Raw genomic sequence first — 144,179 nt, 5'->3', positions numbered from 1 at the left:
AAGGTGAGTATATAATGATTTTTTATTATTTTTAACATTAGATGTTATTACTATTGACGCTGCATAGGCAGCATCAATAGTAAAAACTTGGTCACACAGGGTTAATAGCGGCGGCAACGGAGTGAGTTACCCGCGGCATAACGCGGTCCGTTACCGCTGGCATTAACCCTGTGTGAACAGGGAGTATGGAGCGGGCGCCGGGCACTGACTGCAGGGGAATAGGGAGGGACTAATCGGACTGTGGCTGTCGCTGATTGGTCGCAGCACCCATGACAGGCAGCTGGCGCGACCAATCAGCGACGCGGGATTTCCGTGACAGAAGTTGCCGACAGAAAGATAGACAGACAGAAAGACGGAAGTACCCCTTAGACAATTATATATATATATAGATGGTAGCCTGATTCTAACACATCGGGTATTCTAGAATATGTATGTGCGGAGCGCCCCCACACCGCCGCAGGGCCGAGGGGTACCCGGAGCCGGGCCTCTGGGATCTCAGTCCTGGGGTTGTCACGGTGGCTAGACCCGGTCCGTGGCCCTGTCTGTCAGTGGGGGACGTCCGTTGTAAATAGGTGCTGTTAACGGTGGTGTAGCGGTGCAGTTGTGGGGTGCAGGTCGCGGTAAATAACGAGGACACCAGGTTGCAGTCTCTTTACCTCTTTACTGGAGATCTCTCGGTCCTCAGTCCGGAATCCGGCCCACCAGGCTGCGCAAGTCCGGCCGGTCCAATGGCACCTCCAGAGTTCTCCTCACAGGTGGAAATCAGTGCCTTCCTTCTTAGCGCTTTGTGTTGTAGTCCTTCCCTGCTGTGCTTACGGAAAGTACCCCACAACTGTTGTGTCTGTTTCTTAAGTTCCCTCACAACTCGATTAACTGATCTTCTGCTAATCTTCCGTCCCTTCCTGATGTTACAGTAAGAACGGCACCCGTTTGTCAGGTAGGCCTGGAGTTCTTCCGGGACCCTAGAGACGCCCCTCTCCCGCAATTGCCCCCCAAGACTTCATAGGTGATATGTGGTAGACAGCCCGCCTGAGACTGACTGTCCTGCCGCTGTTTGGAGTATGGCTTAAAGCTGTATATTATTCCACTCCCTCGGCGTTCCGGCCACCGGTAATGCGCCTCAGCAAGGTGCTGCCTCTTTCAACAAAACCCCTGCTGGTATTCTCCTTCTGCTTGATTTCGTTTCTCACTCAGCACAATCTATCTCGCTTCTAATCCTTTCTTAGGGCACCGCCGCTATTCTGAGCAGGCACGGTCCCGTTACGTTCTTTCAATGCCAAGCCTCTGCCAGGATCCCACCCCTGGCAGAGACCCTACTGTCTCTTCCTCCACAACACCCTCTCTCACTAGGTGTTGCTTCGTTCGATCCAGTCAGCTTTCTCTTCTAACTTCCTGCCTGACCCCCAGTTTACCCACTATGGTGGGGAGTGGCCTAATGAATAGCACCCTTAGCTCCCCCCGGAGGCCCAGCTGTGAAACATATTGGTGTCTGTGATACCTGATTGGAGGAACTCCTTCAGTGCCATCGAACGCACCATGGCTCCCCTTAGTGGCGGAGCCACAGTACTGCAACGACCAGGACTCTGGGGCGCTGCACTCCCCCCTGGTTAAACACAGTACTCCGGGACTGGGAAGAAAACAACAATACAGGTTAGCAAAAAGACATACAAATTTGTTGAGTGCAAAACAATAAGCATACTTGAACAGGCTTCCCTTTACGGGAGGTGAGGACACTTTTAACGTTACAAAACATAATCAAATATCATAGCAACAGGCTACAATTAACTCTCACTACCCAACCGGGTATTCTACTAAGTGCAAATGCTAGAACAATAAATTAACATTGCCTTTAAGAAACATACACTCTTAGTTTATCAAAGGCCTTCCTATAATCACATTACAGGGCAAGGTAACTTCACATTCTCCTACTTTGAACCTGCAGGACCGCCTGTCCCTATGGCACCAGACCTACTGCCTCTCCTTTCTTTTACAGGACCGCCCTGTTCAGCCAGGGCCTACTGCCTTTCTCTACTATACATAGTATAGACATAACATTCCTTTCAATTTGAGAGCATGGAGCCCACTCTGCTTGGCTCCTATAAGGACTCACTCACTAACCCCTACGGGTCTACTTTCTGTCCTTAGTAGCGAACTAACTTTCTATGGGGACGCAGGGTTTACCTTCTATCCTCACCTTCGTTATTACTTCTTTACTTTCAGTTAAACGGAACTCTACATCTACCCCTACGGGCTTTCTGCATCTTTCTCTTCAAAGAACATTATCTAGGTTTCACATTTTAAACAAATTAAACACACATAACTTTTTCATGAAAAACAGTTACATTTTCTTCAAAGCATTATCTCGACATTACTGTTCTAAAACAGTATCACTTTCAAGTTCAATTCTAACCTCCCCTTTAAGAGGAGATCAAGTCTTTCTGAGGTAGCTCTTCTTCTCAGCCTACCAGTCCATGCAAAGGCTCCGGAATGGTATCTTCGCAAAATGTCTTTAAACAAAACCAGTAGGAAGCACCTTTAAGAAGGTGCAAACTATTTACAAGAAAGTTCAAATCATGCACAGTCCATGATTTCGCAGTTTGTGTAACTTTGTGCAAAACTTCAAGAAAACAACAATAGTGACCCCGGGTCAACAAAGGGGTCACCTTTTTAAAGTTTACCCTGGACGGGTTTAGCAGCAACTTAAAGAACAAACAGTAACTATTTACAGTTTCAGGTTTCCGAGGCTTAGTTGGACGGCTTCCAGGGCTGCACCTGGCACTTAACCCTTCTTGGCCTGGGCAAAGTGAGGTCCAGGGTTACACCCAGTGCTGGACAAACGCCGTTAATCCGTCCTTCATGTATGGTTAAATCATGCGCAGCGATGGACGTCTGCGCAGCTTGAGTATGGGCATTTGCTGCAGCAGAGGTAGCGGCCGCTGCAAGATCAGTCACTGGAACGGGGTCAGCAGCTGTGGCACTAGCAGTCGCGGGAGGGGTGTCAGTTGTCAGGGCAGGGTCGTCCTTCATACCTGCTTCAGATGCGGTTCCTCCGGTGCTGGTCTGCTCTGCCTCCGCTGGGGTCTGGAACGCTGGTTGCAGGGCCTTGTGCTGCGGCGTTGTCATCTCTGCTTGCAGTGTCCCGCTTTCCGGCTTCAAAGTGCTGGAACTTCTTCCCTGCTCCGGGCCAGATGAGGCTGCCGACGGATGTCTGGTGAGGCTCCTGATGATGGCCTTCTTCCACCCAGCCTCAGTGCTCAGCTGCGTCCGCCGGGGTCGGTCGCTGAGCTCGTCCACTCCGGCCTGCAGGAATTCAGCATCAGCGGTGGAGGCCTGGTTGCGGTGCCCCTCCGGGTGGCTGGGGGAGTCCTCTGCTCCGACACCACGCTCCGGCTCCGGGCGGCTCGCCATGGCGTCCTCCATGTCGCTCACTTCTTCTTCCTGGTCCTTTTCCCGCCCTCTCCTTCGTGGGCGGTTTCGTTTTCTCTGTCTCTGCCCACCATTGAGGATCAAGAGGTGGATCTCGGCTGCTGACGGACACGTCCTCAAGGGGCCGAGATATTTAGACTGGGCGGCCATTGTCTTTCGCGCTCTTCAGCTTGTTCACGCCCACTTCCACGCCCTTCTTCTTCTCCTGCGCTCTCCTTAGCGCTGTAATGGCGGCGGTTTTGGCGCGAACTTTTGGCGGCAAGTGACACAACACACAGTCCTCTCAATAAAGTACAGTCCAAGCACAACAAATCACAGTCTCTAGGCACACATGACCTGATTCTTCAGGCTTAAGTAGATCCTGTTCGTGACGCCAAGTTGCGGAGCGCCCCCACACTGCCGCAGGGCCGAGGGGTACCCGGAGCCGGGCCTCTGGGATCTCAGTCCTGGGGTTGTCACGGTGGCTAGACCCGGTCCGTGGCCCTGTTTGTCAGTGGGGGACGTCCGTTGTAAATAGGTGCTGTTAACGGTGGTGTAGCGGTGCAGTTGTGGGGTGCAGGTCGCGGTAAATAACGAGGACACCAGGTTGCAGTCTCTTTACCTCTTTACTGGAGATCTCTCGGTCCTCAGTCCGGAATCCGGCCCACCAGGCTGCGCAAGTCCGGCCGGTCCAATGGCACCTCCAGAGTTCTCCTCACAGGTGGAAATCAGTGCCTTCCTTCTTAGCGCTTTGTGTTGTAGTCCTTCCCTGCTGTGCTTACGGAAAGTACCCCACAACTGTTGTGTCTGTTTCTTAAGTTCCCTCACAACTCGATTAACTGATCTTCTGCTAATCTTCCGTCCCTTCCTGATGTTACAGTAAGAACGGCACCCGTTTGTCAGGTAGGCCTGGAGTTCTTCCGGGACCCTAGAGACGCCCCTCTCCCGCAATTGCCCCCCAAGACTTCATAGGTGATATGTGGTAGACAGCCCGCCTGAGACTGACTGTCCTGCCGCTGTTTGGAGTATGGCTTAAAGCTGTATATTATTCCACTCCCTCGGCGTTCCGGCCACCGGTAATGCGCCTCAGCAAGGTGCTGCCTCTTTCAACAAAACCCCTGCTGGTATTCTCCTTCTGCTTGATTTCGTTTCTCACTCAGCACAATCTATCTCGCTTCTAATCCTTTCTTAGGGCACCGCCGCTATTCTGAGCAGGCACGGTCCCGTTACGTTCTTTCAATGCCAAGCCTCTGCCAGGATCCCACCCCTGGCAGAGACCCTACTGTCTCTTCCTCCACAACACCCTCTCTCACTAGGTGTTGCTTCGTTCGATCCAGTCAGCTTTTTCTTCTAACTTCCTGCCTGACCCCCAGTTTACCCACTATGGTGGGGAGTGGCCTAATGAATAGCACCCTTAGCTCCCCCCGGAGGCCCAGCTGTGAAACATATTGGTGTCTGTGATACCTGATTGGAGGAACTCCTTCAGTGCCATCGAACGCACCATGGCTCCCCTTAGTGGCGGAGCCACAGTACTGCAACGACCAGGACTCTGGGGCGCTGCATATGTAGTTTATTTATGAAGATTTTAGAATAATACATTGAATACACAGGATTCGGCCGGACTGCGCCATTCGCTGATTGTTCGCAGCCGGCCATGTAGTATACAACAGGCCACGTAGTATATTGCACAGCCACGTAGTATATTGCACAGCCACATAGTATATAGCACAACCACGTAGTATATAGCACAGCCACGTAGTATATAGCACAGCCCACGGAGTACATAGCACAGCCACGTAGTGTATAACACAGCCCATGTAGTATATAGCACAGCCACGTAGTATATAGCACAACCACATAGTATATAGCACAGCCACGTAGTATATAGCACAGCCCACGGAGTATATAGCACAGCCATGTAGTATATAGCACAGCCCAAGGAGTATATAGCACAGCCACATAGTATATAGCACAGCCCACAGTGTATAACAGCCCACATAGCATATAACACAGCCACGTAGTATATAACAGCCCACGCACGCAGTATATAACACAGCCCACGTAGTGTATAACACAGCCCACGTAGTGTATAACACAGGCCACGTAGTGTATAACACAGGCCACGTAGTGTATAACACAGCCCACATAGTATATTGCACAGCCCACGTAGTATATTGCACAGCCCACGTAGTATATTGCACAGCCCACGTAGTATATTGCACAGCCCACGTAGTACATTGTACATACAGCCCACGTAGTACATTGTACAGCCCACGTAGTATATTGCACAGCCCACGTAGTATATTGCACAGCCCACGTATTATATTGCACAGCCCACGTAGTATATAGCACAGCCCACGCAGTATATAGCAATGTGGGCATCATATCCCTGTTAAAAAAAAGAATTTAAATAAAAAATAGTTATATACTCACCTTCCGGTCCCAAGAGTGCATTGTGGTCTCGCGAGATGATGACGTAACGGTCATCATCTCCCGAGACTGCAATGCATGAAGCGGTCACTGGAGCATCGCGAGGAGCGGGAAAGGCCGGTTCTGGATCCGAGGGGCCGACGGACAGTGAGTATATAACGATTTTTTATTTTTTTTATTATTTTTAACATTAGATCTTTTAACTATTGATGCCGCATAGGCAGCATCAATAGTAAAAAGTTGGTCACACAGGGTTAATAGCAGCGGTAACGGAGTGCATTACACCGCTGCATAACGCGGTCCGTTACCGCTGCCATTAACCCTGTGTGAGCGCTGACTGGGGGGGATTATGGAGCAGGCACTGACTGCGGGGAGTAAGGAGCGGCCATTTTACCCACGGACTGTGCCCGTCGCTGATTGGTCGTGGCCGTTTTGCCACGACCAATCAGCGACTTGGATTTCCATGACAGACAGAGGCCGCGACCAATGAATATCCGTGACAGACAGACAGACAGAAGGACAGAAAGACGGAAGTGACTCTTAGACAATTATATAGTAGACTAGATTGTGGCCCGATTCTAACGCATCGGGTATTCTAGAATATGCATGTCCCCGTAGTATATGGACAATGATCATTCCAGAATTCGCGGCAGACTGTGCCCGTCGCTGATTGGTCGAAGCAACCTTTATGACATCATAGTCGCCATGGCAACCATTATGACATCTACGTCGATACTGTGCCCGTTGCTGATTGGTCGAGGCCTGGCGGCCTCGACCAATCAGAGACGCGGGATTTCCAGGACAGACAGAAAAACCCTTAGACAATTATATATATAGATACCCTTTGTGTATATAGTTACATGGTTTCTCCTCTTAATTGACAAATGGTATTGCTTGTCTATTCTGCTATAGTTATGCCCTATTTCTTACTGTTTTATGTGTGCCCACTGTGGGGCCTTCATCAGGCTTCCTGCATGCACATCTGTTTTGATACATTAAGTACTAATATTATTACACAAAGTTCTATAGTGTGTTCACAATATACGGTAAGTTTATGTATCATAGTTAGGCTGCCGTCACACTAGCAGTATTTGGTCAGTATTTTACATCAGTATTTGTAACCCAAACCCAGGAGTGGGTGATAAATGCAGAAGTGGTGCATATGTTTCTATTATACTTTTCCTCTATTTGTTCCACTCCTGGTTTTGGCTTACAAATACTGATGTAAAATACTGACCAAATATTGCTAGTGTGACGGCAGCCTTAATATGTGAAATATTTTTGAATGCACAGTGGGGATGAGCGAGCACTAAAATGCTCGGGTGCTCGTTGCTCGAACCAAGCAATTCTTAATATTCACATGCTCGATTCAAGTAACAAGTATAATGGGAATTAATGAGAAAGCCAAGCTTTTTTTCTGGCACAAAGTGGTCTGGGGGCAGTAAAAATGTTCAAATACATGGGAAAAGTGCTGAATTAAAGGAAAACAGCATGGAGAAGACCCCTGGAAGCATTTCTGACTCCCAGATCCTTGCAGAGAACAATGGTGTCACACTTTTACTCTATTTTAACCCATTCACCCCCAAGGGTGGTTTGCACGTTAATGACCAGGCCAATTTTTACAATTCTGACCACTGTCCCTTGCGTTTATTTTTGAAAAAAAAAGGATATTTGGCGAAAATTTTGAAAATTTCGCAATTTTCCAACTTTGAATTTTTGTGCCCTTAAATCAAAGACATATGTCACGCAAAATACTTAATAAGTAACATTTCCCACATGTCTACTTTACATCAGCACAATTTTGGAACCAAAATTTGTTTTTGTTAGGGAGTTATAAGGGTTAAAAGTTGACCAGAAATTTCTCATTTTTACAACACCATTTATTTTTAGGGACCACATCTCATTTGAAGTCATTTTGAGGGGTCTATATGATAGAAAATACCCAAGTGTGACACCATTCTAAAAACTGCTCCCCTCAAGGTGCTCAAAACCACTTTCAAGAAGTTTATTAACCCTTCAGGTGTTTCACAGGAATTTTTGGAATGTTTAAATAAAAATGAACATTTAACTTTTTTTCACACAAAATTTATTTCAGCTCCAATTTGTTTTATTTTACCAAGGGTAACAGGAGAAAATGGACCCCAAAAGTTGTTGTGCAATTTGTCCTGAGTACGCTGATACCCCATATGTGGGAGTAAACCACTGTTTGGGCGCATGGCAGAGCTTGGAAGGAAAGGAGCGCCATTTGACTTTTCAATGCAAAATTGACTGGAATTGAGATGGGACGCCATGTTGCATTTGGAGAGCCCCTGATGTGCCTAAACATTGAAACCCCCCACAAGTGACAACATTTTGGAAAGTAGACCCCTTAAGGAACTTATCTAGATGTGTGTTGAGCACTTTGACCCAACAAGTGCTTCACAGAAGTTTATAATGCAGAGCCGTAAAAATATAAAATCATATTTTTTCACAAAAATGATCTTTTCGCCCCCATTTTTTTAATTTTCCCAAGGGTAAGAGAAGAAATTAGACCACAAAAGTTGTTGTGCAATTTGTCCTGAGTACGACGATACCCGATATGTGGGGGTAAACCACTGTTTGGATGCATAGCAGAGCTCGGAAGGGAAGGAGCGCTATTTTACTATTCAATGCAAAATTGACTGGAATTAAGATGGGACGCCATGTTGCGTTTGGAGAGCCCCTGATGTGCCTAAACATTGAAACCCCCCCCACAAGTGACACCATTTTGGAAAGTAGACCCCCTAAGGAACTTATCTAGATGTGTTTAGAGAGCTTTGAACCCCCAAGTGTTTCACTACAGTTTATAACGCAGAGCGGTGAAAATAAAAATTCTTTTTTTTTTCACAAAAATGATATTTTAGCCCCAAGTTTTGTATTTTCACAACGGTATCAGGATAAATTGGACCCCAAAAGTTGTTGTCCAATTTGTCCTGAGTACGCTGATACCCCATATGTGGGGGGGAACCACTGTTTGGGCACATGACAGAGCTCGGAAGGGAAGGAGCGCCATTTGGAATGCAGACTTAAATGGATTGGTCTGCAGGCGTCACGTTGCATTTGCAGAGCCCCTGATGTACCCAAACAGTACAAACCCCCCACAAGTGACCCCATATTGGAAACTAGACCCCCCAAGGAACTTATCTAGATGTGTTGTGAGAACTTTGAACCCCCAAGTGTTTCACTACAGTTTACAACGCAGAGCCGTGAAAATAAAAAATCCTTTTTTTTCCCACAAAACTTATTTTTAGCCCCCAGTTTTGTATTTTCCCAATGATAACAGGAGAAATTCGACCCCAAAAGATGTTGTCAAATTTGTCTTGAGTACGCCGATACCCCATATGTTGGGATAAACCCCTGTTTGGGCACACGGGAGAGCTCTGAAGGGAAGTAGCATAGTTTTACTTTTTCAACGCAGAATTGGCTGGAATTGAGATCGGATGCCATGTCCCGTTTGGAGAGCGCCTGACTTGCCTAAACAGTGGAAACCCCCCAATTCTAACTGATACCCTAATCCAAACACACCCCTTACCCTAATCCCAACAGTAACCCTAACCACACCTCTAACCCAGACACACCCAACCCTATTCCCAACCATAAATGTAATCCAAACCCTAACCCTAACTTTAGCCCCAACCCTAACTGTAGCCTTAACCCTAGCCCCAACCCTAGCCCTAACCCTAACCCTAGCAATAACCCTAGCCCTAACCCTAGCCCTAACCCTAACCCTAGCCCTAAACCTAGCCCCAACCCTAGCCCTAACCCTAGCCCTAACCCTAGCCCCAACCCTAGCCCTAACCCTAGCCCTAACCCTAACCCTAGCAATAACCCTAGCCCTAACCCTAACCCTAGCCCTAACCCTAGCCCTAACCCTAACCCTAGCCCTAACCCTAGCCCTAACCCTAACCCTAGCCCTAACCCTAGCCCTAACCCTAATGGGAAAATGGAAATAAATACATTTTTTTATTTTTCTATTTTTACCTAACTAAGGGGGTGATGAAGGGGGGTTTGATTTACTTTTATAGCGGGTTATTTAGCCGATTTTTATGATTGGCAGCCTTCACACACTGAAAGACGCTTTTTATTGCAAATAATATTTTTTGCGTTACCACATTTTGAGAGCTATAATTTTTCCATATTTGAGTCCACAGAGTCATGTGAGGTCTTGTTTTTTGTGGGACGAGTTGACATTTTTATTGGTAACATTTTCGGACACGTGACAGTTTTTGATCGCTTTTTATTCCGATTTTTGTGAGGCAGAATGACCAAAAACCAGCTATTCATGAATTTCTTTTGGGGGAGGCGTTTATACCATTCCGCATTTGGTAAAATTGATAAAGCAGTTTTATTCGTCGGGTCAGTACGATTACAGCGATATCTCATTGATATCTTTTTTTATGTTTTGGCGCTTTTATACGATAAAAACTATTTTATAGAAAAAATAATTATTTTGGTATCGCTTTATTCTCAGGACTATAACTTTTTTATTTTTTTGCTGATGACGCTGTATGGCGGCTTGTTTTTTTGCGGGACAAGATGACGTTTTCAGCGGTACCATGGTCTTTTTGATCGCGTGTTATTCCACTTTTTGTTCCGCGGTATGGTAATAAAGCGTTGTTTTTTGCCTCGTTTTTTTTTTTCTTACGGTGTTTACTGAAGGGGTTATCTAGTGGGGCAGTTTTATAGGTTGGGTCGTTACGGACGCGGTGATACTAAACATGTGTACTTTTATTGTTTTTTTTTTAATTTAAAGAAATGTATTTATGGGAATAATATTTTTTTTTTTTCTTTATTTAGGATTTCTTTTTTTTTTCTTTTTTACACATGTGGAAAATTTTTTTTTTTTACTTTTTTACTTTGTCCCGGGGGGACATTACAGATTGGTGATCTGACAGTGTGCACAGCACTCTGTCAGATCACCGATCTGCCTCACAGCACTGCAGGCTTACCAGCGCCTGCTCTGAGTAGGCTCTCGGTAAGCCACCTCCCTCCCTGCAGGACCCGGATGCCGCGGCCATCTTGGATCCAGGACCTGCAGCGATGAAGGAGGTAGGAGACCCTCAGAGCAACGCGATCACATCGCGTTGCTCCGGGGTCTCAGGGAAGCCCGCAGGGAAGTATGACGTACTATCCCGTCGGTGGTCATACGGGCCCACCTCACCTCGACGGGATAGTACGTCCAATGTCAGAAAGGGGTTAAGGAGTGACAATAAAACATTCCAAACCGATGAAAAATTGCATTTTATAGGAAAAAAAATGTTAAGAAATATTTTTTCCTGTATATTGACTTGTTTATAAGGCAACATTTAAAAAGGATTTAAAATAAAATTATTTAAGTAAACTGAGATAGGTTTTTTTTTAAATAAAAAAAAGGAAATTTCCTTTATGATGGAAGCAAGAACTGTAAAAATAAGGGACTCAGATACACCCTGTATTAGACACAAAGGAGGGCCTCATACACATTCTGTTCTAATTGTCATGTATTAGTATTCCTAGACTCATAAAGGCTATGTACTTTTGAGGGTTATATACCAAGGAAATGTACTCCGGACCATGTAATAGTCTACCGTGAGCAATATAATACTGATAAGGGTATGTGCACGCATTGAATAAAATTTCTGCACCATTTCTGCACCATTTCTGCATATCTTGGTAGGGAAATTGCAGCTGCATTTTTTTTTCTGCGTTTTTGATTGATTGGAGTGAAGTCAATGGTGAAAAATGTATGGCAAAAACGCACAGAGAATTGAAATGCAGCAGATTATTTTCTGCGTCAAATCTGCAAGTAAAAAATACTCAACGTGTGCATGACACTTCAGGTTTCTCATTCACTTTGCTGGCATCAGGTTTTGCCACAAATCTGTCCAGAAAATAAGTTAGAAAAGCGCACTAAATCTGCAAGGTGTGCACACAGCCTAAATTTGTGAATACTTTTTTTGGGGTTATATGCCAATGAAATGTACTCCAGACTATGGAATAGTCTGTGGTTAAGGAATATAATACCAATAAATTTTGAACAAGTTTGTTATAGCAACGAAATGTACCCAAGAAAATGTAATACCCTATGGGTGAGCAGTATGATTACAATACATTTGGAACAAGTTTTTGGAGGCTTATATAGCAACTATATGTACCAAAGAAGATGTAATACCCTACGGATGAGCAATTTAATGCCAATACATTTTGAACAAGTTTTTTTAGGCTTATATGACAAAAAATTATAATACAGAACACAGAATAGTATATGGGTGATCAATATAATTACAATAAAATGTTGAATAACTTTTTGGAGGGTTATATACCAACAAAATGTACCCAAGAACATATAACACGGTTTTGCTGAGAAATGTAACCAAGCAAAATTTTTAAACCTTTTTTGAGTCTTATATATCTCAAAAAGTACCCTAGTACACAGAATAGTGTATGGGTAAGAAACAAGCAAAATTTTTAAACACTTTTTTCTACTGTTTTATACCACAAACATGTGACATAAAGCGCGTAGTGCTGCATGGATGAGTAATCTAATCGGAACTATTTTTCTTTTTGTATGTTTTACATACCACTGTAATGCACTACTAACTAATATCGAATTGTATTGATGAGTCATTGAATTCATTACACCATTTTGAACTAAAATATTTTGAAAGTGTAGTTGATCTACTTATACAGTCATAAAGGCTTTGCAGAAATTATGAAGAGGGCCATCCATAGACCTCTGAAAGGCAACAACTAGCAGGCCTCATTGAAATATTGAATATTACAAACACTTTATATGCTGCTGTCATCTGGTGTTGATGAAAAGTGTTGGCTCATTCAGGCTTTATTTATTTTTAGGGGAAAGAGCATTCTCTGTTGATAGGCGAAAGAACCTGTCTGTTATGACCCTCCCGGCGGCACTAAAACCCAGCTCAGCCAAGATGCTGACACATCCAAGGCATTAGAAGACAGCACGTGCCAGCTGTCCAGCTTTGTGACCCAATATTTGCAGGTCTCAGAGGAATAGGGAGTATGCTGGTTTGGTCGATGAAGTATTGCTTGGACATCTTTAAAAACCTTTTCATCCTTGCAAAAATACCCGGTCATCAGGCCCTGGGCACCTTGGCTGGTGTCATGAAATTGTCCCAACGCCTTTGACTGTGTACCTCTGCCTCTGCTGTGTGTCTCCCTGGGCTCTCCTCCTTAGGCTACTTTCACACTTCTGTCGGTACGGGGCCATCGCAAACTGTCGGCCCGACGTACCGATGGACGTGATGCGTCGGTAATACAAGTCTATGTGCAAAAAACGCATCCTGCGGACAACTTTGCAGGATGCGTTTTTTGCAAAGAACGACACATTGCAACGTCTTTATAAAGGCGGAAGTGTGAAAGTAGCCTAAGTTGGGCAAGGAAGCATGCCCCCTGCCGCTAGCACTGTCCAATGGGAATTTTTTCAACATAATTTCCAGAATGGCCTTCTGGTATAGCACCAATTTAAAAAACCTCTCCACCTCAGGAAGAAGAGATGTAAAGTTGTCCTTATAGCCGCAGTCTAGCAGGGTGAATGTAGCGCCCCCACTGCCGCAGGGCCGAGGGATACCCGGTACCGGGCCTCTGAGTCTCTGCTTCTGGGGTTGTCACGGCGGCTAGGCCCCGGTCCGTGACCCTGCCGTGGGGCGCTCAGTGAATGATCGGTGTGGATGTCGGTGCAGTTGTGGGGTGCAGGTCGCGGTAAATAACGAGGACACCAGGTTGCAGTCTCTTTACCTCTTTACTGGAGATCTCTGAGTCCTCAGTCCAGAATACGGTTCACCAGGCTGCGCAAGTCCGGCCGGTCCAATGGCACTTCCAGAGTTCTCTTCACAGGTGGAAATCGGTGCCTTCCTTCTTAGCGCTATGTGTTGTAGTCCTCCCCTGCTGTGCTTACGGAAAGTACCCCACAACTGTTGTGTCTGTTTCTTAAGTTCCCTCACAACTCGATTAAATGATGTTCTTCTAATCGTCCGTCCCTCCCTGATGTTACGGTTAGAACGGCACCCGTTTGTCGGGTAGGCCTGGAGTTCTTCCGGGACCCTAGAGACGCCCCTCTCCCGCAATTGCCTCCCAAGACTTCATAGGTGATATGTGTTAGACAGCCCGCCTTAAACTGACTGTCCTGCCGCTGTTTGGAGTATTGCTTGAAGCTGAATGTTATTCTACTCCCTCGGCGTTCCGGCCACCGGTAGTGCGCCTCAGTAGGGTGTTGCTTCGGTCTTACAGCACGACCCCTACTGGAATTCTCCTATTGCTTGATCTCGTTTCTCACTCAGCACAATCTATCTCGCTTCTAGTCCTTTCTTAGGGCACCGCCGCTATTCTGAGCAGGCACGGTCCCGTTATGTTCTTTCCAATGCCAAGCCTCTGCCAGGATCCCACCCCTGGCAGAGACCCTACTGTCTCTTCCTCCACAACACCCTCTGCCACAAGGTGTTGCTTCGTTCAATCCAGTCAGCTTTCTGATCTAACTTCCTGCCTGACCCCCGGTTTACCCACTATGGTGGGGAGTGGCCTAATGAATAGCACCCTTAGCTCCCCCCGGAGGCCCTGCGGTGAAATGTATTGGTGTCTGTGATACCTGATCAGATGAACTCCTTCAGTGCCATCGAACGCACCATGGCTCCCCATAGTGGCGGAGCCACAGTACTGCAACGACCAGGACTCTGGGGCGCTGCATGAACAACCAGTACTCTTTTTTGTCCAAGATGAATGTAAAGCGAAGGTCATGGGAAAGGCAGTGGTACATACAGTAAAATCAGCCATATGTGCCAAGCTCCATACAGCCAACACGTCCCTGTCTCCACCATGATGACAACTCTCCATCTCCTGCTCTCTTCCTCCTCAATCCCATCCTCATCCCATCCATGTAGGAGAGACGGGATGAAGATTGTGTGGCTAATAGCCTCTGTTACGCTAGCCACCAGCTCCTGTTCTTCCATTTCCTCCTACTCAGTGTCCACCTCCTCATTGTTAGCCAATCTGCACTGAGCAGTTGAGATGAGGCTTGGCTGGCTACAATCTCTGTGTTATGTCTTCCTCCAGCCCCACCTGGTCCGCATGCAAAGCTTCATGTTTAATTGTGAGCAACGACTGTTTTAGTGGGCACAGAAGTGGAATAGTTGTGTTAAATAAATGCCAGACATCCATGCCTGGTCTTCAGTTGTTATGTGCGGAGTCTGATCAGAATACTGACGGGTGTGTTGGAGCTGATACTCAACCACTGACCTCTTCTGCTCAGAAAGCCTTCTCAGCATGTGCAGCGTGGAGTACCAGCAGCGTCGGACTGGAGCACCTTGGGCCCACCAGAGAAAATTATTCTTGGGGCCCACTATGTAGCTACATAGAAATACATTCAAGACCATCAATTGTGCGGTAAAACATGCTAATATCAGGGCATAATATAAAGTAGTACACATCTTAATTATGTAGCAGGGGTTGGGGTAGCCCCCTCATAGAATATAAAGTAGCCCCCCTCATAGAATATAATGTAGCCTCCCACAGAATATAATGCAGATCCCCCTCATAGGATATAATACAGCACCCCACAAAATATAATACAACCCCCTCATAAGGTATAATGCAGCCCCCCATAGAATATAATGTAGCTCCCTCATATGGCATAATGCAGCCCCTCCACAGAATGTAATGTAGCCCCTCAGAGTATAATGCAACCCCCCAAAGAATATACTGTAGCCCCCTCATAGGGCATAATGCAGCTCCCCTCATATAGTATGATGTAGCCACCTGAGAGAATAATGCAGCCCCCACATATAATATAATGCAGCCCCTCCACAGAATATAATGTAGCCCCCTCAGAGTATAATGCCAACCCCTCATAAGGCAGCCCCCCATAGAATATACTGTAGCCCCTCATAAGGCATAATTCAGCTCCCCTCATAGAGTATGATGTAGCCCCCTCAGAGAATAATGCAGCCCCCACAGAATTATAATGTAGCCCCCTCATAGGGTATAATGCAGCCCCCCTGAAAGGGTATAATGCAGCCCCCTCCACCATCATCATTGTTCTCCCCTCCACCATTATACTAATTACCACCTCCATCATTGCCTCCTCCCCCACCACCATTGTCCTTTCCACCACTAGCATCTTTGTCCTTTACACCACAACCATCATTGCTTTCTTCCCCACCATCATCATTGCCTCCCCCACCACCATCATCATCATTGCCCCCACCACCATCATCATTGCCCCCAGCACTATCATCATTGCCTCCTGCATCATCATCATTGCCCCCACCATCATCATTATTGCCTCCAGCACCATCATCATTGCCCCACCACCATCATCATCATCATTGCCTCCAGCACCATCATCATCATCATTGCCTCCAGCACCCTCATCATTGCCCCCACTACCATCATCATCATCATCATTGCCTCCAGCACCATCATCATTGCCTCCAGCACATCATCATTGCCTCCCCCCACACACACAGCTGCACACACGGAGGCAGGGACACACACACAGGCAGGCAGAGACGCACACACAGACACACACACAGCCGCACACACAGGCACACACACGGAGACACACACAGCCACACACACGCAGGCAAACTCGCACGCACACACACACACAGCCGCACACACGCAGGCACACTAGCACACACACAGCACCCACTCACCTCTCCGCACGTTCCCAGCAGCCGCAGCACATCCCGGCAACTTTTGTCTGAAACAGCCGTGCTGAATGATGTCATCCAGCCGCGCTGATTCAGACAGGAAGTGCCGGGCAGGAAGGAGGACAGCGTGGATCCCTGCAGCTCCACTCTGGTCCCAAGCTGCAGGGATCACAATCAAGGATCGCCGCTCCATAGTTACCCACCTCTGGGGCCCCCCATTCAGCAGCTTCGGCGGGCAGTGTTAGCCTCAGCCTGCGGCTAACGCTGCCCGCCATTAAAGTGAAATGGTATTCACACCTCTCCACGCCCATGGGGGCATGGGGAAGTGTGAATATTAATTTCTCTTTAGCTGCGGGGTCAGGCTCCTGTCCATCTGCTGCTCTCTGGCACCAGAAGCGCCCCCCTTGACTCAGGGGCCCCATAGCAGCTGGGTGAACCACTATTAGCGACACTCCACTGGCTGGGGGGCCCCTGGAGCAGTGGGGGCCCTAGGCAGCTGCTGGCCAATATGCCAGCAGGTGTCAGCGCCTGGGCCCACCAGAGAATCCTCCGATTCTCCGGTGGGCCAGTCCGACCCTGAGTACCAGCACGTGGTGATGTTGCACACCAGTCGGCGAGCTAACACTCACATGAGGTGCAGCCCCAGTACTGCCAGAGTGGCAGGAGCTGTAGCCGACTTGCAGAAATGGGTGCTGATGCGGCGTACTGACCAGAAGCTCTGGCAAATCTGGGTATTTTTTTTCAGAAACCGGTAAACTACCAAGTTGAACACATGTGCCAAGCATGGTACACATGTAAGCTTGCCACTAGGGTTGAGCGACTTTCATTTTTTTAAGATCGAGTCGGGTTTTGTGAAACCCGACTTTGTCCAGAGTCGAGTCGAGTGCAGTCGGCCGATTATCGCTAAAAGTCGGGGATCGACCGAAACACGAAACCCAATGCAAGTCAATGGGGAAGCATAGTCGGCAGTGAGTGGAGGCCAGGAAAACACCTACAGTGCCCATTTTAATGCCAAAAACATCCATTCTTGTTTCTGAAGCTTGTCAGTCTTAATTAACTTTATAATAATAGTTGGGCATTGGAAATTGGGGGTCATTTGGCAAAAGTTGTGGGGGGTAGGGCTGGTTCAAGGTTTTAGTGGGCCCAGGAAACGTGGACTACGTCACGGCGGTGGAGCAGGGAGAGGTAAGTATTTCAACGTTGCAAGTGCTGTGATCCTGAGCAAGCAGGGGGGGCCCACTCGTTCGCATTGGCACTGGCACAGGGCCCCTCAAAGTACAGCGGTGTGTTTGCACGGCGGGGGCGCCTCCTACCAGCAGCGACACTTTTGCGTACTCTGAGGGGCCCTGTGCCAGTGACGTCGCTAACGAGTATGCCCCCCCACCTGATGAAGGAACCTGCACTTTCATCTGCACCTTCCTCTTTGTCCCTGTGTAAGGTGGTATAACATGCGGGAAGGGTAACCTTACTTTCAGCAGGGTCAGATTCTGGCTTTGTAGAGTGCAAGGGGAATGTAGTGGTCTAGGTCAATGTACCAGCAGACTCATCTAGCAGTGGCTGGACAATGGGCAGGATGAGGAGGAAAGAGATATAGGGCCAAAGAATAAAGTAGGCTAAATGCAGTTCAAAATTGGTAACAGGACTAAACAGGCGGCATTGCTTTGTTCAGTGGAGTAGTAAACCAAGGAGCAGCAGACACTGTTTTAAGGGCCCAACCACACTAGTAGGCCAAATGCAGTTTAATATCTGCTACTGTAGGCCAAAAGCCAGAAGGTTGAAGCTCAGCTTTATTCAGTTGAGGAAAAACACCAGGGAGGGGCAGACACCGTTAGTAGGCCGTAACCAAAGTTGAAGGCCAAATGCAGTTTAATATCTGATACTATAGGACGAAAGCCAGAAGGTTGAAGCTCAGCTTTATTCAGTTGAGGGAAAACACCAGGGAGGGGCAGACACCGTTAGTAGGCCGTAACCAAAGTTGAAGGCCAAATGCAGTTTAATATCTGATACTATAGGCCGAAAGCCAGAAGGTTGAAGCTCAGCTTTATTCAGTTGAGGAAAAACACCAGGGAGGGGCAGACACCGTTAGTAGGCCGTAACCACCAATTTTTTAAAAAACAGCACTTAATGAGAGCCAGAAGGTTGAAGCTCAGCTTTCTTCAGTTGAGGGAAAACACCAGGGAGGGGCAGACACCGTTAGTAGGCCGTAACCAAAGTTGAAGGCCAAATGCAGTTTAATATCTGATACTATAGGCCGAAAGCCAGAAGGTTGAAGCTCAGCTTTATTCAGTTGAGGGAAAACACCAGGGAGGGGCAGACACCGTTAGTAGGCCGTAACCAAAGTTGAAGGCCAAATGCAGTTTAATATCTGATACTATAGGACGAAAGCCAGAAGGTTGAAGCTCAGCTTTATTCAGTTGAGGGAAAACACCAGGGAGGGGCAGACATCGTTAGTAGGCCGTAACCAAAGTTGAAGGCCAAATGCAGTTTAATATCTGATACTATAGGCCGAAAGCCAGAAGGTTGAAGCTCAGCTTTATTCAGTTGAGGAAAAACACCAGGGAGGGGCAGACACCGTTAGTAGGCCGTAACCACCAATTTTTTAAAAAACAGCACTTAATGAGAGCCAGAAGGTTGAAGCTCAGCTTTATTCAGTTGAGGGAAAACACCAGGGAGGGGCAGACACCGTTAGTAGGCCGTAACCAAAGTTGAAGGCCAAATGCAGTTTAATATCTGATACTATAGGCCGAAAGCCAGAAGGTTGAAGCTCAGCTTTATTCAGTTGAGGGAAAACACCAGGGAGGGGCAGACACCGTTAGTAGGCCGTAACCAAAGTTGAAGGCCAAATGCAGTTTAATATCTGATACTATAGGCCGAAAGCCAGAAGGTTGAAGCTCAGCTTTATTCAGTTGAGGAAAAACACCAGGGAGGGGCAGACACCGTTAGTAGGCCGTAACCAAAGTTGAAGGCCAAATGCAGTTTAATATCTGATACTATAGGCCGAAAGCCAGAAGGTTGAAGCTCAGCTTTATTCAGTTGAGGAAAAACACCAGGGAGGGGCAGACACCGTTAGTAGGCCGTAACCACCAATTTTTTTAAAAACAGCACTTAATGAGAGCCAGAAGGTTGAAGCTCAGCTTTATTCAGTTGAGGGAAAACACCAGGGAGGGGCAGAAACCGTTAGTAGGCCGTAACCAAAGTTGAAGGCCAAATGCAGTTTAATATCTGATACTATAGGCCGAAAGCCAGAAGGTTGAAGCTCAGCTTTATTCAGTTGAGGAAAAACACCAGGGAGGGGCAGACACCGTTAGTAGGCCGTAACCAAAGTTGAAGGCCAAATGCAGTTTAATATCTGATACTATAGGCCGAAAGCCAGAAGGTTGAAGCTCAGCTTTATTCAGTTGAGGAAAAACACCAGGGAGGGGCAGACACCGTTAGTAGGCCGTAACCACCAATTTTTTTAAAAACAGCACTTAATGAGAGCCAGAAGGTTGAAGCTCAGCTTTATTCAGTTGAGGGAAAACACCAGGGAGGGGCAGACACCGTTAGTAGGCCGTAACCAAAGTTGAAGGCCAAATGCAGTTTAATATCTGATACTATAGGCCGAAAGCCAGAAGGTTGAAGCTCAACTTTATTCAGTTGAGGGAAAACACCAGGGAGGGGCAGACACCGTTAGTAAGCCGTAACCAAAGTTGAAGGCCAAATGCAGTTTAATATCTGATACTATAGGCCGAAAGCCAGAAGGTTGAAGCTCAGCTTTATTCAGTTGAGGAAAAACACCAGGGAGGGGCAGACACCGTTAGTAGGCCGTAACCAAAGTTGAAGGCCAAATGCAGTTTAATATCTGATACTATAGGCCGAAAGCCAGAAGGTTGAAGCTCAGCTTTATTCAGTTGAGGAAAAACACCAGGGAGGGGCAGACACCGTTAGTAGGCCGTAACCAAAGTTGAAGGCCAAATGCAGTTTAATATCTGATACTATAGGCCGAAAGCCAGAAGGTTGAAGCTCAGCTTTATTCAGTTGAGGAAAAACACCAGGGAGGGGCAGACACCGTTAGTAGGCCGTAACCACCAATTTTTTTAAAAACAGCACTTAATGAGAGCCAGAAGGTTGAAGCTCAGCTTTATTCAGTTGAGGGAAAACACCAGGGAGGGGCAGACACCGTTAGTAGGCCGTAACCAAAGTTGAAGGCCAAATGCAGTTTAATATCTGATACTATAGGCCGAAAGCCAGAAGGTTGAAGCTCAGCTTTATTCAGTTGAGGAAAAACACCAGGGAGGGGCAGACACCGTTAGTAGGCCGTAACCACTAGTGTTGAGCGATACCGTCCGATACTTGAAAGTATCGGTATCGGAAAGTATCGGCCGATACCGGCAAAGTATCGGATCCAATCCGATACCGATACCCGATACCCGATACCAATACAAGTTAATGGGACTCAAGTATCGGACGGTATTCCTGATGGTTCCCAGGGTCTGAAGAAGAGGAAACTCTCCTTCAGGCCCTGGGAACCATATTAATGTGTAAAAGAAAGAATTAAAATAAAAAATATTGCTATACTCACCTCTCCGAGGGAACCGGCAGCGTTGTTTGCTTAAAATTCGCGCTTTTCTTTCCTTACGTGAAGTCCCGGCTTTGTGATTGGTTGCGTCGCAGTCACATGGGCGACGCAACCAATCACAGCAAGCCGTGACGTAATTTCAGGTCCTTAAGGATTTTAAAATTACGTCCCGGCTTCGTGATTGGTTGCGTCGCAGTCACATGGGCGACGCAACCAATCACAGCAAGCCGTGACGTAATTTCAGGCCCTTAAGGATTTTAAAATTACGTCCCGGCTTTGTGATTGGTTGCGTCGCAGTCACATGGGCGACGCAACCAATCACAAGCCGTGACGTCACGGGAGGCTGGACACGCGCGCATTTTAAAATGCGCGCTTGTCCAGCCTCCCGTGACGTCCCGGCTTGTGATTGGTTGTGTCGCGGTCAACCAATCACAAGCCGGGAGGCTGGACACGCGCGCATTTTAAAATGCGCGCGTGTCCAGCCTCCCGTGATGTCACGGCTTGTGATTGGTTGCGTCGCCCATGTGACTGCGACGCAACCAATCACAAAGCCGGGACGTAATTTTAAAATCCTTAAGGACCTGAAATTACGTCACGGCTTGCTGTGATTGGTTGCGTCGCCCATGTGACTGCGACGCAACCAATCACAAGCCGGGACTTCACGTAAAGGAAAGAAAAGCACGAATTTTAAACAAAGAACGCTGCCGCTTCCCTCGGTAAGGTGCAGGCTGCGTCGGAGAGGTGAGTATAGCAATATTTTTTATTTTAATTCTCTCTTTTACACATTTTTACATTAATGTTGTTTCGATACCGATACCCGATACCACAAAAGTATCGGATCTCGGTATCGGAATTCCGATACCCGCAAGTATCGGCCGAAACCCGATACTTGCGGTATCGGAATGCTCAACACTAGTAACCACCAATTTTTTAAAAAACAGCACTTAATGAGAGCCTGAAGGTTGAAGCTGAGATTTACAGTGGAGGACAATTTGAATTAGGGACTGCAGACAGACTTAGTAGGCTGTCCCCTGTGCACCATGCATCCACCACATTAACCCATTGCGCCGTAATGGACACGTAACCTTCCGTGGCCATGCCTACAGGTCCATGCGTCTGTTGTCAGGTGCACCTTTGCACTCACAGATTGCCAGAGTGCATGGACAATGCGGTCTTTTACATGCTGGTGGAGGGTTGGGATGGCTTTTCTAGAAAAGAAGTGCCGACTGGGTAGCTCGTAGCGTGGTACAGCGTAGTCCATCATGGCTTTATTAATATTAAATAAAATATATAAATAGGCTCTAAGAACTTTTAAATAGGTTCCAGGGGTACACGGGCAGCAATGGTGTGGTCAGTGGAGGAGTATTGCAAGGAGTGACCGCAGACAGGCTAACGAAGGCCTAAAATAACAAAAAATAGGCTCATGGCATTTTTAAATAGGTTACATGGATACACAGGCAGCATTGTGGTCAGCGGAGGAGGATTGCAAGGAGTGACCGCAGACAGGCTAACAAAGGCCTAAAATAACAAAAAATAGGCTCATGGCATTTTTAAATAGGTTACATGGATACACAGGCGGCATTGTGGTCAGCGGAGGAGGATTGCAAGGAGTGACCGCAGACAGGCTAACGAAGGCCTAAAATAGCAAAAAATAGGCTCATGGCATTTTTAAATAGGTTACATGGATACACAGGCAGCATTGTGGTCAGCGGAGGAGTATTGCAAGGAGTGACCGCAGACAGGCTAACGAAGGCCTAAAATAACAAAAAATAGGCTCATGGCATTTTTAAATAGGTTACATGGATACACAGGCAGCATTGTGGTCAGCGGAGGAGGATTGCAAGGAGTGACCGCAGACAGGCTAACGAAGGCCTAAAATAACAAAAAATAGGCTCATGGCATTTTTAAATAGGTTACATGGATACACAGGCAGCATTGTGGTCAGCGGAGGAGGATTGCAAGGAGTGACCGCAGACAGGCTAACGAAGGCCTAAAATAACAAAAAATAGGCTCATGGCATTTTTAAAAAAGTTACATGGATACACAGGCAGCATTGTGGTCAGCGGAGGAGGATTGCAAGGAGTGACCGCAGACAGGCTAACGAAGGCCTAAAATAACAAAAAATAGGCTCATGGCATTTTTAAATAGGTTACATGGATACACAGGCAGCATTGTGGTCAGCGGAGGAGGATTGCAAGGAGTGACCGCAGACAGGCTAACGAAGGCCTAAAATAACAAAAAATAGGCTCATGGCATCTTTAAATAGGTTACATGGATACACAGGCAGCATTGTGGTCAGCGGAGGAGGATTGCAAGGAGTGACCGCAGACAGGCTAACGAAGGCCTAAAATAACAAAAAATAGGCTCATGGCATTTTTAAATAGGTTACATGGATACACAGGCAGCATTGTGGTCAGCGGAGGAGGATTGCAAGGAGCGACCGCAGACAGGCTAACGAAGGCCTAAAATAACAAAAAATAGGCTCATGGCAGTTTTAAATCGATTACATGGATACACAGGCAGCATTGTGGTCAGCGGAGGAGGATTGCAAGAAGTGTCTGACACAGTTAGTACTCACAAAAAATAAATAGATGTTAATGTCTCGCAAAACAACAACAACAAAAAAAAGGTGGCATACTTAGGTACAGGGGTGGGCTCATCTGCTGAGTTTCTGACAAAGTAATTTGGCAGTAACTTAGTATTTACTGGTGTCAATATAGGACACTGACCCAGACTACTTTAACTAGCATCATAGATGTCAACAAATTGGTATTGTCAGTGGCAGGCATTTAATGATGTCAGCGCATAGACTAAACATTGGTGGAGCTGTGCGAGATAATTTTGCACGTGGTAGAGCACAGTTTGAGCTGGGGGGGTGGGGGAACTCTCTTGTGGCCGGCGGTACCGTCCCAGGGCCCCTCATGTTACAACGGTGTGTCTGACGTTGGGTGCGCACCACCACCGCCAGAGACACTACATTATACTATGAGGGACCCAGTGGCAGTGCCGTCGACCAAAAGCGGGCACACCCACCTCTTCAGACAAACAGCACTGTAACGGGTGCTTGCGACAAGTGGCGAGACCACGGCCCCGTGGGGGGAGTTTTCCCATTGGGGGAGGTGTAAACATGTCGTATGCTGGACAAACAGCTGCTGCAAATTAAGAGATTGGAACACTCAGTAAGACCAGTCCACAAGCAAGACCTTTTTATAGGAAAGCTAGGTGTCAGCCGGGAAAGGTGGGGCAAAATAATTTGAAATCCAGGAGTGGTTCATTTTAATGAAGGTGAGACCATCCACATTTTGGGTAGCCAGACGAGTCCTTTTTTCGGTTAATATTGAACCAGCAGCACTGAATACTCTTTCTGATAGCACACTAGCTGCAGGGCAAGCAAGCTCCTGCAATGCATATTCTGCCAATTCAGGCCAGGTGTCTAATTTGGATGCCCAGTAATCAAATGGGAATGACGGTTGAGGGAGAACATCGATAAGGGATGAAAAATAGTTAGTAACCATACTGGACAAATGTTGTCTCCTGTCACTTTGAATAGATGCTGCAGTACCTGTCCTGTCTGCGGTCATTGCGAAATCACTCCACAACCTGGTCAGAAAACCCCTCTGTCCAACGCCACTTCTGATCTGTGCACCTCTAACACCTCTGCCCTGTAGCCCCCTGCAGCTTGTGTGAGAACCATCACCGGCGCTGTGTGCTGGGAATGCCTGAATTAAACGGTCTACAAGAGTAGCTTGTTTGGTTGCTAAGATTTGTTCGAGGTTCTCATGTGGCATAATATTTTGCAATTTGCCTTTATAGCGAGGGTCAAGGATGCAGGCCAACCAGTAATCGTCATCGCTCATCATTTTAATAATGCGTGTGTCCTTTTTGAGGATACGTAAGGCATAATCCGCCATGTGGGCCAAAGTTCCAGTTGTCAAATCTGCGGTTGTGCTGGTTTGAGGGGCAGTTACAGGCAAATCTACGTCACTTGTCTCCCTTAAAAAAACAGAACCCGGCCTTGCAACGCCACTAATTTCTGTTGGCCCAGGAGAAGCTTCCTCATTAAAAAAGTACTCATCCCCATCATCCTTCTCGTCCTCCTCCTCCTCTTCGCCCGCTACCGCGTCCTCTACACGGCCATGACCAGACAATGGCTGACTGTCATCAAGGCTTTCCTCTTCCTCGGCTGCAGACGCCTGCTCCTTTATGTGCGTCAAACTTTGCATCAGCAGACGCATTAGGGGGATGCTCATGCTTATTATGGCGTTGTCTGCACTAACCAGCCGTGTGCATTCCTCAAAACACTGAAGGACTTGACACAGGTCTTGTAGCTTCGACCACTGCACACCTGACAACTCCATGTCTGCCATCCTACTGCCTGCCCGTGTATCCTCCCACAAATACATAACAGCACGCCTCTGTTCGCACAGTCTCTGAAGCATGTGCAGTGTGGAGTTCCACCTTGTTGCAACGTCGATGATTAGGCAATGCAGAGGAAGGTTCAAAGACCGCTGATAGTTCTGCATACGGCTGGAGTGTACGGGCGAATGGCGGATATGCGAGCAAAGTCTGCGCACTTTGAGGAGCAGGTCGGGTAACTTCGGATAACTTTTCAGGAAGCACTGCACCACCAGGTTTAAGGTGTGAGCCAGGCAAGGAATGTGTTTCAGTTGGGAAAGGGCTATGGCAGCCATGAAATTCCTTCCGTTATCACTCACTACCTTGCCTGCCTCAAGATGTACAGTGCCCAGCCATGACTGAGTTTCTTTCTGCAAGAACTCGGACAGAACTTCCGCGGTGTGTCTGTTGTCACCCAAACACTTCATTGCCAATACAGCCTGCTGACGCTTGCCACTAGCTGTCCCATAATGGCACACCTGGTGTGCAACAGTGGCAGCTGCGGATGGAGTGGATGTGCGACTGCGGTCTGTGGACGAGCTCTCGCTTCTGCAGGAGGAGGAGGAAGAGGAGGAGGGGGGGCGAACGCCTACAGCCAACTCTTTCCTTGACCGTGGGCTAGGCAGAACTGTCCCAATATTGCTGTCCCCTGTAGACCCTGCATCCACCACATTCACCCAGTGTGCCGTGATGGACACGTAACGTCCCTGGCCATGCCTACTGGTCCATGCATCTGTTGTCAGGTGCACCTTTGCAGTCACAGACTGCCTGAGTGCATGGACGATGCGGTCTTTAACATGCTGTTGGAGGGCTGGGATGGCTTTTCTAGAAAAGAAGTGCCGACTGGGTAGCTCGTAGCGTGGTACAGCGTAGTCCATCAGCGCTTTGAAAGCTTCGCTTTCAACTAACCGGTAGGGCATCATCTCTAATGAGATTAGTCTAGCAATGTGGGCGTCAAACCCTGTGTACGAGGATGCGCGGATGAGTACTTCCTTTTCCTAACAAGAGTCTCATGTAGGGTGAGCTGGACTGGAGAGCTGGAGATCGTGGAACTAGCGGTGGTGCCGGTGGACATGGGTGAGTGACAGAGGGTTGGAGATGTTATTCTTGCCGGTGCCCTACATGCAGTGTTTCCTAATGCAAACCTGGTGATTCCCTGACTGCTTTGGCCTGGCGACGAAAGCTGCACACAAACTCAAGGTGGTGCGGGAAATGGTGGGTTTACAGTGAGGGAAGGGATGTAGCGTTGCTGACTAGCTTCATTGGCCGAGGGTGCTGCAACCGTTAGGGATGTTTGGTAGTTAGTCCAGGCTTGCAAATGCATGGTGGATAAATGTCTATGCATGCAACTTGTATTTAGACTTTTAAGATTCTGACCTCTGCTTAAGGTAGTTGAACATTTTTGACAGGTGACTTTGCGCTGATCATTTGGATGTTGTTTAAAAAAATGCCAGACTGCACTCTTTCTACTATCAGATACCTTTTCAGGCATTGCAGACTGAGCTTCTTTAACCGGATGGCCACGCTGTCCTCCAACAGGTTTGGGTTTTGCCACGCGTTTTTGGCCAGATACGGGCCCGGTAGATGGAACCTGTTGGGATGTTGATGCCTGCTGCGGCTCCTCCTCCTCCGCTTCAGAACTACTGCCGCCTGCACCCTGTTCCCCCAATGGCTGCCAATCGGGGTCAACAACTGGGTCATCTATGACCTCCTCTTCTATGTCGTGTGCAACTTCGTCTGTGTCACCGTGTAAGCCAGTGGTATAGCGTTCGTGACGGGGCACCATAGTCTCCGCTGGGTTTGATTCTGCCTCAGTACACTGCGAGGGCAATGTTCTGGTCTGAGTCAAAGGAACAGCATAGTAATCTGGCTGTGGCTGTGCATCTGTGCACTCCATGTCCGATTAAACTTCTAATGGGCATGGCCTGTTAACTGTTTCACTGTCTAACCCAGGAACGGTATGTGTAAAGAGCTCCATGGAGTAACCTGTTGTGTCGACTGACGCATCCTTCACTGTTGTTCTGGGTGAAGGACACAAGGAAGCGACTTGTTCCCGACTGGGAGCATCCACTGATGATGCACTGCTCTGACATTTGGCACTTTCCGAGGAGGAGGCGAAAGAGCTAGAGGCAGAGTCAGCTATGAAAGCCAATACTTGTTCCTCCTGCTCCGGCTTCAAAAGTGGTTTTCCTACTCCCAGAAAAGAGAGCGTTCGAGGCCTTGTGTAGCCAGACAACGAACCTGGCTCAACAACTCGAGACTTAGGTGCTGTACTGCTTTTACCACGACCACCTGATGCTCCACCACCACTACCATCATTACCAGCTGACAATGACCGCCCACGGCCACGACCTCTTCCACTAGACTTCCTCATTGTTTGCAAAACTTAACCAAAGTAACGGTATTTGTTACTGTAAAACAACTTATAAGGTGAACTCAAACTTCTGTAGGATTTATATATACCTTTACAGGTGCCTGACACTGAAAGGAAAATCAGGCCCAATGTTACACACTTGGTTTTCTGTGCCCCAATAATTTGAGACAGATGGCACACACAGGACCGGCACACAAGCAGAAATGCCAATCTTAATCTCCCACTATTTTTTTTTTTCAGGGAGAATTTAAAAAACAAACAAACAAACAAAAAAAAAAATATTACACACTATGTTTTATGTGGCACACAATGAGAGACAGATGCCACACACAGGACTGGCACAGAGGCAGACTTGCCAATATTTATCTCCCACTAATTATTTTTTTTTGAAAAGGGAGAATTTACCCCCCCCCCAAAAAAATGGCCAAGTATTACACAGTGGTTTTCGGTGGCACACAATGAGAGACAGATGCCACACACAGCAATGGCACAGAGGCAGACTTGCCAATATTTATCTCCCACTAATTTTATTTTTTTTGAAAAGGGAGAATTTGTAAAAAAAAAAAAAAAGGCCAAGTAATACACAGTGGTTTTCGGTGGCACACAATGAGAGACAGATGCCACACACAGCAATGGCACAGAGGCAGACTTGCCAATATTTATCTCCCACTAATTATTTTTTTTGGAAAAGGGAGAATTTGTAAAAAAAATAAAAAAATGGCCAAGTATTACACAGTGGTTTTCGGTGGCACACAATGAGAGACAGATGCCACACACAGCAATGGCACAGAGGCAGACTTGCCAATATTTATCTCCCACTAATTTTTTTTTTTTGAAAAGGGAGAATTTGTAAAAAAAAAAAAAAAATGGCCAAGTATTACACAGTGGTTTTCGGTGGCACACAATGAGAGACAGATGCCACACACAGCAATGGCACAGAGGCAGACTTGCCAATATTTATCTCCCACTAATTATTTTTTTTTGAAAAGGGAGAATTTACCTCCCCCCAAAAAATGGCCAAGTATTACACAGTGGTTTTCGTTGGCACACAATGAGAGACAGATGCCACACACAGCAATGGCACAGAGGCAGACTTGCCAATATTTATCTCCCACTAATTTTTTTTTTTTGAAAAGGGAGAATTTAAAAAAAAAAAAAAAAAAAGGCCAAGTATTACACAGTGGTTTTCGGTGGCACACAATGAGAGACAGATGCCACACACAGCAATGGCACAGAGGCAGACTTGCCAATATTTATCTCCCTGCAGTAATGTCAGAAAAGTATGGCAGGCAGCTATAAAAAGGACTGCTGCGCACAAAAGTGTGGACAAACACACAAGATAGCTGTGCAGAAAGGAAGGAAAAACAGGATTTGTGCTTTGAAAAAAGCAGTTGGTTTGCACAGCGGCGTACACACAAAGCAACGCAGCTATCAGGGAGCCTTCTAGGGCAGCCCAATGAGCTACAGCGCTGAGGAAAAAAAAATGTAGCTTCCACTGTCCCTGCAAACAAAAGGTGGTGTTGGACAGTGGAAATCGCTACAGCACAAGCGGTTTGTGGCTTTATGTACCCTGCCTATCACTATCCCTGCTTCTGAAGAAGCGGCAGCAACCTCTCCCTACGCTCAGATCAGCAGCAGTAAGATGGCGATCGGCGGGAACGCCCCTTTATAGCCCCTGTGACGCCGCAGAAAGCAAGCCAATCACTGCAATGCCCTTCTCTAAGATGGTGGGGACTGAGATCTATGTCATCACGCTGCCCACACTCTGCATCCACCTTCATTGGCTGAGAAATGGCGCTTTTAGCATAATTGAAACGCGACTGTGGCGCGAAAGTCGCATACCGCATGGCAGACCCCACACAGGGATCGGCTCGGTTTCATGAGATGTCGACTTTGCCAAAAGTCGGCAACTTATGAAAATGTACGATCTGTTTCGCTCAACCCTACTTGCCACGATTCACATCTGCCACCAAGTTACGCCCATTATCACACACAACCCTGCCTGATTGGAGTCTCAGCAGCAAAAACCACTGATCTGTCTGGTTCCTTTAAGTAACTCTGCACAGGTGTGCAGTTTGTCTTCTAGATAAATTAGCTTTAGCAGAGCCTGTTGCCACTTCACTTAGGCAGTGCTGCAGAGCTTCCAGATCATGTGGACGGCATTCTCTCAGATACCACATCAGAGATGGGGAATGAGGAGGGTATGACTCAGCCCCAGCCTCCTGTTATGACCTGGTGGTTAAGGAGCAACATGGGACGAGCTCTGAGGAGGTGGTATCTGTACTGACCGCAGTTCCTAATCCTAACACCAACACTAGAAGTAGCCGTGGGATGTTCCTGTCACTCCCTAGACACCTCGTCACAGCCTGAGAACTAACTACCCCTAAAGATGGAAACGGAAAGCTATCTTGCCTCAGAGAAAACCCCAAAGGAAAGATAGCCCCCCACAAATATTGACTGTGAGTGGAGAGGGAAATTACATACACAGAATGAAAACAGGATTTAGCAAAGGAGGCCAAAACTACCTAGATAGACAGGATAGAAAAGGATACTGTGCGGTCAGTATTAAAAGCTAAAAATCCACGCAGAGTTACAAAAAATCTCCACACCGACTCACGGTGTGGAGGGGCAAATCTGCTTCCCCAGAGCTTCCAGCTAAGCTGAATATATCATACAGACAAGCTGGACAAGAAAAAACACAACATGAGCTGAACGATTAAGTCCACAGCAAGTGGAAAACCAAAAGAAAAGCAATGACTTATCTTTGCTGAAATGGACAGGCTATCAGAGAAATCCAAGGAGAGATCTGAATCCAACCAAGAAACATTGACAGCTGGCACTGGCTGAAGACTAGAGCCAGGCTAAATAGCAGAGCCAGGAGAGATGATCAGTGGAAACAGCTGCAATGCTAAACCCAAGGAGCAGCAGTTCCACTCAAAACCACTGGAGGGAGCCCAAGGGCAGAACTCACAAAAGTGCCATTTACAACCACCGGAGGGAGCCCAAGAACGGAATTCACAACAGTACCCCCCCTTGAGGAGGGGTCACCGAACCCTCACCAGAGCCCCCAGGCCGATCAGGACGAGCCAAGTGAAAAGCACGAACCAAATCGGCAGCATGGACATCGGAGGCAACAACCCAAGAATTATCCTCCTGGCCGTAACCATTCCACTTGACCAGATACTGAAGCTTCCGCCTCGAAAAACGAGAATCCAATATCTTCTCCACCACATATTCCAACTCCCCCTCAACCAACACCGAAGCAGGAGGATCAACAGAGGGAACCACAGGCACCACATATCTCCGCAACAAAGATCTATGGAAAACATTATGGATGGAAAAAGAAGCTGGAAGGGCCAAACGAAAAGATACCGGATTGATAATTTCAGAAATCTTATAAGGACCAATAAAGCGAGGCTTGAACTTAGGGGAAGAAACCTTCATAGGAACATGACGAGAAGATAACCAGACTAAATCCCCAACACGAAGCCGGGGACCAACACACCGACGACGGTTGGCAAAACGTTGCACCTTTTTCTGAGACAACGTCAAATTGTCCACCACATGAGTCCAAATCTGCTGTAACCTGTCCACCACAGAATCCACACCAGGACAGTCAGAAGGCTCAACCTGCCCTGAAGAAAAACGAGGATTAAAACCAAAATTACAAAAAAAAGGCGAAACCAAGGTAGCCGAACTTGCCCGATTATTAAGGGCAAACTCGGCCAACGGCAAGAAGGTCACCCAATCATCCTGATCAGCAGACACAAAGCATCTCAAATAGGTTTCCAAGGTCTGATTGGTTCGCTCAGTTTGGCCATTTGTCTGAGGATGAAATGCTGAAGAAAAAGACAAATCAATGCCCATTCTAGCACAAAAGGACCGCCAAAACCTAGAAACAAACTGGGAACCTATGTCAGACACAATATTCTCCGGAATGCCATGCAAACGAACCACATGCTGAAAAAACAATGGAACCAAATCAGAGGAAGAAGGCAACTTAGGCAAAGGTACCAAATGGACCATCTTATAAAACCGGTCACAAACCACCCAGATAACAGACATCTTCTGGGAAACAGGAAGATCCGAAATAAAATCAATGGAAATATGCGTCCAGGGCCTCTCAGGGACCGGCAAAGGCAAAAGCAACCCACTAGCACGGGAACAGCAAGGCTTGGCCCGGGCACAAGTCCCACAGGACTGCACAAAAGAACGCACATCCCGCGACAAGGAAGGCCACCAAAAGGACCTAGCAACCAAATCTCTGGTACCAAAAATCCCAGGATGACCAGCCAACACCGAACAATGAACCTCAGAAATTACCTTACTAGTCCATCTATCAGGAACAAACAGTTTCCCCACTGGACAGCGGTCAGGTTTATCAGCCTGAAACTCCCGAAGCACCTGCCGTAAATCAGGAGAGATGGCAGAAAGAATCACCCCCTCCTTAAGAATACCAACCGGCTCAAGGACTCCCGGAGAATCAGGCAAAAAACTCCTAGAGAGGGCATCAGCCTTCACATTCTTAGATCCCGGAAGATACGAGACCACAAAATCAAAACGGGAGAAAAACAGGGACCATCGAGCTTGTCTAGGGTTCAACCGCTTGGCAGACTCGAGGTAAATCAGATTCTTATGATTGGTCAAGACCACAACGCGATGCTTGGCTCCCTCAAGCCAATGTCGCCACTTCTCAAATGCCCACTTCATAGCCAACAACTCCCGATTGCCGACATCATAATTACGCTCAGCAGGCGAAAACTTTCTGGAGAAGAAGGCACACGGTTTCATCAAAGAACCATCAGAACTTCTCTGAGACAAAACGGCCCCTGCCCCAATCTCAGAAGCGTCAACCTCAACCTGAAAAGGAAGAGAAACATCCAGCTGACGCAATACAGGGGCAGAAGTAAAACGACGTTTAAGTTCCTGAAAGGCCTCAACAGCCGCAGAGGACCAATTCATCACATCAGCGCCTTTCTTCGTCAAATCGGTCAGGGGCTTAACCACACTGGAAAAGTTAGCAATGAAACGGCGATAAAAATTAGCAAAGCCCAAAAATTTCTGAAGCCTCTTCACAGATGGGGGTTGAATCCAATCATGAATGGCCTGGACCTTAACAGGATCCATTTCTATAGCCGAGGGAGAAAAAATGAAACCCAAAAAAGAAACCTTCTGAACTCCAAAAAGGCACTTAGACCCCTTCACAAACAAAGCATTAGCATGAAGGATCTGAAATACCATCCTGACCTGTTTCACATGAGACTCCCAATCATCGGAAAAAAACAAAATATCATCCAAATATACAATCATGAATTTATCAAGATAATTCCGGAAGATATCATGCATAAAGGACTGAAACACAGATGGAGCATTAGAGAGCCCGAATGGCATCACAAGGTATTCAAAATGGCCTTCGGGCGTATTAAATGCTGTTTTCCATTCGTCACCCTGTTTAATACGAACAAGATTATACGCCCCTCGAAGGTCAATCTTAGTAAACCAACTAGCCCCCTTAATCCGAGCAAACAAAACAGAAAGCAAACGTAAAGGGTATTGGAATTTGACCGTGATCTTATTGAGAAGGCGATAATCTATACAGGGTCTCAAGGAGCCATCCTTCTTGGCAACAAAGAAGAATCCAGCTCCCAACGGTGACGAAGACGGGCGAATATGCCCCTTCTCCAATGACTCCTTTACATAACTCCGCATGGCTGCATGCTCTGGCACAGACAGATTGAAAAGTTGGCCCTTAGGGAACTTACAGCCAGGAATCAAGTTAATAGCACAATCGCAGTCCCTATGAGGAGGAAGGGAGCTGGACTTGGGCTCATCAAATACATCCTGGAAATCCGACAAAAACTCAGGAACTTCAGAAGAGGGGGAAGAGGAAATTGACATTAAAGGAACATCACTATGTATCCCTTGACAACCCCAACTAGTCACAGACATAGATTTCCAATCCAGCACCGGATTATGCACCTGTAACCATGGAAAACCCAGCACAACAACATCATGCAAATTATGCAACACCAGAAAACGACAATCTTCCTGATGTGCTGGAGCCATGTACATGGTCAACTGTGTCCAGTACTGAGGTTTATTCTTGGCCAATGGTGTAGCATCAATCCCCCTTAAGGGAATAGGGCTCTGCAAAGGCTGCAAGGAAAAACCACAGCGTCTGGCGAACTCTAAGTCCATTAAGTTCAGGGCAGAGCCTGAATCCACAAATGCCATGACAGAAAAGGATGATAATGAGCAAATCAGGGTAACAGACAAGAGAAATTTAGGCTGTACAGTACTAATGGTAACAGACCTAGCGACCCTCTTAGTACGCTTAGGGCACTCAGAAATAGCATGAGCAGAATCACCACAGTAAAAACAAAGCCCATTCTGACGTCTGAATTCCTGCCGTTCTGCTCTAGTCAAAATCCTATCACATTGCATAGGCTCAGGACTCTGCTCAGAGGACACTGCCATATGGTGCACCACCTTGCGCTCGTGCAGGCGCCGATCAATCTGAATGGCCAGAGACATTGATTCGTTCAAACCAGCAGGCGTGGGGAACCCCACCATAACATCTTTAAGGGCTTCAGAAAGACCCTTTCTGAAAATTGCTGCCAGGGCATACTCATTCCATTTTGTGAGCACAGACCACTTTCTAAATTTCTGGCAGTATACTTCTGCCGCTTCCTGACCCTGACACAGAGCCAGCAAGGATTTTTCTGCCTGATCCACAGAATTAGGTTCATCATACAGCAATCCGAGTGCTTGAAAAAATGCGTCTACATTGAGTAATGCAGGATCCCCTGACTCAAGGGAGAATGCCCAGTCCTGAGGGTCTCCACGCAGCAGAGAAATGACAATCTTCACCTGCTGAATGGGGTCACCAGAGGAACGGGGTCTCAAAGCAAAAAACAATCTGCAGTTATTTTTAAAGTTCAAAAATTTGGATCTATCCCCAAAAAACAAATCAGGAGTAGGAATTCTAGGCTCTAAAACAGGAGTCTGAATGATATAATCCGAAATACCCTGTACTCTAGCAGCAAGATGATCCACACGAGACGTCAATCCCTGAATATCCATGCTAGCACCTAACCACTGAGCCACCCAGAAGTAAGGGGGAAAAAAAGACAAAACAGGCTGCAAAGAAAAAAAAAGGCTCAGAACTTTTTTTTCCCCTCTTTTGAGATGCATTCAACACATTGCTGGCCAGCTGTACTGTTATGACCTGTTGGTTAAGGAGCAACATGGGACAAGCTCTGAGGAGGTGGTATCTGTACTGACCGCAGTTCCTAATCCTAACACCAACACTAGAAGTAGCCGTGGGATGTTCCTGTCACTCCCTAGACACCTCGTCACAGCCTGAGAACTAACTACCCCTAAAGATGGAAACGGAAAGCTATCTTGCCTCAGAGAAAACCCCAAAGGAAAGATAGCCCCCCACAAATATTGACTGTGAGTGGAGAGGGAAATTACATACACAGAATGAAAACAGGATTTAGCAAAGAAGGCCAAAACTACCTAGATAGACAGGATAGAAAAGGATACTGTGCGGTCAGTATTAAAAGCTAAAAATCCACGCAGAGTTTACAAAAAATCTCCACACCGACTCACGGTGTGGAGGGGCAAATCTGCTTCCCCAGAGCTTCCAGCTAAGATGAATATATCATACAGACAAGCTGGACAAGAAAAAACACAACATGAGCTGAACGATTAAGTCCACTGTTATGGTTCTGGTGGTAGGAACACATGAACTGACCTGATTGGTAAACCAAAAAATAGGACAAGCTCTGGGGATGTGGGAACTTTACTGACCGCAATCCTGATCCTATCAACACACACTATAGGCAGCCGTGGAGCGTTCCTAACTAGGCCTAGACGCCTCTGCACAGCCTGAGAAACTAGCTACCCCTAGAGAGAAACAAAGCCTCACTTGCCTCAGAGAAATTTTCCCCAAAGTGAGAGCAGCCCCCACAAATAATGACGGTGAGTTAAGAGGAAAACACAAACATAGAAATGAAAACAGGTTTTAGCAAATGAGGCCCGCTAATAACTAAATAGTCAGAAGATAGCAAGGAATCTGTGCGGTCAGTATAAAATACTACAAAAATTATCCACGCAGAGAATACAAAAAGACCCCCACACCGACTCACGATGTGAGGGGCGCAACTCCGCACCCCAGAGCTTCCAGCTAGCAATCAAATAGCATATAAGCAAGATGGACTGAACAAATCATATACTGAGAAACATTTTCAAATAGCAATGAGCAAAAATAGACTAGCATGAACTTAGCTTCTCCACGAGGAGACAGGTCACAAGGGAAGTCCCAGAGAGATCTGAACCAGTACTGAATACAACGACAGCAGGCAACAAGTAAAGGTCCAGGTGGAGTTAAATAGGCAGCAAGCCTAGCAGGAAACGAGGCAGCTGGAGTCCAGCTACAGACCAGCCGTAACACTCAAAGCCACCAGGGGGAGCCCATGAACAGAACTCACAAAGTACCACTCATGACCACAGGAGGGAGCCCGAGAACGGAATTCACAACAGTCCACAGCAAGTGGACAACCAAAAGAAAAGCAATGACTTATCTTTGCTGAAATGGACAGGCTATCAGAGAAATCCAAGGAGAGATCTGAATCCAAGCAAGAAACATTGACAGCTGGCACTGGCTGAAGACTAGAGCCAGGCTAAATAGCAGAGCCAGGAGAGACGATCAGTGGAAACAGCTGCAATGCTAAACCCAAGGAGCAGCAGTTCCACTCAAAACCACCGGAGGGAGCCCAAGGGCAGAACTCACAAAAGTGCCATTTACAACCACCGGAGGGAGCCCAAGAACAGAATTTACAACAGCCTCCACAACGTTCACCCAGTGTGTTGCAGTAAAATGTAGCATCCTTGGCCACAAGTGCTTGTCCGCATGTCGGTCGTTAAGTGGACAGTGCCAGTAAGTGCATTGGTAAGGGCACCGATGATGTTCATGGACACGTGTTGGTACAAGGTGGGGATGCTACACCAGGAAAAAAGTGGCGGCTGAGGAAAGAGTACTGAGAGACTGCTGCTGCAGTGAGTCAGAGGAAGTCCTCTGTGTCTACCAGCCTAAATAGCAACATTTCCACGGCAAGCAGCCTGGAAATGTGCCATTTAGCATTTGGACGTGTGGGTGGTGGCTGAGAACTTTCTTTTTAATTCCAAAGGCCGGGATAGTGACATCTGAAAGCTGGGTTGGGACAAGGATTTGGAATTCCTTGATGAAGGTAAGTCAAAATTTGCAACGATAGGTACAGGGCAGGAGGCATCTGTACCAGTGTTTTGGGCAGGGTATTGGTAAGCACGTAGAAGAAGAGGCAATGGTTAGCACAGGAGCAGGAAGAGGCAGTGGTGTCACCCAATGGCACCAATCTTGTACTCAGGTCTTCTGCCAAACAAGTCAGCTGCTTAGATGACATGTGCCCGATCAAGCTGGTGGTGGTTAGGTTCTTAGTGGTCAGGCCCCTGATTATTTTTGCATGGCACAGGATGCAAATGGCCATTTTGTTTGTCTCAAAACTCTCTTTAAAAAAAGTCCCAGACTGGGAAACACCTAACTCTTTGATGAAAAAATTCAGGACTGTCTGTGCTCTGCGGAACAGTTGCCCACCTTCTCATTCTGGTCACCCCACTGCCTCTTCCTGTCTGTTTCGGTTATGATGATATCTCCCCTTCAACGTTGCTGGCCTCACTCTGCATGCCAGCTTCACAGGTTGGTTCTGTGACTTTGTCATGCATCACCTCATCTTCCACCACCGCACACCCTCCTCCTCCTGATTTCATGATTTAACAACAAGACTTAGAGGCAACTGTGTCTCATCATCTTCTTCCTCTTCTCCTTATCCCAAATTTGCCACTCCCCTCCATTATGCTCTTGTGGCCCCTGTAAGTTTTGCACATCACTAAACAGCATGTCGTCCTGTCCCTCTTGGAGCACGCAGGTTGAGAGGCCACAATCAAGAAATGTTTTGGTAAACAGCTCCTCGGCATTTCCTAGTGTGGGATCACTGGTCTCCTGGGACTCAACATGTTGGGGGGAAGGAGAATCAGGGTGCGGATTAAGTGATCCAGACTTTAGGCTTGAGAGACTGGACCATGTGGAAGATAGGGTGGTGCTGCACGCCTGCTGGAATCATTATCTGCTATCCAACTGACTACCTGTTCTCACTGCTCAGGCTTTAAAAGTGGTGGTCTTCTCTGCAAGGTCTCACAGGAACCTGTGTTGTGGTGTCGTGGGTGGGCATGTTTCTTGTGCCCCAGCAACAGGCATAGTCGCACTTGCCCCACATGTTCAGCATCTGCGTGCACCATCATCAGCACTTACACTTCCCCATACCTTAATGCATAACTTACACATTTTATAATTGCTAGGTCTCTTGAAACCAAGTTTATTTTTAATTTTAAAAAAATGGTCACCTGCAGCAATCAAAGCAGTTTTTTTGAGTTTACTCCGCGGTGATTTAATAGAAACTGCAAACTTGTATGGATTGACAATCAAATTCAATCCAGAAAAGATGCTTCCATGCTTTTTCTCAGTTTTAGAGACCACAGAAATGTCCACAGACCTTCGAACACTGTATGTCTGATAAATGGAGGCCTACAACATTTTTAAAAGCTTTTTGCAGTTTTACAAATCACGGAAATATTCACAGATAAAGTAACACTATATATAAATATCAAAAGACAGACCGTCACTTCCATACAGAGACAAGGTGTGAACAGGTGCTTACTAACAGTAGCCATCTCCATACATAACCAACAAATAGTAGCACTCTGTAGTGCTATAGCATGCAAACATGAAATATATGAAATTACAGTAATTACATTACTGCACTAGAAAATATGAAAAATTGAGAATACTTAGCACATAAATTGGTCAATTTATGTGTACCTGGCAGCCACGATAAGGTGATTTCACTTTCAAATCGAATGCCACTCATTCACTGAAGTGTATGGAAAACATAGGACAGCACTTGGATGACATCCGAGTGCAGTCCAATTTCCACGGACTCACAAAATGGACAAGATGGAGAAATTTTGTTCTCCATCCTCTTCTCAAAGTGTGCTCTCTCTCGTTTGTGACAATCAGATCACACTATACTGACACTCATATCAAACTCTTATAGCAGTTCAGCCAGAGTGTCATTTGCCTAATCATCCCGATTCTCTCACATGAAAGAATCTATAGCCATCTGTGTGTAGCCTAAGAGTATATTGATAGGTGGCAGTTATATGTAGAAACATCTAAAACTCTGTTAAATATATATGAATTGAGTTGTTTCTTTGTTTATTTTTTTATGTGCATGGATTTCTGCAAACATCAAAAAAACACTAAGTACTTTCTGAAAAACATTGTGTGCAAAATTAGCCATAGGCAGGCTGCATACAGAGGGTCAGTTAACCATGCTCTTTATAAGGTTTTCTTAAAAGATTTCTTTGCTCTGTCTGTACTGAGTCCATTGTAAGAAAAGTGTAAATCAAATGTTTGTTGTTATTCCAAAAACACTCCAAGAAAAGTGGATGAAAATGGTCCCAAATGCAATGCAATGTTTAGCATCAACAAAGAATATTTTGCATCTGGACAAAAGCATTTCAGCTCCATGAATACAATGCATTTCTTACATCAGTACTATTCAGTTTTGATACAGGATACAATTGTCGATTACATAGCTGATAAGACATGTGCTAAGATTTCAAAGAATGCTCAAAAAAAGAGAATGGACAGCACCTCTAAAAATTATACATTGATCTAATGCCACTAGGCAAAATATATATAACTGAAAGTGAGGTTCTTAGTTTAACATTCTGATCAGCCTGTTTGAAGCCCACTGCCACGTCACGACAAACCTCTCAGTGGGTCCACTTTTGTTGCCTTAAAGGAGGGACATTGTGCCCTAACCACCACCACAGCGACAATGTACTAGCAGCAACAAAAGTTAGGACCCACTGAGAGGTTCGCCATGATGTGGCAGTGGGCTTCATACAGTCTAATCAGAATGTTAAACTCATGTTGACCTATACATATTTTAGCCTAGCGGCATTAGATCAGTGTATGATTTTTGGAGATGCTGTCCATTCTCTTTTCTCAGCATAAGGTTTCAAAAAAGTCTAAAAGTTTGACCAACATTTCAATGTTATACATTAAACAGAGAATAAATGCACTGTTTACTTCACTGGACTTAATGGATCCAGGGGTTTTATCTTTATTATCTTTGAAAGGATCATCAATGCATGGGATTTTGTCTCTGTCTCCTCCCAAAGTTACATCTGTGTGCTGCCTGTTTATCTATATGAAAGCATTCCTACTGTGAAGAAAGATCTATATCTTTGTAAGTGTTAAGGCCCCGTCTCACTAAGCGATTTACCAACGATCACGACCAGCAATATGACCTGGCCGTGATCGTTGGTAAGTCGCTGTGTGGTCGCTGGGGAGCTGTCACACAGACCGCTCTCTCCAGCGACCAACGATCAGGGGAACGACTTCGGCATCGTTGAAACTGTCTTCAACGATGCCGAAGTCCCCCTGCAGCACCCGGGTAACCAGGGTAAACATCGGGTTACTAAGCGCAGGGCCGCGCTTAGTAACCCGATGTTTACCCTGGTTACCAAAAAAAACAAACAGTACATACTCGCCTTTCGGTGTCCAGGTCCCTTGCCGTCTGCTTCCTGCTCTGACTGAGCCGCCGTACACTGAGAGCAGAGTGCAGCGGTGACGTCACTGCTGTGCTCTCACTTCTCACTGTACGGCCGGGAGTCAGTGAGAGCAGGAAGCAGACGGCAAGGGACCTGACGGACATCAGAAGGCGAGTATGTACTGTTTGTTTTTTTTTACATTTACGCTGGTAACCAGGGTAAACATCGGGTTACTAAGCGCGGCCCTGCGCTTAGTAACCCGATGTTTATCCTGGTTACCAGTGAAGACATCGCTGGATCGCGCTTAGTAACCCGATGTTTACCCTGGTTACCAGGGTAAATGTAAAAAAAAACAAACAGTACATACTCACCATCTGATGTCCATCAGGTCCCTTGCCGTCTGCTTCCTGCTCTGACTGAGTGCCGCCGTACAGTGAGAGCACAGCACAGCAGTGACGTCACCGCTGCGCTCTGCTCTCACTGTACGGCGGCACTCAGTCAGAGCAGGAAGCAGACGGCAAGGGACCTGACGGACATCAGATGGTGAGTATGTACTGGTTTTTTTTTTTGGTAACCAGGGTAAACATCGGGTTACTAAGTGCGGCCCTGCGCTTAGTAACCCGATGTTTACCCTGGTTACCCGGGTGCTGCAGGGGGACTTCGGCATCGTTGAAGACAGTTTCAACGATGCCGAAGTCCTTCCCCTGATCGTTGGTCGCTGGAGAGAGCTGTCTGTGTGACAGCTCCCCAGCGACCACACAACGACTTACCAACGATCACGGCCAGGTCGTATCGCTGGTCGTGATCGTTGGTAAATCGCTATGTGAGACGGGGCCTTAAAGGTACCTTCACACTAAACGACTTTGCAACGAGAACGACAACGATCCGTGACGTTGCAGCGTCCTGGATAGCGATATCGTTGAGTTTGACACGCAGCAGCGATCTGGATCCCGCTGTGATATCGCTGGTCGTTGCTGAAAGTCCAGAACCTTATTTGGTCGTCAGATCGGCGTGTATCGTCGTGTTTGACAGCAAAAGCAACGATGCCAGCAATGTTTTACAATGGTAACCAGGGTAAATATCGGGTTACTAAGCGCAGGGCCGCGCTTAGTAACCCGATATTTACCCTGGTTACCATTGTAAAAGTTAAAAAAAAAACACTACATACTCACCCTCTGATGTCTGTCACGTCCCCCGGCGTCCGCGCTGCTGCTCAGAGCTTCCTGCACTGAATGTGTCAGTGCCGGCCGTAAAGCAAAGCACAGCAGTGACGTCACCGCTGTGCTTTAGGGCCGGCGCTTACACAGTGCAGGGAAGCTGAAGGCGAGGGACGCGACAGACACGGCAATGTAAGTATGTAGTGTTTGTTTTTTTTTACATTTACACTGGTAACCAGGGTAAACATCAGGTTACTAAGCGCAGCCCTGCGCTTAGTAACCCGATGTTTAGCCTGGTTACCCGGGGACTTCAGCATCGTTGATTGCTGGAGAGCTGTCTGTGTGACAGCTCTCCAGCGACCACACAGCGATGCTGCAGCGATCGGCATCGTTGTCGATATCGCTGCAGCGTCGCTTAATGTGACGGTACCTTTAGGGTATGTGCACACGTCAGGATTTCTTGCAGAAATTTCCTGAAGAAAAACGGAAATTTTCTGCAAGAAATCCGCATTTTTTTTTTGCGTCTTTTTCCCGTTTTTTTTTCACGTTTTTTTTAGCATTTTGCAAGCGTAATTAGCTTGCAGAATGCTAAAGTTTTCCAAGCGATCTGTAGCATCGCTTGGAAAACTGATTGACAGGTTGGTCACACTTGTCAAACATAGTGTTTGACAAGTGTGACCAACTTTTTACTATAGATGCTGCCTATGCAGCATCAATAGTAAAAGATAGAATGTTTAAAAATAATAAAAAAAATTAAAAAAAAGGTTATACTCACCTGCAGACAGCTGATGTCCTCAGCGGCGTCCGTTCCTATAGATGCTGTGTGTGTGCAGGACCTTCGATGACGTCGCGGCTTGTGATTGGTCGCGTGAGCGGTCACATGAGCGGTCACGCGACCAATCACAAGACCGTGATATCATCGCAGGTCCTTCACACAGACCATCTAAAGGAACGGAAGCGACAGCATGCCTCCGGGGCCATCGAGGGCGAGTATATCACTATTTTTCATTTTAATTCTTTTTTTTTTACCAATTATATGGTACCCAGTCCGTGGAGGAGAGTCTCCTCTCCTCCACCCTGGGTACCAACCGCACATAATCTGCTTATCTGCATGGTGTGCACAGCCCCGTGCGGGAAGAAAGCAGATCAATGCACTCTTAGGTGTGCGGGATCCCTGCAATTCCGCAAATTTAATAAACATGTTGCTTTTTTTTCCGCGATGCGATTTTTTCACGGAAAAAAATGCAACATTTGCACAAAAAATGTGGAATACCCTGTAAATAATAGGAGGCATTTGTTAGCGTTTTTTTCGCGTTTTTATCATGTTTTTATAGCGAAAAAACGCGAAAAATCCTGAACGTGTGCACATGGCCTTAAGGCTAAGTCACACATAACGATATCGTTAACGATATCGTTGCAACGTCACGCTTTTGGTAACGTAGCAACGATCCCCACTAACGATCTCGTTATGTGTGACAGCGACAAACGATCGGGCCCCTGCTGGGAGATCGTTGGTCGATGGGAATGATCAGGACCTTTTTCTGGTCGCTGATCACCCGCTGTCATCGCTGGATCGGCGTGTGTGACGCCGATCCAGCAATGTGTTCACTTGTAACCAGGGTAAATATCGGGTTATTAAGCGCAGGGCCGCGCTTAGTAACCCGATATTTACCCTGGTTACCATTGTAAAAGTTAAAAAAAAAACAGTACATACTCACATTCTGATGTCTGTCACGTCCCCCGGCGTCCACAGGGTTAAAACTGCTTTCGGCAGGAGCGCTGGTAATGCACGTGCTGCTGCCGAGAGCTTCCCTGCACTGAATGTGTCAGCGCCGGCCGTAAAGCAGAGCACAGCGGTGACGTCACCGCTGTTACTGCCGGCGCTGACATATTCAGTGCAGGGAAGCGCGCTCCTGTCGAAAGCAGTTTTAACCCTGTGGACGCCGGGGGACGTAACAGACATCAGAATGTGAGTATGTAGTGTTTTTTTTTCAACTTTTACAATGGTAACCAGGGTAAATATCGGGTTACTAAGCGCGGCCCTGCACTTAGTAACCCGATGTTTACCCTGGTTACCCGGGTGCTGCAGGGGGACTTCGGCATCGTTGAAGACAGTTTCAACGATGCCGAAGTCGTTCCCCTGATCGTTGGTCGCTGTAGAGAGCTGTCTGTGTGACAGCTCCCCAGTGACCACAGAACGACTTACCAACGATCACGGTCAGGTCGTATCGCTGGTCGTGATCGTTGGTAAGTCGTTTAGTGTAACGGGGTCGTGATCGTTGGTAAGTCGTTTAGTGTAACGGTACCTTTAGCCAGTAGATAGAAAAATATTTAGAACTAGATGTTAGCCCGATTCTAAAGCATCAGGTATTCTAGAATATGTTTGTAGTTTATTTATGAAGATTTAAGAATAATACATTGAATACACAGGATTCGGCCAACCGCGACCAATTAGCGAAGCGTGGTTCAAATCCTGTGCCAATTCGCTGCCGGACTGCGCCTGTTGCTGATTATTTGCGGCCGGCCACGTAGTATATAGCACAGCCACGTAGTATATAACAGCCCACGTAGTAAATAGCTCAGCCACGTAGTATATTGCACAGCCACATAGTATATTGCACAGCCACGTAGTATATAGCACAGCCACGTAGTATACAGCACAGCCACGTAGTATATAACACAGCCCACTGAGTATATAGCCCAGCCCACAGAGTGTATAACAGCCCATGTAGCATATAACACAGCTCACGTAGTATATAACAGCCCACGCACGCAGTATATAACACAGCCGACGCAGTGTATAACACAGCCCATGTAGTGTATAACACAGCCCACATAGTGTATAACATAGCCCATGTAGTATATAACAGCCCACGTAGTGTATAGCACAAACCATGTAGTATATAGCAAAGCCCACATAGTATATAACAGCCCATGTAGTGTATAACACAGCCACATAGTATATAGCACAGCCCACATAGTATATAGCACAGCCACGTAGTATATTGCACAGCCACGTAGCATATTGCACAGCCACGTAGTATATTGCACAGCCACTTAGTATATAGCACAGCCACGTAGTATATTGCACAGCCACGTAGTATATAGCACAGCCACGTAGTATATTGCACAGCCCACAGAGTATATAGCACAGCCCACGTAGTATATAGCACAGCCACATAGTATATAGCACAGCCCACGGAGTATATAGCACAGCCATGTAGTATATAACACAGCCCACGGAGTACATAGCACAGCTCACGGAGTGCGTAACAGCCCACATAGCATATAACACAGCCATGTAGTTTATAACAGCCCACGTAGCATGTAACACAGCTCACATAGTATATAACAGCCCACGCACGCAGTATATAACACAGCCCACGTAATGTATAACACAGCCCATGTAGTGTATAACACAGCCCATGTAGTGTATAACACAGCCCACGTAGTATATAGCACAGCCCACACAGTATATAGCACAGCCCACGTAGTATATAACAGCCCATGTAGTGTATAACACAGCCACATAGTATATAGCACAGCCCACGTAGTATATTGCACAGCCACGTAGTATGTTGCACAGCCACGTAGTATATTGCACAGCCCACATAGTATATTGCACAGCCCACGTAGTATATAGCACAGGCCATGTAGTATATTGCACAGCCCATGTAGTATATTGCACAGCCCACGTAGTATATTCCACAGCCCATGTAGTATATTGCACAGCCCACATAGTATATTGCACAGCCCACGTAGTATATTGCACAGCCCACGTAGTATATAGCAATGTGGGCATCATATTCCTGTTAAAAAAAAAGAATTAAAATAAAAAATAGTTATATACTCACCTTCCGTTGGCCCCCGGATCCAGGCGAAGGATCTCATGTGTTTTTTCATAGATTTCACAAGCCATTAAGCTATACACATTTCATGTATCGCACATTTCCTTGCTTAAGTACAGTTGAGTGCAGCCATTGATCTATTTACTATGTAAGACTTTTTTGGTTATGCACCAGTTCAGACTAGATTGCTGTTCAGTCAGTTTTCCTATATTTACTATGTACTATTTTTTCTGACTTGAACGCCCCGCCCTTCACCATGCTGTGATTTTAATTACATCCAAACACAGTTGGTTCTGACCTTCCTATAAATGAAGGCTTTACCATGTTATTAGCCATAGTTAAGTGTTCACACTAGGCAGTCAGTTCAGTTACCCATCCGATCTGAGATTACCTTGACGTTTGGTGGATGGGCTCACATTTTTTGGCCAAATCTTGTGCTAAGCATCTCATGTGTTTTTTCATAGATTTCACAAGCCATTAAGCTATTCACATTTCATGTATTACACACTTCCTTTCTTAAGTACAGTTGAGTGCAGCCATTAATCTATTTACTATGTAAGACTTTTTTGGTTATGCACCAGTTCAGACTAGATTGCTGTTCAGTCAGTTTTCCTATATTTACTATGTACTATTTTTTCTGACCTGAACGCCCCGCCCTTCACCATGCTGTGATTTTAACCCCTTAAGCCCCGAGGGTGGTTTGCACGTTAATGACCGGGCCAATTTTTACAATTCTGACCACTGTCCCTTTATGAGGTTATAACTCTGGAACGCTTCAACGGATCTTGGCGATTCTGACATTGTTTTTTCATGAGATATTGTACTTCATGATAGTCATAAAATTTTTTCGATATAACTTGTGTTTATTTGTGAAAAAAATGGAAATTTGGCAAAAAGTTTGAAAATTTCACAATTTTCCAACTTTGAATTTTTATGCCCTTAAATCACAGAGATACGTCACCCAAAATACTTAATAAGTAACATTTCCCACATGTCTACTTTACATCAGCACAATTTTGGAACCAAAATTTTTTTTAGTTAGGGAGTTATAAGGGTTAAAAGTTGACCAGCAATTTCTCATTTTTACAACACCATTTTTTTTTAGGGACCACATCTCATTTGAAGTCATTTTGAGGGGTCTATATGATAGAAAATACCCAAGTGTGACACCATTCTAAAAACTGCACCCCTCAAGGTGCTCAAAACCACATTCAAGAAGTTTATTAACCCTTCAGATGTTTCACAGGAATTTTTGGAATGTTTAAATAAAAATGAACATTTAACTTTTTTTCACACAAAATTTACTTCAGCTCCAATTTGTTATATTTTACCAAGGGTAACAGGAGAAAATGGACACTAAAAGATGTTGTACCATTTGTCCTGAGTACGCCGATACCCCATATGTGGGTGTAAACCACTTTTTGGGCACATGACAGAGCTCGGAAGCGAAGGAGCGCCATTTGAGTTTTCAGTGCAAAATTGACTGGAATTGAGATGGGACGCCATGTTGTGTTTGGAGAGCCCCTGATGTGCCTATTTTTTTTCAAAAAATGATCTTTTCGCCCCCAATTTTTTATTTTCCCAAGGGTAAGAGAAGAAATTGGACCCCAAATGTTATTGTGCAATTTGTCCTGAGTACGCTGATACCCCATATGTGGGTGTGTAAACCATTGTTTGGGTGCATGGCAGAGCTCGGAAGGGAAGGAGCGCCATTTGACTTTTCAATGCAAAATTGACTGGAATTGAGATAGGACACCATGTAGCGTTTGGAGAGCCCCTGATGTGCTTAAACATTAAAACCCCCCACAAGTGACACCATTTTGGAAAGTAGACCCCCTAATGAACTTATCTTGATGTGTTTTGAGAGCTTTGAACCCCCAAGTGTTTCACTACAGTTTATAACGCAGAGCCGTGAAAATAAAAATTCTTTTTTTTTTTCAGAAAAATGATTTTTTAGCCCCCAGTTTTGTATTTTCACAAGGGTAACAGGATAAATTGGATGCCAAAAGTTGTTGTCCAATTTGTCCTGAGTACGCTGATACCCCATACGTGGGGGGGAACCACTGTATGGGCGCATGGCAGAGCTCGGAATGGAAGGAGCGCCATTTGGAATGCAGACTTAGATGGATTGGTCTGCAGGCGTCATGTTGCATTTGCAGAGCCCCTGATGTACCCAAACAGTACAACCCCCCACAAGTGACCCCATATTGGAAACTAGACCTCCCAAGGAACTTATCTAGATGTGTTTTGAGAGCTTTGAACTCCCAAGTGTTTCACTACAGTTTATAACGCAGAGCCGTGAAAATAAAAATTCTTTTTTTTTTTCAGAAAAATGATTTTTAGCCCCCAGTTTTGTATTTTCACAAGGGTAACAGGATAAATTGGACCCCAAAAGTTGTTGTCCAATTTGTCCTGAGTAAGCTGATACCCCATATGTGGGGGGGGAACCACTGTTTAGGTGCATGGAAGAGCTCGGAAGGGAAGGAGCGTCATTTGGAATGCAGACTTAGATGGATTGGTCTGCAGGCGTCATGTTGCATTTGCAGAGCCCCTGATGTACCCAAACAGTATAAACCCCCCATAAGTGACCCCATATTGGAAACTAGACCTCCCGAGGCCTTATCTAGATGTGTTTTGAGAGCTTTGAACCCCCAAGTGTTTCACTACAGTTTATGTTGTGAAATTGGATTCTGGGCTCCCCCGGTGGCCACTTGTGGAATTGTACTTGTGTGCATCATCCCCTCTGTTCACCTGCTCCTATCAGGATGTGGGAGTCGCTATATAACCTTGCTCCTCTGTCAGTTTCATGCCGGTCAACAATGTAATCAGAAGCCTTTCTGTGCATGTTCCTGCTACTAGACAACTCCCAGCTAAGTTGGACTTTTGTCCTTGTGTGTTTTTGCATTTTGTTCCTGTTCACAGCTGCTGTTTCGTTACTGTGTCTGGAAAGCTCTTGTGAGCGGAAATTGCCACTCTGGTGTTATGAGTTAATGCTAGAGTCTTAAAGTAATTTCTGGATGGTGTTTTGATAGGGTTTTCTGCTGACCATGAAAGTGCCCTTTCTGTCTTCTTTCTATCTAGTAAGCGGACCTCGATTTTTGCTAAACCTATTTTCATACTACGTTTGTCATTTCATCTAAAATCACCGCCAATATATGTGGGGGCCTCTGTCTGCCTTTTGGGAAAATTTCTCTAGAGGTGAGCCAGGACTGTCTTTTCCTCTGCTAGGATTAGGTAGTTCTCCGGCTGGCGCTGGGCATCTAGGGATAAAAAACGTAGGCATGCTACCCGGCCACTTCTAGTTGTGCGGCAGGTTTAGTTCATGGTCAGTATAGTTTCCATCTTCCAAGAGCTAGTTCTCATATATGCTGGGCTATGTTCTCTCGCCATTGAGAATCATGACAAGTTTATAACGCAGAGCCGTGAAACTAAAAATTATTTTTTTTTCAGAAAAATGATTTTTTAGCCCCCAGTTTTGTATTTTCACAAGGGTAACAGGATAAATTGGACCCCAAACGTTGTTGTCCAATTTGTCCTGAGTACGCTCATACCCAATATGTGGGGGGGAACCACTGTTTGGGCGCATGGCAGAGCTCGGAAGGGAAGGAGCGCCATTTGGAATGCAGACTTAGATGGATTGGTCTGCAGGCGTCATGTTGCATTTGCAGAGCCCCTGATGTACCCAAACAGTATAAACCCCCCATAAGTGACCCCATATTGGAAACTAGACCTCCCAAGGAACTTATCTAGATGTGTTGTGAGAACTTTGAACCCCCAAGTGTTTCACTACAGTTTACAACGCAGTACCGTGAAAATAAAAAATCCTTTTTTTCCCACAAAAATGATTTTTAGCCCCCCAAATTTTTATGTTCCCAGAGCTAACAAGAGAACTTAGACCCCAAAAGTTGTTGTCCAATTTGTCCCGAGTACGCTGACGCCCCATATGTTGGGGTAACCCCCTGTTTGGGCGCACGGGAGAGCTCGGAAGGGAAGGAGCACTGTTTTACTTTTTCAACGCAGAATTGTCTGGAATTGAGATCGGACGCCATGTCGCGTTTGGAGAGCCCCTGATGTGCCTGAACAGTGGAAACTCCCCAATTCTACCTGAAACTAATCCAAACACACCCCTAACCCTAATCCCAACTGTAACCCTAACGACACCCCTAACCCTGACACACCCCTAATTCTAATCCCAACCCTAATCCCAACCGTAAATGTAATCCAAACCCTAACCCTAACTTTAGCCCCAACCTTAACCCTAACTTTATCCCCAACCCTAACTTTAGCCCCAACCCTATCCCTAACTTTAGCCCCAACCCTAACTTTAGCTCCAACCCTAGCCCCAACCCTAACTTTAGCTCCAACCCTAGCCCCAACCCTAACCCTAACCCTAGCCCTAACCCTAACCCTAGCCCTAACCCTAACCCTAGCCCTAATCCTAGCCCTAACCCTAGCCCTAGCCCTAACCCTAGCCCTAACCCTAGCCCTAACCCTAGCCCTAACCCTAGCCCTAACCCTAACCCTAGCCCTAATGGGAAAATGGAAATAAATACATTTTTTTTAATTTTATTATTTTTCCCTAACTAAGAGGGTGATGAAGGGGGGTTTGATTTACTTTTATAGCGTTTTTTATATCGGATTTTTATGATTGGCAGCCGTCACACACTAAAAGACGCTTTTTATAGCAAAAAAGTTTTTTCGTCTCCACCTTTTGAGACCTATAATTTTTCCGTATTTTGGTCCACAGAGTTATGTGAGGTCTTGTTTTTTGCGGGACGAGTTGACGTTTTTATTGGTATCATTTTCGGACATGTGACAGTTTTTGATCGCTTTTTATTCGGATTTTTGTGAGGCAGGATGACCAAAAACCAGCTATTCATGAATTTCTTTTGGGGGAGGCGTTTATACCGTTCCACGTTTAGTAAAATTGATAAAGCAGTTTTATTTGTCGGGTCAATACGATTACAGCGATATCTCATTTATATCATTTTTTATGTTTTGGCGCTTTTATACGATAAAAGCTATTTTATAGAAAAAATAATTATTTTGGCATCGCTTTATTCTGAGGACTATAACTTTTTTATTTTTTTGGCTATGATGCTATATGGCAGCTCGTTTTTTGCGGGACAAGATGATGTTTTCAGCGATACCATGGTTATTTATATCCGTCTTTTTGATCGCGTGTTATTTCACTTTTTGTTCGGCGGTATGATAATAAAGCGTTGTTTTTTGGCTTATGTTTTTTTTTTTTTTTTACGGTGTTCACTGAAGGGGTTAACTAGTGGGACAGTTTTATAGGTTGGGTCGTTACGGACGCGGCGATACTAAATATGTGTACTTTTATTGTTTTTTGTTTTTTTTTTAGATAAAGAAATGTATTTATGGGAATAATATTTTTTTTTTCTTCTTTATTTAGGAATTTTTTTTTTTTTTTTTTACACACGTGGAAATTTTTTTTTTTAACTTTTTTACTTTGTCCCAGGGGGGACATCACAGATCGCCGATCTGATAGATTGCATAGCACTCTATCAGATCGGCGATCTCATTCACATCGCCGCAGGCTTACCAGCGCCTGCACGGCACCCGGAAGTACTCCCTGCAGGACCCGGATGCAGCCCCGTGGCCATTTTGGATCCGGGGCCTGCAGGGAGGAGACGTTCGGTACAAGGTGAGTACATTCCCTTGTACCGATCATCTCAGGGAAGCACGCAGGGAGCCCCCTCCCTGCGCGATGCTTCCCTGTACCGCCAGTACACCGCGATCATGTTTGATTGCGGTGTGCCGGGGGTTAATGTGCCGGGGGCGGTCCGTGACTGCTCCTGGCACATAGTGCCGGATGTCAGCTGTGATAGGCAGCTGACACCCGGCCGCGATCGCTATGATGTACTATCCCATCACTGGGAATTAAGTCCCAGGTCACCTTGACGGGATAGAACGTCATATGGGATTAAGGGGTTAATTACATCCAAACACAGTTGGTTCTGACCTTCCTATAAATGAAGGCTTTACCATGTTATTAGCCATAGGTAAGTGTTCACACTAGGCAGTCAGTTCAGTTACTCATCCGATCTGAGATTACCTTGACGTTTGGTGGATGGGCTCACATTTTTTGGCCAAATCTTGTGCTAAGCATCTCATGTGTTTTTTCATAGATTTCACAAGCCATTAAGCTATTCACATTTCATGTATTGCACATTTCCTTGCTTAAGTACAGTTGAGTGCAGCCATTGATATATTTACTATGTAAGACTTTTTTGGTTATGCACCAGTTCAGACTGGATTGCTGTTCAGTCAGTTTTCCTATATTTAAAATAAAAAATAGTTATATACTCACCTTCCGTTGGCCCCCGGATCCAGGCGAAGTGTTTTCCGATGCTCCTCGATCGCTCCGGTCCCAAGACTGCATTGCGGTCTTGCGAGATGATGACGTAGCGGTCTCGCGAGACCGCTACGTCATCATCTCGAGAGATCGCAATGCATGGAGCGGTCACCGGAGGATCACGAGGAACGGGAAAAGCCTGTTCTGGATCCGAGGGGCTGACGGACGGTGAGTATATAACTATTTTTTTTTTTTTTTTAACATTAGATCTTTTTACTATTGATGCTGCATAGGCAGCATCAATAGTAAAAAGTTGGTCACACAGGGTTAATAACAGCGTTAATGGAGTGCGTTACACCACGGCATAACACGGTCCATTAACGCTGCCATTAACCCTGTGTGAGCGCTGACTGCGGGGAGTAAGGAGCGGCCATTTTGCCGCCAGACTGTGCCCGTCGCTGATTGGCCGTGGCTGTTTTGCCGCGACCAATCAGCGACTTGGGATTTCCGTGACAGACAGACAGAAAGACAGATAGAAAGACGGAAGTGACCCTTAGACAATTTTATTTAGAATTGAGAGTCCTCAGTGGTTGATACCTTTTAATGGCTAACTGAAAAGATGGTAACAAATTGCAAGCTTTCGAGACTACTCAGGTCTCTTCATCAGGCATAGACTAATACAAAATCTGAAGAATCACATATTTATACACACCACCGCACAGAAATAATTCAATAGATAAGACAAGTGACGTGAAGCAGAACTATCATTATGGGAGAGGGATTATTATTATTATTTAATTATATAGCACCATTGATTCCATGGTGCTGTACATGAGAAGGGGTTACATACAAATTACAGATAACACTTACCGTAAGCAAACTAACAATTACAGACTGATACAGAGGGGCGAGGACCCTGCCCTTGTTGGCTTACATTCTACAGGAGGTGGGGATGGAGACAATAGTTTGAGGGTTGAAGGAGCTCCGGCGTTGGTGAGGCGGTAGCTTCGGTAGTGGTGAGGAGGCAGCAAGCTCAGTGCAGGCTGTAGGCTTTCCTGAAGAGGTGGGTTTTCAGGTTCCGTCTGAAGGATCCGAATGTGGTTGATAGTCGGATGTGTTGGGGCAGAGAATTCCAGAGGATGGGGGATATTCTGGAGAAGTCTTGGAGGCGGTTGAGTGAGGAGCGGATAAGTGTAGAGGAGAGAAGGAGGTCTTGTGAGGACCAGAGATTACGTGAGTGAAGATATCAGGAGATTAGTTCAGAGATATATGGAGGAGACAGGTTATGGATGGCCTTGTAGGTCAGTATTAGTAGTTTGAACTGGATACGCTGAGGGAATGGGAGCCAGTAAAGAGATTAGCAGAGAGGGGAAGCGGAGGAGTAGCGAGGAGAGAGATGAATTAGTTGGGCAGCAGAGTTAAAGATGGACTGGAGAGGTGAAAGGGTGTTAGCAGGGAGGCCACAGAAAAGGATGTTGCAGTAGTCAAGGCAGGAGATGATGAGGGCATGCACAAGCATTTTAGCAGATTGACGGTTGAGGAAAGGACGGATTCTGGAGATATTTTTGAGCTGGAGGCGACAGGAGGTGGAAAGAGCTTGGATGTGCAGTTTGAAGGACAGGGCAGAGTCAAGGGTTACTCCGAGGCAGCGGACTTCCTGTACTGGGGAAAGCGTGATGTTATTAATTGCGATAGATAGGTCAGGTATGGAAGATCTATGAGATGGAGGAAAGATGTTGAGTTCAGATTTGTCCACATTGAGTTTGAGGAAGCGAGAGGAGAAGAAGGAGGATATGGCTGATAGACACTCCGGGATTCTGGACAGCAGGGAGGTGACGTCTGGGCCAGAAAGGTAGATCTGAGTGTCATCAGCATAAAGGTGGTACTGGAATCCATGGGACTTTATGAGTTGTCCCAGGCCAAGTGTATAGAATGAGAAGAGTAGGGGTCCTAGAACAGAGCATGGGGGAATCCAACAGAGAGAGGGTGGGATGAGGAGGTAGTGTGGGAGTGGGAGATGTTGAATGTGCGGTGGGAAAGGTATGAGGAGATCCAGGATAGTGCAAGATCTTTGATGCCAAAGGAGGAAAGGATCTGTAGTAGGAGGCAGTGGTCAACTGTGTCAAAAGCAGAGGACAGGTCTAGGAGGAGGAGTACAGAGTATTGTTCGTTAGCTAGAGGGATAAATAATGGTGGCCATAAATATTGGAACAGTTCATAGATAAGGAGTGTGAAAGTTTTATTGTCCTCTGATTGGGGTCTGGTTCTGCGTTGTGATGTCCCCACAAGGTCTGAGGAGCAAATTCCTTAATTGGTGTAAAAAGACATAAATCCATGTGACACTTTCATTCCTGCACTGACTGTGTCAAATATTGTTGTGAGTTTATACTCCCAGACCCTTCTGTCTCTTTGAGATTTGAAGTTACCCTTTAATAAAAGTAGTTTCATGTCCATGGTGCTGTGATCAAGGATACAAAAATGTTTAGACCCATTCTTTTTTTCTCTTATTGCATGGTGGTGAGAATTCATCCTTGTTCTAAGCTTTTGCCCTGTCTCCCCTACATACAGACCCCCAGATTGACATTTGGTACAAACAATTAAATACACCACAATATATGTGATGCAGCTGAAAGTACCTGGTATCTTGTAGTCCTGATGTGAATTGGGGATCTTTATCTTGTCCATGGTCATTATAAATGGATGGGTTTTACATTTTTTCTGGTTGCAGGGAAAGGTTCCTGCAGCTGTTGGAGAGGATGGAGCTTCTGACAATGATTTTTCTTAGATTTAGGGGCTGCCTAAATCACAGTAGTGGGGGTCTGGAAAAATGGATTGTAATCAGGCATCTTTTTGTAGTAAAGGCTGTAATTTCCGTGCAGCTCCCCTTAGCACCTCCAGATTTGGATTGTAGGTGACTACTAGAGGCACCCGGTGATTTTCATCGTTAGCTTTGTAATTTAGCAGCTGATTCCTTGATATTCTGGTGGCTCTTGTAATTTGGTTTTGAATTTTTCTTGGACGGTAGTCTTGATTCAAAAAGGTTTTTCTGAGGCGACCAAGGTGTTCAACTCTGTCCACGGGGTTGGAACATATACGATTGTATCTGATGGCTTGGCTGTAGACAATAGAGTTTTGTATGTGTTTTGGATGGAAAATTTGGTGATATATCCTTCATTCATCTTCTTTATATTTTAGGATACTCAGCAAAGCTATAGAGTTCCAAAATCTGTAATGCTTATGATTTTATACCCATTGTGTGTATAGTTACAGTATATAATTTCCTCTCTTAATTCACTCATAGTCTTGCTTGTTTTTTCCGCTGTAGTTGTACCCTATTGTTTAGGGTGCTTTCACATTGCATTGTGGCATGGGATTTGCGCGTATGCGCTGACGGCCCATTGACTATAATGGTGCCCGCAGAGCAAACGTCCTTTCTGTCATGAATCATTTTTGGGCATGTATGCCTACTGGAGGCAGACACCCCGAAGCAGTCTATTACATCTGGGTGTCCGCCTCCAGTAGGTGTTCACTCCCGAAAATGATGCACATCAGAGCCTCGTCGGCACATAATTCTGAATCCCGTTTTGCGGGGTGTTCGGACGTAAGTCCTAATGGGACCACAGAAAAGGTGCCTGGACATGATCTGAAAGCACCCTTAATGTTTTATATACTGTATGTCCACTGTAGGGCCTTCATCAGGCTTCCTGCACTTACATAAGTTTTGATGCATTAAGTACTATTATTAGTACACAAAGTTTATGTATCATATCTACTTAACATGGGATCATCTTCAAATCTTTTATAGATGTCAGTAATCTCTAATGTACTTTGGCAGATAATATCTTTATTGCATGATGTACCTGCATGTATATGGAATGGGGAAAATAAGTATTTGATACACTGACCATTTTGCAAGTTTTCTCACCTACAAAGAATGGAGAGGTCTGTCATTTTTATCGTAGGTACACTTCAACTGTGAGACAGAAATTAAAAATAAAAACCAGAAAATCACATTGTATGATTTTTAAATAATTAATTTGCATGTTATTACGTGAAATAAGTATTTGATCACCTACCAACCAGCAAGAATTCTGGCTCTCACAGACTAGTTTTTCTTTATATAGCTTTTTTTATGTCTTGCAACTTTTTCTCACAAAAAACTATATTTTGCAAACAATTTGGTTTTCCATCACCATGATCTGAGAGCTATACCGGTTTTATATTTACACTGTCAGAGATTTATTTTTCCTGAATGAGCTAAGGTTTTCAGTTATAAATTATTTTTTTTACTTAAGTTTTTTATTGTTATTTTTTGTGTGGCAGTAAGATGAAAAAAAGCACTCTATTTTTTTTTACTACTATTATTATTTTCTTATGGGTTCACCATGCTAAATAAGGTCACCCTTTTGTAGTTTTTCCAGGCGTGGCAAGATCAATTTTGTGTACTACTTTTTTTTTCTTTTTTTTTTTTTTACATAAAACCTGCCATTTCAATGGAGAAAGACTTTTCATGTTTTTTCCAGGTTTTATTGCATTTTTTTGGTATTTTGTTACTTAGTTCCACTGTAGAACTTAAACATTTTACACTTTGAATGATGGACTAATGAACTACATACATATTGCAGTACATTAGACCTGTTAAGTTTTACACTGACATTGGTCCCGTTAGACCCTGGTCATGGCAGGGTCTAACAGGCTACCTTAGGTGGTAGACCCTAAGGCCCATTACGTGGCCTTGGGGTGCTATGACAACCATTGGCATCCAAAGATTTAATTATTCATAAGTGCCATAAAATGGTGGTGCTGAGGAATAAGGACCTTTATTGACCACTACAAAAAGGCATATCAGGTGTCATTAGGAGTTAAAATAGCTAGTATTTTAAACAATAAAGTATAACCAAGGAAATTAAATCAAATGTGTAAACATAAATTCCCTTTAAAATAGATCTTTAATAATTCAAATATTAAAAAACACCTACCCAGTGAAAAAAGGGTTTAATACCAATAAACTGGCCAACAACAATTTGCCTAAAGATTCCCTGTAATAGGCCAAAATACATCCCTACTTGTCTGTGTAGGTTGGTACAATAAAGAACCAACCTCCACCATCCAGCATTACCCAAGCCACAACCACAGGCTCGGGGGCACCTTTGTTGCCAGAAAATCTTTTCCATAATGCCGACTCCCAGGGACTCCACCCTGTAGAGTCACAAAATCCTCCAGGCAATTAACCAAAATCCAGACATCCACCTGATGTACAACCCCCACCACAATTTTGCCACCAACTCCAAGAACCCCCTCTCCACCACTCGCTGAAATGACCCAATGACATCATCATCCAACACCCCTTCTCCCTGATTAAATGTAAATCCCCCCTCCTTACTGTTCAAACCCTCTAAATTTTTGACCCCCACAGAGCCCTGCTTCTACCCATATTTATTTTTAACCCCTGCTTGCCCTACAAACCAAGTCATGAGTCAGTCCGCCAATGGCTTTGCTGAGGGTTACGTTTTTCCTTTCTATTTTGTTTAATTTACGGCAGCTAAGAAGTGTTTTCTAAATGGAACTTTTTTCATATCACACTAAAATTTGTTGTCACATAAAAATTTCACCACTTTTGCAAGTTAAAGGAATAAAAATTAACACATTTCAAAAAATTTCGGGTTTGACACCGGCGGCAATGCTGACTAAAGGAAAGGATAATTTTTATTCATCATTGCTCAGAGTAATAGGTTTAACAAGAATATTTGAAATGTGACACATTTTTTGTAGCACTTTAAACCACCTGATAGGTATTAAAACATCGGTATCTGAATCAATGACAGTAAAGCATGGAGGAACTTTTAATCCTTTACTTGATTTGTCTATAAACAGAGGTCCGATGAAATATAGACTTGGTCCAAACGGGGTGTTCACCTTCCAATAAGAGTGCTCAGAGTCCCAGAACACAGAATATTTTTCATTGTGGGATTTAAAATACCAGTGTTGGAAGCCATAGTCCTCTTTTTGAAGCCCCCAGTCCACAGGGGGAGAATCTGATGTGTATGCATGGTTAATTCGCTCCCATATCATCATTATTGGCCAACGTGAGTCTCTAAATATCAGCAGTAAATTCTCAGTTGTATCCATATTGGCTAACAACTTTTATTCTTCTTTCCAAGATGAAAAATATCTGCAAAAAGACACAATTATGAATATTATTTCTCTATTTCTTCAAATTATAATAGTTTGAAATATTTCTGTATTTTATACTATCTATCTAATGCTTATTACTACAGGATGGTGACACTATAACAGGATAGTGACATTATTACAGAACGGGGATATTATTACAGGAAAGGGGCCAAAGAGCAACATTATTATGTGATGTGGGCCAAAATGGAGGACATTATAACAGAATAACGGACATAATTATAGGATAGGGGCCAGGATAGGGAACATCATTTCAGGACATTATTACATGATGGGGGGTAGGATGGAGAGAATTCTTAAAGAATGAGAACGGGAGGCATTATTATACGATAGGGGCAAGGATGGGGTACATTATTACACGATGGAGGATATTATTACAGGGCATGGGTTTTGGACACCTTTATACCCAAGCACAAATGTTTGTACAGTAACTGTATGTCCAAGCAGGCCCAGCAAGTGAGGAGGGACTCTGGAGCAAAGCTCTTTCCTCACATGGTAAATGCCAGCTATATTGCATAGCCGGGGTCTGTCACTAACATCAGCGACCAAAATTCTGTTTCGATCACTGCTGTTAATAATTTAGATGCCATTGTCAATCTCAGAAAGCAGCAGGGTACCAATGTGTTGCAATGGCAGGCAGGGGCTTTCTGAAGGCCCTGGAGACTTCCATATTGGTACTTCGGTGAAACCCAGCCTCAGGGTGTGCATCATATGAGACCACAATTCCCACTTTATAATGCAATCCTGTTGTATTGCCGTAAAATACAAGCAAACAGAAAATCATAGGTTCAAATCTCCTAAAGAAACAAAAAAAATGCTAAAATAAAGCTTTAGTAGATTTACAAATATAAAAATTCCAATTAACTCCTCTTTCAACCCATTAAAAAACGGAGGTTTAAAACAAAACATATTCAGCATCACCATATCTGTAAAAGTGTGGTCTATCAAAATATAAAATTGATACATTCATATTGTAAAAGACATAAAAAAAATAGAACTGCCATAATTGCATTTTTTTGTGTTTGTCACTAGGAATGAGCGAACCCGAACTGTAAAGTTCGGGGTTCTTACCAGACACCCGGTGTCAAGTGCCGAACTCCGAACAGACTTTTTCACTGAAGTCTGTTTTATTATTTTGGTTTGGTGCCTAATAAAGTTGTTGAAAGGCTGCAGTGCATGGTGTGTCAGTATTTCTCCCCTTGTATGTGGTATTATTCAGTCACTATGTGGTGGCAACATGTGGTCTAGTGATGGTATGGTGGTATTTGTTCCCTGTGTGTGGTATTATTTGGTAACTATGTGGTGCGGCCATGCGGTAAGGCCGGCGTCACACTGGCGTTTTAAACGGCCGAGTGCAATGGGATAAAAAATCGCATTGCACTCGGACCAATGTTCAGCTATGGGGCAGCTCCCACCAGCCAACTTTTTGTCGGCCGTTTTCCTCGGTCCGAGACAATCGCAGCATGCTGCAATTGTCTCGGACCGAGGAAAACTCTCGGCTCGCTCGCACCCATATAAGCCTATGGGTGCGAGTGAGACAGCGCACACCACTCGGATATCATCTGAGTGCTGTGCGTTATAAGCGGACCCCAGCAATGGAGGAGATGGAGAAATTCATTTCTCCGCCTCCTCCGCAGCTGTGCTCCGATCCTCCCTGTGCGAGAGAATCGGAGCACAGACGTATGACACTCGGCTCCTGCTCTGCTGCGAGAAGGAGCCGTGGGTCATTAGCATATCGCATCCGATGATCTCGCATCGGATGCAATACGCCAGTGTGACGACGGCCTAACTGTATTTGTCTCTTGTATGTGGTATTATGTGGTATTATTCGTCATTTTAAAAAAAATGTGTGACTCATTTCCTTAAAGAAAAATTAATAAAAGCTGATGCATACAGCATTATATGGTTTCAATATCCCATCCTCTCCTAGATTCCCCGACAGGATTACTGTGTGCCCTAAGAGCGGAACGCCTTCAACGAACCTCTGTCACAGGGTGTGGGAATGCAGGGCAGTTAGAGAGTACTGGAAACGGGTAGGGGAGCAGGTTCGATTGTGCTGGGGAATCCATCTCCCACAAATGCCACAAACTATGCTATTCCACCAGTTAAGACCCCCGAAGACACAACCCACAGGAGTTAAAGCAAAGATCCCTAAAAACATCCACACATTCTAAAGGCCCCGTCTCACTTAGCGACGCTAAAGCAATCCTGACAACGATACGACCTGTCAGGGATCGTTGCTGCGTCGCTATGTGGTCGCTGGTGAGATGTCAAACAGTGAGATCTTCCCAACGATCGCTGCTGCGATCTCACTGTTTGACATCTCACCAGCGACCTGTAGCGACCTGTACAACGATGTCACATGGGAGCTATTATGACGATTCAGTGTCTGAGTCGTCAACGAGGTCGTTGGTAAGGTGTCAAACACAGCGATGTGTGCTACCCAGCGGGACCTCAACGATCAAAAAAAGGTCCAGGCCATTCCGACACGACCAGCGATCTAACAGCAGGGGCCTGGTCGCTGCTACGTGTCACACATAGCGAGATCGCTACTGAGGTCGCTGTTGCGTCACAAAACTTGTGACTCAGCAGCGATCTTGCTACCGATCTCGCTTAGTGAGACGGGGGCTTTAGTTGTAGCCTTACGTGGTTTATTTGGCAAATGGCTTAAACCAAACGCCCCGTCGATGGTGATGATAATAGCCCAGATGAAACACTTACTGGGAATTGAATTAATAGAGGCGGAAAGGAGTAAAGAAAAATCTGCAGGGAAAGTATTTCCGCTGTGGAAAACGTTCATTGGTTCCCACTATAGCCCCCATGAAATATCGAGAATGATTAGTCCTTTCCGCCACATGGAATGGTACTGTCTAGAGGATCTGAGCGGGACGTTAGGGGTCTTGTGATCTATTCCAGATGTATAATGTCTATTAAAGATACAACATCTATTACCGTAGAACGACACTCTTGACAATGCAAAATACAGTAAAAGAGATTCTCTTCCTTCCTCTATTACCCTTCTATGTAGTCTATCTGTCCTTTTTTTCTCTTACTGTTTCCCCAAAATTTGTGTTACAAGGCTTTGACGGAGATCTATCTATGTATCTGTATACTATTTTTAAAAAGTTAGGCGGACCTGTTGTCTGACAAGTAAGATTTGTATATGTACTATTGGTAATTTACAGTGTCATTGCCGATGCTATATCCTATCCTATGTTACGTTAGCTTATCCAATGTTATGTTCAAAAAATCAATAAAAAATGAGGTTTTAAAAAATATATATATACCTAAAAAGAGTAGTAGAAAGTTTAAGTATTTTTTTTATAGGTTGGAGTAGAGTATAGCCCTGCCAAAATTGTCTACCTTGTCGTGATGGCAGCTTAAAAAAATCTTTCGGTCAAAACAAAAGCTGATGGCTATGTATGTGATCTGGTGTTCGATGTGAACTGTTAGGGTGGAGTCACATTAGCGTATGGCATCCGATGCGAGAGCATCGGATGGAATATGCTAATGACACTCGGCTCAACCTCTATTGTGAGCGTGAGTCGAGTGTCAGTGCTCTGTGCTCCAATCCTCTTGCATAGGATAGCAGAGGAGACGGAGAAATTAATTTCTCCATCTCCTCCATTGCCGGTGTCCATGGGAATCGCATTACATTTGGGTGCTATCCGAGTGCAATGTGATGTTTCACATGCACCCATACTTATATGGGTGCATGCGATTCAATCCTCAGATGCAATCGCAGTATGCTGCAATTGTTTTCGCATACTGAATCGGCATGAGGAAATAATTGCAGACGTGAGCTCATACTTTAACATTGGGCCGAGTGCAGTCTGATGTTTTAGCGGATGCACTCATATGATTACATTGCAAGTGTGAGTGAGCCCTTATGGGTTTCAGATGTAGCATGCACGGGTGAGTTGCTCTGAAGAGCAATACCACTGTTATGCATAATCACAGAAAAACCCAGCAAGACTGGCACCAAACCAGCAAAAGTGCAGCCCCAGACACACTTGGCGCAAGCTGCCCCAGATAAGCGAGCCTTAAAGGGCCTTTAAGGGCTCCTTTTCACTTGCGTGAAATATGGCCGAGTCTTGCAAGTTAAAACCCGGCTCTGCCGCCGGCACTTGGGAGCGGAGCGTGCAGCTCCATGTATTGCTGTACGGCCGCACGCTCCAATCTGGAGTGCTGGCAGCATAGGTTTTAACCTGCGATACTCGACAGTATTTCACGCAAGTGAAAAGGAGCCCTAAGCCTCATACTCACTTGCGAGAAACTCGGATGAGTCTCGCATGTTAATACCCGGCTCTGCGGCCGGCACTCAGATCGGAGCATGCAGCCGCATAGGAATACATGGAGCGCACGCTCCGCTCCTGAGTGCCGGGTGCAGTGCCGGGTATTGCCGTGCAAGACTCATCCGAGCTTCTCGCAAGTGAGTATGAGTCCTAATACTCTTCACCCAGCGCCCAGTAAATGGGAGGGGGACTTTAGAAGAACCCTTACTAGGCCCGCTGTTGGCGGGCAGCTGATGTCTGGAGATGTGGCTGGAGTCAGTCCAGAACAGGTAGATACCTCTGGGAGAAACCCTGGGAGTGTAGTACGAAGAGAAAGGGAAACGAACCCCAAGAGGGCAACCAATACTGCTAGCTCCACTCATCACCACAACACATAGGAACAGCAATAAACAACAAATACCTGAGTTGGAAACAGGGTTAAATAGCCGCATGCAGCATGCCAATACAATTATTTTTTGGGAAAAAAAACTGATTTCACATGTAAAGCGTCATGGAATGAATGACGCTATAATAATTAATATTAATAAGAGATGGGCGAACACCTGGATATTCAGGTCCGGCTGAATAGCTACAAAAAGTTTGGGTTCGGGTACCAGAACCAGTATCCGGACTTGGACCCCATTCACTTGAATGGGGTGCCCGAACATCCAGTGTTATCTGTGCTGTCATGTGCATGACAGCTCAGCAAACACCGCTTCTGATCGGCGGGAAAATCATCCCCGCTGGTCAGAGAGCCACGGTTCCCACTCTCAGCTCTCAGCTGTGATCGGAGGTATAAACTTTACCTCTGGGCACTGGTGTCAGCTGATGGGACAACTGATCCCTTCATCCAACACCTGCTACAGCTAATTACAGTGAGAGCAGGAGCGGCGGATGGGAGTATTCATCAGCCACTCCTGCACTGTAAATAAATAATAAAAAAAAAAAAACGTTGTGGATTCCCCTCTGGCTAACCAGCCAGACAAAACTCACAGATAGGGGCTGCAGCCCTCAGCTGTAAGCTTCAGCAAGGCTAGTTATCAATAATAGAGGGGTCCCCACGTTGTTTTTTTAAATTCTTTAAATAATTTCAAAAAACGGCGTGGGTTTTTCCCCATTTTTGAAGACCAACCTTGCTAAAGCAGACAGCTGGGGGCTGGTATTCTCAGGCTGGTAAGGAGCCATGGATATTGGCCCACCAGCCTAAAAATAGCAACCCGCAGCCACCCAGAAAAGGCACATCTATTAGATGCATCAATTCTGACGCCTTGCCCGGCTCTTCCCACTTGCCCTGTAGAGGTAGCAAGTGAGGTTGATGTCACCTTTGTATTGTCAGGTGACATCAAGCCCACAGCTTAGTAATGGAGAGGCGTCTACCTGTCCGCTGTTCTGTCCCATGCCGTAATCCATGTGTGGAGGATAAAAAGTTTTCAAACTAGACGGTGCCAAGATGTGACCGTCCAGGCTGAGAACCACTGGTGAATGAGCTGCTGCGAGCACAGCCTCAGAGAATGGTGGTGACGTCATTGAGGTTACGTCCGGTCACTGAGGCTCCGTTCCCAGCCGGGCAGAACTGCGGTGACCTCGAAGAGATCCCCACTAGCACCGTGAGGAAAAATTGAGTCTTTGAGGCTCATTCACCAGTGTTTCTTAGGCTGGATGGTCGCATCTTGGCACCGTCCAGGTTGAAAACTATTTATTCCCCAGACATGGATTACAGCGTGGGACAGAACAACGGACAAGTATGGTATATTGTTGTTTTTTTATTTTTCTTTTATTACAGGAGATTAAGGGCTTCGCTGGAATTATGATTTTAAATAAAAATGGAAAACTGTGTTATTTCAAATAAAGGACTTTATTCTGGCTGTGTCTTTATTTACCATACAACTGTAGGATTTTTAATGGATAGGTGTCTTATAGATGCCTCTCCATTACTAAGCCATGGGCTTGATGTCACTGGACAATACAAAGATGACATCAACCCCACAAATATGAACCCCACTTGCCACCCCTTCAGAGCAAGTGGGAAGAGCTGGGCAAAGCACCAGAATTGGCCCATCTAATAGATGTCTTTTTTCTGGGCAGCTGCGGGCTGATATTTTTAGGCTGGGGGTAACATCCATGGCCCCTTACCAGCCTGAGAATACCAGCCCCCAGCTGTCAGATTTAGCAAGGTTGGTTGTCAAAAATGGGAGGGACCCCATGCCATTTTTTTTAATGATTTATTTAAATAATTAAAAAAACAGCATAGAGACCCCTCTATTTTGATAACTAGCCTTGCTGACGCTGACAGCTGAGGGTTGCAGCCCCCAGCTGTGAGTTTTGTCTGGCTGGTTAGCAAAAATACAGGGGAACCCACGCTGCTTTTTTGAAATTATTTATTTACAGCGCAGGAGCGGCTAATGAATACTTCCATCCGCCGCTCCTGCACTTGCTGTTTTTAGCAGCAGCAAGTGTCAGCTGATGGGAGCTGTAGTCCCATCAGCTGTCACCAGTGACCAGAGGTAAAGTTTATATCTCCGATCACAGCTGAGCGCTCCCGCTGTCATTTGACAGCGTGGGAATGCTCTCTGACCAGTGGGGATGATTTCCCCGCCGATCAGAATCGGTGTTTGCTCTGCTGCCATACACATGACAGTGCGACAAACACCCGGTGTTTGGGCAGCCAAACCCAAACAGTAACACGGACTTCCTGGTGGAGTCCGTGTTCGGTGTCCGTGCCTGAACAGTAGGTGTTTAGTACAGACGCCGAACTTTACTGTTCGGGTTCATCCATCTCTATTAATAATAATTTCAGTGTTAGAGAAAGTTAGCTTGTATAATCAAGCATCTGTAATGAGTCTTTGGATTTCTTGTGCAATCCTTTTTGTTAAGGAGCAGACAGACTGCTGTATAGCTCACATAGCAGTCTGTGTACTGGCTGCCTGCTCTCCTGACCTGAGGTTGACAGCTGCATAGAAATACATCACTCTGTCATGCTCAGGTCAGGAGAGGGTCGGGTCATTCAGTGCAGTGCAATGTGATCATTGCATGAGTTATACAGCAGTCTGTCTACACCCTTAAAGGGAATCTGTCACCTCAATTTTGCCCTATAAACTGAGGCCACCGCCATCAGGGGCTTATCTACAGCATTCTATAATGCTGTAGATAAGCCCCCCCCCCCCCGATGTAACCTGAAAGATACGAAAAACAAGTTAGATTATACTCACAGTGGGGGAAGGTCCGATGCGCTCCAGTCCGATGGGCGTCGCACTCCGGGTCCGGGGCCTCCCATCTTCTTACGATGACGGCTTCTTCTCTTCACGCTGCGGCTCCTGCGCCGGCTTACTTTATCTGCCCTGTTGAGGGCAGCATAAAGTACTGCAGTGCGCAGGCGCCGGGCCTCTCTGACCTTTCCCGGCACTTGCGCACTGCAGTACTTTGCTCTGCCCTCAACAGGGCAGAGAATTACGCTTGCGCAGGAGCCACGGCAGGAAGCAAAGAAGAGGACGTCATCGCATGAAGATGGGAGGCGCCGGACCTGGACCGCAACGCCCATCGGACCTGAACCAGGACCACCCCTGGGTGAGTATAATCTAACATGTTTTTCTTATCTTTCAGGTTACATCCGAGGCTTATCTACAGCATTACAGAATGCTGTAGATAAGCCCCTTATGGCAGTGGCCTCAGTTTATAGGGCAAAATTGAGGTGATAGACTCCCTTTAGGGGAGAATAATTGTGTTTTAAAAAGACAAAAAGGAATCAAAAACTTGATATTTAAGGGTATGTGCACATGACCAGTAAACGCTCAAGTAAGCAGCATCCATCCTGCAATATCCAGATGTTACAGCATAGTGGATGGGATTTCAAGAAATCCTATGCCCCCTATGTGTCCAAAGATGCCTGCGGCTTCCCCACGGAAACGGTCACGCGACACATCTCTCCAGACTGCAGCAAGTCTATTTATCTTGTGGAGACGCAAGTGTTATGGATCTGCAGCTCACGACTAGGGTAGACGGGGGAATAGCTGATCCTGTACTAGGACTAGGCTGAAACCCTACAATGGAGTGGGCGACCTACTCCTTGTGAATAGACCCACCAACGTTTCCTAGGCCAAGCTCAAACGAAGACCTACTTTGGGGGGGAAGGGTATCCCTGAACGATCTAGGGACTGTGAACAAAAATAGGTAGCCTCCTAGTAGGAAAATAGAGGAAGCTGCAGAAACTAAAGGAAAAACAAAAAACAAAACTGGCAGAACTAGTAATCCCAGAACTGCACAAAATCAAACACAGAAAGCTAACAAGGCACCAAGCCAGAACACTAGCGGATTAACACTGTTGTCCAGCAAGGACTGGGAGGCAGGTGCTGGGTAATAAAGGGTGATGCAATCACCTGACTTAAGCCCCCGTCACACTAAGCGAGGTCGCTAGCGAGATCGCTGCTGAGTCACAAGTTTTGTGATGCAACAGCGACCTCAGTAGCGATGTCGCTATGTGTGACACGTAGCAGCGACCAGGCCCCTGCTGTGAGATCGCTGGTCGTGTCGGAATGGCCTGGACCTTTTTTTGATTGTTGAGGTCCCGCTGGGTAGCACACATCACTGTGTTTGACACCTTACCAACGACCTCGTTGACGACTCAGACACCGACACATAGGCGTGCATTTGCGTTGCCTTTTCCGCACCCCTCTGCTCCAATTGGTGGTCGCTACTGCGTTCTGATTGGCGGTCATGCCATCAACAGAAGGCGACATAGTAGCGCTTCCATACTTTGTTCCTGACCGCGTGGTGGTTTGCAGATCGTTGTAGAGTTCTCCGGCCTGCGACTCCTCTTCGATTTATCTATTCTTCAACGGTTCTTCTGACACCTATATTTTGTGCACGGTAGGTATCGTTTGGGGTCTCAAATGCGTTTTCATTTTTCCTTAATTTATACTACAACGTCACACAGGACGTCCCTCATCGAGGTCTAATTCGTCATAATAGCTGCCATGTGACAGGATCACAACCACCAACGACATCGTTGTACAGGTCGCTACAGGTCGCCGCATCGCTGCTGCGTCGTTGGGAAGATCTCACTGTTTGACATCTCACCAGCGACCACATAGCGACGCAGCAACGATCCCTGACAGGTCGTATCGTTGTCGGGATCGCTTTAGCGTCGCTAAGTGTGACGGGGCCTTTAGGACAAACCCAGCACCAGAGAAAAAAGACCAGCAGCATGAAAACCACAAGATGGCGGATGGACAAAACCAAATAGATTCTGACAGCGAGCCTCCGCAAGATAAATTTCACCGATACAATGTATTGGATGTGGTGAATCAGCACGGTTCAGTGAACACATGCGGATTTACCTGCGTTCAATAGCTGGGCCTGGCAGCTCTTTGGACACAGCGGACATGAGCTACGTCGAAAGCGCTGCCAATTCTTGATTGTGTGCACATACTCTATCTGTGACTGTCTGCTTCACACAGAGTACATGCAATTCTGCTGTTCCCTTTTTTTTGCAATACCAAGTGTATGTATTTATTTTTTAATTCTGTAAAATAAATACACTCTTTGGCATAAAAAAAATATTTTTGTGACACCATATGCTGAGAGCCAAATATAGAGGTACCAAATTTAGATGTTTTTTTTTTCATTTTACTACTTTCACCCCCCAAAAAAAAAAATTTTTTTGTTTGATTGACCTATTCTGAGACCCAAACCCGCATTCTATGGGTTGATAAGATTATTGTAATATCAAATTTACATAGTTTATTTTGTTTTACTATTTTTGCAAAATAAAGTTGGAGCGGCCCCCAGACGCAGGGTAGCGGGGTACTCGGTACCGGGTCCCTCGGTTCTGGGGATGTCACGGTGGCCTGACCCGGTCCGTGGCCCTGCTAAGGGGCGCCCAAATAAAGGAGTAGGTGATGGTGTAGGTAAGCAGTAAATAACGAGGACACAGGGTTGCAGTCTCTTTACCTCTTTACTGAAGGCTTCGGCATCCGCAATCCAGAGCACTGCTAACAGGGCTGGCTGAGACCGGCCGGTCCGAAGGCACATCCAGAGTTCCCTTTGCAGGTGGAAATCAGTCGCCTTCCTACTAGCGCCTGGGTGTTGTAGTACCTCCCTGCTTTGCACCACGGGATAGTCCTCACAACTGTCGTGTATGTTTCTGTTCTCTCTCTCCATCCCCCAGATGATATGGATAGGATGCACCCGTATGACGGGGTAGGCCTGGAGTTATTTTATAGGGACCCTAGAGACGCCCCTCTCCCACAATTGCCTCCGTTGTCTTCATTAGGTGTAAAGGTGAGACAGCCAACCTAATGTTAACTGCCCTGCCGTAGTTCAAAGTAATGCGTAGAGTCTATTACTTCCTCGGTGTTACGGCCGCCGGCTACGCACCTCAGAAGGATGTTGCCGATCTCGGGGCACGACTCCTTCTGGTTCTATCTCCTTTGTGCTTTGATCTCGTTTCTCACTTCTTCCAAAATATACTTCGCTTCGTGTCCTTTCTTAAGATGCCGCCGCAATGAGGTGCAGGCACGGCTCCGTAACGATCTGTCTGTGCTAGGCCGCTGTCAGGATCCCACACCTGACAGGTCCTCTCTGGAACTCTTCCAGACTACTTTCTCTCTAACTTCCTATCCAACCCCCAGTTTTACCCATGTGTGAGGAGTGGCCTAGTAGATAGGACCTTTTGCTCCCCCTGGTGGCCAGAGTGTGAAGTGTAATGTGTGATGGTGACACCTGGCAAGGTGAACTCTTTTAGTGCAATCAGACGTACCATCACTCCCCTTAGTGGCAGAGCGACGTTACTGCAACGACCAGGACTCTGGGGCGCTGCACTATCACTTAGAAAAAAAAATATTTGTCATCATATTCTGAAAGCCATAATGTTGACATGTTTAGTTGTCTGTGCGCTTATTTTTTTTCTGGTACAAGCTATACTTTTTATTGGTACCCTGTTGGGATTCATAAGACTTTCTGATCATTTTTTTTTTTCTTTTTTTGGTAGTTGAGATAAACAAAAACAGCAATTCTTGCATTTTTCCCTATATTTTAACTGTTTTCACTGTGTGTGATTAATAATAAAATAGTTTTAAAATTATTTATTGTATAAATTGTTACAGATGCAGTGATATTAAATATGTGGGGGGTTGCTTTTTTCCTCATTTTTTTAATAGCAAAACCAGTATAATGGTGGGAAGGTTACTTTTCTTTTTTATACCAAAACCTTTATTTTTTTAACTACATTTAGGTTATGTGCCCACGTTCCAGAACTCCTGCAGGCTTGACGATGCGTATTTATGCTGCGTCAAACTTGCAGCACCAGCGTGACAGCATAGTGGATGGGATTTTTTAGAAATCCCATGTCCTCTATGCATGCATAATCGCTTGCGGATCACCCGTGGACACTGACACTAGCACTGCTAGTCTCCACAACAGAAATTACATCAATAGAAATGTATTGAATGTAGTAAATCTGCACGGTTCAATGAACACACGCAGATTTACCTGCGTTCAATAAAAGGCAGTGCTTTGGACACAGCACTAAACAATAGAAAATAGCCAACAGCACAACTGATATAGGGATGCCCGTCCTAGTTCCACTGGACCCAAATGGAAAAGTACATACCGCAGCAAAGTGAAGGACAGCATCCAATCCAGGTGAAGTATAAAAAGTCCTTTATTGTGCCAAATGCAACGTTTCAACCATATAGGTCTTTTTCAAGCCGCTTGAAAAAGACCTATATAGTTGAAACGTTGCATTTGGCACAATAAAGGACTTTTTATACTTCACCTGGATTGGATGTTGTCCTTCACTTTGTTGGACACAGCACTAGTCCCGGATCGTGGACATCCAGCCTTAAAAGTTTTACAAAGGGACTTGAATGTACGATAATTTGAAAATACTTGTTTATAGTGCATTATCTCAGAATGTCCGTGTTAGACCTGGTTCAGAAAAGCATATGAAAACTCATAACTATTGGCATCCACAATTACATTGCCAGGTTGCCTATGCACTGACTGAGGGAGTCTAAATCTGAGGCGTTAAACTGCTAGAATCTGAGCAAACTCTGATGCAAGCAGGACTTTTAGCTGTCAGTCAGTTGATTCATACTGCGAGTGACATGGGACTCAGTCATCCTTCGATGTAAGTCCTGATACTGAAATCAGTTACAATTATAATTACAAGAAAGCAAAAGTTGTAAAAGCCTATATATATGCATATAATAAAAATGTGTGTGTGTATATATATATATATATATATATATAATTGTCTAAGGGGCACTTCCGTCTGTCTGTCGCGGATATTCATTGGTTGCGGCCAGCCAGTGGGCAGAGACAAAAGGGGAGGCCAGGAAGTATGCAGAGCAAGTTCCCGCCCACTCTGTACAGGCCCGGCCAGAAGCACTGCTAAGGGGGTGGAGTCGCCATGAGGAGGGCGGAGCCGGCCGGGTCCATAGGTGCTGTTGGGCCTACGCGGCCAAAAGCCGGGAACTAAATTAGCGACCGTGGGTTGCAGCCAGCCAGTGGCCGGAGACAAAAGGGCAGGGAGGCCAGGAACTATGCAGAGCAAGTCCCTGCCCACTCCGCACAGGCCCGGCCGGAAGCGCTGCAAAGGGGGCGGAGTCACCGTGAGGAAGGCAAAGCCGGACGGGACCATGGGCGCTGTTGGGCCTACCGCCGCCAAAAGCCGGGGACTAAATTTGCGGCCGTGGTGAGTGATGACAGCCGCGGTCAGTGATGACGGCCGTGACAGCAGGAAACATTGCATCACATGCGACTTTTACTTCAAATATCTGAAACTATTCTTAGCAGAACTGCATGTTTGCAACATTAATATAGATCAACACACCCAGTGATAACAAGATGTAGCAGCAAAACCCGGAGCCAGTCCGGATGCAGGGTATATTGTGGATGCACAGCCTGGACCACAATACACAATACAGACGGGACGCACTGTTTTGACAAATTACAACAAATTAGCAGCACCTTTTTACGGAACAGATGGGCTTGCAGATGAATTTGATTAACGTAACACCACTTAAACACACAAGCAAAGTCAACAGTGACGGATAACGGATTATGATGACTATCATGACAAAAAAAAAGGTACAAATATGACAACAAATAACACAAAACACAGATGTTTCTACCTGAGGGGATTCCCGTTAGAAAAGCCCTGCAGACTGACCTCCTACCGGCCTCCTTGTCCGGAGAGACAGAAAAAAAGTGCGAGCAATAGCTCACTTACCCGGGTTCTATTTTTCCCCTCTCTCCTGCACCAGGCGGCAGGTAACCTTATTCAGTCTGGAACGGTAGTCGAAGGGGAATGGAATGGAAATCTCGCTGGGAAACCTCCAAGTTGTTAAAGATGAGATTTTCTCTCAAATGGAAACCAACCTCAGGTATCGCTGTTGATAGGCACCTATAATTGGGAGAAATAAATCAGAGAGACAGACAACAGGTTGTCTTCCTGAAGTATCCTGTTTTATTGTCCCCGAGCCCTCTTTTATAGCCCAAAAGTCACAAGGAGTATAGGTTACATAATACTTGGCAAAAACATACATTACTTGACGGGTTGTCACTTATGTCCTGTGATACAAGATAGATTTCTAAAAACAAGAATGCGGGGGTGTTTTGTACATATTTGTGGTTTGTGGTTAACAATGAATTTGGCAGAACTGTGTAGGTTATTCTGGTGAAGAGGGCAAAAACAGATGCACATCCTTGAGAGGATATCAACTCCCAACCTATTGACAGCTTTCCGGGAATAACTGACCTTTTGCTAGATGGAATGTACGGGAAACTGGACTCAGGGAGACTTAGATGATAATACTTGACCCTTTGCTTATAAGAGAAATATATGTTTTAAATTCAGATTAACCATTTCTTTCACACAGCTGCGGATGGAAGGTGAGTATATACTCCGTGGGCTGTGCAATATACTACATGGGCTCTGCAATATACTCCGTGGCCTGTGCTATATACTACGTGTCTGTGCAATATACTCCGTGGCCTGTGCTATATACTCTGTGGGCTGTGCAATATACTCCGTGACCTGTGCTATATACTCCGTGGGCTGGGCAATATACTACATCGCTGTGCAATATACTACGTTGCTGTGCAATATACTACGTGGCTGTGCAATATACTACATGGGCTATGCAATATACTACATGGGCTGTGCAATATACTACGCGGCTGGGCAATATACTACGTGGCTGGGCAATATGCTACAAGGACATACATATTCTAGAATACCCAATGCGTTAGAATCGGGCCACCATCTAGTATATATATATATATATATAAACATCTTCAAGGAGTTTGCATCTTCTCCCCGTGTATGTTTGGGTTTCCTCCAGGTTCTCCGGTTTCCTCCCACACTGCAAAGACATACTGATGGGGAAATTAGATGATTGTGATCCCCAATGAGGACAGTGATGCCAATAATGTCTGAAAAGAGCTGTGGAATATGCTGGTGCTATATAAGTAAGATAAATACGGTAGATGAGGAACAATTTTCCACTGCACAAATCATCCAACTTCTGCTTCTGTATAGAATCTCCATTCAAGTGGCCTTGTTTTTGGTGTAGTTTTGTGTGTTTGTCACCTCTTTTAGGGAATGTGCACACGCTGCGGATTACTCTGTAGATTTTTCAGGACTGATTTTGGTAAACCCACAGGTAAACCGCACTGCGGATTTCCTGCGGAATTACTGTGGATTTACCACTAGGGTTGAGCAAAACGGATCAGTCATTTTCATAAATCGGCGACTTTTAGGCAAAGTCGGGTTTCATAAAACCCGAACCGATCCTAGTGTGGGATCAGCCATGCGGTACACGATCAGAACACCAAAGTCGCGTTTCATATGATGCTACATATAAACTGAAGAAGAAAGATGGGCCTTATAAATGGGAGTCACCACTCTGTCAATAATGCAGTAAAAAATGTACAGCTTTATTAAACATGTATGCAGGAGACAGACAACACTAAAAACATTTAAAACACCAGAGGGATATACAATATCCCCATACCAGCAGATGGCCCGTAATAGGGCACACAGACCGCACCCCCCTAACAGAGTATAATACACACGCCTACTTGGCTGACAAGAGCCTGAATGGTACAAAATATATAAACAATATATACAGCCTGGCCAGTCCCATACAGTGATCCTGGCAAGCACCCTATGGAAAAAGTACCGCAATTAACACAGATGGTATAATAATGTACAGAGCATAATACAACCCATACAAATGGTGAAAAATATATAATAATAATGCAGTGCAAATGAAGAGCAAATAAAGAAATAAGTATACTGACCAAAGTTCACCTAAAATGAGGCCAACCATCTAAAGTCAATCAAATACCAATGAGAAGGAATGGCTACCATGTCCCATAGGTGCCGATATAAGGCAGGGTCAGGCTGGGTAAACCTAAATCAAAGAGGCATGTGTACCCTGAAAGGGAAGGAGGTGCGGACAGCAGGCACCCAACGCGTATATTTTTCACCATTTGTATGGGTTGTATTATGCTCTGTACATTATTATACCATCTGTGTTAATTGCGGTACTTTTTCCATAGGGTGCTTGCCAGGATCACTGTATGGGACTGGCCAGGCTGTATATATTGTTTATATATTTTGTACCATTCAGGCTCTTGTCAGCCAAGTAGGCGTGTGTATTATACTCTGTTAGGGGGGTGCGGTCTGTGTGCCCTATTACGGGCCATCTGCTGGTATGGGGATATTGTATATCCCTCTGGTGTTTTAAATGTTTTTAGTGTTGTCTGTCTCCTGCATACATGTTTAATAAAGCTGTACATTTTTTACTGCATTATTGACAGAGTGGTGACTCCCATTTATAAGGCCCATCTTTCTTCTTCAGTTTATATGTGACATTTTTTCAGGCCTTGGTTTGAGTCCCATTGACTGTGGTGCCCCCATTTTTCTTAGTTTGGTTTCATATGATGCTGTCACCGCCGTTTTTCATCCAATGAAGGAGGACGCAGAGTGTGGGCAGCGTGATGACATAGGTCTCTGTCCCCACCATCTTAGAGAAGGGCATGGCAGTCATTGGCTTGCTGTCTGCGGCGTCACAGGGGCTATAAAGGGGCGTGCACGCCGACCGCCATCTTACTTCTGCCGATCTGAGCTTAGGGAGAGGTGTTGCTGCAGTTAGTCAGAAGCAGGGACAGAGTTAGGGAGGAAATATAAACCCCCAAACCGCTTGTGCTGGAGCGATTTTCACTGTCCCACACCACCTTTTTATGCAGGGACAGTGGAGGTCGTATTTTAGTGCAGCAGCTGCATAGCTGTGTGCACGGTGCTGTGCAAACCAACTGCTTTTTTAAAAGCAAAATTCCTGTTGCTCCTTTCTGCACAGTTACCTATCTTGTTTATTTGTCCACATTTTTCTGTTCAGCAGTCCTTTTTATTGCTGCCATACTTGTCCTGAGCTCATTGTAGGGAGCTTGTTATTTTTTTATTTTTTTATTTTTTTTAAATATTAATTCCAGCCACTTTCTGGCACGTTCATAGTGTTGTGTTATACCACTGGGCCAGAGTTGTGGTTCTGTGTCTCCCCCCCAAAAAAAGGGAGATTAAAATTTGCACACAGTGTATATTCTGCTGTACTGCTAGTGTGTTGTATATATCAGGCAGCCACTTTCTGCCACGTTCATAGTTTACTGTTATACCACTGGGCCAGAGTTGTGGTTCGGTGTCTCCCCCCCAAAAAAAAAGGGAGAATAAAATTCGCACACAGTGTATATTCTGCTATACTGCTAGTGTGTCGTATATATCAGGCAGCCACTTTCTGCCACGTTCATAGTTTACTGTTATACCACTGGGCCAGAGTTGTGGTTCTGTGTCTCCCCCCCCCCAAAAAAAAGGGAGAATAAAATTTGCACACAGTGTATATTCTGCTGTACTGCTAGTGTGTCGTATATATCAGGCAGCCACTTTCTGCCACGTTCATGGTTTACTGTTATACCACAGGGCCAGAGTTGTGGTTCTGTGTCTCCCCCCCAAAAATGAGGAAGTCTGGTGGAAGAGGCCATGGGCGGGGGTTGTCAGCTGGTACTGATGGTGGTGCTGCATCTGGTGGTAGTGGCAAAAGCACAGTAGCACCTAAGGCTGGAGGTGTTGAGCCTGCGTCATCGTCTGGCTACACAAGGCCTCGAAGGCTCCCTTACCTGGGAGTAGGAAAACAGCTTTTAAAGCCGGAGCAGCAGGAAAAAGTTTTGGCTTTCCTTGCTGACTCAGCCTCTAGCTCTTTGGCCTCCTCTTCCCAAAGTTCAAAATGTCACAGCAGCCAGTCGTCAGTGGATGCTCCCGGTCAGGAACAAGACGTTTCCTTGTGTCCTTCTCCCAAACCAAAAGTGAAGGATGTGTCAGGCGGCACAACAGGTTACTCCATGGAGCTCTTTACACATACCGTGCCTGGGTTAGAAAGGGAAATTGTACCCTGCCCATTACAAGAAGAATCGGACATGGAGTGCACTGATGCACAGCCACAGCTAGATTATGATGCTGTTCCATTGAGTCAGATCACTACATTGCCCTCGCAGTTTGCTGAGCCAGAATCTGACCCTGATGAGACTATGGTGCCCTGTCCCGAACGCTATAGCACCTTACTCGGTGACACTGAGGAAGGTGCACATGACATTGAGGATGAGGAGGTGATAGATGACCCAGTTTTTGACCCAGATTGGCAGCCATTGGGGGAAGAGGGTGGCGCTGCCACTAGCTCAGAAGCGGAGGAGGGTTATCCGCAGCAGCACCAATCTACATTGCAACAGCTGTCATCTGGCAGGCCCGTATCAGGCAAAAAACGTTTGACAAAACCAGTTTTAGGACAGCGTGGCCATCCTGTGAAAGTTGCACAGCGTGCAATGCCTGAAAAGGAATTCCATAGTAGGAAGAGTGCAGTGTGGCATTTTTTTGACCAAGATCCCAATGATCAGTCAAAAGTGATCTGTAAAAAATGCTCAAAGACTTTTAGCAGAGGGAAGATTCTTAACAATTTAAATACAACGTGCATGTGTAGACATTTAAACAGCATGCACTTGCAAGCCTGGACTAACTACCTAACGTCCCGTACCGTTGGTGCACTAGGTCTGAATGAAGGTAGTCAGCACCGCAACATTGCTAAGCCCACCGGTTAGGACACCAGCAGCAGCAAATGTGGAGGGATCGTCGCTAGGCCAAAGCAGTCAGGGAGTCAGAAGGTTATTGGTAGGAAGCACTGTATGTAGGCCAACATCACCACCTCACTCTCAATCTGCCATGTCCACAACCACCACCACGGCTAGTTCCACCATAGGCAGCTCTCCAGTCCAGCTCACCCTAGAAGAGACTCTTGTTAGGAAACGAAAGTACTCATCCTGTCATCCACGTACACAGGGTTTGAACGCCCACATTGCCAGACTTATCTCGTTAGAGATGATGCCCTACCGGTTGGTTGAAAGCGAAGCTTTCAAAGCCCTGATGGCCTACGCAGTACCACGCTATGACCTACCCAGTCGCCACTTCTTTGCGAGAAAAGCCATCCCAGCCCTCCACCAGCATGTCAAAGACCGCATTGTCCATGCACTGAGGCAGTCTGTCAGTGGGAAGGTGCACCTCACAACAGATGCATGGACCAGTAGGCATGGCCAGGGACGTTACGTGTCCATCACGGCGCACTGGGTTAATGTCGTGGATGCAGGGTCCACAGGGGACAGCAATAGTGGGACAGTTCTGCCTAGCCCACGATCTAGGAAACAGTTGGCGGTAGACGTTTGCCACCCCACCACCTCCTCCTCCTCCTCTAGAAGCGAAAGCTCGTCCACAGAGCGCTGTCGCACGACCACTCCATCCGCAGCTGCCAGTGTTGCACACGAGGTGTCCCATTACGGAACAGCTAGTGGGAAGCGTCAGCAGGCCGTGTTTGAAATGAAGTGTTTGGGCGACAACAGACACACCGCGGAAGTTCTGGCCGAGTTCTTGCAGCAAGAAACTCAGTCATGGCTGGGCAGTGTACATCTTGAGGCAGGCAAGGTAGTCAGTGATAATGGAAGGAATTTTATGGCTGCCATAGCCCTTTCACAACTCAAACACATACCTTGCCTGGCTCACACTTTGAACCTGGTGGTGCAGTGCTTTCTTAAAAATTATCCGGAGTTACCAGCCCTGCTCCTGAAGGTGCGAAGACTTTGCTCGCACATCCGCCGGTCGCCCGTACACTCCAGCCGTATGCTAATCCATCAGCGACCGCTCAATCTTCCACAGCACCGCCTAATTATCGACGTTGCAACAAGGTGGAACTCTACACTGCACATGGTTCAGAGGCTGTGTGAACAGAGGCGTGCTGTCATGTATTTGTGGGAGGATACGCATACACGGGCAGGCAGTTGGATGGCAGACATGGAGTTGTCTGGTGTGCAGTGGTCCAAGCTACAAGACCTCTGTCAAGTCCTTCAGTGTTTCGAGGAATGCACATGGCTGGCAAGTGCAGACGACGCCATCATAAGCATGAGCATCCCACTTATGCATCTGCTGATGCAAAGTTTGATGCACATCAAGGAGCTGGCGTCTGCAGCCGAGGAGGAGGGAATCCTTGATGACAGTCAGCCATTGTCTGGTCAGGGAACTGTCCAGGACGAGGTGGCGGTCGAAGAGGATGAGGAGGAGGATGATGGGGATGACTATGTATGGGAGGAGGATGCTTCTCAGGGGCCACTTGAAACTGGTGGCGTTGCAAGGTCAGGTACAGGTTTCTTGCGGGACACTTGTGATGTGGATTTCCAAGAAAGTGCTCCTCAACCCAGCAGGACCAGTGAATTGACACCAGGAACATTGGCCCACATGGCTGAGTATGCCTTGCGTATTCTAAAAAGGGACCCCCGCATTGTCAAAACGATGACCGATGACGATTACTGGTTGGCCTGCCTCCTGGATCCACGCTATAAAGGGAAAATTCAAAACATCGTGCCACATGAGAACCTTGAGCAAATATTGGCTACCAAACAAGCAACTCTTGTAGACCGTTTGGTTCAGGCATTCCCAGCACACAGAGGCGGTGATGGTCCTCACTAGGGTTGAGCGACTTTCATTTTTTTAAGATCGAGTAGGGTTTTGGGAAACCCGATTTTGTCCAGAGTCGAGTCGAGTGCAGTCGGCCGATTATCGCTAAAAGTCGGGGATCGACCGAAACACGAAACCCAATGCAAGTCAATGGGGAAGCATAGTCGGCAGTGAGTGGAGGCCAGGAAAACACCTACAGTGCCCATTTTAATGCCAAAAACATCCATTCTTGTTTCTGAAGCTTGCCAATCTTAATTAACTGTATAATAATAGTTGGGCATAGGGAATTGGGGGAAAGTTGTGGGGGGAGTAGGGCTGGCTCAAGTTTTTCGTGGGCCCAGGAAATGCGGACTACGTCACGGCGGTGTTGCAGGGAAAGGTAAGTATTTAAACGTTGCAAGTGCTGTGATCCTGAGCAAGCAGGGGGGGGCCCACTCGTTCGCATTGGCACTGGCACAGGGCCCCTCAAAGTACGGCGGTGTGTTTGATGGCGGGGGCGCCTCCCACCAGCAGCGACACTTTTGCGTACTCTGAGGGGCCCTGTGCCAGTGACGTCGCCAACGAGTATGCCCCCCCACCTGATGAAGGAACCTGCACTTTCATCTGCACCTTCCTCTTTGTCCCTGTGTAAGGTGGTATAACATGCGGGAAGGGGAACCTTACTTTCAGCAGGGTCAGATTCTGGCTGTGTAGAGTACAAGGGGAATGTAGTGGTCTAGGTCAATGTACCAGCAGACTCATTTAGCAGTGGCTGGGCAATGGGCAGGATGAGGAGGAAACAGATATAGGGCCAAAGAATAAAGTAGGCTAAATGCAGTTCAAAATTGGTAACAGGACTAAACAGGCGGCATTGCTTTGTTCAGTGGAGTAGCAAACCCAAGAGCAGCAGACACTGTTTCAAGGGCCTAACCACACTAGTAGGCCAAATGCAGTTTAATATCTGATAGTATAGGGCGAAAGCCAGAATGTGGAAGCTCAGCTTTGTTCAGTTGAGGACAACACCAGGGAGGGGCAGACACCTTTAGTAGGCCGGAAAAGCCTATTGCATTTTTTAAAATGGTAATTTGGAGCAGAAGGTTGAAGCTCAGCTTTATTTAGTTGAGGACAACACCAGGCAGGGGCACACAGACAGACACCTTTAGTAGGCCGGAAAAGCCTATTGCATTTTTTAAAATGGTAATTTGGAGCAGAAGGTTGAAGCTCAGCTTTATTTAGTTGAGGGCAACACCAGGCAGGGGCACACAGACAGACACCTTTAGTAGGCCGGAAAAGCCTATTGCATTTTTTAAAATGGTAATTTGGAGCAGAAGGTTGAAGCTCAGCTTTATTTAGTTGAGGACAACACCAGGCAGGGGCACACAGACAGACACCTTTAGTAGGCCGGAAAAGCCTATTGCATTTTTTAAAATGGTAATTTGGAGCAGAAGGTTGAAGCTCAGCTTTATTTAGTTGAGGGCAACACCAGGGAGGGGCAGAAGCCGTTAGTAGGCCCTAACCACCATTTTTTTTTTTAAAAACCACTTAATGAGAGCCGGAAGGTTGAAGCTCAGCTTTATTTAGTTGAGGGCAACACCAGGCAGGGGCACACAGACAGACACCTTTAGTAGGCCGGAAAAGCCTATTGCATTTTTTAAAATGGTAATTTGGAGCAGAAGGTTGAAGCTCAGCTTTATTTAGTTGAGGGCAACACCAGGGAGGGGCAGAAGCCGTTAGTAGGCCCTAACCACCATATTTTTTTTTTTAAAAACCACTTAATGAGAGCCGGAAGGTTGAAGCTCAGCTTTATTTAGTTGAGGGCAACACCAGGCAGGGGCACACAGACAGACACCTTTAGTAGGCCGGAAAAGCCTATTGCATTTTTTAAAATGGTAATTTGGAGCAGAAGGTTGAAGCTCAGCTTTATTTAGTTGAGGACAACACCAGGCAGGGGCACACAGACAGACACCTTTAGTAGGCCGGAAAAGCCTATTGCATTTTTTAAAATGGTAATTTGGAGCAGAAGGTTGAAGCTCAGCTTTATTTAGTTGAGGGCAACACCAGGGAGGGGCAGAAGCCGTTAGTAGGCCCTAACCACCATTTTTTTTTTTAAAAACCACTTAATGAGAGCCGGAAGGTTGAAGCTCAGCTTTATTTAGTTGAGGGCAACACCAGGCAGGGGCACACAGACAGACACCTTTAGTAGGCCGGAAAAGCCTATTGCATTTTTTAAAATGGTAATTTGGAGCAGAAGGTTGAAGCTCAGCTTTATTTAGTTGAGGACAACACCAGGCAGGGGCACACAGACAGACACCTTTAGTAGGCCGGAAAAGCCTATTGCATTTTTTAAAATGGTAATTTGGAGCAGAAGGTTGAAGCTCAGCTTTATTTAGTTGAGGACAACACCAGGCAGGGGCACACAGACAGACACCTTTAGTAGGCCGGAAAAGCCTATTGCATTTTTTAAAATGGTAATTTGGAGCAGAAGGTTGAAGCTCAGCTTTATTTAGTTGAGGACAACACCAGGCAGGGGCACACAGACAGACACCTTTAGTAGGCCGGAAAAGCCTATTGCATTTTTTAAAATGGTAATTTGGAGCAGAAGGTTGAAGCTCAGCTTTATTTAGTTGAGGGCAACACCAGGGAGGGGCAGAAGCCGTTAGTAGGCCCTAACCACCATTTTTTTTTTTAAAAACCACTTAATGAGAGCCGGAAGGTTGAAGCTCAGCTTTATTTAGTTGAGGGCAACACCAGGCAGGGGCACACAGACAGACACCTTTAGTAGGCCGGAAAAGCCTATTGCATTTTTTAAAATGGTAATTTGGAGCAGAAGGTTGAAGCTCAGCTTTATTTAGTTGAGGACAACACCAGGCAGGGGCACACAGACAGACACCTTTAGTAGGCCGGAAAAGCCTATTGCATTTTTTAAAATGGTAATTTGGAGCAGAAGGTTGAAGCTCAGCTTTATTTAGTTGAGGACAACACCAGGCAGGGGCACACAGACAGACACCTTTAGTAGGCCGGAAAAGCCTATTGCATTTTTTAAAATGGTAATTTGGAGCAGAAGGTTGAAGCTCAGCTTTATTTAGTTGAGGACAACACCAGGCAGGGGCACACAGACAGACACCTTTAGTAGGCCGGAAAAGCCTATTGCATTTTTTAAAATGGTAATTTGGAGCAGAAGGTTGAAGCTCAGCTTTATTTAGTTGAGGGCAACACCAGGGAGGGGCAGAAGCCGTTAGTAGGCCCTAACCACCATTTTTTTTTTTAAAAACCACTTAATGAGAGCCGGAAGGTTGAAGCTCAGCTTTATTTAGTTGAGGGCAACACCAGGCAGGGGCACACAGACAGACACCTTTAGTAGGCCGGAAAAGCCTATTGCATTTTTTAAAATGGTAATTTGGAGCAGAAGGTTGAAGCTCAGCTTTATTTAGTTGAGGGCAACACCAGGGAGGGGCAGAAGCCGTTAGTAGGCCCTAACCACCATTTTTTTTTTAAAAAACCACTTAATGAGAGCCGGAAGGTTGAAGCTCAGCTTTATTTAGTTGAGGGCAACACCAGGGAGGGGCAGAAGCCGTTAGTAGGCCCTAACCAAAGTTGAAGGCCAAATGCAGTTTAATTTCTTATACTATAGGCCGAAAGCCAGAAGGTGGAAGCTCCAATTTAGACAGTGGAGGACAATTTGAATTAGGGACTGCAGACAGACTTAGTAGGCTGTCCCCTGTGGACCATGCATCCACCACATTAACCCATTGCGCCGTAATGGACACGTAATCTTCCGTGGCCATGCCTACAGGTCCATGCGTCTGTTGTCAGGTGCACCTTTGTACTCACAGATTGCCAGAGTGCATGGACAATGCGGTCTTCTACATGCTGGTGGAGGGTTGGGATGGCTTTTCTCGCAAAAGAAGTGTCGACTGGTTAGCTTGTAGCGTGGTACAGCGTAGTCCATCATGGCCTTATTAATAGTAAATAAAATATATAACTAGGCTCTATGAACTTTTAAATAGGTTCCAGGGGTACACGGGCAGCATTGGTGTGGTCAGTGGAGGAGTATTGCAAGTAGGGGCTGCAGACAGGCTATCAAAGGCCTAAAATACCAAACAGTAGGCACTCATGGCAGTTTTACATCGGTTACATGGATACACAGGCAGGCACTCCAGGCAGCATTGTGGTCAGTGGAGGAGTATTGCAAGTAGGGGCCGCAGACAGGCTATCAAAGGCCTAAAATAACAAACAGTAGGCAGTCATGGCAGTTTTACATCGGTTACATGGATACACAGGCAGGCACTCCAGGCAGCATTGTGGTCAGTGGAGGAGTATTGCAAGTAGGGGCCGCAGACAGGCTATCAAAGGCCTAAAATAACAAACAGTAGGCAGTCATGGCAGTTTTACATCGGTTACATGGATACACAGGCAGGCACTCCAGGCAGCATTGTGGTCAGTGGAGGAGTATTGCAAGTAGGGGCCGCAGACAGGCTATCAAAGGCCTAAAATAACAAACAGTAGGCAGTCATGGCAGTTTTACATCGGTTACATGGATACACAGGCAGGCACTCCAGGCAGCATTGTGGTCAGTGGAGGAGTATTGCAAGTAGGGGCCGCAGACAGGCTATCAAAGGCCTAAAATAACAAACAGTAGGCAGTCATGGCAGATTTACATCGGTTACATGGATACACAGGCAGGCACTCCAGGCAGCATTGTGGTCAGTGGAGGAGTATTGCAAGTAGGGGCCGCAGACAGGCTATCAAAGGCCTAAAATAACAAACAGTAGGCAGTCATGGCAGTTTTACATCGGTTACATGGATACACAGGCAGGCACTCCAGGCAGCATTGTGGTCAGTGGAGGAGTATTGCAAGTAGGGGCCGCAGACAGGCTATCAAAGGCCTAAAATAACAAACAGTAGGCAGTCATGGCAGTTTTACATCGGTTACATGGATACACAGGCAGCTAGGTGGTGAGTGGAGGAGTATTTAAAGTAAGGACCGCAGACAGGCTTCAAAGGCCTAACATAAAAAAATGGGCTGGCTGTAGGCACTTTATAATTGGTTCCAGGGGTACACGGGCAGCAGTGGTCTGGTCAGTGGAGGACTAGTGGAAGGAGGGACCGCAGACAGGCTTCAAAGGCCTAAAATAAAAAAATGAGCTGGCTGTAGGCACTTTATAATTGGTTCCAGGGGTACACGGGCAGCAGTGGTCTGGCCAGTGGAGGACTAGTGGAAGGAGGGACCGCAGACAGGCTTCAAAGGCCTAACATAAAAAAATGGGCTGGCTGTAGGCACTTTATAATTGGTTCCAGGGGTACACGGGCAGCAGTGGTCTGGTCAGTGGAGGACTAGTGGAAGGAGGGACCGCAGACAGGCTTCAAAGGCCTAACATAAAAAAATGGGCTGGCTGTAGGCACTTTATAATTGGTTCCAGGGGTACACGGGCAGCAGTGGTCTGGTCAGTGGAGGACTAGTGGAAGGAGGGACCGCAGACAGGCTTCAAAGGCCTAAAATAACAAACAATAGGCTCATGGCAGTTTTACAGCGGTTACATGGATACACGGGCAGCTTGGTGGTGAGTGGAGGAGTAGTGCAAGGAGTGTCTGTCCCAGTACTCCCAAAATATAAATAGATGTTAATGTCTCGCAAAACAACCAAAACAAAAAAAAAGGTGGCATACTTAGGTACAGGGGTGGTCTCATCTGCTGAGTTTCTGACATAGTAATTTGGCAGTAACTATTTAATGGTGCCAATATAGGACACAGACACAGACTACTTTAAGTTGCATCATAGATGTCTACAAATTTGTATTGTCAGTGCCAGACATTGAATGATGTCAGCGAATAGACTAAAGATTGGTGGAGCTGTGCGACATAATTTTGCACGTGGTAGAGCACATTTTGAGCTGGGGTAGGGGGGAACTCTCTTGAGGCCGGCGGGACCGCCCCAGGGCCCCTCATGTTACAACGGTGTGTCTGACGTTGGGTGCGCACCACCACCGCCAGAGACACTACATTGTACTATGAGGGACCCAGTAGCAATGCCGTCAACCAAAAGCGAGCACACCCACCTCTTCAGACAAACAGCAGTCTCACGGGTGCTTGCGCCAAGTCGCGATACCACGGCCCCGTGTGGGGAGTTTGGCCATTTACGGAGGTGTAAACATGTCGTATGCTGTACAATCAGCTGCAGCAAATTAGACATTAGAAAAGTAATTCACAGGCAAGAGCCTTTCATAGGAAAGCTAGGTGTCGGCCGGGCAAGGTGGGGCAAAAGATTTCGAAATCCAGTTGTGGTTCATTTTAATGAATGTTAGATCGTCAACATTTTGGGTAGCCAGACGAGTCCTTTTTTCGGTTAATATTGAACCTGCAGCACTGAATACTCTTTCTGATAGGACACTTGCTGCCGGGCAAGCAAGCTCCTGCAATGCATATTCTGCCAATTCTGGCCAGGTGTCTAATTTGGAGACCCAGTAATCAAATGGGAATGACGGTTGAGGGAGAACATCGATAAGGGATGAAAAATAGTTAGTAACCATACTGGACAAATGTTGTCTCCTGTCACTTTCAATTGATGCAGCAGTACCTGTCCTGTCTGCGGTCATAGCAAAATCACTCCACAACCTGGTCAGAAAACCCCTGTGTCCAACGCCACTTCTGATGTGTGCACCCCTAACACTCCTAGTCTGCTGCCCCCTGGAGCTCGTGTGAGAACGATCACGTGCGCTGTGTGCTGGGAATGCCTGAAGCAAACGGTCAACAAGAGTTGATTGTTTGGTTGCTAATATTAGTTCCAAGTTCTCATGTGGCATAATATTTTGCAATTTGCCTTTATAGCGTGGATCAAGGAGGCAGGCCAACCAGTAATCGTCATCGTTCATCATTTTCGTAATGCGTGTGTCCCTTTTTAGGATACGTAAGGCATAATCCGCCATGTGGGCCAAAGTTCCAGTTGTCAAATCTCCGGTTGTGATTGGTTGAGGGGCAGTTGCAGGCAAATCTACGTCACTTGTGTCCCTCAAAAAACCAGAACCCGGCCGTGACACGCAACCAATTTCCTGTGCCCCCGGGAAAGGTTCGGCATTAAAAATATACTCATCCCCATCATCCTCCTCGTCCTCCACCTCCTCTTCGCCCGCTACCTCGTCCTGTACACTGCCCTGACCAGACAATGGCTGACTGTCATCAAGGCTTTCCTCTTCCTCTGGCGCAGACGCCTGCTCCTTTATGTGCGTCAAACTTTGCATCAGCAGACGCATTAGGGGGATGCTCATGCTTATTACGGCGTTGTCTGCACTAACCAGCCGTGTGCATTCCTCAAAACACTGAAGGACTTGACACATGTCTTGTATCTTAGACCACTGCACACCTGACAACTCCATGTCTGCCATCCTACTGCCTGCCCGTGTATCCTCCCACAAATAAATAACAGCACGCCTCTGTTCGCACAGTCTCTGAAGCATGTGCAGTGTTGAGTTCCACCTTGTTGCAACGTCTATGATTAGGCGATGCTGGGGAAGGTTCAAAGACCGCTGATAGGTCTGCATACGGCTGGCGTGTACAGGCGAACGTCGGATATGTGAGCAAAGTGCACGCACTTTGAGGAGCAGGTCGGAGAACCCAGGATAAGTTTTCAATAAGCACTGCACCACCAGGTTTAAGGTGTGAGCCAGGCAAGGAATGTGTTTCAGTTGGGAAAGGGAGATGGCAGCCATGAAATTCCTTCCGTTATCACTCACTACCTTGCCTGCCTCAAGATCTACTGTGCCCAGCCACGACTGCGTTTCTTGTTGCAAGAACTCGGACAGAACTTCCGCGGTGTGTCTGTTGTCGCCCAAGCACTTCATAGCCAATACAGCCTGCTGACGCTTGGCAGTAGCTGGCCCATAATGGGACAACTGGTGTGCAACAGTGTCATCTGCCGATGGAGTGGTTGGCAGACTGCGTTCTGTGGAAGAGCTGTAGCTTCTGCAGGAGGACGAGGAGGAGGAGGAGGAGGGGGTGCGAACGCCTACAGCCAACTGTTTCCTAGACCGTGGGCTAGGCACAACTGTCCCTAAATTGATGTCGCCTGTGGACCCTGCATCCACCACATTCACCCAGTGTGCCGTGATGGACACATAACGTCCCTGGCCATGCCTACTGGTCCATGCATCTGTAGTCAGGTGCACCTTTGTACTCACAGATTGCCTGAGTGCATGGACGATGCGCTGTTTAACATGCTGGTGCAGGGCTGGGATGGCTTTTCTGGAAAAAAAGTGTTGACTGGGTAGCTCGTATCGTGGTTCAGCGTACTCCATCAGGGCTTTGAAAGCTTCGCTTTCAACTAACCGGTAGGGCATCATCTCTAACGAGATTAGTCTAGCTATGTGGGCGTTAAAACACTGTGTACGCGGATGCGAGGATAAGTACTTCCTTTTTCTAACCAGAGTCTCATGTAGGGTGAGCTGGACTGGAGAGCTGGAGATCGTGGAACTTTCGGGTGTGCCGGTGTACATGGCAGACTGAGAGACGGTTGGAGACGGTATTGTTTCCGCCGGTGCCCTAGATGCAATATTTCCTCCTACAAAACTGGTGATTCCCTGACCCTGACTGCTTTTGGCTGGCAAAGAAACCTGCACAGATACTGCCGGTGGTGCGGAAAATGGTGGCCTTACAGTGACGGAAGGGATGTTGCGTTGCTGACTAGCTTCATTGGCCGAGGGTGCTACAACCTTGAGGGACGTTTGGTAGTTAGTCCAGGCTTGAAAATGCATGGTGGTTAAGTGTCTATGCATGCAACTAGTATTTAGACTTTTCAGATTCTGACCTCTGCTTAAGCTAGTTGAACATTTTTGACAGATGACTTTGCGCTGATCAGTTGGATGTTGTTTAAAAAAATGCCAGACTGCACTCTTCCTAGACTCGGATCCCTTTTCAGGGATTGCAGACTGAGCTTTAACCGGATGGCAACGCTGTGCTCCAACAGGTTTTGGCTTTGACACGCGTTTTGGGCCAGATACGGGCCCGGCAGATGGAACCTGTTGCGATGTTGATGCCTGCTGCGGCCCCTCCTCCACCTCCGCTTCTGAACTACTGCCGCCTGCACCCTGTTCCCCCAATGGCTGCCAATCGGGGTCAATAACTGGGTCATCTATTACCTCCTCTTCGAGCTCGTGTGCAACTTCGTCTGTGTCACTGTGTCGGTCGGTGGTATAGCGTTCGTGGCGGGGCAACATAGTCTCATCAGGGTCTGATTGTGGATCTGTACCCTGAGAGGGCAATGTGGTGGTCTGAGTCAAAGGAGCAGCATAGTACTCTGGCTGTGGCTGTGCATCAGTGCACTCCATGTCAGAATATACTTGTAATGGGCATGGCCTGTTAAATGTTTCACTTTCTAAGCCAGGGACGGTATGTGTAAAGAGCTCCATGGAGTGACCCGTTGTGTCGCCTGCTGCATCCTTCTCTCTTGTTGTAGTTTTTGCTGAGGAGGACAAGGAAGCGACTTGTCCCTGACCGTGAACATCCACAAGCGACGCGCTGCTTTTACATTTACCAGTTTCGGAAGAGGAGGCAAAAGAGCTAGAGGCTGAGTCTGCAATGTAAGCCAAAACTTGCTGTTGCTGCTCCGCCTTTAAAAGCGGTTTTCCTACTCCCAGAAAAGAGAGCGTTCGAGGCCTTGTGTAGCCTGACGACGAAACTGGCTCCACAGCTCCAGACTTAGGTGGAATATTTTTATCCCCACGACCACCTGATGCTCCACTACCACTACCATCATTACCAGCTGACAATGAACGCCCACGACGACCTCTTGCACCAGACTTCCTCATTGTTTTAAAATCTTAACCAAAGTAACTTTATTTGTTGCTGTCAAACAACTTACACGGTGAGCTATAACTTCAGTATGATTTCAATATCCCTTAACAGGTTGGTGAGACCACAAGGAAAATCAGGCACAATGTTACACACTCTGTTTTCTGTGGCACAAAATCACAGAGATGACACACACGCAGGACTGTCACTCAAGCACTAATGTCAATATTAATCTCCCACCTAATTTATTTATTTTTTTTTCTCAGGGAGACTTTAGAAACCAAATAATATTAAAAAAAAAAAAAAAAAAAAAAGGCTTTCTATGGCCCACAATTAGAGAGAGAGAGGTGGCACACCCAGGAGTCAAGACTGGCGCACAAGCTGAAAGGGCAATATTACTCTCCCACTGTTTTTTTAAGTTTTTTTTTTATTTCAGGGAGACTTTAGAAACCAAATAATATTAAAAAAACCAAAAAAAAAAATAGCCTTTCTATGGCCCACTGAATGAGAGAGAGAGGTGGCACACCCAGGAGTCAAGACTGGCACACAAGCTGAAAGGGCAATATTACTCTCCCACGGTTTTTTTATGTTTTTTTTTTTTTTTTCAGGGAGACTTTAGAAACCAAATAATAAGAAAAAAAATAAATAAATAAATAGGCTTTCTATAGCCCACTGAATGAGAGATAGCACACACAGCAGTGGCACACAAGCCCTGACTGAGGCCAATATTTTTCTCCCACTGATTGATGTAGTGTTTTTGTGTTGAGGTAGATTTTAGAACACAAATCAAGGAAAAAAAAAAAAATGCTTTCTATGGCCCACTGAATGAGAGAGAGGTGGCACACCCAGGAGTCAAGACTGGCACACAAGCTGAAAGGGCAATATTACTCTCCCACTGTTTTTTTATGTATTTTTTGTTTTTTAAGGGAGACTTTAGAAACCCAATAATATTTTAAAAAAATAAATAAATAGGCTTTCTATGGCCCACTGAATGAGAGGGAGAGAGGTGGCACACCCAGGAGTCAAGACTGGCACACAAGCTGAAAGGGCAATATTACTCTCCCACTGTTTTTTATGTTTTTTTTTTTTTTTTCAGGGAGACTTTAGAAACCCAATAATATTTAAAAAAAAAAATAAATAGGCTTTCTATGGCCCACTGAATGAGAGGGAGAGAGGTGGCACACCCAGGAGTCAAGACTGGCACACAAGCTGAAAGGGCAATATTACTCTCCCACTGTTTTTTTATGTTTTTTTTTTTTTTTTCAGGGAGACTTTAGAAACCAAATAATAAGAAAAAAAATAAATAAATAAATAGGCTTTCTATAGCCCACTGAATGAGAGATAGCACACACAGCAGTGGCACACAAGCCCTGACTGAGGCCAATATTTTTCTCCCACTGATTGATGTAGTGTTTTTGTGTTGAGGTAGATTTTAGAACACAAATCAAGGAAAAAAAAAAAAAATGCTTTCTATGGCCCACTGAATGAGAGAGAGGTGGCACACCCAGGAGTCAAGACTGGCACACAAGCTGAAAGGGCAATATTACTCTCCCACTGTTTTTTTATGTATTTTTTGTTTTTTAAGGGAGACTTTAGAAACCCAATAATATTTAAAAAAAATAAATAAATAGGCTTTCTATGGCCCACTGAATGAGAGGGAGAGAGGTGGCACACCCAGGAGTCAAGACTGGCACACAAGCTGAAAGGGCAATATTACTCTCCCACTGTTTTTTTATGTTTTTTTTTTTTTCAGGGAGACTTTAGAAACCAAATAATATTAAAAAAACAAACAAAAAAAATAGCCTTTCTATGGCCCACTGAATGAGAGAGAGAGGTGGCACACCCAGGAGTCAAGACTGGCACACAAGCTGAAAGGGCAATATTACTCTCCCACTGTTTTTTTAGGTTTTTTTTTTTTTTTCAGGGAGACTTTAGAAACCAAATAATATTAAAAAAATAAAAAAAATAAATAGGCTTTCTATAGCCCACTGAATGAGAGATAGCACACACAGCAGTGGCACACAAGCCCTGACTGAGGCCAATATTTTTCTCCCACTGATTGATGTAGTGTTTTTGTGTTGAGGTAGAATTTAGAACACAAATCACGGAAAAAATAAATAGGCTTTCTATGGCCCACTGAATGAGAGAGAGGTGGCACACCCAGGAGTCAAGACTGGCACACAAGCTGAAAGGGCAATATTACTCTCCCACTGTTTTTTTAGGTTTTTTTTTTTTTTCAGGGAGACTTTAGAAACCAAATAATATTAAAAAAATAAAAAAAAAAAAATAGGCTTTCTATAGCCCACTGAATGAGAGATAGCACACACAGCAGTGGCACACAAGCCCTGACTGAGGCCAATATTTTTCTCCCACTGATTGATGTAGTGTTTTTGTGTTGAGGTAGAATTTAGAACACAAATCACGGAAAAAATAAATAGGCTTTCTATGGCCCACTCAGTGAGAGATGGCACACACAGGGATGGCACTGTAGCAGAAATGCCAATCTTAATCTCCCACAAAAAAAACAAAAAAAAAACAGGGACTGTCCTACAATTACTATCTCCCTGCAGTAATCTAAGCCAGGTATGGCAGGCAGCAATAGGAGTGGACTGATGCACAAATTAAATAAAAAGTGTGGACAAACAAAAAAGATAGCTGTGCAGAAAGGAAGGAACAAGAGGATATGTGCTTTGAAAAAAGCAGTTGGTTTCCACAGTGGCGTACACACAGCAATACAGCTATCACGGAGCCTTCTAGGGCAGCCCAATGAGCTACAGCGCTGAGGGGAAAAAAAAATAAAAATAGCTTCCACAGTCCCTGCACACCGAAGGTGGTGTTGTACAGTGGAAATCGCTGCAGCACAAGCGGTTTGGTGGTTAGTGGACCCTGCCTAACGCTCTCCCTGCTTCTGACGAAGCGGCAGCAACCTGTCCCTAAGCTCAGATCAGCAGCAGTAAGATGGCGGTCGGCGGGAACGCCCCTTTATAGCCCCTGTGACGCCGCAGACAGCAAGCCAATCACTGCAATGCCCTTCTCTAAGATGGTGGGGACCAGGATCTATGTCATCACGCTGCCCACACTCTGCGTTCACCTTCATTGGCTGAGAAATGGCGCTTTTCGCGTCATTGAAACGCGACTTTGGCGCGAAAGTCGCGTACCGCATGGCCGACAAGCACAGGGGTCGGATCGGGTTTCATGAGACGCCGACTTAGCCAAAAGTCGGCGACTTTTGAAAATGATCGACCCGTTTCGCTCAACCCTAGTCCTCACACTTGCCGTAGAGGGCAACATGACAGAGGTGCTAGAGGTGCCGAAATCCGAAGTGGCGTTGGACAGAAGGGTTTTCTGACAAGGTTGTGGAGTGATTTTTCAATGACCGCTGACACAACAGGGACTGCTGCATCTATTCAAAGTGACAGGAGACAGCATTTGTTCAGTATGGTTACAAACTATTTTTCATCCCTTATCGATGTTCTCCCTCACAGGTCATTCCCCTTTGATTACTGGGCATCTAAACTAGACACCTGGCCCGAATTGGCAGAATATGCATTACAGGAGCTTGCTTGCCCTGCTGCCAGTGTGCTTTCAAAAAGAGTCTTCAGTGCTGCTGGTTCAATACTGACCGAAAAAAGGACACGTCTGGCTACCCAAAATGTAGATGATCTAACCTTCATTAAAATGAACCAATCATGGATTGCCAATTCTTTTGCCCCACCTTCCCCTGCTGACACGTAGCTTGGGTGATAAATGACTCGCTTTTGCCCTCCTCTTACTGACTTTGCCAATTCCTCCATTTGCAGCTGCTGAATGTCCACCATAGGCCATTTTTATACCTCCCTAAATGGGCTGACTCCCCCCACAGGACCGTGGTCACCACTTGGCGCAAGCACCCGTGCAAGTGCCGTTTGCCTGGACAGGTGGGTGCGCCCACTCTACCTCTACTAAACAAAGCTGAGTTTGAATCTACAGGCTTTCGGCCTCTATCAACAATATGAAACTGCATTTGGCCTGGTTATTGGTTTGGGCCTAGTGACGTCTGCTGCTGCCTCTTGGTTTCCTCAAAGAAACAAAGCTGAGTTTGAATCTACAGGCTTTCGGCCTCTATCAACAATATGAAACTGCATTTGGCCTGGTTCTTGGTTTGGGCCTAGTGACGTCTGTTGCTGCCTCTTGGTTTCCTCAAAGAAACAAAGCTGAGTTTCAATCTACAGGCTTTCGGCCTCTATCAACAATATGAAACTGCATTTGGCCTGGTTCTTGGTTTGGGCCTAGTGACGTCTGCTGCTGCCTCTTGGTTTCCTCAAAGAAACAAAGCTGAGTTTCAATCTACAGGCTTTCGGCCTCTATCAACAATATGAAACTGCATTTGGCCTGGTTCTTGGTTTGGGCCTAGTGACGTCTGCTGCTGTCTCTTGGTTTCCTCAAAGAAACAAAGCTGAGTTTCAATCTACAGGCTTTCGGTCTCTATCAACAGTAGGAAACTGCATTTGGCCTGCTTCTTGGTTTGGGCCTAGTGACGTCTGCTGCTGCCTCTTGGTTTCCTCAAAGAAACAAAGCTGAGTTTGAATCTACAGGCTTTCGGCCTCTATCAACAATATGAAACTGCATTTGGCCTGGTTCTTGGTTTGGGCCTAGTGACGTCTGCTGCTGCCTCTTGGTTTTCTCAAAGAAACAAAGCTGAGTTTGAATCTACAGGCTTTCGGCCTCTATCAACAATATGAAACTGCATTTGGCCTGGTTCTTGGTTTGGGCCTAGTGACGTCTGCTGCTGCCTCTTGGTTTCCTCAAAGAAACAAAGCTGAGTTTCAATCTACAGGCTTTCGGCCTCTATCAACAATATGAAACTGCATTTGGCCTGGTTCTTGGTTTGGGCCTAGTGACGTCTGCTGCTGCCTCTTGGTTTCCTCAAAGAAACAAAGCTGAGTTTCAATCTACAGGCTTTCGGCCTGTATTGAGAATTTGAAACTGTATTTGGCCTACTAGTTTGGTTGGGCCCTACTAACGGTGTCTGCTGCTGCTTGTTGTTGTCCTCCACTGAACAAAGCAATGCTGCCTGTTTACTCCTGTTACCAATTTTTTTCTGCTTTTAGCCTCCTTTTTTATTTTGGGCCTATATCTGTGTTTCCTCCTCATCCTGCCTATTACCCAGCCACTGCTTGATGGGTCTGCTGGTACATTGACCCAGACCACTACATTCCCCTTGCACTCTACACAGCCAGAATCTGACCCTGCTGAAGGTCCCCCTTCCCGCATACTATACCACCTTACACGGGAACAAAGAGGAAGGTGCATATGAAAGTGCAGGTTCCTTCATCAGGTGGGGGGGCATACTCGTTGGCGACGTCACTGTCACAGGGCCCGTCATAGTACGCAAAAGTGTCACTGCCGGTGGGAGGCGCCCCCGCCATCAAACACAACGCCGTACTTTGAGGGGCCCTGTGCCAGTGGCAATGCGAACGAGTGTGCCCCCCCTGCTTGCTCAGGATCATAGCACTTGCAAAGTTGAAATACTTACCTCTCCCTGCTCCACCACCGTGACGTATTCCACATCTCCTGGGCCCAAGAAAAAATTGAGCCAGCCCTCCCCCCCAACTTTAACCAAATGACTCCCAATTTTCAATACCTAACTATTATTATAAGGTTAATTAAGATTGACAAGCTTAAGTAACAATAATTGATGTTTTTGACATTAAAATGGGCTCTGTAGGTGTTTTCCAGTCCTCCACTCACTGCCGACTTTTATTCCCCATTGACTTGCATTGGGTTTCGTGTTTCAGTCGGCCCCCGACTTTTCGCAATGATCGGCCGATTTCACTCGATCCTGAAAAAGTAAAAGTCGCTCAACCCTATTTACCACAATTTTTTTTGCGGATTTTGTGCGGATTCCACCTGCGGTTTTACCCTTGCGGATTCCTATTATGGAGCAGGTGTAGACCGCTGCGGAATCCGCACAAAGAATTGACATGCTGCGGAAAAAACAACGCTACGCTTCCTCACGTTTTTTTTTACGCAGCATGTGCACTGCGGATTTTGTTTTCCATAGGTTTACATGGTACTGTAAACTCATGGAAAACTGCTGTGAATCCGCAGCGGCCAATCCGCTGCAGATCCGCAGCAAAATCCGCAACGTGTGCACATACACATTATTGTTTGCACCCAATTCATTATTCTGTTTGTACCATTTTTAAGTCTGTTTTACATGTGCTAGTCTCATCAACTGCGACTCTTTATTTCCTTTCTGCCAGCTGATGGAATAGTATGTCAGCTGGCAGTATCCCCCACTTTGAGGTGGGCTCCGGCAGGTAGCCCACCTCAAAGCCGTGACATGTCAGCTGTTTTCAACAGCTGACATGTGCGCGCAATGGACGTGAGCAGAATCATGATGTCAAGCGGCATATAACAAGCGCTGGCGGAAGTGCTCGCACCGCTGACCCCATCACGTGATCGGGGGTCACCATGAGTTGCCATCATAACCAGAGGTCACCTCTAGACCTCTATGGTTGTTGATGACAGATTGCTATGATCGCCACCCCGTGGTCGGCGCTCATAGCAAGCCTGTAATTCTGCTGCATAGAGGTGATCTGTGCATCACCTCTATGTAGCAGAGGCGATCGAGTAGTGCATGCTTCTACCCTCCCATGGAGGCTATTGAAGCATGCCAAAATTAAAAAAGAAAGTGTTTAAAAATATAAAAATAAATAAAAAATATAAAAAGTTCAAATCACCCCCCTTTCGCCCCAATCAAAATAAAACAATAAAAAAAAAAATCAATCCAATCCTTCACATATTTGGTATCGCCACGTTTAGAATCGCCCGATCTATCAATAAAAAAAGGATTAATCTGATCGCTAAACAGCATAACGAGAAAAAAAATGCCAAAATTAAGGTTTTTTTGGTCACCGCGACATTGCATTAAAATGCAATAACGGGCGATCAAAAGTTCGTATCTGCATCAAAATAGTATTAAAAATGTCAGCCCGGCATGGAAAAAATAAGCCCTCACCCGACCCCAGAACACGAAAAATAGAGACGCTACGGGTGTCAGAAAAATTGCGCAATTGTTTTTTTTTTTAGCAAACTTTGGAATTATTTTTTTACTACTTAGATAAAAGAGAACCTAGACATGTTTGGTGTCTATTAACTCGTAATGACCTAGAGAATCATAGTGGCAGGTCAGTTTTAGCATTTGGTGAACCTAGCAAAAAGCCCAAACAAAAAACCAGTGTGGGATTGCACTTTGTTTGCAATTTCATTGCACTTGGAATTTTTTTCCCGTTTTCTGTTACACGACATGGTAAAACCAATGGTATTGTTCAAAAGCACAATTCGTCCCGCACAAAATAAGCCCCCACATGGCCACATTGACAGAAAAATAAAAAAGTAATGGCTCTGGAAAGAAGGGGCGGCGAAAAGGAAAAAAGCTCCAGGGTGAAGGGGTTAAAAAGTCACAAACTTTTGTGCAACTCTACTCCAGTGTTCCCTTGGTGTAGTTTTATAGTTTTTTTTTTCTTTTAATTTCATGCCATTTTCATGAATTTGGCACAATAATCAGCAGTTTAATAATGCAAAAATAGAAAAGTAATTTAAAAACCCTGCAAATAATGAATTGCAGCCTCAGTATATGGTCAGTATTTTACATCAGTAATTGTAGAGTCCATTGTGAGAAAAGTGTAAATCAAATATTTGTTGTTGCATTTTTTACATCTGTACTAGTCCGTTTTGAAACAGGATAAAATCGTCAATTACATAGCTGATGGGACGTGTGCCAAAGTTTCGAAAAAGTCTAAAAGTTTTAACAATATTTCCATATTACTATTCAAGAAGTAGGAAAATAAATGCACTGCTTACTTCTCTGGACTGGATGGATGCAGGATCTTCTTCTTTATGATCTTTGGAAGGATGAGCTGTGTATAGGATTGTTTCCCCTTCTTCCTTCCAAGATTACATCTGTGTGCTGCCTGCTTATCTGTATGACTACATTCCTACTGTGAGGCTTAGTATAGACTGAGCTGTGGGCAGTGCTGGAGGGCTGCAACTGTTGATTGACTTGTTAATAATAAGGAGGGTCCAAGGACATGATGTCATAACAGTGAGAAACATCCCCCCACCATAGATGGAAGAGGACATATATTTACATAGAACAATGTTAGCCATTAGACTACATAATAAAAAATAAAAATTGATGATGTATCCTTCTTTCTACCTTTTTAGGATACTCCTAAAAACATATAGAACTCCCAAATCTGTAATGCTTCTAGTTCTATACCCTTTGAGTGTGCAGTTATATAGTTTTTTTCTCTTAATTATTATCCTTGCTTGTCTATTCTGCTATACCATATTATCCCATTTGTTACGTTGCTATATACACCCACTGTGGGGCCTATATCAGGCTTCCTGCATGTAACGGTAACATCTGTTTTGATACAATAAGTACTATTATCAATACACAAAGTCCTCTCATGTATTCACAATATTAGTTTATGCTTTAGAGATGAGTAAACCCGTGGATGACCTTGTTCGCCTGGTTCAGAGGACTTTTTTTTAAAGCCCGGCTCGGGTGGCGAACTTGACCCAAACCTGACCCCTGATGCCGAACCTTATATAAGTAATGGGAACCCAAACCTCAGAGCTCTAAAATGGGTAAAAAATGGTCATAATAAGGGCTAGGGGGCTGCAAAAGGAAGCAAAATGGGAGTAAGAGTAGAACAATTTCCCTGCAAACAAATGTTAATAGGAAAATGACTTAAATGGGTTTTGTCACCATAGCAATTATGGTAAAAATGGAATAACATGGAATTATAATAATAGCCTAAACATTATAACCGTGCCCCCACCAAGAGGTTTGCTACCGCCAGAACAGTTAAAACTTTTCACTCATAGAGCATGGGGGAGGGTATCCCCACAGAAGCAGCTTACAAACTTTACCTTCATGCCATGGGGCATAGTATCCCCACAGAAGCTGATTCAAAATTCACACACATTGCGTAGGGAACAATACCCCACAGAAGATTTTTAAAAATGTCAGGCTCAGAGCATGGGGAATAATACTCCCACAGATTGTGAATCAAATTTCACCCCAAGAGGCAATGGGTACCTGAAATTTTGTGCTGCAAAATGGTGGTAGTAAGGAGTAGGGTGCTACAACAGGAAGCAAAATGGCGGTAAGATCCAGACAACTGTCCTGCAAACAAATGTGGATAGGGAAATTACTTAAAGATGTTCTGTTGTGAGAAGGTGGACGAAGGTTCTTGCACCTCTCTACAAATGGGGATAGGGTACTGACTTAGAATAAAAGAAATATTGAACCAAGAGGCCAAGGTCCAAGTGGAGGTAGACTTGCTAATATACGTGTAAGAGGCACAGTAGGAGGTTGCCAACATAGTTTTTGGGGGTTTCTTTTTGTTATTTTTATATATTTTTTTTAAAATTTTTAATGGGAACTAATAGAAATAACAGAGAATAAAATAAAATACTAAGCCATCATCTTGAACCGGGAAGCTGAGATTCAAGTTGAGGATGAGGTTTAAGTTGTGATGTAGGTATAACAGTCTAAGGCTGGAGTCACACTAGCGTATGGCGTCCGTTGTGAGAGCATCCGATGCAATATGCTAATGATCCTCGGCTCCTGCTCTGCTGCGAGCGGGAGCCGAGTGTCAGTGCTCTGTGCTCCGAGCCTCTTGCACAGAGAGAATCGGAGCACAACTGCGGAGGAGGTGGAGAGAGTAATTTCTCCATCTCCTCTGAGGCCGGCATCAGCGTATATTGCACCACACTCTGATGATATCCGAGTGCTGTGCGTTGTGTCACTCGCTCAAATAGACTTGTATAGGAGCGAGTGAACAGAGTGTCGCATCCAATCGCAGCATGCTACAATTGTTCTAGCATGCCGATTGAACATGAGAAAATAATCGCAGATGTGATCTGCCCCATATAATAATACTGAGAACTGTGCTATGTGATTTTTTATCGCATAGCACTCGGCCGTGTTGTATGGTAGTGTGACTCTGGCCTAATTTATGAACTTGTACGTCATTTAATTAATTTGCCACAATAAACGTCAGCAAAATTACAATGCAAAAAAACAGAAAAATCACTTAAAAAACCCACAAATGATGAATTGCGGCTTCAGTATTTGGTCAGTATTTTACATCAGTACTTGTAAGCTAAAACCAGGAGTGGGGGATAAATGCAGAAGTGGTGACTTGTTTCTATTATACCTCTCCTCTCTTCCACTACTGATTCTGTCCAGGGTCACACTGATTAAGGTATGGCATCTCATGTGAGAGTCTATTGTGATTAAAGTGTAAATCAAATGTTTGCTGTTGTGATTTAAACAGTACACAAAGAAAAAAGTGAATGAAAAAGGTCCCAAAAACAATTGCAATGTTTAGCAACAGCAAAGAACATTTTGCATCTAAAAAAAGCATTTCATCACCTTGTACACAATGCATTTCTTACATCTGTACTACTCTAAGATAAAATCCTTAATTACATAGCTGATAAGATGTGTACCAAAGTTTGTAAAAAGTTTTAACAATGCTTCTATATTATTATACTATAAAGGCCCCGTCTCACATAGCGAGATCGCTAGCGAGATCGCTGCTGAGTCACAAGTTTTGTGACGCAACAGCGACCTCCATAGCGATCTCGCTATGTGTGACACGTACCAGCGATCAGGCCCCTGCTGCGAGATCGCTGGTCGTGTCGGAATGGCCTGGACCTTTTTTTGGTCGTTGAGGCCCCGCTGACATCGCTGAATCGGTGTGTGTGACACCGATCCAGCGATGTCTTCACTGGTAACCAGGGTAAACATCGGGTTACTAAGCGCAGGGCCGCGCTTAGTAACCCGATGTTTACCCTGGTTACCAGCGTAAATGTAAAAAAAAAAAAACAGTACATACTCGCCTTCTGATGTCCGTCAGGTCCCTTGCCGTCTGCTTCCTGCTCTCTCACTGACTGCCGGCCGTACAGTGAGAAGTGAGAGCACAGCAGTGACGTCACCGCTGCGCTCTGCTCTCACTGTACGGCCGGATCTCAGTCAGAGCAGGAAGCAGACGGCAAGGGACCTGGACACCGAAAGGCGAGTATGTACTGTTTGTTTTTTTTTACATTTACGCTGGTAACCAGGGTAAACATCGGGTTACTAAGCGCGGCCCTGCGCTTAGTAACCCGATGTTTACCCTGGTTACCCGGGTGCTGCAGGGGGACTTCGGCATCGTTGAAGACAGTTTCAACGATGCCGAAGTCGTTCCCCTGATCGTTGGTCGCTGGAGAGAGCTGTCTGTGTGACAGCTCCCCAGCGACCACACAGCGACTTACCAACGATCACGGCCAGGTCGTATCGCTGGTCGTGATCGTTGGTAAATCGCTTAGTGAGACGGGGCCTTAAGATATATATATATAATTCTATATATGTACAGTATATATATATATATATATATATATATATATATATATATATATATTGCTCCAAAAAATTAGGGGAATACTAAAATCCCACATGCTAGATATCACTGAGTTAAATATTACAGTTGCAAATATTTATTCATTACGAGGTCTGGATTTGGAATGATACTCAAAATCAAAGTAGAAAATCAAATTACAGGCTGATTCAACTTCAGTGGAAATGCCCCAAGACATGGAAATGATGCTCAGTAGTGTGTGGCCACCAAGTGCCTGTGTGACCTCCCTACAACGACTAGGCATGCTCCTGATGAGGCGACGGATGGTCTCCTGAGGGATCTCCTTCCAGACCTGGACTAGATCATTGTCCCAGGGTGTCGGCAGGGGAGGGGGAGCGGCAGGAGTGGCAGCTGTCACATCATACCCACCTGCTCCCGGCATGGTCTCTGCACTTCCCTGCTTCTCCAATGGCGTCTGCAGCTCTTCCTGTGTTCAAAATAATAATGTATGAAAATAGCAGCGCTGTTGCGTATGGTGGATATGGATTGCTGCGGGTGGAACCCTATATCACTAAGGGTATATGAAACTAAACATGAAAATATATACAAATTATGTATACACCTGCACTGTTTCTACTTATAGCAATGTAGGACGTAGCACAGGTGTATACATAATTTGTATATATTTTCATCTTCCTGTGTTCAGCGGTAACGTGGTACCACTCATTAAGGTGATGAATATGGAGGCGACTCCACTCCCATAGGCATGGAGCGCATATTCATTACTTTAATGAGTGGTACCTTGTGACCGCTGAACACAGGAACAAGCTGCCAGCACATGCCGGAGACCATCAGAGAAGCAGGGACATACAGAGAGACCATGCCAGGAGGCGGTGAATATGATGGGGGAGGGTGAGCCATGCGATATTCACCTGTCCCCGCTCCACTGCCGCGCTCTGTCTTCCGCGTCCTCTGGCTGTGACGTTCAGGTCAGAGGGTGCGATGACAAGTTTAGTGCGCATCCTCTGCCTGAACAGTGACTGCAGAGACCCGGAAGACACAGCGGCACATGGCGGTGGAACGGGGACAGATGAATATCGCAAGTGTCGGGGGCCTGAGCCAGCGGCGACTCTGACACCTGGCTCCCAGCAACGAGAGGTGACTATGTCATTTTTTTCTTTTTTATCGCCGCAGCATCAGCATACCAGGCTTATTATTCTATGGAGCATCTTATGGGGACATCAACCTTTATGGAGCAGCATATGGGGCATATTATTCTATTGAGCATCTTATGGGGCCATCACCTTTATGCAGCATTATATGGGGCATAATATGCTATGGAGAATCTTATGGGGCCATCAACCTTTATGGAGCAGCATATGTGGAATATTATTTTATTGAGCATCTTATGGGGCCATCAACCTTTGTGCAGCATTATATGGGGCATAATATGCTATGGAGAATCTTATGGGGCCATCAACCTTTATGGAGCAGCATATGGGGCATATTATTCTATTGAGCATCTTATGGGGCCATCAACCTTTGTGCAGCATTATATTGGGCATAATTCCACTGGTGTGCTGCCCTTCGCAGCAGTTCCAGAGGCGAGAGGCAGCTGAATGGGGTGAGGCAGACCACCAAGTAGTGAGCAGCAGAAGCAGGGAGTTCACCAGCAAACAGGCAGACGCTCAGGAGCCAGCAGCACAAAATACTCTGGCACAGGAGAACACATGACCCGGACTTAAATAATCAGGAAAGATAGGAAGTTCCTTGAAAGGGCGAGATCCAAGACTCCATCTTGGATCAGGGCGAACAGGCACAAGGAAAGTCCGGAATCCTTACAGGTGTTTTGCTTCTGCGCCGTTTCTTGTCCAGCCTGACATCTCTCAGCCTCTCATTGTGAAGATCGATGCGTCTGAGGTGGGAGTGGGGGCTGTATTATCGCAAGGTGTGTTTCCTGGTAAATGGCAACCATGTGCTTATTGTTCCAAGAAACTGTCACCAGCTGAGAGAAATTACGATGTTGGTAATAAAGAACTCTTACCTATCAAATGAAAGATGTTTAGAATTGAGAGTCCTCAGTGGTTGATACCTTTTAATGGCTAACTGAAAAGATGGTAACAAATTGCAAGCTTTCGAGACTACACAGGTCTCTTCATCAGGCATAGACTAATACAAATTCTGAAGAATCACATATTTATGCACAACATAGCACAGAAAAAAAAAACCATGGATAAGACAGGTGACATGAAGCAGAATTACCATGAGTGATAAACAGTTATGTCAATAAATATTGGGCCAGTTCTTAGATAAGAAATGTTTTATTGTCCTCTGATTGGGGTCTCTGTTGTGATGACCCCTCGTCTGAGGGGCAAGTTCCTTAGTTGATGTAAAAAGACATAAATCCATGCGACACATTCATTCCACCACTAAGACAGTCAAAGGTCGTCATCAGTTTATATTCCCAGACTCTTCTGTCTCTCTGAGTTTTAAAGTTACCTTTTAACACAAGTAATTTCATGTCCATAATGTTATGATTTGGGAGACAAAAATGTATTGCCACAGGTAGATCCATTCTTTTTTCTCTTATTGTGTGGCGGTGAGAATTCATTCTTGTTCTCAGTTTCTGCCCTGTCTCCCCTACATACAGGCCCCCAGTTGGACATTTAGTACAAATAATTAGGTACACCACATTAGAAGTGACGCAGCTGAAAATACCTGGTATCTTGTAGTCCTGATGTGAGTTGGGGATCTTTATCTTGTCCGTGGTCATTATAAATGGACAGGTTTTACATTTTTTCTGATTGCAGGGAAAGGTACCTGCAGCTGTTGGAGAGGACAGCGAGCTCTTGACAATGATGCTTCTTAGATTTGGGGGCTGCCTAAAACACAGTAGTGGGGAGTCTGGAAAAATGGATTGTAATCGAGCATCTTTTTGTAGTAAAGGTTGTAATTTCCGTGCAGCTCCCCTTAGCACCTCCAGATTTGGATTGTAGGTGACTGACCACTAGAGGTACCCGGTTATTTTCTTCTTTGGCTTTGTAATGTAGCAGGTGATTCCTTGATATTCTGGTGGCTCTTGTAATCTGGTTTTCAATTGTTCTTGGATGGTAGCCCTGATTCAAAAAGGTCTTTCTGAGGCGATCAAGGTGTTCATCCCTATCCATTGGGTTGGAACATATACGATTGTATCTGATGGCTTGGCTGTAGACAATGGAGTTTTTTATGTGTTTTGGATGGAAATTGTCCCATTTAAGGTATGTTGGACGGTCGATTGGCTTCTGATACAGGGATGTCTCTATTTTATTGTTCTGCAGCTTAATGATGGTGTCCAAAAAGTTAATTTCAGTACAGGAGTAGTTGAGTGTCAAGTTGATGGTAGGGTGAAATTGATTAAACTGTTCATGGAACATCTTTAGCTGTGGTTCAGACTTCGTCCAGATGATTAAAATGTCATCAATGTAGCGGTAGTACGCCAGAGGCCTGATGGGACATGAGGACAAAAAGTCGCTTTCAATCTTGGCCATGAAAAGATTTGCATACTGTGGGGCCATTTTACTTCCCATTGCTGTGCCATTCTCCTGTAGATAGATCTTCTTGTCAAATTCAAAGTAATTGTGGGTGAGGATGAATTTTATAAGTTTCACCCCAGAATTCGCATCAGTCCCTGTGTTTTCCAGGAAGAATTTGCAGGCATTTAATCCATCCTGGTGTGGGATATTGGAGTACAAAGATTCCACATCCATGGTGGCCAGGATGGTTCCTTCTGGTAGAGGACCTATTGCTGATAGTTTACTCAATAGGTCAGTTGTGTCCTGAATGAAGCTGGGTGTATCCTTTACCAGGGGTTTAAGAATACCCTCTACCCACCCAGATACCTGCTCAGTAAGGGTGCCCACACATGAAATAATTGGTCTTCCTGGATTTCCAGATTTGTGGATTTGTGTTAAAAGGTAACTTTAAAATTCAGAGAGACAGAAGAGTCTGGGAATATAAACTGATGACGACCTTTGACTGTCTTAGTGGTGGAATGAATGTGTCGCATGGATTTATGTCTTTTTACATCAACTAAGGAACTTGCCCCTCAGACGAGGGGTCATCACTAGGGTTGAGCGAAACGGGTCGGCCATTTTCAGAAGTCGCCGACTTTTGGCAAAGTCGGGTTTCATGAAACCCGACCCCTGTGTGGGGTCGGCCATGAGGTCGGCGATCTTCTGAATCTGGTATCAGAATTCCGATACCGAGTTCCGATATGTTTGCGATATCGGGAATCGGTATCGGAATCCATATTTAAGTGTTAAATAAAGAATCAAAATAAAAAATATTGATATACTCACCCTCGGACGCGCCCTGGTACTAACCGGCAGGCTTCCTTCCTAAGAATGAGCGCGTGAATGACCTGCGGTGACGTCGCGGCTTGTGATTGGTCACGGGCGGTCACATGGGCGGTCACGCGACCAATCACAAGCCGCGACGTCATCTAAGATCCTTCACGCGCTCATTCTTAGGAAGGCTGCCGGAAAGAAGCAGGGCACGTCCGAGGGTGAGTATATACCTAATAGGAATATACTCACCCTCGGACGCGCCCTGCTTCTTTCCGGCAGCCTTCCTTACTAAGAATGAGCGCGTGAAGGACCTTAGATGACGTCGCGGCTTGTCCATGTGACCGCTCGCGACCAATCACAAGCCGCGACGTCACCGCAGGTCATTCACGCGCTCATTCTTAGGAAGGAAGCCTGCCGGTTAGTACCAGGGCGCGTCCGAGGATGAGTATATCAATATTTTTTATTTTGATTCTTTATTTTACACTTTAATATGGATCCCAGGGCCTGAAGGAGAGTTTCCTCTCCTTCAGACCCTGGGAACCATAGCATCCCATTGCACTGCATTGGGTTTCGTGTTTCGGCCGACCCCGACTTTTTTATAGGATCGGCCGATTTCACTCGACCCGACTTTTGAGAAAGTCGGGTTTCGTGAAACCCGACCCGATCCTATAAAAATAAATGTCGCTCAACCCTAGTCATCACAACAGAGACCCCAATCAGAGGACAATAAAACATTCCTTATCTAAGAACTGGCCCAATATTAATGGACATAACTGTTTATCACTCATGGTAATTCTGCTTCATGTCACCTGTCTTATCCATGGGGTTTTTTTTTCTGTGCTATGTTGTGCATAAATATGTGATTCTTCAGAATTTGTATTAGTCTATGCCTGATGAAGAGACCTGTGTAGTCTCGAAAGCTTGCAATTTCTTACCATCTTTTCAGTTAGCCATTAAAAGGTATCAACCACTGAGGACTCTCAATTCTAAACATCTTTCTATCTACTGGCTAACACGGTACCAAGATGTATATCTTTCCTGTAGCTATCAAATGGGCATTTGTGGAGTGGCATTATTTCTTGGAGGGAGCGATTCACCTAGTAATGGTTATCACAGATTATAAGAATCTGGTATACTTTGACTCGGCGAAACGTCTTACACCACGACAGGCAAGATGGGCATTATTTTTTACCAGATTTAACTTTTTTGTTACTTTTAGGCCAGGGAGCAAAAATGTTAAGGCAGATGCCCTGTCCCGTTGCTTTCCTAGGGGAGGCGATAAGTGCAAACCAGTTGCTATTCTCCAAAAGGGGGTAGTGATGGGGTCTATATGCTCCAATCTGGAAAGAGAGGTTGTTGATGCTCAGGGGGATGCCCCTGCTACCTGGCCACCTGGTAAACTGTTTGTTCCAGTCAATCTCTGTCTTAGAGTCCTCAGTGAATATCGTGATACGGTGTTGGCTGGACATCCTGGAAATAAGGCCACCACGGACCTACTTACTCAGTGTTTTTGGTGGCCAGGTGCTCATAAGGATGTTTGAGAGTTTGTGGCCACCTGCAATATCTGTGCACGTTCTAAGACCTAACATACTCGTCTGTCAGGGGCTGTTCAAAACCACTGGAGATTCCCAGCAGACCTTGGACTCACTCATTGGTCGATTTTATTGCAGACCTACCTGTATCTTCAGGGAACACTGTAATCCTGGTGGTGGACAGATTCAGCAAAATGTGTCATTTTATTGCTTTACCTGCTTTGCTTAATGCCAAATCTCTGGCTCAAATTTTTGTCAGGGAAATTATTAGACTGCATGGGATTCCTACCGATATTGTTTCTGATCGTTGGGTGCAGTTTATCTCCAAATTTTGGAGAGCACTTTGTACTCGTCTGGGGAGCCATTTGTCTTTTTTTTTCTGCGCTTTACCCGCAGTCTAATGGTTAGACTGAACGGGTTAATCAGAATTTAGAGAAATATCTCAGATGTTTGGTGTCTGAGGATCTGGAGGACTGGGTTACCTACCTATCGTTGGCTTAATTTGCAGTAAATAATCGTTGTCAGGAATCAACCGGTAAGTCCCCGTTTTACGGGGCATATGGGTTCCATCCACAGTTTAGTTCTTTCAATGGTAATCACCCTTCCGGATTACCAGAGGAAGAACGGTTTTCATTTTCCATCTCTACTAGATGGCAGGGGGTGACTAATAATTTGAGAAAGATGGGTTCTAACTATGCGTGTTACTGATCAGAGACGTGTGGTGGGTCCGGACCTGTGTGTTGGTGACTTGGTATGGCTATCCTGGAGGAACATCAAGCTGAAGGTTCCATCTAGGAAACTGGGTCCCAGGTTTATCGGTCCTTATAGGGTCTTAGCCATCGTCAATCTGGTAGCATTCCGCCTTGCTTTACCACTTACCTTTAGAATCTATAATGCTTTTCATAGTTCGCTTCTCAAAATGTATGTGACATCTGCGGTACCTTCGCCTCTACCACCTTCTCATGTCATTATCGATGGTAATCTGGAGTTCCAGATAACAAAGGTCTTAGACTCTCATCTTGTTCATCGGTTGCTTCAATATATGGTACATTGGAAGGGGTATGATCCTGAAGAGAGGATGTCGGTACCGGCCTCTGACGTCCATGTGGAGCGCCCCCACACCGCTGCAGGGCCTAGGGGTACCCGGAGCCGGGCCTCTGGGTCTCAGTTCTGGGGTTGTCACGGTGGCTAGACCCGGTCCGTGGCCCTGTTTGTCAGTGGGGGACGTCCGGTAGAATAAGTGATGATGATGGTGCAGTAACGGTGGTGTAGCGGTGCAGTTGTGGGGTGCAGGTCGCGGTAAATAACAAGGACACCAGGTTGCAGTCTCTTTACCTCTTTACTGGAGATCTCTCAGTCCGCAGTCCAGAATACGGTTCACCAGGCTGCGCAAGTCCGGTCGGTCCGATGGCACTTCCAGAGTTCTCCTCACAGGTGGAAATCAGTGCCCTCCTTCTTAGCGCTATGTGTTGTAGTCCTTCCCTGCTGTGCTCACGGAAAGTACCCCACAACTGTTGTGTCTGTTTCTTAAGTTCCCTCACAACTCGATTCACTGATGTTCTTCTCGTATTCCATCCCTCCCTGTTATTCAGGTTGGAACGGCACCCGTTTGTCAGGTAGGCCTGGAGTTCTTCCGGGACCCTAGAGACGCCCCTCTCCCGCAATTGCCCCCCAAGACTTCATAGGTGATATGTGGTAGACAGCCCGCCTTAAACTGACTGCCCTGCCGCTGTTTGGAGTATGGCTTGAAGCTGTATGCTATTCCACTCCCTCGGCGTTCCGGCCACCGGTAATGCGCCTCAGTAGGATGTTGCTCCGGTCCTACAGCATGACCCCTACTGGTATTCTCCTTTTTGCTTGATCTCGTTTCTCACTCAGCACAATCTATCTCGCTTCTAGTCCTTTCTTGGGCACCGCCGCTATGCTGAGCAGGCACGGTCCCGTTACGTTCTTTCTAATGCCAAGCCTCTGTCAGGATCCCACCCCTGACAGAGACCCTACTGTCTCTTCCTCCACAACACCCTCTGCCACAAGGTGTTGCTTCGTTCAATCCAGTCAGCTTTCTCCTCTAACTTCCTGCCTAACCCCCAGTTTACCCACTATGGTGGGGAGTGGCCTAATGAATAGAACCCTTAGCTCCCCCCGGAGGCCCTGCTGTGAAACATATTGGTGTCTGTGATACCTGGTCAGATGAACTCCTTCAGTGCCATCGAACGCACCATGGCTCCCCATAGTGGCGGATCCACAGTACTGCAACGACCAGGACTCTGGGGCGCTGCACTCCCCCCTGGTTAAACACAGTACTCCGGGACTGGGAAGAAAACAACAATACAGGTTAGCAAAAAGACATACAATTTTCGTTGAGTGCAAAACAATAAGTATATTTGAACAGGCTTCCCTTTATGGGAGGTGAGGACACTTTAACGTTACAAACATAATTAAATATCATAGCAACAGGCTACAATTAGCTCTCATTACCCAACCGGGTATTCTACTAGATGCAAACATTATTGAACAATAATTTAACATTGCCTTTAAGGACTCACACTCTAAATCCACTAAAGACCTTCCTATAATCACATTATAAGGCACTTTAACTTTTTCATTCTCCTACTTTGGATCTGCAGGACCGCCTGTCCTATCGGCACCAGACCTACTGCCTCTCCTTTCTGTTACAGGACCGCCCCGTTCAGCCAGGGCCTACTGCCTTTTCAACTACTATACACATTACCACAACAGAACGGTGTACGAGTCCCAATGGTAGAAAAAAAGACAACTTTATTGGAATTATAACAAATGAGACAGGTCAAACAATCACAGTAAAGGGTTAAAACCGGCTCATGGGCCGTGACTGCATATAGGGGGAACAGAGCGGCACCCGCAATACCAATGGCAGGAGTAAAACCCACATGTAGTCCATCAACCAACTTATTCACATGCGCATAGTATAGTCCAGTAGTGGAGATATAAGAAGGAAGTATAGATGGATCGACATGGGAAATATAACATACCAATATGATGTGAGTATCACGCCGGCACCTCGATGTCCCCCTCCTCCCGACGCGCGTTTCGGGTGTCCCTTCCTCAAGGGAGGCATACCCGTGAGGTAATCCCCTATCCTTAAGTACAAGCGCACCCGGAAACCCATCACCTAAGAATCCGCCCACCACGCCGATACACATGGGCCCATGTGATCAGACGCGGGGGGACGGCACAGAGGTACGGAGAAACCGGAACTATGCACAATACGTCAGACCGGAAGTATAGGAGCGGCCATCTTGGTAAAGGTAAAATGTGCCCATAAAGCAGGGCACTAGATAAACGTGTATAAATATGTTGATGTATACAAACAAGGAAAAACGCAATCCATAGATAAGGAACACAATGTGGTACATGTATGGAACAATATATATATAAAGAAAATATAACCCAAATTATACACCCAAAGCACCATATGAAATTGACTAATGCAATAGTATGGGACATCATAAACATATATATACACATACAAAAAGCAATATAATACACCAAACAACCATATAAGATATAAATCACAACCAAGGACAAATACAAATAAAAAATACATATAATGAACATACCCAAAGTTTATATAAAATACAAAACTAGACATAACGCCGATTGTTGAAAGGCAGTGATACTGCCTAGTAGATAATGTTCACTGTTGTGAAATTGGATTTTGGGCTCCCCCGGTGGCCACTGGTGGAATTGAACTTGTGTGCATCATCCCCTCTGTTCACCTGTTCCCATCAGGATGTGGGAGTCGCTATTTAACCTTGCTCCTCTGTCACTTCCATGCCGGTCAACATTGTAATCAGAAGCCTTTCTGTGCATGTTCCTGCTACCAGACAACTTCCAGCTAAGTCGGACTTTTGTCCTTGTTTGTTTTTTGCATTTTGTTCCAGTTCACAGCTGCAGTTTCGTTTCTGTGTCTGGAAAGCTCTTGTGATCTGAAATTGCCACTCTGATGTTATGAGTTAATACTAGAGTCTTAAAGTAATTTCAGGATGGTGTATTGATAGGGTTTTCAGCTGACCATGAAAGTACCCTTTCTGTCTTCCTGCTATCTAGTAAGCGGACCTCGATTTTGCTAAACCTATTTTCATACTACTTTTGTCATTTTCATCTTAAATCACCGCCAATATATGTGGGGGCCTCTGTCTGCCTTTCGGGGAAATTTCTCTAGAGGTGAGCCAGGACTATATTTTCCTCTGCCAGGATTAGTTAGTCCTCCGGCCGGCGCTGGGCGTCTAGGGATAAAACGCAGGCTACGCTACCCGGCTACTGTTAGTTGTGCGGCAGGTTTAGTTCATGGTCAGTTTAAGTTTCCATCCTTCCAAGAGCTAGTTCCTATGTATGCTGGGCTATGTTCTCTTGCCATTGAGAACCATAACAGTTTGACCGGCACACAAAGGGTTAAATTAATTGGCAGAGAAAGGAGAGAAAAAAGAAGTCTGCTGAAAAATTTTATTTTTTTTTTTCCTTCAGTTCTGAGTGTGCTTTCAATTGAATCACTTGCAAGTCTGCCTATATTGCAGCCTTCCTCTCTCTCTCTCCTTCTAATCCTGGAATGGCTCTGTGTTCACCTGTTTAAAATGGATATTCAGAGTTTAGCTGCAGGTTTGAATAATCTCACCACGAAAGTTCAAAATTTACAAGATTTTGTTGTTCATGTTCCTATATCTGAACCTAGAATTCCTTTGCCTGAATTTTTCTCGGGGAATAGATCTTGCTTTCAAAATTTCAAAAATAATTGCAAGTTGTTTTTGTCCCTGAAATCTCGCTCTGCTGGAGATCCTGCTCAGCAGGTCAGGATTGTGATTTCCTTGCTCCGGGGCGACCCTCAAGATTGGGCTTTTGCATTGGCTCCAGGGGATCCTGCGTTGCTCAATGTGGATGCGTTTTTTCTGGCCTTGGGGTTGCTTTATGAGGAACCTCATTTAGAGCTTCAGGCGGAAAAAGCCTTGATGTCCCTATCTCAGGGGCAAGATGAAGTTGAAATATACTGCCAAAAATTCCGTAAATGGTCTGTGCTTACTCAGTGGAATGAGTGCGCCCTGGCGGCGAATTTCAGAGAGGGTCTCTCTGATGCCGTTAAGGATGTTATGGTGGGGTTCCCTGTGCCTGCGGGTCTGAATGAGTCCATGACAATGGCTATCCAGATCGATAGATGTCTGCGGGAGCGCAAACCTGTGCACCATTTGGCGGTGTCTACTGAGAAGACGCCAGAGAATATGCAATGTGATAGAATTCTGTCCAGAAGCGAACGGCAGAATTTTAGACGAAAAAATGGGTTGTGCTTTTATTGTGGTGATTCAACTCATGTTATATCAACATGCTCTAAGCGTACTAAGAAGCTTGATAAGTCAGTTTCAATTGGCACTTTTCAGTCTAAGTTTATTCTATCTGTGACCCTGATTTGTTCTTTATCATCTATTACCGCGGATGCCTATGTCGACTCTGGCGCCGCTTTGAGTCTTATGGATTGGTCCTTTGCCAAACGCTGTGGGTATGATTTAGAGCCTCTTGAAACTCCTATACCTCTGAAGGGGATTGACTCCACCCCATTGGCTAGTAATAAACCACAATACTGGACACAAGTAACTATGCGAATTAATCCGGATCATCAGGAGATTATTCGCTTTCTTGTGCTGTATAATCTACATGATGTGTTGGTGCTTGGATTGCCATGGCTGCAATCTCATAACCCAGTCCTCGACTGGAACGCTATGTCTGTGTTAAGCTGGGGATGTAAGGGGATGCATGGGGACGTACCTTTGGTTTCCATTTCGTCATCTATTCCCTCTGAGATTCCTGAATTCTTGTCTGACTATCGTGACGTTTTTGAAGAACCTAAGCTTGGTTCATTACCTCCGCACCGGGAGTGCGATTGTGCCATAGATTTGATTCCGGGTAGTAAATACCCTAAGGGTCGTTTATTTAATCTGTCTGTGCCTGAACATGCTGCTATGCGAGAATATATAAAGGAGTCCTTGGAAAAGGGACATATTTGTCCTTCGTCATCTCCCTTAGGAGCCGGTTTTTTCTTTGTGTCTAAGAAAGATGGCTCTTTGAGGCCGTGTATTGATTATCGGCTTTTGAATAAAATCACGGTTAAATATCAATATCCGTTGCCACTGCTGACTGATTTGTTTGCTCGCATAAAGGGGGCCAAGTGGTTCTCTAAGATAGATCTCCGTGGGGCGTATAATTTGGTGCGAATTAAGCAGGGGGATGAGTGGAAAACCGCATTTAATATGCCCGAGGGCCACTTTGAGTATTTGGTGATGCCTTTTGGCCTTTCAAATGCCCCTTCAGTCTTTCAGTCCTTTATGCATGACATTTTCCGTGATTATTTGGATAAATTTATGATCGTGTATCTGGATGATATTCTGATTTTTTCGGATGACTGGGACTCTCATGTCCAGCAGGTCAGGAGGGTTTTTCAGGTTTTGCGGTCTAATTCCTTGTGTGTGAAGGGTTCTAAGTGCGTTTTTGGGGTTCAAAAGATTTCCTTCTTGGGATACATTTTTTCCCCCTCTTCCATCGAGATGGATCCTGTCAAGGTTCGGGCTATTTGTGATTGGACGCAACCCTCTTCTCTTAAGAGTCTTCAGAAATTTTTGGGCTTTGCTAACTTTTATCGTCGATTTATTGCTGGTTTTTCTGATGTTGTTAAACCATTGACTGATTTGACTAAGAAGGGTGCTGATGTTGCTGATTGGTCCCCTGCTGCTGTGGAGGCCTTTCGGGAGCTTAAGCGCCGCTTTTCTTCCGCCCCTGTGTTGCGTCAGCCTGATGTTGCTCTTCCTTTTCAGGTTGAGGTCGACGCTTCTGAAATCGGAGCTGGGGCGGTTTTGTCGCAAAGAAGTTCCGACTGCTCCGTGATGAAACCTTGTGCTTTTTTTTCTCGTAAATTTTCGCCCGCCGAGCGGAATTATGATATTGGGAATCGGGAGCTTTTGGCCATGAAGTGGGCTTTTGAGGAGTGGCGTCATTGGCTTGAGGGGGCTAGACATCAGGTGGTGGTATTGACCGACCACAAAAATTTAATTTATCTTGAGTGCGCCAGACGCCTGAATCCTAGACAGGCGCGCTGGTCGTTGTTTTTCTCTCGGTTTAATTTTGTGGTGTCATACCTACTGGGTTCTAAGAATGTTAAGGCTGATGCCCTTTCTAGGAGTTTTGAGCCTGACTCCCCTGGTAATTCTGAACCTACAGGTATCCTTAAGGATGGAGTGATATTGTCTGCCGTTTCTCCAGACCTGCGGCGGGCCTTGCAGGATTTTCAGGCGGATAGACCTGATCGTTGCCCACCTGGTAGACTGTTTGTTCCTGATGATTGGACCAGTAAAGTCATTTCTGAGGTTCATTCTTCTGCGTTGGCAGGTCATCCTGGAATCTTTGGTACCAGGGATTTGGTGGCAAGGTCCTTCTGGTGGCCTTCCCTGTCACGAGATGTACGAGGCTTTGTGCAGTCTTGTGACGTTTGTGCTCGGGCCAAGCCTTGTTGTTCTCGGGCTAGTGGATTGTTGTTGCCCTTGCCTATCCCGAAGAGGCCTTGGACGCACATCTCGATGGATTTTATTTCGGATCTTCCTGTTTCTCAGAAGATGTCTGTCATCTGGGTGGTGTGTGACCGTTTCTCTAAGATGGTCCATTTGGTTCCCCTGCCTAAGTTGCCTTCTTCTTCCGAGTTGGTTCCTCTGTTTTTTCAAAATGTGGTTCGTTTGCATGGTATTCCGGAGAATATCGTTTCTGACAGAGGAACCCAATTCGTGTCTAGATTTTGGCGGGCATTCTGTGCTAGGATGGGCATAGATTTGTCTTTCTCGTCTGCTTTCCATCCTCAGACTAATGGCCAGACCGAGCGGACGAATCAGACTTTGGAGACATATTTGAGGTGTTTTGTGTCTGCAGATCAGGATGATTGGGTTGCTTTTTTGCCTTTAACGGAGTTTGCCCTCAATAATCGGGCCAGCTCTGCCACCTTGGTGTCTCCTTTTTTCTGTAATTCGGGGTTTCATCCTCGATTTTCCTCCGGTCAGGTGGAATCTTCGGATTGTCCTGGAGTGGATGCTGTGGTGGAGAGGTTGCATCAGATTTGGGGGCAGGTGGTGGACAATTTGAAGTTGTCCCAGGAGAAGACTCAGCTTTTTGCCAACCGCCGGCGTCGGGTTGGTCCTCGGCTTTGTGTCGGGGACTTGGTGTGGTTGTCTTCTCGTTTTGTCCCTATGAGGGTTTCTTCTCCTAAGTTTAAGCCTCGGTTCATCGGCCCGTACAAAATATTGGAGATTCTTAACCCTGTGTCCTTCCGTTTGGACCTCCCTGCATCTTTTTCTATTCATAATGTTTTTCATCGGTCATTGTTGCGCAGGTATGAGGTACCGGTTGTGCCTTCCGTTGAGCCTCCTGCTCCGGTGTTGGTTGAGGGCGAGTTGGAGTACGTTGTGGAAAAAATCTTGGACTCCCGTGTTTCCAGACGGAAACTCCAGTATCTGGTCAAATGGAAGGGATACGGTCAGGAGGATAATTCTTGGGTGACTGCCTCTGATGTTCATGCCTCCGATCTGGTCCGTGCCTTTCATAGGGCTCATCCTGATCGCCCTGGTGGTTCTGGTGAGGGTTCGGTGCCCCCTCCTTGAGGGGGGGGTACTGTTGTGAAATTGGATTTTGGGCTCCCCCGGTGGCCACTGGTGGAATTGAACTTGTGTGCATCATCCCCTCTGTTCACCTGTTCCCATCAGGATGTGGGAGTCGCTATTTAACCTTGCTCCTCTGTCACTTCCATGCCGGTCAACATTGTAATCAGAAGCCTTTCTGTGCATGTTCCTGCTACTAGACAACTTCCAGCTAAGTCGGACTTTTGTCCTTGTTTGTTTTTTGCATTTTGTTCCAGTTCACAGCTGCAGTTTCGTTTCTGTGTCTGGAAAGCTCTTGTGATCTGAAATTGCCACTCTGATGTTATGAGTTAATACTAGAGTCTTAAAGTAATTTCAGGATGGTGTATTGATAGGGTTTTCAGCTGACCATGAAAGTACCCTTTCTGTCTTCCTGCTATCTAGTAAGCGGACCTCGATTTTGCTAAACCTATTTTCATACTACGTTTGTCATTTTCATCTTAAATCACCGCCAATATATGTGGGGGCCTCTGTCTGCCTTTCGGGGAAATTTCTCTAGAGGTGAGCCAGGACTATATTTTCCTCTGCCAGGATTAGTTAGTCCTCCGGCCGGCGCTGGGCGTCTAGGGATAAAACGCAGGCTACGCTACCCGGCTACTGTTAGTTGTGCGGCAGGTTTAGTTCATGGTCAGTTTAAGTTTCCATCCTTCCAAGAGCTAGTTCCTATGTATGCTGGGCTATGTTCTCTTGCCATTGAGAACCATAACAGTTCACACTGTATTTTCACATGGGCATGGGGATAACATCACAAACATAGATCTGAAAAAGTATATAAGAAAAAAGTTAAAACCAAAGTTAAAAACAAAAGCAGCACGACCGATTGCTCGGCTATGATACATCGCAGCCAACAGATCAGAGAAAGGGGGCAAAGGAAAGGCCCTCATTAAGGCCAAAGGGGGATACAGTGTTAAGTTTCCAAATCCACCTGGTCTCCAGTCTACCCAGTCTTTTAGTAAGGCCACCCCCCCTAATGTCAATTTTAAGGGCATCAATCCCTTTAACTTTTAGGGAGGTACTATCACAATTGTGAAACTCCTTAAAGTGGCGGGGTAGAGTCTTCAGGGTGGATGTATCCGTGTGGACAAGTGCCGCCTCAATTCCCAACACATGTTCTCTTATGCGGACTTTTAACTGACGTGTTGTTAATCCCACATATATCAACCCACACGGACATGTGGCATGATATATTACATATCTCGTGGTACAAGTAATCCGCTGTCTGATGGAAAATTGTTTGGTGTTATTATAATTTGAGAACTCATTACATCTTACAACATTGGGGCAGGCGACACACCTGCCACACGGATAACACCCTACAGTTCTAGACAGACTATCAAGGAATGTAGATACCCCATCACTAGAGTAATGACTGGAGACCAGGTGGTCCTTCAGATTTTTTGCTCGCCGAAATGCCATAGAGGGTTTCTCCGGAATTAATTTGGCAATATTAGGGTCCACCCGCAAAATTGGCCAAGCCCCTTGCAGAATGGACCTAACCCTATCTGCTTGAGAACTAAAGGTGGTAATAAATCTAAGTTTGGAAGCGCTATCAGGATTAGATCTTGTTTCATTGCCAAATAGGAGGTTATACCGATCAGCGTGTTTCGCACGATTGAATGCCCGCTTGATGGACCTATTACTATATCCGCGGATTTTAAACCGCTCCATCAGGTCCTCTGCTTGGATGCGAAAATCCACCTCCGAAGAACATATTCTACGGAGGCGGAGAAATTGCCCCACAGGCACAGAATTAATCATATGATGTGGGTGGCCGGAAGTAGCATGCAGAAGTGTATTTGTTGAGGTTTCCTTCCTATAAATATCAGTTTGTAAGGTGCCGGTAGGGTCTCTCCTTATTGACACATCAAGGAAATCCAAAAATTCGCCACTATATACAAATGTAAGATGGATATTGAGATCATTGTCATTAAGGGTACGGATCAACTGTTCAAGATCAGATGGAGTGCCCTGCCACATGAAGAAGATATCGTCGATGTACCTCGTCCAAAATGGAACAAGGTCCATCGACCCCAATTCATCAGACAGGAAGAGTTTCCTCTCCCAGAGCCCCAGAAAAAGACCGGCATAGGCGGGCGCAAAGGCCGCCCCCATGGCGGTCCCCTGGAGCTGCAGGTAGAAGCTACCCTTAAACACAAAAAAGTTGTGTGTAAGGGTGAACTCCAAAAGTTCCAGCAGAAGGTCCCTAAATCCAATCGATAGGGATGAAGAGGTAAGGAAAAAATGAACTGCAGATATCCCATCCTTGTGTTTGATATTAGTATAAAGGGATTCAACATCCGCTGAAACTAATAGAGTATCATCCCCAATATGCAGTCCATCGATCCTGCGCAGAAGATCACCCGTATCCTTGAGGAAGGGGGCCTTTCCTTTGCCCCCTTTCTCTGATCTGTTGGCTGCGATGTATCATAGCCGAGCAATCGGTCGTGCTGCTTTTGTTTTTAACTTTGGTTTTAACTTTTTTCTTATATACTTTTTCAGATCTATGTTTGTGATGTTATCCCCATGTGAAAATACAGTGTGAACATTATCTACTAGGCAGTATCACTGCCTTTCAACAATCGGCGTTATGTCTAGTTTTGTATTTTATATAAACTTTGGGTATGTTCATTATATGTATTTTTTATTTGTATTTGTCCTTGGTTGTGATTTATATCTTATATGGTTGTTTGGTGTATTATATTGCTTTTTGTATGTGTATATATATGTTTATGATGTCCCATACTATTGCATTAGTCAATTTCATATGGTGCTTTGGGTGTATAATTTGGGTTATATTTTCTTTATATATATATTGTTCCATACATGTACCACATTGTGTTCCTTATCTATGGATTGCGTTTTTCCTTGTTTGTATACATCAACATATTTATACACGTTTATCTAGTGCCCTGCTTTATGGGCACATTTTACCTTTACCAAGATGGCCGCTCCTATACTTCCGGTCTGACGTATTGTGCATAGTTCCGGTTTCTCCGTACCTCTGTGCCGTCCCCCCGCGTCTGATCACATGGGCCCATGTGTATCGGCGTGGTGGGCGGATTCTTAGGTGATGGGTTTCTGGGTGCGCTTGTACTTAAGGATAGGGGATTACCTCACGGGTATGCCTCCCTTGAGGAAGGGACACCAGAAACGCGCGTCGGGAGGAGGGGGACATCGAGGTGCCGGCGTGATACTCACATCATATTGGTATGTTATATTTCCCATGTCGATCCATCTATACTTCCTTCTTATATCTCCACTACTGGACTATACTATGCGCATGTGAATAAGTTGGTTGATGGACTACATGTGGGTTTTACTCCTGCCATTGGTATTGCGGGTGCCGCTCTGTTCCCCCTATATGCAGTCACGGCCCATGAGCCGGTTTTAACCCTTTACTGTGATTGTTTGACCTGTCTCATTTGTTATAATTCCAATAAAGTTGTCTTTTTTTCTACCATTGGGACTCGTACACCGTTCTGTTGTGGTAATGTATTAACTTGGTGTGTCCTGCACACTTCTTTCCATTTTGGCTTCTGCATACGTTATTATGCTTTTTCATCCTTTTAGAAGCCATCTATGCTTTCTATATTTCCTTAACTACTATACACAGTATAGAACATAACTTTTTCTTTCAGTTTGAGAACACTGAGCCGGCTCTACTTGGCTCCTAGAAGGACTCATTCACTAACCCCTACGGGTTCACTTTCTGTCCTTAGTAACACATTATTAACTTTCAATGGGGAACGCAGGGTCTACCTTCTATCCCCCCCTTTCTTTTTCTTACCAACATTATTAACTATCTTCTTTTCATAACGTTAAACTTGCTCCCTACTATGCATGCTGGACACCACATCTACCTCTACGGGTCCACTGCATCCTTCTATTACCTTTCACTTTCTTCTTTCCGAAAACATCATCAGCATCTCTTTACATTTAACTAATTGCATACACATAACTTTTACATGTGAATGTTATCATCACTTTTCTTTATCAGCATTATAGCTATTGCCCTTAAAGCATTATCAACAAATGAACATCCCCTTTAAGAGGGGCCAGGTCTCTGTGAGGTAGCGCGTCTTTTCTAGCTACCAGTCCATGCTCAGCAAAGGTTCCAGTGCGGTATCTTCGCAAAGAGTCCTTCTTTAAGTATTACCAGCAGGGGGCTCCTTTAAGAAGGTGCAAACTATTTACAAGCAGTTTGTATCATGCACTGTTCATGATTCAGCAGTTTTTATAACATTGTGGAACAAAAAGCAAAAATGAAAGTGAAAGCAAAAATAAAAAGCAATAGGGATCCCGGGTAAACAAAGGGATCCCTTTAAGAGTTAACCCAGGACGGGTTTTAGCAGCAAAACAGCAAGGAAATAAACAGTTAACTATTTACAGTTTCAGGTTTCCGAGGCTTAGTTGGACGGCTTCCAGGGCTGCACCTGGCACTTAACCCTTCTCGGCCTGGGAAAAGTGAGGTCCAGGGTTACACCCAGTGCTGGACAAATGCCGTTAATCCGTCTTTCATGTATGGTTAAATCATGCGCAGCGATGGAGATCTGCGCAGCTTGAGTAGGGGCATTTGTTGCAGCAGAGGTAGAGGCTGCTGCAAGATCAGTCACTGGAACGGGGTCAGCAGCTGTGGCACCAGCAGTCACGGGAGTGGTGTCAGTTGTCAGGGCAGGGTCGTCCTTCATACCTGCTTCAGATGCGGTCCCTCCGGTGCCGGTCTGCTCCGTCTCCACTGGGGTCTGGAACGCTGGTTGCGGGACCTTGTGCTGCGGCGTTGTCATCTCTGCTCGCAGCATACCCCTTCCCGGCAGCGCCTTGCTTTCCAGCTTCGGAGCGCTGGGACTTCTTTCCTGCTCCGGACCAGATGAGGCTGCCGACAGATGTCCGGTGAGGCTCCTGATGATGGCCTTCTTCCACCCGGCCTCGGTGCTCAGCTGCGTCCGCCGGGGTCGGTCGCCGAGCTCGTCCACTCCGGCCTGCAGGAATTCAGCGTCAGCGGTGGAGGCCTGGTTGCGGTGCCCCTCCGGGTAGCTGGGGGAGTCCTCGGCTCCGACCCCACGCTCCGGCTCCGGGTGGCTCGCCATGGCATCCTCCATGTCTCTGACTTCTTCTTCCTGGTCCTTTTCCCGCTCTCTCCTTCGTGGGCGGTTTCGCTTTCTCTGTCTCTGCCCACCGTTGAGGATCAGGAGGCGGATCTCGGCTGCTGACGGACACGTCCTCAAGGGGCCGAGATATTTAGACTGGGCGGCCATTGTCTTTCGCACTCTTCAGCTTGTTCACGCCCACTTCCACGCCCTTCTTCTTCTCCTGCGCTCTCCTTAGCGCTGTAATGGCGGCGGTTTTGGCGGGAACTCCTGGCGGCAAGTGGCAACACACAGTCCTTGTAATAAAGCACAGTCCAAGCACGATAAATCACAGTTCCAAGGCACACATGACCTGATTCTTCAGGCTTAAGTAGATCCTGTTCGTGACGCCACGTTGGAGCGCCCCCACACCGCCGCAGGGCCTAGGGGTACCCGGAGCCGGGCCTCTGGGTCTCAGTCCTGGGGTTGTCACGGTGGCTAGACCCGGTCCGTGGCCCTGTTTGTCAGTGGGGGACATCCGGTAGAATAAGTGATGATGATGGTGCAGTAACGGTGGTGTAGCGGTGCAGTTGTGGGGTGCAGGTCGCGGTAAATAACAAGGACACCAGGTTGCAGTCTCTTTACCTCTTTACTGGAGATCTCTCAGTCCGCAGTCCAGAATACGGTTCACCAGGCTGCGCAAGTCCGGTCGGTCCGATGGCACTTCCAGAGTTCTCCTCACAGGTGGAAATCAGTGCCCTCCTTCTTAGCGCTATGTGTTGTAGTCCTTCCCTGCTGTGCTCACGGAAAGTACCCCACAACTGTTGTGTCTGTTTCTTAAGTTCCCTCACAACTCGATTCACTGATGTTCTTCTTGTATTCCATCCCTCCCTGTTATTCAGGTTGGAACGGCACCCGTTTGTCAGGTAGGCCTGGAGTTCTTCCGGGACCCTAGAGACGCCCCTCTCCCGCAATTGCCCCCCAAGACTTCATAGGTGATATGTGGTAGACAGCCCGCCTTAAACTGACTGCCCTGCCGCTGTTTGGAGTATGGCTTGAAGCTGTATGCTATTCCACTCCCTCGGCGTTCCGGCCACCGGTAATGCGCCACAGTAGGATGTTGCTCCGGTCCTACAGCATGACCCCTACTGGTATTCTCCTTTTTGCTTGATCTCGTTTCTCACTCAGCACAATCTATCTCGCTTCTAGTCCTTTCTTGGGCACCGCCGCTATGCTGAGCAGGCACGGTCCCGTTACGTTCTTTCTAATGCCAAGCCTCTGTCAGGATCCCACCCCTGACAGAGACCCTACTGTCTCTTCCTCCACAACACCCTCTGCCACAAGGTGTTGCTTCGTTCAATCCAGTCAGCTTTCTCCTCTAACTTCCTGCCTAACCCCCAGTTTACCCACTATGGTGGGGAGTGGCCTAATGAATAGAACCCTTAGCTCCCCCCGGAGGCCCTGCTGTGAAACATATTGGTGTCTGTGATACCTGGTCAGATGAACTCCTTCAGTGCCATCGAACGCACCATGGCTCCCCATAGTGGCGGATCCACAGTACTGCAACGACCAGGACTCTGGGGCGCTGCACATGCGGCCAGACTAGTTCGGACATTTCATGTTGCACACCAGGATAAACGTGGCCCTGATATTCCAGAGGTCCCTTGTAGAAGAGGGGTTACCGCAATGGAGCGGAGTCAGAAGACCGCAGCATCTGGTTGCTCACACTGTGCTGAGAAGAAGCACTTCTTCAGTGTATTAAACGTGTTTATTTCTTCCAGCAGAACAGGGGTTAATTGGCCATATTGGAAAGCTCCTACATTCAGCTGTGCTCGGTTAGCCACTCCTTTTTCCTATAAAATCTGGGCTCGATTACCAAGTCATCGTCAGTGTTAGCAATTTGCTAAATGATCTTGGAGTGGGAGAACCTGGTGTTGTGAAGGAGAGTTGGAGGAGTTTATTAGTGACTGTTGGCTGGTTTGTATGCTTGGAAATTCCTTATCCTTCCCTGTTTTACTTTCTTCCCCCTCCCTACACACCCTGGTGAATACCTCTGCTATATGTGAATGTATATTTTGTGTTTGTGGAGTTTTCAGTTTACCTTTATTGGAGTCACCCTGTCTGTGTGTCCAAATAAAGGCAAGACTACTTAAGAAGGCTGTTCCACATTATTAAGCAGCCTACATTTATTGCCAAAATGGGAAAGAAAAAGGATGTGTCGGCTGCTGAGAAGCAACAAATTGTGGAGTATTTAGGTCAAGGCATGACTACAATCAACATTGCCAAGACACTTCATCGTGATCATCGCACAATCAAGAAGTATGTAGCTGATTCCCAGCACACACGTGTGCGTGCTGATAAGGAAAAATTGAGGACTCTTTCCAATAGGCAATTGTGTAAGGTTAAAAGAGCAGCTGAAAAAATGTCTTGTCATAGCAGCAGACAAGTTTTTGAAGCTGCTGGTGCCTCCAACGTCCCCAGAACAACAAGATGCAGGGTCCTTCAGAGGTTTGCAGCTGTGCGTAAGCCATCCTGTCGACCACCTCTATCCACTGCAACAAGCAGAAACGGCTCCAGTGGGCCAAACGATACATGAAGACTTACTTCCAAACTGTTTTGTGCACCGATGAGTGCCGTGCAACGCTCGATGGTCCAGATGGATGGAGTGGAGGATGGACACCCCATGAAAACACGGCTAAGGCACCAACAAGGAGGCGGTGGAGTAATGTTTTGGGCTGGAATCATGGGGAGAGAGATTGTCAGCCCCTTTATGATCTCTGAAGGGGTAAAGATGAACTCCATAATCTATGTGGAGTTTCTAAAACAACCTGCCATGGTTCAAGAGGAAGAACCGTGCTTTCTGCAGCAAGATCATTTTCATGCATGATAATGCACCGTCTCATGCTGCAAAAAGCACATCTGCATCTCTGGCTGCTATGGGCATAAAAGAGGACAAACTTATGGTGTGGCCACCATCTTCCCCTGACCTCAACCCCATTGAGAACCTCTGGAGCATCATCAAAACGAGTGTCTATGATGGCGGGAGGCAGTTCACATCTAAGCAACAGCTCTGGGAGAGTATTCTGTCCACATGCGAAACAATCGAAGCAGAAACCATCCAAAAACTGACAAATTCAATGGACGAGAGAGTTCAGAAGCTTCTTTTGAACAAGGGGTCCTAGGTGCAAATGTAACATCACCTAGAATAAAGTTTTCACTTGAAAACTGTTTGATTTCATTTTGTAATAAGCTGATAATGCTTATAACTTCACAATTGACCATTTTTTTGTTCAAAATAAAAAAAAAGGTTGAAAACTCTGCTGTGCATAATAATTTGGAACATGCATTTTGAGTGTTTATTTTTTTTTTAAATATACTGTTTTCATAGGCAGTTTTTTCCAAAACATTGCAATTATACTAGAATAGTAGATGACTGGAAAATAACAATTTAATAGATAAATGTGTGCACAGCATATAGCATATGGTGCCCAGGTAGGTTCCAACACCTCAATGATATATAATAAAACCTGGCACTCAACTTATACTTGGAAGTGAATTTTATTTTCCAGCAACAAATTTCCAGCAACAAAAACGTTTCGGTCATTAATTAGACCTTCATCAGTTACTGTAGATGCAATCAAAACAATATACAAAGAAAAAAAACAAAGTAAATAGAACAGAAAAAAAATCTAACAAAATAAAGTATGTACAAAACTGGACTTCCAGTATATCAATAACATGGCAGGGTAAATAGTAAAATGGTACATAGAAACCGTACAAAATCAACCAATCTTGGCACAATAAAAAAAGGAAATGAATGGCTAAATCATGAGAGAAGGAGATCACATACCAGATGGTGAGTGGTGCCTGGAAAAAAGACGAGCCCGTGTAGGCAGATAGTAATAATAGATTTCTGCAATGAAGGGTTAAAGCTACATAAGATGTGTGCCCAGTGGCGTGGTGTTAGGTGTGGAAATTCAGAGACATACCACTAGTGGATGTAAGGGAGGTCCATATAGGTCAGCCTAATGGGTATAATGGGTGTCCACCGCTTGTCTGACGCCATGTAAACGGTGGACACCGCGTCTGTGACGCCTTGCACAAGCGGTAAGCTTCCTTCTTATTCTTATATCCTTATTTTTACTTTCACTTTCACTTTGTAGCCAGCATCAGTACCTATGTACCCTGCATTTTATACCCATTAGGCTGACCTATACCATTTTACTATTTACCCTGCCATGTTATTGATATACTGGAAGTCCAGTTTTGTACATACTTTATTTTGTTCGATTTTTTTTCTGTTCTATTTACGTTTTTTTTCTTTGTATATTGTTTTGATTGTTTTGATTGCATCTACAGTAACTGATGAAGGTCTAATTAATGACCGAAACGTTTTTGTTGCTGGAAATTTGTTGCTGGAAAATAAAATTCACTTCCAAGTATAAGTTGAGTGCCAGGTTGGAAAATAACAATGACTGCAATTCAGATAGGTAAATTAGAGAAAATATGAGGAAATATTATTTGCATAATAATTTGGAACACAGTGTATATGGTACAGAGCAATAGGATTTTTTGCCACAGAGCAAAAAACTTTTATGATACAGACCACGACTCAACAAGGCTTTTATGGCACAGAGCAACAGACTGTTAGGGCAGTCTAAACAACCCTGGTATGGCACATAGAAGCAGGGTTTTAGGGCAGTCTGCACAACACTACAATGGCACACTACAATAGTTTTTTTTGCATAGAGCACAAAGATGATGTAACATATAGAACCACACCGACAGACCACGAGGAGCAGAATGGAGGCACAACCCGTGGCCCTGCTTTTATACAGGCAGGGTTATATTGTGCTCCAGCCAATCACAGCCATGCCAGTACTTGGCATGGCTGTAATGGCTTCGGGAGTGCCTACAGCCTATTCAGCTAGCGAACCCTAACATTATGATGGACTTCCGAGAAAAAGTCAGTGTTTGGGATCTGTGCACAGACGCTAGTCTAGTACAAACACCAAACTTTACAGTTCGTGTTCTCTAATCATCACTAATCATATTTAGTTAATGTGGGATTATACAAAAATCTTTTGAAGATATCAGTAATATCTGATGTACTATGGCAGATGATATCCTTGTTACTTGATGTATATACATGTGTCTACAGAACTGTAGTATGATGGTTTGATCTTCAATTGTGTGAATGATAAATTACACATGTACTGTATGTGTCCTGTCTTGTGTTTAGAATGTATAAAACAAAATACAAAGGAAGAAATGCGTTCTCAGTGGTTGATACCTTTTAAGGGGACGTTCCCATGATCAGCGATTGTTCAGGCTTTCACACAGCTGAAATTCCATGTGAACCCTGCACCTCATCTCACTTGCATTGTTCCTTGCATTTATGCATGCGTTTTTGCTGCATGCGTAAACACCGCATTTTTTCTGCATGTGCTTTTGTCTCTTTAGTAAAAGACGTGCAAAGATATAGATAGATATCTGTCAGATATGTAATCAGTGCTTTGCATGTGTAATTTAATGTACTTGTATTAACCTAATAAATAGAGAATTAACAAAATGATGTGGGGTCACCCCTATTTTTTGATAACCAGCTTAGGTAAAGCAGATAGCTGTGGATTATTATATTATCAGGCTGGAAAGATTCTTGGTTATTGAGCCAATCCCAACCTAAAAATGCAAGCCTGCAGCCACCCCAGAACTGGCACCTCATATGAAATGCGCCAATTCTGGCACTTGTCAGTCTCTTCCCGATTGCCCTAGTGGGCAATCGGGGTAATGGTAGTCACGGCTGGTGACAGCCATGATTCATCAAAAATCACATCTGTGATCAACCCCTGGGGATAGTAATGGAGAGTGGTCAATCAGACACCCCCATTACTAACCCGGTAGTTAAAAAAAAATACACACATGCAGGAAAAATATTTTATTTGAAAGAGGGAAAGTGTGGGGTAGTGGGGTTTTTTTTTTAAACAAAATATTTTTTCTGTGTTTTTTTAAATCTTTTTACTTACTGGGTTACTAATGAGGGTGTCTGATAGATGTCTCTCCATTACTAACTTTTGGGGTTGATGCCAGCTGTCATTACACAGCTGACATCAACGCCTTAAAAATATTACCCCTATTGCCACTACAGCAATGCAATTGGGAAGAGCTGGGCAAAGCGCCAGAATTAGCGCATCTAATGGATGCGCCAATTCTGGAGCGGCTGCAGGCTGCTATTTTAGACTGGGAATGGGACAATATCCATGAACCTTCCCAGCATGATAAGATCAGTCCCCCAGCTGTCTGCTTTACCTGGGCTGGTTATCAAAAATAGGGGGAACCTAATGTAATTTTTCAAAATTATTTATTAATGTTTAGATGCATTTTTGGGGGTGCGTTTATGCTGTGCAAATGCAATTACAAAGCATGTTTTTTTTTTAACTGCGGATTTACTGCATCTAATACAAGTCTATCAGAAATACCACACAGAAAACTGATCCTTCCCGCAAGAGAAATTGATATGATGCGGCTTGGAAACCTGCACCGTTGGTGAACTTACGTAGCATTAACATAGTTACATAGTTAGCAAGGCCGAAAAAAGACATTTGTCCATCCAGTTCAGCCTATATTCAATCAGAATAAATCCCCAGATCTACGTCCTAAAGAACCTAATAACTGTAAGATACAATATTGTTACGCTCCAGGAAGACTTCCAGGCCTCTCTTGAACCTCTCGACTGAGTTCGCCATCAACACCTCCTCAGGCAAGGAATTCCAGATTGTCACTGCCCTAAAGGTACCTTCACACTAAGCGAATTTACAACGATATCGCTAGCGATCTGTGACGTTGCAGCGTCCTGGCTAGCGATATCGTTGTGTTTGACACGCAGCAGCGATCAGGATCCTGCTGTGATATCGCTGGTCGTTGCTGAAAGTCCAGAACTTTATTTCGTCGCTGGATCTCCCGCTGACATCGCTGAATCGGTGTGTGTGACACCGATCCAGCGATGTCTTCACTGGTAACCAGGGTAAACATCGGGTTACTAAGCGCGGCCCTGCGCTTAGTAACCCGATGTTTACCCTGGTTACCAGGGGACTTCGGCATCGTTGGTCGCTGGAGAGCTGTCTGTGTGACAGCTCTCCAGCGACCACACAACGACTAAACAGCGACGCTGCAGCGATCGGCATCGTTGTCTGTATCGCTGCAGCGTCGCTTAGTGTGAAGGTACCTTTACAGTAAAGAATCCTCTTCTATGTTGGTGGAAAAACCTTCTCTCCTCCAAATGCAGAGAATGCACCCTTGTGATGTCACCTTCCTTGGTATAAACAGATCCTTGAAGAGATATATTTTATATTGTCCCCTTATATACTTATACATGGTTATTAGATCGCCCCTCAGTCATCTTTTTTTCTAGACTAAATAATCCTAATTTTGCTAATCTCTCTGGGTATTGTAGTTCCCCCATTCCCTTTATTAATTTTGTTGCCCTCCTTTGTACCCGCTCTAGTTCCATTGTATCCTTCTTGAGCACCTGGTGCCTAAAACTGTACACAGTACTCCATGTGCGGTCTAACCAGGGATTTGTACAGAGGCAGTATAATGTTCTCATCATGTGTATCCAGACCTCTTTTAATGCACCCCATGATCCTGTTTGCCTTGGCAGCCGCTGCCTGGCACTGGCTGCTCCAGGTAAGTATCATTAACTAGGATTCCCACGCCCTTCTCCATGTCAGATTTACCCAGTGGTTTCCCGTTCAGTGTGTAATGGTGATAATGATTCCTTCTTCCCATGTGTATAACCTTACATTTATCATTGTTAAACCGCATCTGACACCTTTCAGCCTAATTTTCCAACTTATCCAGATCCACCTGAAGTAGAATACTATCTTCTCTTGAATTGACTGCTTTACATAGTTTTGTATCATCTGCAAATATTGATATTTTACTGTGTAAACCTTCTACCAGATCGTTAATAAATATGTTGAAGAGAACAGGTCCCAATACTGACCCCTGCGGTACCCCACTGGTCACAGCGACCCAGTTAGAGACTATACCATTTATAACCACCCTCTGCTTTCTATCACTAAGCCAGTTACTAACCCATTTACACACTTTTTCCCCCAGACCAAGCATTCTCATTTTGTGTACCAACCTCTTGTGTGGCAAGGTATCAAACGCTTTGGAAAAATCAAAATATACCACGTCCATTGACTCACCTTGGTCCAGTCTATAGCTTACCTCTTCATAAAAACTGATTAGATTGGTTGGACAGGAGCGGTTCCTCATAAACCATGCTGAAATGGAGTTAAACAGTTATTCTCATTTAAATAATCCAGAATACCATCCCTCAGAAACCCTTCAAATATTTTACCAACAATAGAGGTTAGACTAACTGGCCTATAATTTCCAGGTTAATTTTTAGAGCCCTTTTTGAATATTGGTACAATATTTGCTATTCGCCAGTCCTGTGGAACAGACCCCGTCGCTATTGAGTCCCTAAATATAAGAAATAATGGTTTGTCTATTACAGTACTTAGTAGTGTTGAGCGATACCGTCCGATACTTGAAAGTATCGGTATCGGAAAGTATCGGCCGATACCGGCAAAGTATCGGATCTCGCCGATACCGATACCCGATACCAATACAAGTCAATGGGACTCAAGTATTGCAAGGTATCCCTGATGGTTCCCAGGGTCTGAAGGAGAGGAAACTCTCCTTCGGGCCCTGGGATCCATATGAATGTGTAAAATAAAGAATTAAAATAAAAAATATTGATATACTCACCTCTCCGACGCAGCCTGGACCTTACCGATGTGAACCGGCAGCCTTCTTTGCTTAAAATGAGCGCGTTCAGTACCTTCCATGACGTCACGGCTTCTGATTGGTCGCGTGCCGCTCATGTGACCGCCACGCGACCAATCAGAAGCCGTGACGTCATCCCTCAGGTCCTAAATTCCTAGATGGGAATTTAGGACCTGAGGGATGACGTCGCAGCTTGTGATTGGTCGCGTGGCGGTCACATGAGCGGCACGCGACCAATCAGAAGCCGTGACGTCATGGAAGGTGCTGAACGCGCTCATTTTAAGCAAAGCAGGCTGCCGGTTACTACCAGGGCGCGTCAGAGGGTGAGTATATCCCTATTTTTTATTTTAATTCTTTATTTTTTACATGGATATGGATCCCAGGGCCTGAAGGAGAGTTTCCTCTCCTTCAGACCCTGGGAACCATACACTGGGAACTTCCGATTCCGATTCCCGATACCACAAAAGTATCGGATCTCGGTATCGGAATTCCGATACCGCAAGTATCGGCCGATACCCGATACTTGCGGTATCGGAATGCTCAACACTAGTACTTAGTTCTCTTTGTACTTGTGGGTGTATGCCATCCGGATCCGGAGATTTATCTATTTTAATCATATTTAGCCGGTTTCGCACCTCTTCTTGGGTTAGATTGGTGACCCTTAATATACGGTTTTCTTTGTCTCACGGCATTTCACCTTGCATTTCATTTTCCACCGTGAATGCCGTGGAGAAGAAGGTGTTTAATATATCAGCTTTAATATGTGTTTAAAGAGAAGCACAATGGGCATGGGATTCCTATGAATCCCACCCACTGTGCTTGTACTGTACAATGCAGCGTTTTGGATGCAGCGAAAATACACGACATCTAAAATGCTACTATTCCTGATCGTGGGCACATACAGGGTACATTCCAACGATCAGTGTTTATTGAGTTTTTGACAAAGCTGAATTTCCGCATTAGTCCCGCACCTTTGTTCATTTGCATTTTTGTATGCACTTTTGACACGTGTTTTTGATGCATTTTTGACACATGCGTTTTTGTCTCTCTTTGGTATGTTACATTTAAATAAAGCCAATTTCAATTTGTTTTCTGCTCAGAAAAAAATAACTTGCACTATTTCCTGTTTGCCTTAACACAGACATCTAACACAAGTTGCAGAAATTGTCTCAAAGGAATATTGCCAGACCTCTTCAGGATACAAGGCCTCTTTAAACATGCTCCTCCACATGTTCATTTTCATTGTAAGAATTGATGAGATATGCAAGGTAATTGTTTTTTTTTTTAAATATAGATTTTTAACTTTGTTTAATGCCGTATTTTTTTATTTTTTTGTAACCAGCAACAAGCATATCGCTGTCTTCTCTTCTGGGTACTTCATGAGCGTACTGAAATGTGACACTTTAGCAATTTATATCCTGATATGCGCAGGTTTGTTTTTGAATCTTTCAAGATGATGTGACTTTTTACTTATTGATGTTCTTTATTTTTTTGTAGATATCCCAAAAAAATTTTGTCGTTTTGCCAGCTCACCATGACTGCCTTTGACAAGTTGATGAATATACTGTGTCGAGATTTGACCTTTCAAGATAGTAATGACCATGGCCGGTCTTAGTATGTGCTACTAGTGCGGTCGCACAGAGCGCTGGCTGCCAGACATCAGAGGGGACGCCCATAGGGAGACAGCATGTCAGTCTCACTTGCTGCTCCTTCTCCCTGGTTTCTGAGCCTATCACACTGCTTGGCAGAGAGGATTGTGAACACTGTCCTCTGACATCATGTGCCTGTAACAGCTTTGAATGGAGCTGAGCTCTGCCAGGGACTGTTAACCTGTTAAATGCCGCTCTCAATTTAACATGCACAGACAGGAAGCTCGGCATTCCACGCTCTCATTGTTGCACCCGTGACGTGATCGCTGGGCGCCGATGGGTTGTCCTGACAGCTAGGGGTCTCGCATCCGCTGTGTTTGTCATTACAATCCTCCTATGAACAGAGGCCCATTGCTGGCGTTCATAGGAGATCATCATTTCTGTTATACATAGCTGAAGCACTACTATGTTTAGCACAGGCAATCGGACGATCGCAGTTTCAAGTCTCCTTAGGGAATAGCACTGGTTAGCACAGCAGCCATGCAGCGCTGGAGTCCTGGGTTCAACTACCACCAAGGACAACATCTGCAAGGAGTTTGTATGTTCCCTCCGTGTTTGCATGGGTTTCCTCCAGGTTCTCCGGTTTCCTCCCACATTCCAAAGACATACTGTGACGGGGTGTACGGCAGAGCAAGAAGGGACCAAGGGATGAGTCAACAGATTTATTATCAAGAACGCTGGAACAACACATGCAGGTAGATCTACAGAGTCCACAATTAGTCCAACGGAACAGGTTCGGGGCACCTCCCGATAATCCTTGTGCCAGCTAACAAAGCAATAGTCCACACGAGTGCAACGGAACAGATTCGGGGGCACCTCCCGATAATCCTTGTGCCAGCTAACAAAGCAATAGTCCACACGAGTCCAAGGGATCCCAAAACAATCCCACGAACGACGAGATATGTCCTCAGCTCAAGTCTCGCCCCGTTCGCTTCCGCAGTCACAGATGAACGTGGGGTCTTGCCTCGGCTAAGAATCCCCACTCCTTCTCCTTCAATGGTCAACTCACATCTGATCTCAAAAATAAGAATGGATTGTCTGAGCTCCTGGGATCAGCCCATGAAGGGGGTAGGGGTCACACCTTCTATTCAATGGTTGGGTCCACCAGAAGATTCTAGACTGGTCGGCTCCGCTTAGTCTATCCAGTATGTGCATTTGACTAGCCACCTGCTGTGAGGAAGAATGGCTATTCCTTCACTAGTGGTGTTGACAAAGCTTAATTACATTATAGCTTAGGGCTGCAAGTATTGGGGAAACAAGACAGGTTAAGTTACATACATCCCTGTTATGGACCTGGTGGTTAGGAGCACCCGGAATGACCTGATGAGTAAACTCAAAATCGGGACTAGCTCTAGGGAAGTGGGAACTCTGCTGACCGCAAACTCTACTCCTATCAAACACACTAGAAATAGCCGTGGAGCGTACCTAACTCTCCCTAGACGCCTCTTCACAGCCTAAGAGCTAACTACCCCTAAAGATAGAAATAGAAGCCTAACCTTGCCTCAGAGAAATTCCCCAAAGGTAAAGGCAGCCCCCACATATATTGACAGTGAGTTAAGAGGAAAGTCACAAACACAGGAATGAAACAGGTTTCAGCAAAGGAGGCCAGACTTCACTAAATAGTTAGAGGATAGAAAAGGAAACTATGCGGTCAGCACAAAAAACTACAATAACCACGCAGAGTATGCAAAAAGACCCCCACACCGACTCACGGTGTGGAGGTGCAACACTGCACCCCAGAGCTTCCAGCTAGCAAGGAAATATCATGATAGCAAGCTGGACAAGAATTTAGCAGTACTAAGAAATATATTCAGGCAGCAGTAACAACAATGAACTAGCAGGGACTTAGCTTCTGCTGGTGTAGACAGGTCCTCAGAGAAGTCCAAGAGAGATCTGAACCAATACTGATACATTGACAGCTGGCATGAAGTAACGATCTGAGTGGAGTTAAATAGGGAAGCCAGCATAGAATAAACGAGAGCAGCTGATAAAGCCAACCTCAGTGACCAGCAGTTCCGCTCGAAGCCACCAGAGGGAGTCCAAGAGCAGAACTAACCAAAGTACCATTCATGACCACAGGAGGGAGTCCGAGAACGGAATTCACAACAGTACCCCCCCTTGAGGAGGGGTCACCGAACCCTCACCAGGACCCCCAGGCCGATCAGGACGAGCCAAATGAAAGGCACGAACTAAATCGGCAGCATGGACATCGGAGGCAACAACCCAGGAATTATCCTCCTGACCATAGCACTTCCACTTAACCAGGTACTGAAGCTTCCGTCTCGAAATACGAGAATCCAAAATTTTTTCCACCACATACTCCAACTCCCCCTCAACCAACACCGGAGCAGGAGGATCAACGGAGGGAACCATAGGCGCCACGTACCTCCGCAACAACGACCTATGGAACACATTATGGATGGCAAAAGAAGCTGGAAGGACCAAACGAAATGACACAGGGTTGAGAATTTCAGAAATCTTATAAGGAATAATGAAACAAGGCTTAAACTTAGGAGAAGAAACCTTCATAGGAACATAACGAGAAGACAACCAAACCAAATCCCCAACACGAAGTCGGGGACCAACACAACGACGGCGGTTAGCGAAACGTTGAGCCTTATCCTGGGACAACGTCAGATTGTCCACTACGTGAGTCCAAATTTGCTGCAACCTGTCCACCACAGAATCCATACCAGGACAGTCAGAAGGCTCAACCTGCCCCGAAGAAAAACGAGGATGAAAACCAGAATTGCAAAAAAAAGGCGAAACCAAAGTAGCCGAACTAGCCCGATTATTAAGGGCGAACTCAGCCAATGGCAAGAAGGTCACCCAATCATCCTGATCAGCAGAAACAAAGCATCTCAGATAGGTTTCCAAAGTCTGGTTGGTTCGTTCGGTTTGGCCATTTGTTTGAGGATGGAAAGCCGAAGAAAAAGACAAATCAATGCCCATCTTAGCACAAAAGGACCGCCAAAACCTAGAGACAAACTGGGAACCTCTGTCCGACACAATGTTCTCCGGAATGCCATGCAAACGAACCACATGTTGAAAAAATAATGGCACCAAATCAGAGGAGGAAGGTAATTTAGGCAAGGGTACCAAATGGACCATCTTAGAAAAGCGATCACAAACCACCCAGATGACAGACATCCTTTGAGAGATAGGAAGATCTGAAATAAAATCCATAGAAACATGCGTCCAAGGCCTTTTCGGGACTGGCAAGGGCAAAAGCAACCCACTGGCACGAGAACAGCAGGGCTTAGCCCGAGCACAAGTCCCACAGGACTGCACAAAAGAACGCACATCCCGTGACAAGGAAGGCCACCAAAAGGACCTAGCCACCAAATCTCTGGTACCAAAAGTCACAGGATGACCAGCCAACTCCGAGCAATGAACCTCAGAAATAACTCTGTTAGTCCATCTATCAGGGACAAACAGTTTCTCCGCTGGACAACGGTCAGGTCTATCAGCCTGAAACTCCTGCAGCACCCGCCGCAAATCAGGGGAGATGGCAGACAGAATTACCCCATCTTTGAGAATACCAGCCGGCTCAGGGACTCCCGGAGAATCAGGCACAAAACTCCTAGAAAGGGCATCCGCCTTCACATTCTTAGAACCTGGAAGGTATGAGACCACAAAATCGAAACGGGAGAAAAACAGCGACCATCGAGCCTGTCTAGGATTCAACCGCTTGGCAGACTCGAGATAAGTCAGATTTTTGTGATACGTCAAGACCACCACGCGGTGCTTGGCTCCCTCAAGCCAATGTCGCCACTCCTCGAATGCCCACTTCATAGCCAGCAGCTCCCGATTGCCAACATCATAATTATGCTCAGCAGGCGAAAACTTTCTAGAAAAGAAGGCACATGGCTTCATCACAGAGCCATCAGAACTTCTTTGAGACAAAACAGCCCCTGCTCCAATCTCAGAAGCATCAACCTCGACCTGAAAAGGGAGCGAAACATCTGGCTGACGCAACACAGGGGCCGAAGAAAAACGACGTTTCAGCTCCTGAAAAGCCTCAACGGCCGCAGAGGACCAATTCACCACATCAGCACCTTTCTTTGTCAAATCAGTCAAAGGTTTAACCACACTAGAAAAATTAGCGATGAAGCGACGGTAAAAATTAGCAAAGCCCAGGAATTTCTGGAGGCTCTTCACAGATGTAGGTTGAGTCCAATCATAAATGGCCTGAACTTTAACAGGATCCATCTCGATAGTAGAAGGGGAAAAAATGAAGCCCAAAAAGGAAACCTTCTGAACTCCGAAGAGATATTTAGACCCCTTCACAAACAAGGAATTAGCACGAAGGACCTGGAATACCATTCTGACCTGTTTCACATGAGACTCCCAATCATCCGAAAAGACCAAAATATCATCCAAATATACAATCATGAATCTATCCAGATACTTTCGGAAGATGTCATGCATAAAGGACTGAAACACAGATGGAGCATTTGAAAGCCCGAATGGCATTATCAGGTACTCAAAATGGCCCTCGGGCGTATTAAATGCTGTTTTCCATTCATCGCCCTGTTTAATACGCACAAGGTTATACGCCCCTCGAAGATCTATCTTGGTGAACCAACTAGCCCCCTTAATCCGAGCAAACAAATCAGACAGCAGAGGCAAAGGGTACTGAAATTTGACCGTGATTTTATTGAGAAGGCGGTAATCTATACAGGGTCTCAGAGAACCATCCTTCTTGGCCACAAAAAAGAACCCTGCTCCCAACGGTGATAAAGACGGGCGAATATGCCCTTTCTCCAAGGACTCCTTTATATAACTCCGCATAGCAGCGTGCTCTGGCACGGATAAATTGAAAAGTCGGCCCGTAGGAAACTTACTACCAGGAATCAAATTTATAGCACAATCACAATCCCTATGAGGGGGTAGGACACTGGATTTGGGCTCATCAAATACATCCTGGTAATCTGACAGAAACTCAGGGACTTCAGAAGGAGTGGAAGCAGAAATTGACACCAACGGAACATCGCCATGTACCCCTTGACAACCCCAACTAGACACAGACATTGATTTCCAATCCAATACTGGATTATGAACCTGTAGCCATGGCAAACCCAACACGACCACATCATGCAAATTATGCAACACCAAAAAGCGAATATCTTCCTGATGTGCAGGAGCCATGCACATGGTCAACTGAGTCCAGTACTGAGGTTTATTCTTGGCCAACGGCGTGGCATCAATTCCCCTTAATGGAATAGGATACTGCAAAGGCTCCAAGAAAAAACTGCAGCGCCTGGCAAACTCCAAGTCCATCAAATTCAGGGCAGCGCCTGAATCCACAAATGCCATAACCGAGTAAGATGACAAAGAGCAAATCAGAGTAACAGACAAAAGAAATTTAGGCTGTACAGTACCAATGGTGACAGACCTAGCGAACCGCTTAGTGCGCTTAGGACAATCAGAGATAGCATGAGTGGGGTCACCACAGTAAAAACACAGCCCATTCTGACGTCTGTGTTCTTGCCGTTCAGTTCTGGTCAAAGTTCTATCACACTGCATAAGCTCAGGCCTCTGCTCAGAGGACACCGCCAAATTGTGCCCAATTTTGCGCTCGCGCAAACGCCGAACAATTTGGATGGCCAAGGACATTGATCCATTCAGACCAGCAGGCATGGGGAATCCCACCATAACATCCTTAAGGGCTTCAGAAAGACCCTTTCTAAAAATTGCTGCCAGGGCACACTCATTCCATTGAGTAAGCACAGACCATTTTCGAAACTTCTGACAATATATCTCCGCTTCATCCTGACCCTGACACACAGCTAGCAAAATTTTCTCTGCCTGATCCACACAAGAGGACAGACCCTGAATATCCATATCTACACCTGAGTCCTGAACCACATGGAGGTTAAGGGGAAAAGAGAGACAAAACACACTGCAAAGAAAAAAAAATGGATTCAGAACTTCTCTTATCCCTCTTTTGAGATGCATTAACACTTTATGGGCCAGCTGTACTGTTATGGACCTGGTGGTTAGGAGCACCCGGAATGACCTGATGAGTAAACTCAAAATCGGGACTAACTCTAGGGAAGTGGGAACTCTGCTGACCGCAAACTCTACTCCTATCAAACACACTAGAAATAGCCGTGGAGCGTACCTAACTCTCCCTAGACGCCTCTTCACAGCCTAAGAGCTAACTACCCCTAAAGATAGAAATAGAAGCCTAACCTTGCCTCAGAGAAATTCCCCAAAGGTAAAGGCAGCCCCCACATATATTGACAGTGAGTTAAGAGGAAAGTCACAAACACAGGAATGAAACAGGTTTCAGCAAAGGAGGCCAGACTTCACTAAATAGTTAGAGGATAGAAAAGGAAACTATGCGGTCAGCACAAAAAACTACAAAAACCACGCAGAGTATGCAAAAAGACCCCCACACCGACTCACGGTGTGGAGGTGCAACAATGCACCCCAGAGCTTCCAGCTAGCAAGGAAATATCATGATAGCAAGCTGGACAAGAATTTAGCAGTACTAAGAAATATATTCAGGCAGCAGTAACAACAATGAACTAGCAGGGACTTAGCTTCTGCTGGAGTAGACAGGTCCTCAGAGAAGTCCAAGAGAGATCTGAACCAATACTGATACATTGACAGCTGGCATGAAGTATGAAGTAACGATCTGAGTGGAGTTAAATAGGGAAGCTAGCATAGAATAAACGAGAGCAGCTGATAAAGCCAACCTCAGTGACCAGCAGTTCCGCTCGAAGCCACCAGAGGGAGTCCAAGAGCAGAACTAACCAAAGTACCATTCATGACCACAGGAGGGAGTCCGAGAACGGAATTCACAACACATCCCATGTCATTGCAAAGTGTACAGTAAATACAACCAAAGAGAAGTCGCACCACATCATGACATATTATACAAAATACAGGACAGGGAAAAAAGTACATATCATGACACATACTGATAGGGAATCTAGATTATGAGCCCCAACGGGGACAGTGATGATAATGTGTGCAAACTGTAAAGCGCTGCGGAATATGTTAGCGCTATATAAAAATAAAGATTATTATTATTAATATGGCAGTCACTGGCAGGGTGGTAGAGGGGAGATATTTGTCACTGCATTTAACGGCGTCAGTGATATGAAGGCAGAGCATTTTTCTCCAGCACACTATGTGTTGTGAGGGTTAAGTTGCATAAAAGGGCTGGTTTTATGTGGACCTTCATAGAGCGGGTGGGAGAAGGTCCACTTTATCTTCCCTGAGAAGACATAGTAATGACACCTAGATATTTATATATAAAAAGTTAGAAATTATAACCAAAATTTTAGTATGATCAATAGGTCACCACATGTGCCAAAGTTATAGTGGAGAACCACTAAGGAGAAGAGGAATGCTCTGAACACAAAAGCTGAACCAATGAGAAAGTGACAGGGAATAATTTTAGCACAATCAATTTTTATTTAGTAGCAATAATGACAAACATTTAAAATATAGGCCAAAAAATATATATATATCATACAAATGTGCACAGATCAAGCTGCATATAATAAGGCAAGCCAGATTCAGTTATATCTCTAAGAGTATGTGTCCACGTTCAGGATTGCATCAGGATTTGGTCAGGATTTTTCATCAGTTTTTGTAAGCCAAAACCAGGAGTGGAACAATTAGAGGAAAAGTATAACAGAAACATATGCACCACTTCTGCATTTATCACCCACTCCTGGTTTTGGCTTACAAATACTGATGAAAAATCCTGACCAAATCCTGATGCAATCCTGAACGTGGACACATACCCTAAGGGCATCCCGGGTCAACAAAGGGATCCCTTTAAGAGTTAACCCTGGACGGGTTTTAGCAAAGCAGCAGAAAAACAATAAACTATTTACAATCAATAAAGCATTTTTGCTTACTTAGTCTTCTTGTAGTGCAGGGGGTGGTCTCTGATCCGCGGTCGATGCGGTGTCAGTACCGGTGATTGATCTCTCAGGTGCCGTCAGATCACTCGGTGTCTGGACCTGAAGGCTAACCCTGTTTGCAAGTTCGGTAGCCGCCACAAGGCGGACGGTGGTGAGAGTAACAAGATCTGTCAAGCCCGGATCAGTCATGGTCGGGGCAACAGGTGACGCCCCTTCAGGCTCACAGCGTTGGACATTCCGAGCGCACCACCCTTGCGCACTCCGGTGGCGGGTGTAGGTCACCTAATCCCCCCTTTGCAATGGGTCACCATATTGGTTACAGCAGGGAGTTTTCACGTTGTAACTAGTAACGAAGACGTCAGTCGGTAGTCCCGGTTCCTGTATGGAGCCCCAACCCCTCTTCGGGTGGAAGGCCAGCACAGTTCCCTGCTTTACCACGTCTCTCCTGCCGTGCGCAGACTTTCTACATTGCGTTTTTGGCGTGTCGGGTTGTTCCGTCTCGTCTCGGTGTCTCCAATGCAAGATTAAACATTGTTTATACTGTTCCCAAGTGAGCACAGCAAGGGTGAGGCCGTCCTCCCGGGTTCCATCTGGCCCGGTCCAGGGGGTGTCCCACCGGAGGACCACCCCGTCTGGGCCCACGTCTATGGGTTCTCCCATCTTGGTCGGTAGTGGAGGTACCAGCTTCCCCATCGCGTCGGGGGTGAGGATCACCCGCTCCACCGAGAGGAAACAGTTATTGCTGGGGTGAGGAGCGGTCACGGGTGCGGGAGCGGTCAGGAGAGCTGGATCGGTCGGGGGAGCAGAATCGGCCGGGGGAGTAGGGGCATCGTCCATACCTGCGCCTGATGTGATTCCACCGATGTCGATCTGTTCCGTTGACGAGGACACTGGAATCGGCGGCAACCTGGACCGCGGCTCCTCCTCGGCGGCCTCCCGATGTGGCTCCGCTCTCCATGGTTCCGTGGTCGGGATAGGTAGGCTCGGCTCCTCCGTCGGCGGCTCCAGGGAGTTCAAATCCTTCACCGGCGGTGGACGTGAGTCCGCCTCTGATGGGTGAGGGCAAGCCGGAATCGCTTCGCTGTCGCTCGGGCACTTGCTGCTCATCATCGCTGTCCGGCATTGGGCAGCAATGCATGCACCTGGCTCCGCCATTTCTCCGAGGTCGAGTTCCCTCTTCACCTCGTTCCCGCCGTTGCAAATCAGGGGGCGGTTCTCCTCTGCTGCTGGGCAAGTCGTCATCTCGCAGCAGAAGTCGGAGGGGGCGGTTGCTACTTCTGGCGCCGCTTTGGTAGTCTCCTCCCATGGCACGCCCTCCTTCTTCCTCTGCGCTCCCTGTGGTGCTGCAATGGTGGCGGGTTTTGGCGGGAACTTTTGGCGGCAAGTAGCAATACACAGTCTTTGCAATAAGTCACAGTCCAAGTATAATAAATCACAGTTCCAAGGCACACATGACCTGATTCTTCAGGCTTAAGCAGATCCTGTTCGTGACGCCAAAATTGCAGCGCCCCCACTGCCGCAGGGCCGAGGGGTACCCGGTACCGGGCCTCTGAGTCTCTGCTCTGGGGTTGTCACGGTGGATAGACATGGTCCGTGACCCTGCTGAGGGGCGCACAATTAAAAGTGGTGGTATGGTGCTGATGTGATGGTGCGGTGTAGTGCCAGTCGCGGTAAATAACGAGGACACCAGGTTGCAGTCTCTTTACCTCTTTACTGAAGGCTTCTGAGTCCTCAATCCGGAATACGGTTAACCAGGCTGCGCAAGTCCGGCCGGTCCGATGGCACCTCCAGAGTTCCCTTTGCAGGTGGAAATCTGTGCCTACCTTCCTGCGCTTGTGTGTTGTGGTCCTCCCCTGCTTTGCTTACGGGATAGTCCCCACAACTGTTGTGTCTGTTTCTCGTGTTCCCTCACAACTCGATTCTGATGTTCTCCCTCTACGTCCCCCTGATCTTACGGTTAGGACGCACCCGTATGACGGGGAGGCTCGGAGCTCTTCCGGGACTCCAGCGTCGCCCCACTCCTGTTGTTACCCCCCTGTGTCTTCCTGGGTCTGGGGGAGACAGCCCGCCTGTAACTGACTGTCCTGCCGTAGGTTTGAAGTTTGGCTTGGAGCTCTATACTTCCTCGGCGTTCCGGCCACCGGTTATGCGCCTCAGTAGGATGTTGCCTCGTCTTACAGCACGACTCCTACTGGTATTCTCCTTGTTGCGTTGATCTCGTTTCTCACTCAGCACAATAAACCTCGCTTCTTGTCCTTTCTTGGGGTACCGCCGCTATATCGTGCAGGCGCGGTCCCGTAACGTTCTCTCTGGTTGCTAGGCCTCTGTCAGGATCCCACCCCTGACAGGGACCCCTCCGAATCTTCCCCTACAACACCCTCTGCCACAAGGTGTTGCCTGGTTCCAACCCAGTCAGCTTTCTCTCTAACTTCCTGCCTAACCCCCAGTTTTACCAGATTGTGAGGAGTGGCCTACTAAATAGAACCCTTAGCTCCCCCTGGAGGCCAAACTGTGAAATGTATTGGTGTCTGTGATACCTGGTCAGATGAACTCCTTCAGTGCCATCAGACGTACCATAGCCCCCCTTAGTGGCGGAGCAACAGTACTGCAACGACCAGGACTCTGGGGTGCTGCAGATCCAGCGACGAAATAAGGTGCTGGCCTCCTAGCTCCGACCAACGATGTCACAGCAGGATTCTGATCGCTGCTGCGTGTCAAACACAACGATATCGCTATCCAGGACGCTGCAACGTCACGGATCGCTACCGATATCGTTGTTAAGTTGTTCAGTGTGAAGGTACCTTTAGGTTTCAATAACCAAACTCTACAGGCAGTCTGCATTCGGCTAGCCTGGAGAGAGGAGTCTCCATAGGCTTTGTGGCTTATCAAGCACAGACTGAACCTGTGCTGCTCCTGAGCGGGGTGCCGACTGCACAATACGGACTGTGTTGCAGCATTATTGTTTTCCTTTTATTGTTTTGTTCCTGTTGCAGACAGAAAGGCTGAGATTGTGTTCCCATGGATTGGTTTATGTTGCCTGACATTAAAGGGAACCTGTCACCCCGTTTTTTGAAGATGAGCTAAAAATAGCGTTAAATAGGGGCAGAGCTGGGCGTTACATTAGTGTCTTTGTGTGCCTTTATTACCCACCTATGCTTCTGAAATACCTTTGTAAAGTCGCCGTTTTCTGCTGTCACTCACGCTGGTCTGGTCCTATGGGCGTGGTGACAGCGCTGTTTCTCCCCCAGAATCCTGCTCATCATTCCGTTGGTGGCGTAGTGGTGTGCGCATGTCCAACAGAGAATATCCACTGCCCAGGAGATGAAAAAGAGCGCGATCTGCGCTATTCAGCCGTTTACCGGTGGGCGCGGCCATCTTTGCTGTGGCCGCGCGTGCGCAGATGGAGCGCTCTGCTGCCCGGGGCTTCAGGAAAATGGCCGCGGGATTCCGCGCGTGCGCAGATGGAGATCGCGGCGGCCATTTTACTGAAGCCCCGGGCAGCAGAGCGCTCCATCTGCGCACGCGCGGCCACAGAAAGATGGCCGCGCCCACCGGTAAACGGCTGAATAGCGCAGATCGCGCTCTTTTTCATCTCCTGGGCAGTGGATATTCTCTGTTGGACATGCGCACACCACTACGCCACCAACGGAATGATGAGCCTGATCTGGGGGAGAAACAGCGCTGTCACAACGCCCATAGGACCAGACCAGCGTGAGTGACAGCAGAAAACGGCGACTTTACAAAGGTATTTCAGCAGCATAGGTGGGTAATAAAGGCACACAAAAGACACTAATGTAACGCCCAGCTCTGCCCCTATTTAACGCTATTTTTAGCTCATCTTCAAAAAACGGGGTGACAGGTTCCCTTTAAACCAACGAGGACTTAAAGAGACGGTGTTCCCATTTTTTCTACCTCTCTGTGCCGCCACGTGAGTGAACTGCCATGTGGACAAAAAAGTGATATTCTTTTTTTTAAATGTGAAATTTTTGTAAAAAAAAAAAAAGTTGAAATCACGTCCCTTTTGCCTCATTGAAAATAAAACAATAAATAATACAGCTTTGGTATCACTGAATTCAGAAATATCCGATCTATTTAAAATACAAAAAAAATCTGATCAGTAAACAGCGCAATGAGAAAAAAAAACAAAACAACAGAATTACATTTTTTTGGTCACAGCATCATTCCAATAAAATTCCATAAGAGACGATTAAAACATCGCACCCTAACATGATTTCAATAAAAAATGTCAGTTCAGGGCACAAACAATAAGCCCTCACACAGCCCCATATAGCACTATACATGTTTGTATCTACATACTTGTACTGACCTGAGGAATCATACTGCCTGGTCAGTTTTACTTTATAGTAAACATGGTAAAATACCCCCCAAAATTGTGGAATTGCACTTTTCTGTTGCAATCTCACTGCACTTGGATTGTTTGCCCCATTTTCCAGTTCAATATATGGTAAAATCAATGGCGTCATTCAAAAGTACAACTCAAACCACAAACAACAAGCCCTCATCAGGGCCGCCATCAGGGCATTAGTGCCCTGACTGGCGCATGGGGCCTGGCTGGCAGAGGGGGCCCACATTAGACCCCGTCTCTACTACTCATCGGGCCCCAGCGGCAGGCTCTGCCAGTGCAGTAACTGGACCTGCATCCGAGCCCGCACGCCAATAGTTAAAAGCTGCCAGCCAATCGGAGGATGGAGACAAATGGGGCAGGATGGAGACAGATGAGGCAGGATCACGGGGTAGGATGGAGACACATGGTGCAGGATCATGGGGCAGGATGGAGACACATGGTGCAGGATAATAATAATAATCTTAATTTTTATATAGCACTAACATGCTAACATATTCCACAGCGCTTTACAGACATTATCATCACTGTCCCCAATGAGGTTCATAATCTAAATTCCCTATCATTATATCTTTGGAATGTGAGAGGAAACCGGGGTGCCCGGAGGAAACCCACGCAGATACGGGGAGAACATACAGACTCCTTGCAGATGTTGTCCTTGGTGGGATTTGAACCCAGGACTGGGTGCAAGGCTGCAGTGCTAACCACTGAGCCACCATGCCGCTCTCATGGGCAGGATGGATACAATGTAGACAGATGGGGCAGTATCATGCGGCAGGATCATGGGACAGATGGGGCAGGATCACGGGACAGATGGGCAGGATCATGGAACAGATGGGGCAGGATCATGGGACAGAAGAGGTAGGATTATGTGACAGATGGGGCAGGATCTCCTGTGTAAAACGGCACTTATGATGATATTAATATTGTGTTTTTTTATTAATGATCAGTACTATAGTATTCAGTCACTATGTGGTGGTAATATGTTGTCCAGCCATGGTGTGGCGGTATTTGCATTTGTTCCTTGAATGTGCTATTTGGTCACTATGTGGTGCTAATATGTGGTCTGGTAATGGTGTGTTGGTATTTGTTCCTTGTATGTGGTATTGGTCACCATGTGGTGGTAGTATATGATCTGGACATGGTGCAGTTGTATTTTTCCCTTGCATGTGACATTATTCGGTCACTGTGGTGGTAATATGTGGTCTAGACATGGTGTGGCGATATTTGTTTCTTGTATGTGGTATTATAGGTCACTATGTGGTGGTAATATGGTGTTTGGTCATGATGCGGTGCTATTTGTCCCTTGTATGTGATATTATTGGTCATTTTAAAAATTGAAAAATAAATAAACATATACCTAAATTGTATTGGATATTGTAACAAACGATTAATAGGATATAGTAGAGCTCGGCAAAAAGAGTCTACAATATAGTTGTGGCGGCTTAAAAAATCTTTTGGCCAAAGCAAAAGCTGCTGGCTATATGTGTGATCTGGTGATGGGAACTGTTAATGTGTGATTGGTGAGAAGTGGAGTTTTTCCAAGACAGAGCGGTGGGGCTGTGGACAGTTCGAAGGGTGGAGCCTGGGCGGAGTCTCAAGGGGGCCCAAAATATTTTGCCAGTATGGGGCCCCGAAATTCCTAGTGGCAGCCCTAGCCCTCATACAGCTATACTGACGAAAAAATAAAAAGGTTATGGCTCGTGGAAGAAGGGGAGGAAAAAACAAAAAATGGCCCAGGGGTAAAAGGATTAAAGGTGTTGTTCACTACTCTGACAATGCCTTCTCTATCACTTTGGTTCCCCCAGGAAAATAACAACTTATTCTGACCTCCGGCACAGTTCCAGCGCTATCGGATTTGGTTCTCCCGGGGTTCGCATCACGTTATGTTCAGTATTTCGTCAGAATTTTACTTCAGTATTTGTAAGCCAAAACCAGGAGATTATGAAAAATGCAGAAGTGGCACATGTGTTTCTATTATACTTTTCTTTTGATTGTTCCACTCCTTATTTTGGCTTACAAATACTTATGTAAAATAGTGAATATGTGCACGTGGCCTAAGTGCTATTATTTTACAAGGGGAAACATAAGGATTCAAAAGGAGTTTTCCAAGTAATGGACTACCCTTTAGATTATTAAATTAACCCCATTTAGCATAATTATAAATTAACCACCCTCACTCCCCACCTATCATTGGTTTACCATGACAGAGAGGAGCCAGAAGACCGCAGCATCTGATTTCTGGTGCTTCTGCACTGATTAGAAGCCCTTCACCTTCATATTAAAAGTTGTAAGTTTCCTTTATTAGTGAAGGGGTTAATCTGCTCATTTGAGAGCTCCTGGAAGTTTTCCTGCTTTAAGGCTGT

General features: G+C 45.8%; 1 long non-coding RNA gene across 1 annotated transcript; it reads right to left on the bottom strand.

Annotated features, from left to right (window-relative positions):
- Positions 1–57,241: 57,241 nt before the first annotated feature.
- On the bottom strand, positions 57,242–96,019 carry LOC143785743 (uncharacterized). Its single transcript, XR_013218072.1, has 3 exons — positions 95,938–96,019; positions 71,661–71,685; positions 57,242–57,988 (listed from the first exon to the last, which is right to left on the bottom strand). It is a non-coding gene; the product is annotated as an uncharacterized LOC143785743 (long non-coding RNA).
- Between the last annotated feature and the right edge of the window lie 48,160 nt (positions 96,020–144,179).

The sequence above is a fragment of the Ranitomeya variabilis genome, chromosome 7 (genome assembly GCF_051348905.1).
Source record: "Ranitomeya variabilis isolate aRanVar5 chromosome 7, aRanVar5.hap1, whole genome shotgun sequence".
Taxonomy (NCBI): domain Eukaryota; kingdom Metazoa; phylum Chordata; class Amphibia; order Anura; family Dendrobatidae; genus Ranitomeya; species Ranitomeya variabilis.
Note: the sequence above shows the minus strand (reverse complement) of the source record. Positions and strands in the feature narration are given on the sequence as shown.